Below are 144,179 nucleotides of genomic sequence, written 5' to 3'. Positions count from 1 at the left end.
CAGATGTTGTGGCCTCCATCTCCCATCTGCCCTAACCAGCATAGCCAATGATCAATGAGATGCTGGTGGTAGTAGTAGCCTACAATATCTGGAGGGCACCACGTTGGAGACTCTTGATACAGCATTGGAGAGCCTATGGATCAATTTTAGAATCAAGCATGGAAAATGGCTGTGCTCATTTGTGAGAAGCAGATTTTTATTTATTTTTTACCAGCTCCCTCAAAGTCTCCTGATTGTATGGCAAGCAAAACGGCAAGTTCTGCTTGTGGCAAATATATCAGAGCAGGGCATTATGTAGGAAGAAGGAAAACAGAAGCGTGCAGACATGTCTTATGCTGCAACAATCACCTTAGTAATCTAGGCAACCTGACTGATGAAACTCAGAGAACCTCAACATCAGTGTTGTATCACATGCCTCCTGATGCAACACAAAAATCTACTTATTTGGCAAGTTTTGGTGTGACAAACAAACACTACAAACCCCCCACAGCATTGTCTTAATATCAGACTAGTCAACTGAAAGATTCTCACCTCCTAGAGGGTACAATTTAGGCCAAGTTACAACTGGCTGAAATAAGAAGAAATAGCAAGCAACTATATTTAAGCCATTAGAAGCAGAAAACATTTTGCTAGCCCATAGGTGAGAGACCTTATTGTACTAATGACAACACCATGAGATGGCAGCATTGTTTACAGCTGCAGCAGGAAGAATGGAGGCAGCCAAAAAATGGGAAGTCTCAACAGGCTACACAAGTCAAAGCTGGTGTGTGGAGGATTTGGCAAATCATATTAGCTGAGAATTTGACCCACTTTCTGAGCTGACCTGCTTACCTAATTTGGGTCAAATAACAGTTAAGTAGTTACTATAGCTGGGTTTAATATTAAATTTTCTTGTGCTTTTCATTTTTCTATACTGATTTGATGCCTACCATCCATCTATTACATGGGACGCGGGTGGCGCTGTGGGTTAAAGCCTCAGCGCCTAGGGCTTGCCGATCGAAAGGTCGGCGGTTCGAATCCCCGCGGCGGGGTGCGCTCCTGCTGTTCGGTCCCAGCGCCTGCCAACCTAGCAGTTCAAAAGCACCCCTGGGTGCAAGTAGATAAATAGGGACCGCTTACTAGCGGGAAGGTAAACGCCGTTTCTGTGTGCAGCTCTGGCTCGCCAGAGCAGCGATGTCACGCTGGCCACGTGACCCGGAAGTGTCTTCGGACAGCGCTGGCCCTTGGCCTCTTTGAGTGAGATGGGTGCACAACCCTAGAGTCTGTCAAGACTGGCCCGTACGGGAAGGGGTACCTTTACCTTTTTATCCATCTATTATCAACATATTCTCAACATAGTTATATTTATTTTATTTTATTTTTAAAATGATGCCTTGTTTTACATATATCATCTCAGTAATATTTACAACACTTTATGAAGGTCATCATTTTTATTATTGTAGAAAGAGTCTGGAGCTGACAAATTATAGTAAAGCTATGAGAGAGATGAGGTTCAAGGGAGAGATGAAAATTGGTGGCTTCTTGGTTCACAGATCAGAAAGCAGCTCCCACACATTGGGTAATTCACACCTAGCGAATTTTGCACCGGGTTCTCTGTGGATCATTAATTAGCACTCTTCAATTTTTATTGCCTTGCTAATTTTCATAGGATAAGTCACTGAAATCATGCAAATTTGCAGAATGCCGTTACTTATCTTTGAACCCAAAAATCAAATAAACCAACAAGACCTCAAGTATAGGTGGTATGAATAAAAAAAAATCATGATGGCTAAATATAGTCTTTGATTTATCTGAATGAAGAAAAGAAAGTGATTTTGCAATAAGGGAAAGAACCATAATTTCAAAATCATAGGAGCCAATACAGACTAAGCAGATGATGAGTTTATTTTATTTAAATGACTTCATTATGGGAAATTACAAAACCTGGGAAGTTTTGAGTTGCCCCTAAGCTGTAGTGAAGTATTTTGTTCCAATGTTGCTCATGAAGCTGCCAGGAAAAATGAATTGCAACCCATAATTTTATATTTATATTGTTTCTATTCCAGAAAGTCATAGATGCTTGCTGGCACAGGCTAGATGTCCTGCATTCTTCATTCTTCTTCATTCTGCTGTGGTGGTGGTTGGTTTTTTCCCTATTTTCTCTCCCCATCTCACTTGGTTCCTGATCCAGCCATGAAGGGCATGGTCTCAACTGTACAGGATGTAGTCTTCACCCTTGGCCTCCTGTGGTGCTGCTTACTTTTTATACTGCTGTGTTTCTGTGATCCTAGTTTTTCTTGATAGTTCCCTACTGGGACTAATCACAGCTGCTATCTGGACAAATCTTTAGTATTACCATACTACAGATCATGCATGAGACCTGACCAGCTATTTTCTCCACTTGGTCCCTGCTATATAAGATCACATGTAGGAAATTCTATGTAAACTGAACTATACCTGAAAAGAGTTCACAGCAGCCTGCAACCATTTCTGGTAATTAGGGACTGAAGGGATCATGTAGTCATAGGACTAATTCAGTTGCATATCAAGGGATACCTGCTCCTTCAGGGGGAGTGTAACCCATCGAGAGCAGGCCACTTCCCACCCATCCAATCTAGGGAACTGCCCACAGTGCCTCACTCTTATCTGGATTGAGCTTCAGTTTGCTAGCCTTCATCCAGCCCATTTCCAAGGCAAGAAAATGGTCCAGCACATTCCCTGACACCCCTGCAGATGTAAAGGAGAAGTAGAACCGTGTATCGTCAGCATATTGCTGGCAACATACTCTGAAACTCCAGATAACCCTGCTCAGTGGTTTCATGAAGATGATGAACAGCCTGGGGGATAAAATTAAATCCTGAGGAACACTGAAGGTTCTATGAGGCTGAAGAGCACTCCCCAAGCATCACCCTCTGGGAATGACCATCCAAATAGGACTGGAACTACAGCAAGCGGTGTCACACACCCCTAACGTGGACAGCCACTGCAGAAGAACACCATGGTATCAAAATTTGCTGAGAGGTCAACAGAGACACATTTCCCCATTTCTCTCCCAACAGAGGTCATCATACAGAGTGACCAAAGCAAAACCAGACCTAAGCTCCAATTCAAATGGACCTAGAAATTCAGTTTCCTCCAAAAGGGCCTGGATCTGGTCCACAACATCTGCTCAAGAATTTCCCATTTCCACTTGCCTACCACCCGCATCAGAAAAGGAATCTTAGACCTTACCAGTAGCTTTGGACAGTGATTCTTATTCATTTGTGTAGTTAGGAGGTTGAAATAAAATGTAGCCATTTGCTTGCTTTCTGCTGACAGGGCATAGGAGCTGCTTTGGAAAGACTCAAAGAAGTCAACAAAGGAAAGAAGAAAAAAGAGTGGGACAAATCATAGAGAACATAAATGGAACTGGGACAAGTTCTGCTCTGATGTAAGGCTAACGAACTTTGTGGAGTAAGAACAGAAGACCAATTGGTTCCTTGTTTTGGAACATAAGAGTGCAATGGGTTAAGTGGCTCCCATGAATAGACCCCCATTCTTAGCCTTTGGAGTCTTAAATTTCCATTCCCCAGCTGCCGCCAGACCTGTTTCCTGTAAACTCTGCAATCCAGGCTTCATCAACTTGGTGCTGTTCAGCTATTTTGGACTACAACCCCCATCATCCCCAACAGACACATCTGGGAAGGTTGGCAAAGGCTGGAGTAATCAGGACACTACAGTTTGTATTCAGGCAATGTTACTATATGCCAGCTCCAGAAAGCATTCTATGCCTTGAATTTAGCTGTTTATTTAATTTAAGAAACGTCAAGCTCGCCTTTTCATTTCTTAAGCAAACAAACAAACCTCAGGGTGGTTTACAGAGCAAATTGGGGAAAACAGGACTGGGAACGTTAGGAAGGTTGGAAAAAACCCTCAGATGACTGAGTCCAGACTCATAAGCATTACAAAGCTAGAGGCATATGTCACTTGTCTGGCTCACTATAAGACTCAATCATTGCATCAGTCCTCGGATTCATTCTATGAAGAGATATTTTTCTGAAGGAAAGGCAATGCTCAGAGTTTGATGAGATCCAACCCTTTCAGACTCAGAAGTGTGTGTGTGTGTGTGTGTGTGTGTGTGTAAGAGGGAGGGAGGGAGGGAGGGAGAGAAATGAGGTCCCCCCCCCAATCCTATCTGGGGTTCCTAGAGATTGAACCTGGGACCTTCTACATGCCAAGCACTGAGCTCTGACCCTTCCCTGATTCCCCTATAGACTAAATTGTTGATCTATGCTACAAGCTGAAAGGCATTCAAACCTGCCACCTTCAGGGAGAAGCAGTCACTGCCCTGACTACTTGGCTATTTCACCTCCCTCAAAACTCATTGCAGGGAAATTTAAGCATCTGTAAGAATGAAGAGGAAATATGGAACTGATTGTCCTGAAAATTTAAGACCCCAAAGAAATACAATAGAAATAATTCCCCTGGCTCCATATTTCCTGTGGAATTGAACACTGACCTCTTCATCTCAGCTCTTAATGCTGTCAAGTGATCATTAATTCTTAGAACTGCCTGGGGTGTAAACATTGCTGCTTTATGGAGAGCCTTGGTTTATTTAAAAACATTTTCTTTTGCCATAATTCTCACTTGCAACTTGTAAGTGATGTCCTCTTGGAATCGTACATTTTGGAAACACCAGGACTTTGCTCTGAGTGCATGTAATGAAAGCCATTTGTAATTTCTCTTCCAGCTTTCAGACTGAAATGCTTGCAAACTGGCTTCTTCTGTAACTTGATCTTTACTACATTTTCTTAAAAAGTCACATTATTCCCAAAAAAGCCTGATTAATTCAGAACATAATAGCCCTGCCAGTGCTGGATTGATCTATCTATTATGCTTCCAAAAGGTGGCTGGCCAGATGTTTTTGGGAAGGTAACAACCACCCAGCTGTTTGTCCTCAAAATCTGATATTCAGAAGCATATTGCATCGGAACAGAGGGATTCCATTTGGTGAATAATTTAATTACCACCCAGTCCAAAAGCCCTCCAGAAAACTGAAGTTTTAACAGCACATGTGAAAATTGGCAGAAATGAGCTGCTGCATCAGATCTAGTCCAGTATTCTGTTTCCCAAAGTGATCAGTCAGATGCCTCTGGGAATCCCACAAGCAGGACACACGACCAATAGTTCTCTTCTCTTATTGTTCGCCGCAGCTGGTGCTCAGAGATCTGATGCCTCTGAGAGTGAAGTAGCCATTTAGAGCAGGCTTCCTCAAACTCAGCCCTCCAGATGTTTTGAGACTACAGTTCCCATCATCCCTGACCACTGGTCCTGCTAGCTAGGGATTATGGGAGTTGTAGGCCAAAAACATCTGGAGGGCCAAGGTTGAGGAAGCCTGCATTCAGAGACATGCTTCCTCCCATCCAAGTGGCCATTGATAGCCTTATCCTCCATCAATTTATCTAATCCTCTTTTAAAGCCATCTAAGCTGGTGGACATCTCCACATCTTGTGGTAATGAATTCTACAGAGAACAGCATAGGAGGTGGGTCTGAGAACTGCCTGCAGAGGATAGGGAAATCTAGAAAAATCAGCTCCACTGGAAGCCTCTGATGTCTGATGAACAATGGGTCTGAGTTCAACCTTTGGAATTTTCTTTAAGGGCTCTTGAGTAACAGGAATATAAGACTTCATTTTTATCAATGAGGGAGGAAACCAGGAGAGTTAAGCCTATTTAGTATACAAATGTGCTCTGCTATATCTTCTTTAAAAGCATTCTGTGTTACCTAGGGCCAATTAAAACCTGGCTTCAGGGGTTAAGGAAATATAGTGTGACTTCTGAGCAGCAATTGCATTTGCAAAAAATATCAGTACAGTACAGAGATGCTATGCACATGAAAGAAGCTTCAGTGTGGATTGTACCCATGCCATTAAACAGACATTTACAGGCTTGTGAGAAACTCTTGACATTTTGTGTACAGGGAACTTTCTTTCCTACAATATGTAAAGGAAGAGAATTCTTGGCTTGGCTTTCACACAGCTCTGTCAAGTGGCCTAACCTGTTTACAGTGTGATTGACCACTCCATGTAAAGACCACAGATCTCTCTGTCTCTCCTCATTTATTGACTTAGTAAAGTTATTGCCAAGCAATTGTGATGAGGCTTTTATGATTTCTTTGAGACAAGTAATACGGGGACAAAGTTATCCAGAATAAGTGACCTTATAAAAGTGAGGGTGGAATTCAACCTCACATTATGATAATCATTCCATCAGCTCAAGCATTTCTCCTGATCTCCTCCTCTCCTCCCCCTGTGTTGTTCTGGGAGTTTTCTCAACCCTCCAGAGTGGATTTGGGGGAAGCATGGGGGTGAGGAGAGGGAGGGGGAAGCTCTGTTGTGCTAGTAGGAGTCCACACACTGGATTCTGCTGGCAGGACAGCTCAGTTAAATCTAGCCTTGTATGTATATTGAACAATGAAAACAAAGATGGGCTTTAAGACTTCATGGTGTGCATAACTAAGCCTGCATAACTATACCCAGTTACCTGAGAGAAAGTCCCACTGAATTCAATGGGATTTACCTCTGAGACATAAGGGTAAAAGTCAGTTCACAAAGGCCCTTCGAGGGAAATGGAAGCAGGAGCAGGGGATTTACAGTGAGCTGGCAAATGTTTCTATGAACTTTTTTTTTACATTCACCACTTGGTCTGGAAATGCTGCCCACAATATGTAAAAAAAGACACAATACCCAGAAGAGTGCTACCAGATCCTTAAAGAGGAAACCCCACAATTTTCACATACCGTTGTTCTGTAAGTAGACAGAAGCCCCCAAGGACAGTGTTCATGTGCTGGGGATTGTATAAAACTAACTGCTAAGAACAGTTTCTGTAGTTTGCTCCATGTGCTTAAGTAAATTTAAGCTCCCCTAATCTTTTAATACAGTTTTGTCCTGTTTGTACTCTTGTTAATCCACTGGCTTCCACAGGGCCGCCAATATTTTATCAGTTCTAACAGGTGCAAGTCAAGGTATGAAGGTACTGGGCTTCTGAGACAGGGAAGTGAAACAGGAGAAGGGCAGATGGAGAGTCGAGAGGGAGATAACAAATTTGTCAAAAGATTTAAGTGTTGCAGGAAACGTCTGCAGTTCAGCTCTCTTAAGCTCTGCTTGTTTGCACCCTCTTTTAACTTGTGTTTAGCCTCTTTTTCACTTTCTGTTTTGAGACTATATTTACTGACTTTTATAAATGCTGTATAATCAAGAGGTGCAGTTAATACAAGGAGCAATGGACCAAATATAGAAACCAAAACACAAGCCACTCAGGCAGACAACCCAAGTTATCAGTATGTACAGTGGCGGGTGACAGGGTGGGGCAGAACCATGGAGACAGCCTTCCTTCATCATAGCTGCCTACTCTTCCATTTTTTGAAGGGAAATTCCCTTATTTCGAATAGGATTCTTCTGAAGAAAAGGGAAAAGTTGACAGCTATGTCCTTCATTGGTGTCATTGCAGCTTGCCTGGATGATGCTGGGGCAGGGAAGGGTCATGACAAAGTCAGGGCTACATGGATATACAGGTGGAGCATCCACATAGCCCTGACCTCACCTTCATCTTGCCCCACTGCTGCATTCAGGTAAGCTGCAGTCAGGCCAATGACAGGTTGTCACAGCATACGTGCTATGGAATTCATAGCTACAGGAAAACAGAGGTAAATGACACTGGAGAAACCACATCCATCAGAAAGATACAACACAAGTGCAGAAGACACACTGCCGCCGCCACCACCAATGAACTTAAATAACTGGTCCAGTCAGGGTCTTCGCTTCCATCAGTAGAAGGGAACCAGCATCACATGCTAGCCAAATGCACAGACAGTGAGAGCATGAATGCTGCATGCATGAGAGCAGGGCTAGCCCACATGGCCCCACAAGCTCTGCATTCATTTCTATCCATACATTGGGGGTCATCTTTAACCCTTTAAGTTTGTGTGGATGGGAGTGAATCTTTGTGAAGTTTGCTTCTGTATTGTTATGAGTTTGTGGGCTGCCAGGCTCCCCTTCTAATTCCTAGATGTTAGAATTTATTCAGTGCTTGGAGTAATGAAGTGAACTGCTAAGCGCTGGATTTAGCGCAGTGCTAAAATACATGCCAATCCAGCTTTCCCAGTCTAGGAAACTGATTGGGAGAAGACCATCAAGGAGAACAAAAGAAATGTAATGGCCAAGTCGTTAAGCAAACAAAGACAGGGATCTGCACCATTAGCCAAGGCTCTGTACCAGATGGCAGAGAGGTGGGCCCTCTCCTTCAGCAGAGCTGAGTTTCAGCAATGCAGTTCAGCTTTATGGAAGCAGGAGGAAAAGTTAGTTGCAGTTTTCAAGTGGCATTTAGCTGGCTAGCAGTCTAAATCCAAGGCGGCAGCTGTGGGAGAAGCTGGACCCTCTTGGAGTGTAGTGTTGAAATCCCCTCCACCGTAGGCTCAGGTTGTATATATGTGTAAACAAGCCATATATCATAAAGACACCACAGTCTCTACTTTGCCTCATTTACAAGGGAAACACAAAATCTGGGTAAACTCCTGGACCCCTGGAATCCTGCACTGCACAGCAGAGATTGGGGTGGTGCATGACAATATTTTACTTTCAACAACTGGGTGTTGTTCATCGTAATATTTTTGGTGGGGGGAAACTACTTCTCAGTGCACACCTGTACCCCACTCAGTTACAGTTTTTATGGTGGCAGCAACATGAATTGGAAAGTTGTGGTTTTGCACAGGTTTTCTATTTTCAAGTCCAATGCTGATGGTGATGACTAACATCTCCTGTAATGTTTGCTTTTATTGCATTTGCAAACATCAGTTGCCACAAAATGAGCTAGTTTCCAACACTGGAAATTGTACAGAGAAAGTTCGCACTAGGAACAGCGGAAAGATAAGAGGTGTGTGTTTGTGTGTGTGCTTTTAAATAGCTTGAATTTAACCAAAGTCAGTGAGTTCCATTGTGTGGTGCAGATTTTCACATCTGCAAATCTATGACACTGTCATGGGCACAGACCACAATCCCATTTCACAGAGGAAAAATGGGAAAAGTTTAAATGAATACCTACTCCCCCGCCAAATATAAAACAGATAAAAAAGAGACAATTTCTCCTTCTTCACAAAAAATAAACATGCAACTGAACACTCCCCTAAAACTAGTTTAAAACATGGGAGAAGCAAAGAACTTTGGTGGGTGTTTTGAGGATGTTGTGATACCCATGGATGTCATGTTGGGGACTGCAGGGCTAGATCATGTCAGAAATGGAAGTTTTGAACCTAATGTCTCCTATTTTCACATCAGTTAGTGAGAGTTGAGTGATATCTGAGCAGACTTTACAAGGGCAGAGACTCACAGCAGGTACAAGGTGGTCTTTCCTCCATTCACATTCAGCTTCTACCGAGTATGGATTTGGCCACAGGCCCTGTTGTCTTCTGCTACTTGGCAACCCACAAATAATTCAATGTTATGCCTCAAACAGGATCCAAATTGGCAGATGGCGCTGCGGCCTCATTTCAGCAAACAGACAAGTTCTTGGTACAGTCGGCCGATCATTTGGCTTCCAGCCACTGCCACCTTCCACAGGGTGTCTGTCTCCAAACTGGGCCAACTCTCATTCTGTAGCACAGCAGTCAAAATTAGGAGGCATACCATGTGCATCAGGCAGCAAAATGCTCTTTTGAAACACTCTGGAAAAAGCTCTAAGCTCAAGGAAACTGATGATGCCGCAGTTCATCTGGATGACCCACAGGTCATTTAATAGGTGCATTATCTTCTGTCATGCTGCTCTAGTACTTACGTTATCAGATTAGAATTATGTGCAGTGTGCAGGGAAGGACTGTGATAACTAGATGCTTTTTAACAGCAGGAAAGGAAACTTTGCAATGGATCAGAAATCCATAACAAGTGGCAGCGTCTTGCTTTTTGGAAGAGCTCCCATCCGTAGGCATAAATATTAGTCTTTGAGAATATTTTATTTGAGTCAGCTGTTCAGGGTCTTGTTAGACCAGTGGTTCACAAACCTTTTATTAGGGACCCTTCTATAAATATTGTTACAAGCACCCAAATCTCCACACAGTGAAATATTTCAAGCATGCCAGCACATTCCTTGTGTTTGGTATCCTTAGAAAGAAGGTCAAAGGAGATGGCAATGTCTTTGTGATATATGGTTTCATTTATGCATATATTTAGGCTGAGCGTAGGGTGGAAGGGCTCACAGCATTAACGTTCCAGCCGATCTTGCTGCCCTATTAAGTTTCTAGGAGGATCCCAAAAACCATAGCTTTGAATTCCAAACAGAGAGCAAGGAAACCTCTATGTCTCTTCCCAACCCAGGTCTGTTTTTACACTCACTGATGACATCACCTCCAGCCAGGAGACAAGGGAAGGCCTGTCCCCTTTCGTCCATGGAAGCATCTCCAGCTAGTTTCCAACCAGTTAGTCTACACTTTCATCATGCAAAGAGATACTTTACAGACTTGCTAGAGTCATTAACTTAACCAAGACACTATTTTGATCACTTGAGCCACCCCCCTTTCTACAGAATCCCACCTCAGAGATATAAAACTGTAGACTTGGAGGGGACCCAAATGCAACACTAGGTATTCTCATCTCAGAGCTCTTGGTTCCTCTTCTTGATCTCACGGACCATAAAATGGCGGCACTGACATGGTTATGTATTAAACTAAATGAAAGGCCACCCTAGGTTCTTTGGGGAGGAAAGGCAGGATCTCAATTTGATAAATAAACAATGTCAGGCATTTCATACAATCACGCAATGCATCATTAAACTCTGAACTTCACTCCCAAAGGAGGCAGTGATGGCCACCAGTCTATATGGCTTTAAAAGTGGATTGAACAAATTCATTGGTGATAAGGCTATCGATGACTACTAGCTATGATGCCTGTGCTCTGCCTCCAAAGCTGAAGGCAGCAATGCTTCTGAACACCAGTTCTCCCAAGGAGGGGAGAGTGCTGTTGTGCTTGAATTCTGCTTGTGGGTTTCCCACAGGCATCTGGTTGGCCACTGTGAGAACAGGATGCTGGACTATATGGGCCACTGGCCTGATCCATCAGACTATTATTATGTTCCTATGTCTCATAGTCTCCTATGTCTCATTATAAGGCAACTTCCTATGTTCTCTACCCCCTGCACATTTGTACTAGGGGTTCCCCCAGCCCTCTGGAGCAGATTTGTTGAGGGTGCAGGGAATATGCAGGGGAAGGAGAAAGGGAGAAGTCCCCTTGCCCAAGCAGAAATCCTTACATTGATAGGATATATTAACTGGATACCACCCCTAGGAAGATAAATCTCCATCAAACTATCTTCAGCTTCCAACAATGATAACAAAAGCTCAAACCAATGTCTGTTCCTGGCACCCCCCTGACATAGTACCATGTCTGTCTGTAAGTCATGGTTACTGGTTTCCTGTGAATGCTCCCACTTGATGTCTCTCTGCTAGCGAGCAAAAGCAACAAACCAAAGCTATCTTATACTGAGTCTGGCCACTGGTCCACCTACAGTAGCTCAGTATTGTCTACACTGCCAGGCAGTGGCTGTCCTGGGTTTCAGACATGGGTCTCTCTTAGCCGTAACTGAAGATACTGAGTCTCTGCATGCAACAGAGATGCTCTAATACTGAGCCTTGACCATTCCACAAGAAGCTATCCCACCCAGCTCTCATATGTGTTTGCCAGCGTTTCATGCACCAAAGAGTGTTTATGGTCCAACCCTGCAGTCAAATGGCCTCTTACATTTTTTTATTTTATTTTTTTACTCAAGTGCCTTCATATTGTGACATTTTAAAAGTAATACTCAATGATAGCATTAATCAGTACATGAACTAGCAGGCGTGAATGGACTTGGGCCTGACACTGAAGTTGTACTTAGTATCCCTAAAAAGATAACAAATGCCATCAAAGTCCCCAAAGATTTAATCTCTTCTGGAATTCACAGTGGGACATAAACTCTGATAAAGAGGGTGAGGTTTATTGCTCCGTATAAAGTCTTGATCGTGCACATTGTTTAATTGATGAGATGATAAGATAGCTGAAAATCTTGAAATTGCTCCGAATTGAAACTGCTTCAAGGAAGAGACAGTCAAGAAACATAGTCCTGAGTTTCGATGAAGGCTTTTTCTGTAAGCACCATGTTCATCAGAAATTTAGGATTCTGAGAATCTCAGCATTCATTGAAAACATTTAGCTAGAGACACATGGTATTTTACAAAAAGGACTGAAAGTGGTCTACTAGAGCTTTTTCTTGGTATATACTGTCATAGATCTGGAATACCAGAGTCTGTTAGAGAATGGTAGAAATTAATAAACAGTAGTATTAGATCATATTTGGGATATGAAGGGAAAATACAAGTTGCAAAAATGAGCCAGACAAGAAATTCCTGGAGTAGTTTATACAAACCAGTCTGGCCAGGTTAGCTAAGCCCAGAACTGTTGAGAAACAATGAGGAGCATGGCAGTGGGATATTAAGGGCCATTTGCAATGCAAAAAGCTATCCTTCCTCCCTGCTCGGAGGCGTGGACAGAGACAGGATATTTGGGAGATTGCGAAGGTGACAGGGGTGTGATGCTACAGGAAAATGTGTCGGTCTAACAACATCTGGAGGGCCATGGGTTCTTCATTCATGCTATACAGGGCAGAAGTCCAGCCTAGTGAGGGCACCTCAATTTATCTGGTAATCTGGGATTCTGTGAAGCACATTGAAGACAAATGTGCAGAGCTCTGATCATCTAGATCTTCAGGTCACATTGGAGTTACATCCTATAGACTGTAATCCTCTTAGGCCAGAGCTCCTGATAAGAGTTGCTAACTCCTGCCCTGGAATAGAAAAAAGGATTCCAGTGTAGCAATATTGCTATGGATTGGGTTGGTGTTGAGAAGAGGAATGAGCCTGGAGGGGCTAAGGGAAACAGTGGCCACAGGAGAACAGGGCACCCAAGAATATAAGAGCAGGTTGTGGGGAAGTGAAAATTAGGATGCAGGGGCAATGAGCAAAGACATCAAGAAGACCAGAAACATAAGAGGACAACAGTTGATAAGATACTTAGGATGTTCCAGAATTTGTTGGCTGGGCTGGCATTAGTATCTGCTATCCCTGACAGATGCTTAGACCATAACATGCTGATAGGGCCCACTGCCAATAACTGTGCTGGGGACCTCTTCTTTTAAATCGGCCAGTCAGTCGAAGCAGTGCCATGTTGCTGCATCTAGTCACTATTCTGATTTCTCACAATGCCCAAGACTGATGCATTGTGGGAAATTAAAATGGCAACTCGACCCAGGAACATGGCACTGCTTGGGGTGTGCAGATTCCACCCACTGCCACCAGGTAAGAAAACAAAAATGTATGAAGAGCTCTGATGGATGAGACTAAAAGCTCATTTAATCTAGCATACACACAACCCAGCTAGGGCCAATGAACTGAATAGTCTTGCTGAATGATTCAGATTCCAATTTCTGTCTTCATCTATCCACCCTACCCTAAGGTTCTGTCTGGAGTGTGGCCACATCACCCCTCTAAATGAAAATGAAAATGCCCCATCTGAGCTCATGTAGATAGATGCCTTATACCAAGTCAGCCCAATGAACCCTTAAAAATAGATTACACACACATGCACACATACCCCTTTATATATTTCTTTAACTTTAAGTACCTTTTCATTGCTTCAGCTTGAAATAAGAAACAGCTTGATACTTTAATCAGAAAAGTAAGCAGATCTTCCAAAAGGAATGGAACCGTATGTTCCCCGACAATAGTGCCGACACCTGAAAATCAGTGATGGAAATGCCTGTCCTTTGAGACGGGATTTGCTCCAGAGGTGCAGAATGGCAGTTTTATTTCCTTGCAAAAGTGCAGATTGCTCTGAACAGGCAGAATGAAAGCATAAAGCAATTGATTATAATGGGGCCACGGCAATTTCTGGATCTCCAGTTGTTTAGAAAATGAGCTACCAAAGAAGAGCTTTAGGCAGGAAGTGCTGAGTCACTAAAGGATAGTGATGGTTAAAAAAACCTTAAAAGCACAATGCCATGAGTCGTCAAAAGAAAAAAAGTAGTTAGCGAAACTCAAGGAAGTAGCCCACTATGAGCAGTGCAGGGTGCACACCTATAGTACCAATTCAGTGAGGCCTTTTCTGGGTGCACAATGCATGGAACATCAGGCAGGCAAGAAGGAAGGGAGGGAGGGAAGTTTCAAAAAGAAATTGATTCTCACTATACACATTTACATATGATATGACATATTGAAATAAAAAAGGAAGCAATGCATATTTCATTACCAGGGTCATTAACTTCTGCCTAGCAACAGCTCCTCATTTCCCAAACTGTGATGTGGCTCAGGTTACTCCTGTCAGAAAAATAATTCCAGCTAAAGGTGGCCCTTCGTGCAATTGGGTCCATCTACATGTCATGATTTATAAGCCTTTTCCCGAGCAACCAAAATGACTGGGGATCTTCCAGCTCCGGAGTCAACTTTGCAGTCCACCCCTGGTGTCCCAGCAATAGCTCTACTGCATTCAAAGCTTGGGAAGGAGGGAGAACAATGTAAGGTGTGGTGAGAGGGGGCAATCTTAATTTTATCATGCTCCTTCATAGTAGAGACAATGGGAAGGGACCAGCTTAAGCCAGGTCCTACCCTGATATGGGGTGGGGGACTATGATCCAGTGCAGTTGTGTTCCTCCTCAGAAAGGGCTATAGCTCTGTGGTACAGCATCTGTTTGTGGGCAGCCTTGGCATCTGGGAGAGATCCTTGCCTGAAAACTTAGAGAACTGCTGCCAACACGAAGCAAGATGTACCAATGAGACAGTATAAGGTAGCTTCCTATGTCCATATTTCCAAGGTCTTGTAGGTGAGGAAAAGCAATGCAGGGAAATGTTTTAGTTCAGTAATAAGAACACTACTCGTATTAGCCTCATTTGCACATCACAGAAGGCCATGGTTTATTGTGAAAATGTGGGTTGCTCCCACTTTGTTCCTCTCTGCCAGGGAGCAAGAGCAACAAGCCACTGCCAGTCAGTGTAGACAATGCTGAGCTAAATGGGCCAATGAGACTGACTCAGTATAATAGGGTTGCCCTATTTTCAAAAGTGAAAATCCGGACACAAAAGTTGTTGAGCAAAATCTTCACAACAAATGAAGCTTTTGAGCTATTTCAAATGCATACCTTTTTTCAATGCATTCCCTATTTTCAATGGAACTGCAGCAGATATTCACTTCAGCTTACTGTAAGAACCCTCAGCCACTTCCTTAATGTTATTTCATCTCTCTCCCCCCCCCCCCCCTTGCAGGTTTCTGTTATCTTTGCAGCAGGCCACATTCTGTCCACTCCATTTGGAAAATCAGCATCTATGGGCAAATCCCTGTGACGTCTCCATGACCTTGGCAGTAGGACGATAACCATTTACAGCCTTCCAAATTATAGTCATAATACTGGGTTGCTATAGCAATGAAGGATGAGTTAGAAGGAGTGTTGAATCACTTTGCTCTGAGATTGTAGCTGTCTTGATCAGGATTGCTTCTATTCCCTTTGTTAAGGCCATTGAACTTCTCGGTGCCCCAAGATTATTATTTTTAATTTCAACTAGACAGTTTGACAGCATTGCTGAACGTTTTCAAACCCACATCTAATGTAATAGGGGGTGGTCCTCATCCTTATAGAAGCCAGAATCTGTGCAAGTGCAGCTGGAACTATCAGCAGCTCACATCTAACAAAGAAAACCATCCTATACCAAATCAGAGCATTGGCTCACCTGCTTCAGTGCTGTCTATACCACAAGTAGGGAATCTTTTGCATTTCAAGGTTCCCCATTGCCTTGTGGACCACCATCTGTGGGTGGTGGTTGGCGTAAGAGATAAAAAGTGGATGGAGCAACAGACACAACACTTGCTTTTATACAACAGACGACCACACATTCCAACCACGCAAAAGTCAGAGGTTTCTGCATCTCCACAAACATCCATTCATAGAATCATTAATTATAATAGTTCAAAGGTGCTTCCCAGCCAGGCAGAAGCTCTCAAAGAGCAGGGAGAGCAGCAGGGCCAGTGAGAGGTAGATTTTGGGGAGGATTAATAGTCTAGAGCAGGCATCGCCAACCTGCGGCCCTCCAGATGTTTTGGCCTACAACTCCCAGGATCCCTAGCTAACAGAACCAGTGGTCCGGGATGATGGGAATTGTAGTCCAAACATCTGGAGGGCCAAAGGTTGGGGATGCCTGGTCTAGAGCAGGCCTGGGGGAAGCTTGGCCCTTTGGATATTGATGAACTACAACTCCCATCATCCCTTTTCATTGGCCAAGATGTCTGGGATTGGTGGTAGCAGGAGTCCAACAGCCTTTGGAGGGCCAAATGTTCTCCAGCCCTGGTCAAGAGAGGCCTGGACATCTGCATCCATCCCTTCACCTGAAGTTCCCCACTTCTGATATGCATTGACTGACTACAGCTCTCCTGGGTTTCAGGCATGGGTCCTTCTCAGCCCAGGAAATGAACTTGGAACCTTGGTGCTAGCAAAGCAATTTCTAGCACAGAGCAGAACCTGTGACCCACCAAGTCAAATACAGGCCACCATGGCTTGATAGATGACTGATACTTTATCCACCATCATGTTTTTGCAGCCCCAAGTAAGCAACAAAATGAGGAGCTTTAGAAGTCCCTGTGAGATCATCCTTCATGGTTATTGTACTGTCAGGTACAGTACAGGCAGATTTAGAAGAATGTGACTGGTGTGCCCACACTTGGTGCTGAGCCAGCGCCACAGGGGATGCTGCAACACAGTCCACCAATGGTGCTTGGGTTTCTTGGCTCGCAAATTCTGCAGTCTATTCCCTTACATGTACATTTAGCACAGATAGTGGGGAACAGTAGCGATATCAACCCACTTTTGCTAAATATACATAGCAATCTATAGTCCTCTTCAGGCACCCACCAAGAACTGGGGCAGGTGCATACTAGCCCTGCTGTCAGCATCCCTGTCCTTGCTGGCTTTTGCCTCAGACCTTGACACTTTGGGCAGGAAGGTCTGAAAGGAGGATCTTTCCTTGTCCAGATGAAAACACTCAGAACAGAATCTTCCGCACAGGAAGGAACTTGTGTGAACTTGATTCCTGTTCATTTGAGAGATTCTAACTAAGCATGTTCAGCTGAACAGACCATCCCCTTCAGTGTGTGAGGGTTGAGTGAAGGAACTGGCAGAAACATGGATATTAAGTGCCGGGCTAAATGAATGCCACCCTGCTTTTCCTCCACACATACTGAAAATGTACAGGTCTAACACCTGAACGGAGTTTCTGTTCCAGCTGCAATAAACCAGATCAGTGGTTCCCAAAGTGGACAGTACCGCCCCCTGGTGAGCAGTGGGTGTACCTTGCAGTGGTGCTAAGAGGCAAGGAGGTGCTGGAGGTGGGGCCTTTGTAGGGTGTTGATTGCTTATTTATAATTGACTAGGCTAGAGCCTAGAGTGAAACTCCATTCTCACTTGGTGTTTAAAGTTTTACTGTTCTTATCACTTTCAAAGCTATTGCGTTTGGACGTTGTATTGCCAATTCTGAGTTGTCACAAGATAGCCAAGCATTGATTTTCTTAAGAATTAGTTAGCATGTATGTTTGGTAAGACCACTCACCTTCCCTGGGGGAGGGGGGCAGAGTTGCAGGAGGGCATCCAAGACCTCCCTGTGACCTGACTGTGGGCGGAGGGATGCTGCCCCCATCACTGGGACTCCCAGCCACGCTGTGCCCCCTGGCTGACCAATCAGGTTAGCCAGGGGATGTAGCCGCTTGCCATTTAAACTGCGACGTGGCTGGGGGAGACCTCCATTCACCTCCTTGTTGGATCTCCCAGTCTAACACCCGCCCTCTTTTTATGCATTGCTTGACTTTGGCCTTGCTATGGACTAACGTTGGCTGCCTTATTGTTGGGGCAAGGTAGGAATTTTTTCCACTTGGCAAATTGGTACCAGCCATTTGGTTTTCGCCTACCTTGTATCAATCATCACAACTTTGTAAGGTTAGGCATTGGGTAAGCCTTGTTCATGGGAGGGGAGGTTGTTGCCTCTGCTTGTCCCTCCTTGTTAAGGGTATCCTGTTAAAGGGATCCGGGGATGTGGATCCTGTCTGAAGCCTGGGTGTGGGCTAGGGCCATGCCATGACCCCATTGGGGACCCTGGGGTGCTCTTAATTGATGTATATCATAGGGCTCCCCCTCCCAGTGGTTGACCCTTAAGAGACTTCCTGCGGACAGGATATAGTCTGGTTTCACCCAATGCCTAAGCTAAACTGCTCACATCTGGAACCAATAAAGTTGTGGCCTAATTTATCCCATTAACCCAAAATATTGGTGTCTCTGTGTTTATTATCTAAGGGAACTGTGGGGCCCGGGGCCTGGGGCCTCGCAACACAAGGAATTATATATAAATACAGTTAAAAAGTTGGGTGCCCACTCTCTGTAAGACTCCAGGGGGCTCCAGGCATTCACCCAGGGTCTGTGTTCCTTTGGAGAATTGAGACATGGCAGAGACCATTGTAGCTTTAAGCAATGCAGTGGTACCTCGGGTTACATACGCTTCAGGTTACAGTCCCCGCTAACCCAGAAATAGTGCTTCAGGTTAAGAACTTTGCTTCAGGATGAGAATAGAAATTGTGCTCTGGCAGCGCAGTGGCAGCAGGAGGCCCCATTAGCTAAAGTGGTGCTTCAGGTTAAGAACAGTTTCAGGTTAAGTACGGACCTCCGGAATGAATTAAGTACTTAACCTGAGGTACCACTGTATGGTTTATCCATCTATTTACACTTTCAGTCTGCATGGAGGGAGTCTAGATCTTACAGCTTGGTCATATCAAGAGGGGCTTGTTCCCCACAGCAGCACAGCCATGAAGTCCAAGGCATCTTCCTCAGGCAGCCTGCCCAAGATGGATCCCACTCTTTCTTCTTCCTTCTTCTTCCCAGAACACCCTGCTAAAAATTCTCTTTTCCTGTCACCTTACCCTGGGAACCATCCAAATCCCTAGTCTCTGTTCACACCTCAGGGCAAGGAGGGGAGGACAGTTCTCTTGCATTGCCAATGGCTCTCAATGGCCCTGCATTGTTTCTTAATGGTCCTAGCTTGGCCAGGCTCTTTTTGCATAGGCTAGTTCAGGAACTCCTCTGCAGCTTGAATTTCTCCCTTCATATCCCAAATAATCAAAATCCTCCCATTTATTAATTTCTAGGGTTTAGGGGTTGCACCCCCAAATCTTTAACAATACTTTTTGCTATAAATTCCCTTCACCCCTACATTTTCATTGGTAAAAATGTGTGGGAACCTCAGGCCCAGTGGTCAGCGATTGCAGCCTTCCACGTCCCTCTCTAGCCAGCCCGTGGGGCTCTTGCCAGGCCATACCCTTCCTCCTCAGGCCACCCCCCCCCCCACCAGTCATCTTCCATGGCCTTCCCTAGTGCTTTTGTCTGGCTGGAACACATGCTCTTGAGCAGCAATAATGTATCTTGCTTGCCTGGATGTATGGAGGAAGGAGGGTGTGTGTAAACCTGTGATGTTTGTGTAGCTGGAATGTAGCCTTCTGAACAAAAGTAAGAGTCCCATCTGTTGCTCCAGTCTTTGCCTCTGCCCCTCGCCATCACGTAGCCCTTGAAAGGGTGCAAATGAGGGTATGTAGCCCCTAAGCTGAAAAAGGTTCTGCATCCCTGGCTGGAAGGTTTATAGCTAAAAATAAAAAGCACAATGTTTTTCCTTACCCAACAACCATGTTATTCCCTCCCCTTTGCTGAACAAGGTCATCATTGGTATTTTGTGGTTTGTCTACCTCTGATGTTAGAGCTCTGGGTGCTATAATTAAACATAAGTATTCTCTCATGAATATTAAAGAAACTGACTTCCTTCAGTGTTTCCTGGCATTTGCATAATTATAATCTCTGCAATGCCTGTCAGATTTGAGCTGTCAAGTCTGTTTACACTGCAGTGGGAAACTATTTACTGGGACGTACAAATGTAACATTTGCATTTGTAACAGCTTGAACTCTATTATGGTAAAAAGATTCATTTCCTGGGTGTCGTTTTTGAAGTCAGATGTATTCAGATTTGGCCTTTTCCACATCCCATCAACAAACAGACATCTGTATTTCCTCCTGGTCTTTCGTTCCGTTGCCGACTCTTTGGGGAAGGGCTGCAGCTCAACGGTAGAGTGCACAGTTTGGAGGCAGAAGGTCCCAGGTTTGATCCTCGGTCTCTCCTGGTAGGGCTGGGAATGTCCTTTGTCTGAAAGCCTGGAGAACCACTACCAGTCAACACTGGCAATACAGACCCACTATCAGGTAGCTTCCTATGTTCTTGTTATCAAGATCCACCTTGCCCAGCCTCTTGCTTTCCAGATGATTGGACTCTAACCATCAGGACCAGTGGCAATGCTGTCTGCGATGGATGGAAGTTGTAGTCCCAAACATCTGCAGAGCACCATGTTGTGGGAAGGCTGTTCCAGCAAATATTTTACTCTCGGCATAATTTACGTAAATTGTTAAAGGAAGCCCCAGGCCACCAACAGCCATGCTTACCAGAAAAAGCACGTAGGAAGGCTCCCATACACAAAGTCATATCCTTGGTCTATCTAGCTCATTTTTGTCAGCACTGACAAGTAGCTGCTCTCCAGGGTTTTAGGCAAGGATCCTTCCAGCCCTAAATGGGGATGCTGAGGACTGAATGCATGTGCTCTACTGCTAATCTGCATCCCTCCAAGCTGGCAAAGTTACAAGTAACATTCTTTAAGAAGAGAAATGTTTTTGGGACTCAAGATTTCTGTACTATTTTGTGCATGATAGAAAATGAAGCATTTTTATTTTTCTTTAAAACCTATGTTTTGATGTTTTTACAATCCTCGTTATTTTTTAAAGCAGGGGCAGGAAAAGATCAACAATTTTTAAAAATGAATCGGGCGGGTGTATCCAGGCAAACATGGGTCAGAAGGAGAATGCAGAATAATAACCACACTTTTCAAGGTATAATACTCTTTCTGCTTGTAATGCCATCTTTGCACTTTGACTACCAGGGAAGGCCCCTTAAATCTGTTGTAGTTTACTGTATATCTCTCAGTCTTTCACAATTCTCATTCATGTCAGTGGCTCTTTGAAGACAAAGCAGCAGCCGCAGTTCTTGATAGATCATGTGCTGATAACTCTTTGAGAGGCTTGCTATGTTTTGGAGGGCGAGAGGTTTGTGTAAGATGGTGGAGCTTCAGCCAGAGGTAGACTGCAGGCAGGAGTTGTGGGTGAAGCAGCTAGCACAGAATAGGACCATCATACAGTAAATAATTAAACTACTTTCTGATTGTAAAATCAATGAAACATTATACTGATGAAATCTGCTATCTGTCTTTACTGGTGCAACTGAGGGAACACCACAAACCATGCTTGTGTATGGACATGTTCTTTGTGGGTAGAAAAACAGCTGCCATTCAGCAAGTTCCATCACCCAGTGCTCGGCAGAACACCAGGTTCAAATAGCACCATTCAGCATCCTTCCGTACCTTCTGTACTCAAGAAGGCTGTACCCATGCCAGAGCTTAATTTAAGACAGGGATCATCAGAGCTGAGCCATGGACTTATGAACTGAGCCCTGAAACCTGTTTTTACTGTGCCAACTTGTAACGTGTGAAGTAAGAAGAAGAGATTGTATCTGAGCAAGTGAATATACACCTTCCCAATAAGTAACAACACAGCATCCCAATTCACACGGCTGGCTCTAAAGGATGGACCTGTTGAAGCTTGATCTGGCACCCACAGGGAAAAGAAGGAATTAGGCAGAGGTATCCTAGCAGTTCGAAAGCACGTCAAAGTGCAAGTAGATAAATAGATACCACTCCAGCGGGAAGGTAAACGGCATTTCCGTGTGCTGCTCTGGTTTGCCAGAAGTGGTTTAGTCATGCTTGCCACATGACCCGGAAGCTGCATGCCGGCTCCCTCAGCCAATAAAGCGAGATGAGCGCTGCAACCCCAGAGTCGTCCACAACTGGACCTAATGGTCAGGGGTCCCTTTACCTTTATGGTGCTTTCAGACAACCTGTTAGTTAAGCATTCATCTGGATTTACTTGCGAGGAGAGCAGACAACATTCTCTGATTTGTTCTCATTTGTTTGTGGGGAGGTTAGATGGTGTTGCGGGACACGGGTGGCGCTGTGGGTTAAAGCCTCAGCGCCTAGGACTTGCCGATCGAAAGGTCGGCGGTTCGAATCCCGGTGGGGTGCGTTCCCGTCGCTCGGTCCCAGCGCCTGCCAACCTAGCAGTTTGAAAGCACCCTCGGGTGCAAGTAGATAAATAGGGACCGCTTACTAGCGGGAAAGTAAACGGCGTTCCGTGTGCTGCGCTGGCTCGCCAGATGCAGCTTGTCACGCTGGCCACGTGACCCGGAAGTGTCTGCGGACAGCGCTGGCTCCCAGCCTATAGAGTGAGATGAGCGCACAACCCTAGAGTCTGGCAAGACTGGCCCGTACGGGCAGGGGTACCTTTACCTTTTTTAGATGGTGTTGCATCGAAGCAAACATTGCCCCATCCTTTCCAGTGCATTTTCCTTATCACAAAATAGTCCCATTTTGTGGGGAGCAGGTCCGTTGTGCAGGACCTCTCAATCCACTAGCATTGCACAACCTGATTTCCCCACTATGTGACTGAATCCAACGCAGGAACAGCGACAGTCTGCAACTGCCCTGGAGAGATTCAAATAACTAGGCATTTTTGTTTGGTTCATAATGATATTTGCTTTTGTACAAACACCAAATTCATTATGTAAACTCTCTCATTAAAATCTCATTCAGTTCCCCGTGCGTTTGATGAAGATACACCCCATTTGTTACTCATATTCACATCTGTTTCCGTTTGTTGTTCTATTTGTTTTAAAAGTTAAATAGATGGAGCACTGGCTTTGATTTCTGTTCCTGGCAGCCTCCATTTTTTCTCCAGCCCAGATAACCTGGACATCATAATTGTTCTGGGGCACTGAGGGGAAGGGAGAATGGTGCACACACCAGACACACAGCAGCTGTAATTTTTGCTTGTGTGGTTGATAACCCACCTCCATCTGAAAGCCCCAGGATAGCATGATTTCTGGGCACCTGCAGAGTGGTGGGGGTAGACAGAAACCAAAGCATTCTTTGAAGTTGGCTCTCCTGCTGCCTCAGCTGTTACCAGGAAAGTAAATCCCCTTGCATCCTGAATGGTGTGAATGAATAAAGGGAGTCTTGACTGGGAGTCCCATTCATTCCCATTCATACTTCTGTGCATTCATCTCAGAAGGAATGAAAATAAGACCAAATGGTCCTCTCGTCCATTCATGCACAGCCCTATAAAGAATCTCTCCTTTTCCATCTATATGATGTCCCATCTCTCTTCAATGAAAATGGCTAGTTGTGAAGCAGATTGGGGACAGTAACTGGAATGGCTCATTTCTCTCAAAATAAATAAATGGTTTCTCATAAGCTGCGACAAACTGATGGATCCGAAAGGGATTTCACCCATATTCAGTTAATAATATGAGAAAACTTTCTTTAGACCTTTTGATGATTTGGGGTTTGTCATTTTACATTTGTTTAATATTGTACATTGCTTCAGAGATTGTCAAAAAGTGACTCAGACATTCCTGAAAAAACAAAAACAAATGGATAATATCCACATAGGATCAATCTCTTAAAAAAAATGTTTCCACATCATGGACTGCATTTTCTGTTTTAGTTAATTTAGTTAGTTTTTTTATATAGCTTCAAATTTCTACAAAAATGTCTAAGTGATTTATAATTCTAAAAGAAAACTATTTTTAAAGCCAATTCCTTATATGTTAAGTTTCTTGTTTCAGTATTTTTTTTTAATCTTGTTAACTCAGTAAGTATCCCAACTGTGAAGTCATGCATCAAAGATACACCTAACTAGAACATCCAACTGGTAGAAAACATGTTTTCTTTTATGAAATGTAATGGCATTCCCTCTACTACCGACCACACTAACTAACTAACTAACTAACTAACTAACTAACTAACTAACAAACAAAATAAATAAATAAATAAATGGAATCAAAATGTGCCTTTTTTATATCATGCCTTATACCCTCCTTTTGTTAACAATGCATTGCCCAGTCCTAACAAGGCTTACTTATACAGTGGTACCTCGGTTTACAAACTTTATCCATTCTGGAAGTCCATTCTTAAACGGAAACTGTTCTTAAACCGAGGCGCGCTTTCCCTAATGAGGCCTCCTACCACCGGTGCCCTTCCACCGTTTGGCTTCCGTTCTTAGACCAAGGTAAAGTTCTCAAACCGGGACACTATTTCCAGTTTTGCAGAGTTTGTAAACCGAATTGTTCCTAAACAGGACTGTTCTTAAACCGAGGTACCACTGTAATCATTACCATCCATTTTACAATGTGTTTAAGGACTGCAGTGGTTTTCTTCAGAGCATAAGTCTATATACATCTGGCCACGAGGGGGCAGATTCATCCAAAAAAGAAAGAAAGAAAAAGAACACCGTCCATCATATGGGAGAAACTTAGGAAACAGCAAACTAGTGATGTTGTGCGTAACATGAATAATCTCATTTTTATCATCGTGTCTGAAAAGCTTAACTATTCACTGTGTGCAGTTTTTAAAATTTATATTCAGAGTGTGCAATTCCCCGGCTCTAGCACTAGGGTGTTTATTTCGCAGATTGCTATCATGAGCGGATAGAGATCTGGCATCTTATTCTTTGATGATGGACTAGCATCATCACAAGGACACAAATATAGGTAAAGGTTTATCGTTTTGCATTTGTTTTACAAAGCATTTCAAAGAACTCCATGGTACACACACACACACACACACACACAGAGAGAGAGAGAGAGAGAGAGAGAGATTTTCTCCACCCATCCAACTATTCCAAGTTATTACATGCAATACTGTGCATGTCTAAACCACAGAGCCTAGGGCTTGCCGATCAGAAGGTCGGCAGTTCGAATCCCCGCGACGGGGTGAGCTCCCATTGCTTGGTCCCTGCTCCTGCCCACCTAGAACTTCAAAAGCATGTAAAAGTGGAAGTAGATAAATAAGTACCGCTCCAGCGGGAAGGTAAATTGTGTTTCTTTGTGCTGCTCTGGTTCACAAGAAGTGGCTTAGTCATGCTGCCCATATGACCTGGAAGCTGTACGCCAGCTCCCTCGGCCAAGCGAGATGAGCAACCAACCCCAGAGTCATCCGCAACTAGACCTAATCGTCAGGGGTCCCGTTACCTTTACTTTTACTATCATTTTATAGCTGGAGGGGACGGACAAATTTGTTAATACACACCAGCCGCAATGTAATTTTGCCAGTGTCTAGTGGTTGTGTCAAACTAAGTTGTACTCAGAGTAGACCAACTGAAATCAATAGACTCAAGTTAATCACATTCCTTAATTTTAATGGGTCTACTCTGAGGCTGCACACACACCATACATTTAAAGCAGGCATAGGCAAACTCACCCTCCAAATGTTTTGGGACTACAACTCCCATCATCCCTGACCACTGGTCCTGTTAGCTAGAGACGATGGGAGTTGTAGTCCCAAAACATCTGGAGGGTGAGTTTGCCTGTGCCTGATTTAAAGTGTATTTCCCCTTCCCAAAGGATCCTGGGATCTGTAGTTTGTTTAGGGAACTGTAGCTCTGTAGGGAGTAAAGTACAGTATTTGCTTGGGGGGGGGGGTGCTTTAAATTTGTGGTGTATACACAGCCCAAGACTAACTTAGGAGACAATCCTAAGAGATGGCAATGACGATCATGTTGCAGAATGACGTCAGAGGAACTCTGTGCAACTAGAAACCTACCTTTAAGAAAGTAGCTACATAACATATATGGAACACAGCAAAAGTAGCCCCCTGGTGGAGCTAAAAAGCACAGAACAGAAGATCCTCCTTTGTCATTTCTGTGGCTTAGTTCTCTTTCTTTTGTTATCTCCCAAGTAATGCGCTTCTTGTTGGGCCACAAATGTTGCAAATGTAGCACAAGCTCGAAACAATCACCTTACAAGAAATACAATCTTTGCTTTTTGTTTCTCAAATAATGGTCATAATTCTACCGAGCGGACTGAAGATCTTGTACATACCATGCAGGGCAGAAAAGCTGTCACTGCAACAATTACAGCGCAAGAGAACATATTGTCCTATAGGAAAATTAAGAAATGTCACTGATGAAAAATGTAGCTCCTAAAGAAAAAGTCCTTCTTTTAAGGAGAGGTGAAAAAAAGCAAAAATAGAATTCCAGAGCACAGCAAGATTTCCAGTTTTTCTGTGATGTTCATCAAAATTGAAATAGCTCACGCATTAATTAATTTAACCTCACATCACCCCTGAGAAACAGGGTGTATCAAGAGTGTGATGCACTTGAAGAAGAAGACGAAGAAGAAGAAGAAGAAGAAGAAGAAGAAGAAGAAGAAGAAGAAGAGGAGGAGGAGTTTGGATTTGATATCCCGCCTTTCACTCCCTTTAAGGAGTCTCAAAGCGGCTAACATTCTCCTTTCCCTTCCTCCCCCACAACAAACACTCTGTGAGGTGTGTGGGGCTGAGAGACTTCAAGGAAGTGTGACTGGCCCAAGGTCACCCAGCAGCTGCATGTGGAGGAGCGGAGACGCGAACCTGGTTCCCCAGATTACAAGACTACCGCTCTCAACCACTACACCACACTGACTCTCTTGCAGCAATGAAACCTTACCCCAGGTAGGAGAGAGGATGAGGTTGTGTTGTGCACAGCTGGAGACTAGAGAGTTGGGCCTGCTCATACATGCAAGATCCACGGATGGAGGAAAAAGCCATTCAGTCTGCATTTGGGGGCAAACCAACCCAATTTTCCAGTCCTAGACTTGTATGCAAATCAGCACGTAACTATTATTAATCAAAATGCACACATCTCCAAAATTTTGCAATGCAGTTTCAATCACAAAACTGCAGAAAGCCTGACATTTTATGGAGATGGAATGTGCACAAAATGCATATTTTAGGGGAGTACACACTGAAAAGCATCTAAAGAACACCCTTGCAGTCTTCTTCTTCTTTGGCTATCACTCGTAGCTGAGTAGTATTGTCTTCCATGAACACGATCTTTACAGTAAGTCCGTAAGTGATGTGGAGGCCAATTCTGGATCCACACATCCTTCCACAGTGGGGACATAGGTTTCCGGGTGGGAGTTGATCATGGTGAGGGTTTACCAAATGTGTCTTCCTTTTATCACATTTTCCCTTTTTGCCCTGAATTCGTGCTTCTTCAAAGTCCACAACACCTTTGGTAAAGGCTGTTCTCCAGTTGGAGTGTGCGCAGGCCAGTGTTCCCCAGTTATCAGTGCTTCTGTTCCATTTTTGTAGATATGCCTTGAGAGCGTCTTTGAACCTCTTTTGTTGTCCACTAGTATTTTGTTTTCCACTCTTGAGTTGGGAATAAAGTGGTTGCTTTGGAAGGTGATAATTAGGCATCCAAACAACATGACCAGTCCAACAAAGTTTATGTTGTAGAATCATTGCCTCGACAATCACTTTGAGCGAAAACCCATGGCAAGGGTGACCAGGGTACTTTTTCTATACCTGAACTGATAGCTCAGATTTAAAAGTACTCGTGCAAATGTTAATCATCATTATTTTAATGATTTTTTTTTTTGTAACAAAAGTAACAAGGGGGCGGGTTGAGAAAAACAGAGAGGGAAAAGGGAGGTGGAAACATCAGCTCATATTAATGCAGTAACCAGCTATACATCCAGCCTTATCTAAATAACTAAATTAACATAAGCTTACCCAAATGCTCAAGCACATGATACTGAGGTTTATGAGAAATGTGTTCAAATGTGGGGGCAGTGAGGTCCTCAGACTATTGTGTGATAGATGGTGGGTGTTTATGCTTTCAGGGTTTACATATAAATTTATTGGGTACCACATGGGCTCATAAAATCCAATGTGATGGGTTCTTGGGTCTCTTTGAGTCTTGGATAGATTTCATTTCTCATAAGGGCATAGAGAACTGTCTTATACTGAGTCAGACCATTGGTCCATCAAGCTCCGTATTGTCTACACTGATTGGCCAGTGGCTCTCCATGTTTTCAGAAAGGAGACTCTCCTAGTCCTACCAGATGTTGAGGACTGGACCTGGGAACTTCTGCATGCAAAGCAGTTGCTCTGTCCGGGCCTTCCCTGACTCAGAAGGCTGGACCATGTCACTTTTGAATTCTTATTTTATAAGGCTGTTTTACTGTTTTCATAATACTGATTTATTACTTTTGTATCCTGCTTAGAGCTTTCAGAATAGTAAGCCAAGCCCAGAAATGCTTTTAAATAAATAAATAAGTCCACAGTTATGTTGTTATTATTAGCATTATTAACGTCATCGTGGTCGTCATCCTCATTTAATGGTAACTAGTAATCTTTGTAAAAATAGCCCCTAAACTGGAACATCTTATGCAAGAGTTTGCATCATCCTTGTTATCTTTCTTATTAATTGGAACTGACAAGCCCATATTGTTCAGTGAGGTGTTCAGAATGCAGGCATCTTGCCAGTCTTAGTATCCTACCAGAGCACCATAAGAAGACCAGCCAGGAAAACAGGGAGGTGGGGAGCAGGCAGAAGATGTGCTCTTTCATTTACTGCTCTCAGGTCAGGTCATTCAGTTCAGGACAACTTTGCAGATGTCACTCATGAAGCAAAGCAGCCATCTCCTATTGATATGCCCCAGATTGCCCCTGGAAACAATTTCTGAGATGGTGCAAATGGGCCACTTGTAACAGAGCAAGCTCACAGTTGCAGGAAAAATGGGTTTTCCAAAATGCTATAGCCATTTGTAGCAGCCTGAGCCTGCAACGATAAAAGAAAAAAGTCTCTTCAAGATTGATGATGATGATGACTATGGTGACTATTATTATTATTCCAACTAAATAGATCTACTAGTGCTGGACTTTTGGCTTCACAAGAATCTCACTTCCCTCTCCCTGTGTGTGCCTGTGCACCTCTTCCCAAACTTGTTCTGGAGGTTCCTCAACTCCTCCCCCCCCCCCCCCGGCAGATATGGGAAGGGGATGGGGAAAGAGCATATAGAGGAAAGGAAGGAAAAATCCCATTGCGCAAGAGAAAATCCTTGCACTACTGGATCTGATTAGTTGGATCCTGTCCATTATTATTTATTTCATTTATGAACTACTTCCCACAAGGCATTTTTCAATACTTTATAACAAAGCATATATAAAACAGGAACATATATAAAAATAATTAAAACAATTAGGATTTTTAAAAAAAAATAAAAATAAAAATGTGTGTGTTTTTTAAAAAGAGTTTAAAACTCAGCACATACATAAAATTTATTTATTGGCCCTCTTCCATCCCATCACCAAATCCAGCCACTGGTTCAGCACTTGTTCAGAGATGCAATGAAGTATCATCACTGATTCAGCACTTGTTAAGCCTCACCTGTCTCAGGTAGCAAAGATGGTGCTCAGTCTTTGAAACCAGACTTGGAGCAGGCAGCCTTTCAGATAGAGGATGCCTTCAAATAAAGCAGAGAGTTGTTCTCTGGAAAATCAGGCAACAAAGAAGCCTTGTCTCCTTCTGCTTCCCAAACTCCCCCTATTATGTATAAAGAAGAAATATGAATTCAGACGTTGCACCATTCACATAGTGAACAATACATGAAAAGAGTAGAAATATGCAAGCTAGACCCATTGCTAATCTGCCCAATGACCATGGCTTTGCCATCCATGTGTTAGCTGGCATGTGAAGGAGCATATCAATGAACACACGCAGAATGTTTTCACATGCCGGTCAAACATGCAGATGACATGGAGGGGATGAGGTCTAGCTGCTGGGACGCATTTACTACAGTGTTTTCTGAGTTAAAAATTGGATAGTTTACAGAGTCGACCCTCTGCTCTCTCCCCACATTCCCTGTAACATCCAGCAAGTTTCTCCTGCTTGCTATGGGGGGAAATGAAAGAGAAATGAATGAGTTTCGAAAGAATAACAAATGGATAGATGATATGCATTAGTGACTCTGGCCTTTGCCAGTTATTCGTGTGCCATGTGGAACAAGCCATTTTCTCCACACCACTGTAAACGTAACCAGACAAAGCTTCACAGTGTGAGTGGGAGATAAAATGGGAGCACCTCTACCCTGCCGTGAGAGAAAATGCTTCCCAAAATGTCATGATAATGCCCAACACAGCAGAGGGGAGAGCCAATCTAACACATGATAATAGTGTGCATCCTATATCAGCCCGAGGGCCATATTCCTGTTTATGTAAGCTTTTGAGGGGCCACATTCCAGTGGTGGCAGGGCCAGAGTCAAAGGTGGGCAGAGCAATGGTTGTAAAAATGACCTTTGTAGAGTAGGCTAGTTTCTAAACATCCTCACCCACTTCATTCAGGCAACCAAAAGTCACCAACAGAGTCCAAGGACACATTCCAGCTAGGGAAAAACACCCAAGGAGCATGTGAAGCAGGACCAGTGAGAGGTGTGCCTGGGGAGGGATGGAGGTTGGTGAGAGCCAAACCAAAGCAGGAGCACACTCAGCCCCCTGCACCTAAGCTTCCCCACCATTTAACTGAATGTAGCAGACATCATTCTCCCCAACTCACATGTATGTATATTTCAAAATGAAAGGTGCACCCTCATGTGTAGAATTTGCACCTGTATTGTGTTTGAAATTGTTTTAACCTATGAAATTGTGTCTATCTATGACATGGTGTTTAGGGACGCGGGTGGCGCTGTGGGTTAAACCACAGAGCCTAGGACTTGCTGATCAGAAGGTCGGCGGTTTGAATCCCCACAACAGGGTGAGCTCCTGTTGCTCAGTCCCTGCTCCTGCCAACCTAGCAGTTTGAAAGCACGTCAAAGTGCAAGTAGATAAATAGGTACTGCTCTGGTGGGAAGGTAAATGGTGTTTCCGTGTGTTGCTCTGGTTCGCCAGAAACGGCTTAGTCATGCTGGCCACATGACCTGGAATCTGTATGCCGGCTTCCTCAACAAATAAAGCGAGATGAGCACTGCAACCCCAGAGTCGGCCACGACTGGACCTAACGGTCAGGGGTCCCTTTACCTATGACATGGTGTTTATGACATTGTTTTTTGTTTCTATTGTTAAGTCACTTTGAGATGTTTTATTGGATGTGACTGAAAGGAAATAAAAAAATAAAATAAAATAAAATAAAATGTATGAACAAGAGGCCTACATCTGTGTGACCAGGTGAAATATGGGAGGTTGTCAGCTGTGGCAACATGATCCTCTTTTTGTTCAATAAAATATTGTCATGCTGCCAACTTTCCTCTAATAGCACTTGTGTGCATTGCGAAGAAGGATTGATTCTTGATGGGAAAGGACAGTTTTCCCTTGCTCTTTTAGAAAATCAGTTTCCTTGACATGCAGCATAGACCAGCAACCAGCAAGGGAGAAAGTTGTCATCTGCAGCAAGTCTTGTGAAATGGGCAGTTACCCAACGGAATAGTTATTATCACCTCCAATTTTGCACAGGCCACTAAGCAGCCAAAGGAAGTCACTGGGGATGATTTCTTCATGTACTCTGCTTTGGATAATACCCATGGATCTGTCACGTAGCTCAATGCTCTGCCCAGCCAAAATAAACTTCGTGGCAACTACCGCTTGGAATGCTTCTCACCACATAAGAGACAGGAAGCAAACTTTCCAGCTGAAAAATTCTGCAGTAGTTTATATGCTCACTATGTAGAAAACAACAACATTGTTGTATTCCTGGTGGGATTGATTGCATTTACCGTATTTTTTGCCATATAAGACTCACTTTTTCCCTTCTAAAAAGTAAGGGGAAATGTGTGTGCGTCTTATGGAGCGAATGCAGGCTGTGCAGCTACCCCAGAAGCCAGAACAGCAAGAGGGATTGCTGCTTTCACTGCGCAGCGATCCGTCTTGCTGTTCTGGCTTCTGAGATTCAGAATATTTTTTTTCTTGTTTTCCTCCTCCAAAAACTAGGTGCGTCTTGTGGTCTGGTGCGTCTTATAGAGTGAAAAATACGGTAAATTCAAACCTCGATCCTATAATTCGGGTCCTTTTCCAGGTTTGCCTGCCATCTGGGGAATAGAAAGAGGGCCACCATGAGGATGCTGAATTAAATGGGGCACTATTTACATTCTTATGAACTAGGCCTGTGTCCATAGAGGAAAATCTGAAGGCTCAGTTGAGAACATTAAAATTTCAAAGAGTTCCTAGCCAGTGAGCTAGCAGATCCAATTCAAGGTGTTTGTACTAGCGTATAAAGCCTTAAATGGCTTGAGACCCAAGTTCCTAAAAGACTGCCTTTCCCAGTATCAGCCACATTGAACTCTACAATTGACAGGTGAAGCCTTGTTGGTGGTGCCTCCACAGGAAGCTACATGCTGACCCATGACAGAGCCTTTTCAGTAGTGGTTCCTCAGTTGTAGAAATACCCTCCCTAGTGAGGTGAATCTACTGACTTAGCAGAATCACAGCACTGTAGAGTTGGAAGGGACCCTGAGGATCATCTAGTCCAACCCCCTGCAATGCAGGGATATGCAGCTGGTCCATACAGGGATCGAACCTGCAACCTTGGCGTTATCAGCACCATGGTCTAACCAACTGAGCTTCAGGAGTGATTTGAAAACGTTTACCCTGACATTTGGTGGCTGAAACATACTGTTCCTGGCAACCACAAGATCACCAGATGGAATAATACTTTTAACTGACATTGCTTTTAGAATGTTTTGACTGTTTTAAAATGTTTCTGTTTTGTTTCTGTTTTAAATTGCACATCTATTTGCCACCCTGGACTCCTTTGGTGGGGCTGGGATATAAAATAAATAAATAAATTGCGAGTTACCAATTCATTTGCAGGTGGGATTTGTTGTGCTCAGAGACCAGATCCACACATAATGCTAAGCTATACCATGGCTTAGTCCTGGATAGTGTTACAGTAGTAGAACTGGGCCATGGACTTCTCTGGGAACATGAAACACTTGTTCATTTCCACTAAACCATGGTTTGGCTTAGCGTAGAGTAAATTGCAGGCCTCAGAATACTGGAACAGGAGACTGGACCAGATTTCAAACAAGTGATTTTGAATGTTATTGACTGCTTAATCAGGGGGAAACATAAGTACACGAGAAGAGCCCTGCTGGATCCTGAATTTGTCAAATCCTCTTTTAATGCCATTCTGAAACTATCCCCTGTTTCAGATATACGCTGGTCTTTATGAACAGAAACAAAGGAGAAAATGTTTGGATTTCCAACTGAACAAGGATAGTTTAGTTTGTAGAATGGACACAGTTGGAGCCAGGTGAGGAGGAGGAGAAGCCAGATAGATAAGGACAGATCTCCCAGAACATTCTGTCTCCAGGAATTGAATCGCATCATGATCAAAGGCCTAGGCGTAAATAATTTGCCTCCCATCCACTTTCCAGAACAAAGACCATCTCTGTCTGAATATTTAACCTTTGGCAGTTACAAGCTCGGCATTTTCTATATACAGAAACAGCTATGTCCCCTCCCCTCCATAAACATCATACAGGGCAAAGAGGCATTGGGCGAGATAATGGGATCAGTGTGGCGTGTCCCCAAACTCAATGCCCGACGAGGCCTCTAGATCATAGCTGTCAACTTTTCCCTTTTCTTGCGAGGAATCCTATTCGGAATAAGGGAATTTCCCTTTAAAAAAGGGAAACGTTGACAGCTATGCTCTAGATTGAAAAGAACATGTCCAGGGGCTGCCACTGTCAGGCATCTATAACATATGAAAGCTACACCAGTAAGATGAGCAACAACTGTTTTTATTGCTTGGCTTCTGTTGTGCAGTTTTTAGTCTGGCATCCATCTTGGAACCACAGGATTCGAGCATGCAGAATTCCACCTTTACTCAAGAAACACTGCTGCCTTTTGGCCACTAGGTGGCAGCCACACAAACGCATCTTACAGCATCTGCAGACGCCTGCACTACAATGGAGGAGGTACAGTCCTTTGTCAGACACCAGCACTGTGGCCCCTGCTATTCTTTTCTAGCCAAGCAGGTGAGCGGTAACAAAAGCAAGGAAAGAGGATAAGAGTGCAAGGAGGAGACCTGTTAAGCCAAAGGCCCAACACACTCAGCAGGGCGGCACCAAAAGACGGGCCTCCCAATTTTCATCAGGGGATTGTTGGAGGGGCGCAGGTGGCACTGTGGGTTAAACCACAGAGACTAGGACTTGCTGATTAGAAGGTCGGCGGTTCAAATCCCCGTGACGGGGTGAGCTACCGTTGCTCGGTCCCTGCTCCTGCCAACCTAGCAGTTTGAAAGCACGTCAAAGTGCAAGTAGATAAATAGGTACCACTCCAGCGGGAAGGTAAACGGCGTTTCCATGCACTGCTCTGATTCGCCAGAAGCATCTTAGTCATGCTGGCCACATGACCCGGAAGCTGTACACCGGCTCCCTCTGCCAATAAAGCGAGATGAGCGCCGCAACCCCAGAGTCAGCCACGACTGGACCTAATGGTCAGGGGTCCCTTTAACTTTACTTTTTCCTTTACCAGAGAGCATTCTTGATCAAGGGCCCTCCACAATCTGGACGCAGGGACATGTTGTCATCTAACAACAACAACAAGCAGAGCAATAAGCCTGCATGAAATTTCTCTGCGTCCAAATAACAGTGGCAGCAAAATTGGGAGAGCACCTTTAACCACCAGTTTCGATGCCAGATTAAGAGAGAGCAAAGGGGGACATGTGCCCCTGGCAGCAGATTGGGAGACAGTGGGTAACAAGCAGTACCCCGCTCTGAGCTGTGTGGGTGACAAAGCGGTAGTCCCGCAAAGCAGATTCTCTGCCTCTGAGCTATAGACCTTTCTCACCAATCCTAAGTCAAGTCTTCTATATCCTGTGCCTCCCTCCCCAAGGCATACTGCTAGGGACTGTAGATTTCACCCTAAGCCTGAGTCACCTCCCTATTTCCCCATGTATCATTATGGGCTGGGCCCATTGCAATTCCTTTTAGCATCAGTTCAATAGACTGCGTATGAGGCTTCCCCACTCTGCAGCAGCAGCACCACCTTTTGCCCTGTTGTCGACTTGAAAGTACTAGCCTCTCTCTGGGAGAAATACAAAAACAAAAACTGAAAAACCCTTGATGACATGAACAACTCACATCTGTGTCAATTTGTATAAGCATAAAATTCATCAGAATAAATCAAGAGTGGAATGCTCTTAGCTGACAGCTCAGTCAAGCTTGCTAGATGGGTAGCTTTATTGATTCCCCAGCAGTTACAAATAATGCTGTTTAAAGATCTCCGCAGTGCATCTGTCAAGTCTGAAAGAAAATCACAGATATATTTCAATTGAAGGGTCTTACACCTGAGCATGCACCCCCACCTACTTTTCAGTCTCCTTAAAAGGTAAAGGACCCCTGGCAGTTAAGTTCAGTCGCAAACGACTCTGGGGTTGCGGCTCTCATCTCATTTTACTGGCCGAGGGAGCAGACGTTTGTCTACAGACAGCTTTTCTGGCCAGCATGACTAAGCCGCTTCTGGCGAAGTGCAGTACACGGAAATGCCATTTACCTTCCCCCCAGAGTGGTACCTATTTATCTACTTGCACTTTGACGTGCTTTCGAACTGCTTGGTTGGCAAGAGCTGGGACCAAGCAATGGGCGCTCACCCCATCATGGGGATTTGAACTGCCAACCTTCTGATCAGCAAGCCCTAGGCTCAGTGGTTTAGACCACAGCGCCAACCGCGTCCCTTTCAGTCTCCTTAGCTCTTTGCAATTCTGAATGCACTCAACGGCTTTTGTACCAACAAAAAAAATCTTCTTTAATATAAATATATATATGTATAAAATCAAGGAGAGAGAGAGAAAAATAAATTTGCTAATTTGTTTAGACATTGTCTGTCAGGAAAAAGTGCCCATTGGAGTGAAAAGCTGTTTTATTAGGCTTTCTTGACTGTGTGTAATTATGGAGTACTAGAAAATGAATAAAGATGAAAATGTGGGATGAATAAATCACACTGTGTATATTTTGGGCCTGTAATGAGTTATTAAATTTCTTGAAGGTTCTAAAGACAAAGCAGAGGGTTCATCCAGACATGCCCATGCCCTGCTGCCTTCTCCCAGGAAACCTCCATCTTTACTGCTGGATTGGAACAAACATCAATCAAGTTTTCCCCAGATTATCATTTGCTCCAATTTAATACTAAAGAGCAGGTTTTCCTGGGGAAAGCATGGGGCAAGAGAAAAACCAATCAGACTTTGTCTACAAGCTGGGGGTGGTCACATGTTACTCAACAAATGTATAGTCTCTGTACACAATAGAAGAGCTGCACAAATGAACAAGCATACGCTTTCACACAGTGTGCAGAGACCGTTTGACAAGAATCCATTGCCTAGTAAATTATGACCTTGTAAGAATTCCCATGCTGTGTCGAACCAAAGGCTTGTTTAGTTCATCAGTCTGCTTCCATTTTTCTTTTCTTTTTGTTGCATCCCTCTGAAACACTGAAGACCTGCCTCCCCCAAATTGGTGCCTTCCAGATGGCTTGGACTTCAACTCCTCATCTGATGGGATTTGTATTCTAAAGCATCTGGATGGACCAACTTGGAGGAGAGCCTGATGTAGACATACAGGGCTGAATCCAGAGGAAGTTATGGGCCAATCCTAAAAGGGAGAGAGAGTTAGGGACCCAATCATCCACCAGTTCCAAAGCTTTCTTGGTTTGTTGTGACCAGGAACTCAGTGCAATCACGGTTCCTGATCACAGCAAGACTGGTAAGTATGTTCAGGGCTCGCTGCTGAAACATGGCATGATTGGCGATGGAGGAAGTGGGTTCTGCCTCCCGTATATTTGCAGGTTAATAATACCTGAAGGGACTTTAGCCACCTGTAGATCCTCTTGTTGGCATTTTTTTCTTCTGCTTCATGCCTTTGATCCTCATAGAACTGACTCTGAAAGCTCCATTTCTCAGACCATTGACCCGGCAGAAGCTTGGAAGAGTCAACAATTCCCTGATCTGTGAAAGTAGTCATACTTAGGGCCACTCATGCTTGGCATTATGCAAGGGCTTGGTGGTTTCCAAGTGATAAGAGAAGGGTGGCATGTTACAGGGTGGAGGAGGGGAAGCGCAAGGAGATGAATAGAAGAATTGTCATCTGCGTGAACACAGAAGAGCATTTGTCCTCTAGCTGTTAAGGACACCCCCAATCAAAATTCGGATATAACAAACGAATGCTTTATCTCATCACTTAAACGCTTTCTTTGGGTCATGGCAAGGCCAAACCTCATTTGCTTTTAAAAAAAGGAAAAGGAAAAAGAATCCTAGAAACCTTCTTTATAGCAATTTGCTCAAATTGTTTTATTTTTCACTATCTTTTAGGCGCTGTTGGTTTCAACATCAGAAAGTGGCAATGAGCAGTGCCATGTTAAGATCACGATAAAACCAACATCTATACCACGATTTAAAGTAAATTCAGAGCATACAAATTAAGAATAAGCCTGTATTAATCACCAGTGAAGGCTTGGAAGAATAAATGAGTTGAGACAATAGGGAACCGTCCCATGATCCCAGCCAGAGTTTGAAATGGTCGCCGTTGTCAGTGGTAACAAAGACAATGAACACAGCCTTGGAACAAAGGGGTGGTAAGAGGAACAATCAGCTACACCACCATGATGTAGGAAAATTCACTGATCCACGATTTAAGGAAGTTGCACAAGGAAATGGAAAGCTCTCTTTGCTTTTATTATTAATATTTTGTTTTTGTTTTTGTTGTTGCTTTAATAGGAATACAGTTGTATTCCTTGGAAGTCAAATGGAATCCATTCCGGAAGTCCGTTCGACTTCCAAAACGTTTGGAAACCAAGGCATGGCTTCTGATTGGGAACCCGCAGAAACCACGTCAGATATTCAGGTTCCAAAGAACAATTGCACACCAGAACACTCACTTCCGAGTTTGTGGCATTTGGGAGCCAAAACGTTCGAGTCGCAAGGCGTTTGACGTCCAAGGTACGACTGCCCTCCTGGCCAATGAAAGGTAGGTCTAGAAAGATAATGAATAAGTAAATAATAATTACTCCCTGCCTCTAATTTTCCAATAATTGTATGCACTTTTAAGGTGGGGAGGGGGGAGAATGTAACTGGATCCGCAACACAGTGTCGATATAAGATCATGGTGCCTTGAGCTGCATTTCAGGTTTTACAGAACTTGTTCCCTAAACTGAAAGGGAAAAGAGAATAAAAGGGAGGACAGGAAAATATATTGCTAATGGCATGCTTACCACTGCCAGGTCTAGGTTTCAGGAGTTGAGTGTCCCTCATCCCTGAGTAGGTCCCCCGCTTCCTCTAGGGATGAGGAAGAATTTGTTACATTCACATTTTAATGTGCACTTCTCAGACTAGGAGAAAATTGGTTCTGTTCACCTACCTAATTCACTCTTCTCAAAACAAGGCACTAAACAAAATGGCCCTATCCTTTTGTGATGCCGTTCTCCAGCCATAAATGTGTACAAAGATACATCTATTGGGGGAAATGTGCACAGAAATGCAAATATGGGTGAAAATAGCATACAAAAATGCATTATGTTAAGGAACATTCATTGCATGCACATATGTATATGTATATGTATATGTATATGTATATGTATGTTGTTGTTGTTTAGTCATGTCCGACTCTTCGTGACCCCATGGACCAGAGCACGCCAGGCACTCCTGCCTTCCACTGCCTCCCACAGTTTGGTCAAACTCATGCTGGTAGCTTCGAGAACACTATCCAACCATCTTGTCCTCTGTCGTCCTCCTCTCCTTGTGCCCTCCATCTTTCCCAACATCAGGGTCTTTTCCAGGAAGTCTTCTCTACTCATGAGGTGGCCAAAGTATTGGAGCCTCAGCTTCACGATCTGTCCTTCCAGTGAGCACTCAGGGTTGATTTCCTTAAGAATGGATAGGTTTGATCTTCTTGCAGTCCATGGGACTCTCAGGAGTTTCCTCCAGCACCTTGATGCTTTTGAATTGATGTATATGTATATGGCAAAATCATACATAAACATGTACATAAAAATACTAGTGAATTTTTTTGAGGCCTTAAAAAACAAACAAACCACCAACTGGTGCATACTTGGAGTGAACTGAATTTTAAGGCTGGGAAAATGAGAAACTGAATTTGATGAATCCATCCATCTCTACCCCAGACCTAGAGATTTGCAAATGGCTTCTAATGTCTCATCAGAGATGATGCTGCCCTGTGCCAATCCCATTAGTGTCAGCAGATACACAACTTCAGATGAAATATGGGGAAATCTAGCCCAATTTCTTTTTTTGTTTTATTTCCCTTTTCTGACTCACCGTTAACAAGGGACTTTTGAAGTTTTGGCATGGAAGGAAATAGTCCCATTAACTAAAACTGACAAAAGGAACGGGTGTGCATTCACTGGGGGGTATGACTCAACCTTCTGCCTTCCTAACAGCTGCTGCAATATGATGTGAGAAGTGGAGATGATCAGAAACATACAGAAAATTGTGTTCTTTTTTCCCCCTAGTGAAGATTAAATACAGGGAAATATTGCAGCTGCGTGCAGTCTGTTCAATTCTAAAAGAAATTGTTGTTGTTTAGTCGTTTAGTCGTGTCCGACTCTTCGTGACCCCATGGACCAGAGCACGCCAGGCACTCCTGTCTTCCACTGCCTCTTGCAGTTTGGTCAGACTCATGTTTGTAGCTTCGAGAACACTGTCCAACCATCTCGTCCTCTGTTGTCCCCTTCTCCTTGTGCCCTCCATCTTTCCCAACATCAGGGTCTTTTCCAGGGAGTCTTCTCTTCTTATGAGGTGGCCAAAGTATTGGAGCCTCAGCTTCAGGATCTGTGCTTCCAGTGACCACTCAGGGCTGATTTCCTTAAGAATGGATAGTCTTGATCTTCTTGCAGCCCATGGGACTCTCAAGAGTCTCCTCCAGCACCATAATTCAAAGCATCAATTCTTCGGCGATCAGCCTTCTTTATGGTCCAGCTCTCACTTCCATACATCACTACTGGGAAAACCATAAAAGAAATAACCCAGGACAAATAAGAGGCAAACAGTGTGGAAATGCTAATCCAACCAGTCTTCTTGGACTTCCTCCTTTTGGTCAGATTTTCCCCCCTAGACTCCATATGAGAATATAAGAAGGGCCTGCTGAATCGACACATCTAGACTGAATTTACATGACAGTTTATTCTGTTTTCATGACTTTCCCCTAAAGTTCCACATAATATTTGAGCTTTCACATTATGCAAGAAGCCACTTCTGGAACTACAGTGAAATTTATTTGTTTCTTTATTATTGCATTTACAGCCCATCATTTTCTCCTGGAGCTCAAGGAGGCACACTCTTTTTTCATTTAATTCCCACAACAACCCTTTGAGGTAGGTTAGGCTGAGAGGCAGTGACTCTGCCTCCCTCTTACCTTGGAAGGTCTACCTCCCTTCCAATTTTAACCCAGAGAATTTCTAAAACCGACTTTCAGTTGGCACACGTGGAACCTGCCACACTTGTAAGTTTCCATCTTTTTTCTTACAAACGAGCATTAGTGGGTGTGTATGTTAACGAACAACACAGCCCCTTGGTGCCTTTTTTTACACTGCGATTGAATCAGTATACGGACTGGTGTACAATGCTAAACTGTAAGGAGAGGTAAAAAGACACACATTGTAAAGCCTTAGTAAAGTGCACACGTGGTGTTCTGGATGGGCAGAATTTTGTCCACATTCATACTCAATATCCAGTCTAACTGATAGGTGTGATTTGCCTCCCAGAATAAGCTTTTAGACAAATGGCAGCTTTCATTTGCCTAAGGAGGGAGCCACTTTGAATAACAGGGAATAACTGGGTTCTCAGCTGCAGTAGTGCAGACTGGAGAAACTTCCCCCACAATTAAAGGGCTGAGCTGTCATCATTCAGAAGGAAGACGTTCCTGTAGAAACCCTTAGATTCTTGCTGTAATTTTAGCACCTTTGCTGTCAAAGCGAGATTTCCACTTAACAGCTTTTCTCCCTCTCAATGGATATAATGAATTGTTCAGCTCCGATTCTGTGAGCTCACAATTTCCCTCTTGATATTCAGCTGTGATGTGCATTTTTCTCCAGCTTTGGATGGCTTATGCAGGGGGATCTAGGTTATTATCTGGTCTACAGTTTAGGTATTTATAGATTGTGCCCATCTCTTTTTCTACTTCTAGATGGAACAGTTCTACAACTGAATATTATGTAAGTTCACTTAAAATTCTGGTTGTTGTATATGAGCAAAGCCAAAGAAACCACCATCTTTCCCCGGTGAGACTTATTGCAGCCTTCCGACTTTCTGCTTAATATTAGCTGAGCTTTCGTGTCTCTTTTGTAACCTAATTATACACAGCTTAAAAGCTATGTTGTTAAGTAGTATATATAAACTGTTGAAATAAAATAGAGCTTAAAGAAAAGTAGGGGAAAGGTAAAAGTCATAGAAGTGTAAACATGAGTACTTTAATGCCTGTAATCTAGATATGCTAAAATCTGACTCATTCAACAACTGCTGTCCACACCCAGCTTATGTGATGCTTGTTTAGATTTCTCTTGCATTCTGATTCTTGGTTTTTCTTTCAGGTACTCCCAGGAATTTCCATGGCTCTTATTGGTTCTCACAGATGTCCTGAAGGACTCATAGAGGGGTTATAGGGACGAAACCACTGTACCTGCTACACATTATAATGCACTTTATATGTGTAGCCATTTGAACAGGTGTTCTGTGCATAATATTCTCCATCTGTCCCACTAGGTGGCCTTGCAGAATCATTCAGCACCTCAGTAGCTCATCTACTGTATACCAGGCATGTCCAACTCTCAAGAGACTGCGATCTACTCCCAGTATATGAAAAAAAAACCATTGTCATTGGAGGGAGAAGGAGCGTGCATGGGGTGGGTGGATTCCCCAAAATTGTTTTTTAGGCGGGAAGTACCCAGAGTTGTTGAACTTTTTCAGGGGAGGATTGCACAGAGGTTTTTTTGCTCCCCCCCCTAACTTTTTGTACACAATAAGGATCCCCGCGATCTACCAGGATCAGCCAGGGATCTACTAGTAGATTGCGATCTACTGGTTGGACATCCTTGCTGTATACAATAGACCTTGACCACATACTCTTGGGTTGAAATAAACGACAGACGAGTGACGAGTGTCATACGGGAGGCATCTCTCGAGCATGTCTCAGAGAGTCCCTTTTATTGAATATTACAGCATTGCCACGTATGTGCTTGTTGCTGATTGGTTAACACAAAGACAAAGCAAGGGTTGCATATAGGCTGCATATAGACATTAATCATCAATAGATTAAAGGTTGGGAAAGGAACACAGAGTTAGACAGGTATGAAAACCTCCTTGTTAAACGGTTACTATTGATTGATATAGCAAAACTTAAAAGGGCATAACCATCGCATTCATAGATGTGGTCAACCATGCATTAAGAACAGGTCAGGGAACTGAACATTCTAAGGTGGGTTTGTCAAACGTATGTGCAGAAACAAAACTTCCCATCAACATACAAACATAAGAATAGCCTGCTGGATCAGGCGAACGGCCCATCTAGTAACCTCACCTCAAAAAGGAAATTGTTTCCGTACACATGTACAGCCCACGTCTTTAGCGCCTGCATGGGCTGGGTGTCGGGAGCACCTTGTCTGACCTTCCGATCACAGGAATGTAGGAACAGGTACACAGCATTCCTGAAGAATGGGTCCTGGTGCAGTGGACTCATAATAGGAGTTTATAAAACTATGCATGACATAGAGAAAGTAGGCAGAAAAAGGTTCTCTCATAGCACTAGAACTCATGAACACCCAATGAAGTTGAATATTCGAAGATAAAAGAAAGTACTTTTTCACGCAGCACATAGTCATACTATGGAACTCGCTCCCCCAGAGAGCCAGTGTGGTGTAGTGGTTAAGAGCGACAGACTTGTAATCTGGGGAACCGGGTTCGCGTCTCTGCTCCTCCACATGCAGCTGCTGGGTGACCTTGGGCTAGTCACACTTCTTTGAAGTCTCTCAGCCCCACTCACCTCACAGAGTGTTTGTTGAGGGTGAGGAAGGGAAAGGAGAATGTTAGCCGCTTTGAGACTCCTTCGGGTAGTGATAAAGCAGGATATCAAATCCAAAACTCCTCCTCCTCCTCCTCCCCCAGGAGGCAGTGATGGCCCCTGACTTGGATGGCTTTAAAAGAGGATTAGACCAACCCATGGAGGAGAAGGTAAAAGGTAAAGGTAAATGACCCCTGGACGGTTAAGTCCAGTCAAAGGCAACTATGGGGTGCGGTGCTCATCTCGCTTTTCAGGCCGAGGGAGCTGGCGTTTGTCCACAGACAGTTTTCTGGGTCATGTGGCCAGCATGACTAAACTGGTTCTGGCGCAACAGAACACCGTGATGGAACCAGAGCACACGGGCTATCAATGGCTACTAGCCGTGCTGGCTATGCTCTGCCTCCACAGCTGGAGGCAGGCAGCAATGCTTCCAAATACCAGTTGCTCCCCATGGGAGGGGAGAATGCTCCTGTGCTCATGTTTCTGCTCCCTGGTTTCCCACAGCCATCTCATCAGCCACTGTGAGAACAGGATGCTGGACTAGATGGGCCATCAGGTATTACACGCTTGGAGCATTGCATGATATAATGAAACTGAAATATACTCGGAGTCAAGAGTGGATTTCATGCTCTTTATTCAGCTCATAGTGGTGAGGAGGAATGGAAGTTCCCCCAGGATGTCTGCTTTATATACATTGTTTACACATTGGGCCCCATGTGATTGGCTAATTCCGGGATTCTCCTGTAGGCCAATCAGGTTGTGGATTCACTTCCACCTGGAGCTGGATTGGGTGGCTCCTGCGGACCAATCATGCTGCTGCATTGTTCTAGGACCAATCAGACTGCTGCATTTTGGATTCTATTCAACTCAGTACATAACAGAAACAAAAGAGTCAAAGAAAAGTAGGGAGAAGATAAAAGTCCTAGAAGTAGAAATATGATGTGCTAAATCTATATATTTAATCTAGATATGCTAAAATCTGACTCATTAACTCTTCAGCAACTGCTGTCCACACCCAACTTATGTGATGCTTGCTTAGATTTCCCCTTCATTTTGGTTCTTGGCTTTTCTCCCAGGTAGTAACAGGAGTACTGTACTCCAAATATGGTTGTACCATAGATTTGTACTACAGCATTATGATATTGGCAGTTTTATTTTCAGTTCATTTTCTAATGATCCCTAGCATGGAATTTGCCTTTTTCACAGCTGCCACACTGGGTCAACATGCTCATTGAATTACCGTATTTTTATGTGTATAATATGCCCCCTGTGTATAAGACTATTTGGGGGGAACTCAAAATTAATAAAATAGAAGGAGATTGCCCACAGATGTTGAGCTTGGGGGGGGGGGGAGTTAACGAAAATTGCTCACCCACCTGACCAACACTTCCAATCTCTCACACGCATCACATAGGCCTTAAATCGTCTGCCTGCTCGCAACCAGCAGCCTCCAGTCACCAGCCCAATTGCCAAAGCACCAGCCAATCAACAGCAGCCCTTGTCACAGCCACCAATCAACAGAACAATCATCGCTGAAAATCTCCTGCTCACAGCAGAAACCAATCCCCCATCCCCACTCTGCACTACTCATGTATAGGACGACCCCAATTTTAGAGATTATTTTATCAGAAATTAACATAGTCTTATACACAGAAAAGTATGGTATCTACTATGACCCCAAGGTCTCTCTCCTGGTCTGTCAATTGAGCCTGGTCTTGGCTGGGGAAGGCGGGGTATAAATAAAATTACATAAATAAATAAAATAATAGATAAAATAGAAGGGGAAGAAATGGAGGCAGTGAGAGATTTTACTTTCTTGGGCTCCATGATCACTGCAGATGGTGACAGCAGTCACGAAATTAAAAGACGCCTACTCCTTGGGAGAAAGGCAATGGCAAACCTAGACAGTATCTTAAAAAGCAGAGACATCACCTTGCCAACAAAGGTCCGTATAGTTAAAGCCATGGTTTTCCCGGTAGTGATGTATGGAAGTGAGAGCTGGACCATAAAGAAGGCTGATCGCCGAAGAATTGATGCTTTTGAATTATGGTGCTGGAGGAGACTCTTGAGAGTCCCATGGACTGCAAGAAGATCAAACGCATCCATTCTTAAGGAAATTAGCCCTGAGTGCTCACTGGAAGGACAGATCCTGAAGCTGAGGCTCCAATACTTTGGCCACCTCATGAGAAGAGAAGACTCCCTGGAAAAGACCCTGATGTTGGGAAAGATTGAGGGCACAAGGAGAAGGGGATGACAGAGGACGAGATGGTTGGACAGTGTTCTCGAAGCTACAAACATGAGTCTGACCAAACTGCAGGAGGCAGTGGAAGACGCCTGGCGTGCTCTGGTCCATGGGGTCACGAAGAGTCGGACACAACTAAACAACAACAATGATCCCACTACCCACTAGAAAGGTATCCTCAGCATATGAGGATACACTAGCATCCACCAAGGAATGGGTACCTTCTAAGGGAATAGAAGGTGAGGTGATGTTATCCTTTCTCAAGACCTTCATTCTCCCTGACAGCAGGTGAGCTGTCATTGTGGGAAAGATATCCAGCTATCATATCCATCACTCACTTTTCCTCTCTAACACTTCCAGTTCCGCCAGGAGCTCATTGCACTTCTGACATGCTCACAACTTCTGCTCCAAAGAGAGACATATGGCAGAGGGAGCTTGGAGTGTTTTCCTAGTAGTGTAAGACCAATGACATCCTTATTTTGATCCCCTAATTTGCCAAGTAGTAACAAACTCTAATTTCACATTATTGCAATAGGTTGTTGCTGGTTATTAAGAAACATTACCACATACATATTACAACAGACATCTCAAGTGTTCTGAGAGGGAGCACCTAAGCTTTAAAACCAATAAAAAATCCCATCAAATTGCCTCCCTTCCACCTTTAATGAGGGTGGTTCCTACAGTAGCCTTCTGTGATTGCCAAGTGATATTTAAAAAAAAGGTTGGATGTAAGCACGGACCAATGGTACCAAATAGTATGGGAAACAGCTCTACTAGAAAAATTAACTAATAAACTGAAACTGACATGGGGACAAACAGAAGAAGACGCCTTCACCCTGGTATGGGTCCCCTTTATCACATACACAGCCCAACAGGACAATGACAATAATCCACCAACAGCATACAAATCAATATGGCTAACCTGATCCAAAACACCCACCCACCTCACTCACACACAAAAACAAAGATCACCACAGCCAATCACAAGCAAACAATCACACCCTAGGCCAACCCCAACCTCTCTCACCACCAAAGGAACACAAGTGAACAACACAAGCAACGATGACACCAAACTCTACATACATTAAACATAATAGAAACACCGCCACCCGACCCCACCCCCATCCATCTTCCCTCTCTCCACCCCCCCCCTTTCTTTTTTCTTTTCTTCTCCCCCTAATGCCTCAACAAATGAAATGGATTTGTAAAAATGTTACATGGAAAAACAACAACGAGGCATTACACTTACTTCTGTAAAACAAGAAAATCCTTAATAAATTTTTTTAAAAAAGGTTGGATGGACATCTTAACACAAATGGGACAAATTGGTCCCCCCCCCCTTTGATGCAGGAGCTTTTCTCTAGGCAGGATGGAAGACTGGCAGATGTTGGGGAACTACTGGGAGAAGTATTTAGGACTTTACATGCCAATCACAGTAACTTATATATTTGGATCTGGAGCCAGCTTGTGTGAAGTTCTGTTTGTGCACTCTTCTTTATAGTTACAAAAGCATCATTGTAAAGTCTACCCAGTGTAAAGTCTATGGATTAAGAGATATAGAATAAAATAAAGTCTATGGATTAAGAGATGATATAGAATAAAATATATTATATGTTAATTATTGGAAAATTATTATTTCTACTACTAATAAATTATTATCACTATGTTAATTATTAGGAAAGAAGAAAGGAGGCACATTGTTTCAATTGGCTCTGGAGATTGTAGAAATGTGACTGAACGGTGTTGCTCTAAGAGCAGTTGGAGAACCCCCTAAGAAAATTGAGGAGAGACTGACAGGCCTGCGAAGATTAATGGGCAGACTTTAAGAATGCTTTGTACAGAAATGTTGAAATGGCGTCTGTTTGTCTGAATATGGCTCTTGGAGGAATGGAAAATTCACACAGGATATAACAACATTTGTTTTCAACCCGCTTGTGGACACTATCAGAGGTCACAAAGAAAGGAATATATGATAACAAGAAGAAGATGAGGAAAATAATAAAGTGAAGATTGGACAGAACTGTGAATATTAAAGCAGCAGCAAGAGAGATGTTTGGATCCCTTTCGGAGCTCGAAGCATGGGTACCCCCAACAAAAATTTAAAAATTTGGCTTTGTAATTTGGAATTAATGTGATTTGATTGGTTTGTTAATAAAAATTATATTTTTAAAAAAGAGCAGTTGGAGGGAGGGAGAAGATTCAGTTAGACCACTTATAAACTGAGGATTTAAGGAAACGTGGGAAATCCTTGGAATGTGATGAAAGGAGTAGTCCATTTATAAATTGCAATAAGGTCCGTGTCTTAAAGGGAAAGTAACATGGGGATTAGCTACTGTAAAGCAGCATTTTGTCCTGTTTTATATAATCTGCTTGGTTTGGTCAATTTTCTGCAGAATGCTATTAAGCTGTTGCTCTTATTTAAAATACACCATTGCTTATTCAGTGTGGCTTGGCCAATTCTTTTCCCACATTGTAGTTGTGGGGATGATCAACAATTTTCACAGTGCTCAACAACCAGCAGTGCAAGGTACGGTGCAAGAAAACAGAAGGAAATTTCTCAAGTGGTGACAGCAGGCTGGTTAATAGCAGCTTTAGACTTTTCGCTCTCACAGGCTGACATATCATTAACTATCACCTTTATGAAACTTAAAGGACTCTAGGAGTAGAAATCACCCTTTGGCTGCAGTAACTGTGAGCATGGCAGGATGCTTAAAAGAAGTAACTTAAAGCATGAGTAGGCAACTTCTTCATCCTCAAGAGATTTCATAGGATCATAGAATCTTAGAGTTTGGTTTCATCTGCAAATTTGATGAGCATCCCTCAATTCCTTCATCCAAGTCATTTATAAATATGTTAAACAACAACGAGCCCAGGACAGAACCCTGTGGCACCCCACTTGTCTCTTTTTCCAGGATGATGAGGAACTCTTTGGGTTCGATCAGTCAACCAGCTACAAATTCACCTAACAGTTACCTCGTTCAACCCACATTTTACCCGTTTCCATGAGAGAACATCATGGGGGACTCTGCCAAAACCTCTACTGAAATCAAGATACACTACATCCACAGCATTTCCCTGATTCACCAAGTTTGTTTTTGAATATTTGATGCGTTTCTAGAGCATATTACCAAAGTCTTCAGTCTGGCTTGGCGGTCTATAGCAGACCCTCACAGTAAGGTCACTGTTCCATTCTCCTACAATTTTTACCCATATAGTCGCTACACTAATCTATACAGTCTCTCTGTCTATAGCATTATTATTATTATTATTACTATTATTATTATTTCTATACAGTTCTTCATTTGAGGATCACAGGACAGTTTACAGTATAAAAACACAAAAATATATAACATAGTAACAAGCATGGACATAGCCAAGGGGAGGCAGGGGCAGCAGCTGCTCACCCAAATCAATAAAATTCAATATAAATTTATAGCAAACTGAGGTTCTACCCTCCCCCCAACAAAAGGCCTGCCCCCCCTAACAAAAATCCTGGCTATGCCCATGGTAACAAACAAATACAACAGCCCCCTCAATAATCTATCTGACGACATTTGCAAGCTGATCTGTGCTATGCTTTAGAACATAAAAATGTCAAAGAGTTCAAAGTTTCTAGGGCAAAAATGTGCAAGCTGATGGAAAAATGTGATTCATTTCTGCTCCAGTTAGAATTTGCTTGTGCTAATTGTTGAAGCGATGCATCTCTATAATGTGAACAATGGATTTAGGTAATTGTCTTGTTAGTTCTATTTCCTTCCTCCCTAGTCTGGAACTATGGGGATAGAGAACCTAGCATTAGCTGTGGAAATGTATGAGGCTGGATTTGTTACTAAATAAGTACTTTTGATGCTTTTGAATTATGATGCTGGAGGAGACTCTTGAGAGTCCCATGGACTGCAAGAAAATGAAACCTATCCATTCTTAAGGAAATCAGCCCTGAGTGCTCACTGGAAGGACAGATCCTGAAGCTGAGGCTCCAATACTTTGGCCACCTCATGAGAAGAGAAGACTCCCTGGAAAAGACCCTGATGTTGGGAAAGATGGAGGGCACAAGGAGAAGGGGACGACAGAGGACGAGATGGTTGGACAGTGTTCTCAAAGCTACCAGCATGAGTTTGACCAAACTGTGGGAGGCAGTGGAAGACATGAGTGCCTGGCGTGCTCTGGTCAATGGGGTCATGAAGAGTCGGACACGACTAAACGACTAAACAACAAGAAGTATTTTTGAAGCTCAGAAGGGCTGGTGTCCACATGGCGTAAAACTAGTGATTCAGGCTAGCACTGTTTGCTTGGTAAAGGTGGTCCCATTAGGGCTACTGGACCACAGCCCTCCCAGTGGGAATCACAAGCTTTCTTTTTAATACCCTCAAAATCTCAAAACCACTCACTCTTTCCTGTCCCCATTTTATACTTCTATTTGAATTCCCAGAAGCTCTGCAAACATTTCTGTCAATCTGTTGTTCTCTGGCCAGTCAGCAATCTTTACCACTCAGCCAATCCTAATCCAAAAGTACAGCTATGGCAAATAAAGGTCCCTCCTATATGGGTCTAAGCAGAAAAAAACATGTGACTGATCAGACGACCTGAAATCTAGCCCCTCATGGAATGCTCTGTCTCTTGTTATGAGGCCTGTCCAGCAAAGCCACTATTGCATATATGTCAGGATTGCCAGCATATGTGCACACCAGCCAAGAAGGTCTTACTTCTCCCAAGCAGAAACAAAGTGTGGCTCTATCTCTCTAGCTTTTGCTTGCTTCTAGCTTGTAATTCACACAAAACTCTGCTCTGGTTTTTGTCATTCTACCAGCCAGGCGAGGGAGAGAGAGAGGTCTCCATTCATTTGCCCTCTGGGGACAACTTTTATCTTCTTTATCTGAAAATGCAAAAATTATTAAACTTGCTTTGGCGCGTCTTTTGAATGCATGTTAAGCAGCCTCTGGTACTTTTAAAACAGCCACTTCAAGGACTTTTTGGATGACGCAGCAGTTTATAAATATAAATAAAAGTAAGGCTAAACCAAAGTATCTTTAATAAACCTCGCATCATGCAGGATTGCTAGATGACCACTAATTCTTATTTCTGAGATCCTATATAAAAGGGGTAATACCTTCACTTTCTGAGAGATAGTGAAGGTATCACCCCCTTTTTACAGGAATTTTAGGAATTTTGCTACCATTAACAATGGCCTCAAACCTTAAAGGAGAATGGAATGTGGCTGGCTTCAGTTTGTACCGTTATAACTGAGATCAAGATCTGCCTATCATTCTTCATTCACCATTACACTCCCCATTAATATTTTTTATTGGGTGATTAATCATGTGGCGTCATGAGGTGAAGAGTTATCAAGCTCTAAACTGCAAATTAAATTTTTCATAAGCAGATTTTACTTAGTCCACAATCATAGATGGATTTCATAATAGAAACCAAAAGTTCTTGCATAAATTGACATGAAAGGACGGCGAGATAGATGGTTTTTCTGCATCAGTGGTCTATCGTGCACTAATGCTTGTTTCATACGAGTTTAGCACATCTCTCACTTGCAGCATTTACCCTATGCCCAGACAGAAATTTGTACAAACTAGGCATTTTGGCCCTCATCCAGCTCCAGTTATGGGCACCTAGTCGTGCAGAACAGCTATAAGCCCCAGATGGAAACACAAATTCCCAGCTAGTTCAAAGGACTCTAGATAAATGCTGTGCTGTGTATGAGTGCTGGATGTGCTGCTGAAAACATGCCAGTTCTGTATACAGAAACTTTCTTCTGTTTGCACATTTCCCTTGATAGATTGGGGCACTTGTTTCCTAAAAGAATGGTGTAGCACAATGAAGGTGTTCCTGCTATAGGATTCGGGACAATGAAATGTAGAGAATATTTCCAGGACTTGGTCTATTGTAGCAGAGTCATTGGGGTGGATCTCTTTTTTACCTTCTTTGATCCTTATATTCTTTTCTAGGTACTAGCACCCAGTGGAGGTCTTTCAGTTTTTATTTTAGAAAATGGGAGTTAGGGGAGACGATCAAAAATGTTTAAGAAATAGTGGCACAGACTAGACATAGGGTTTATGGTTGTGTACACACCTTACATTTAAAGCACATTTGAAGCATATTTCCCCCTCCTAGAGAATCCTGGGAACTGCAGTATGTCAAGGTTGCTGGGAATTGTAGCACCATAAAGGGTAAACTACAGTTTCCATGAATCTTTGGGAGAGAGAAATGTGTGTTAAATGCATGGTGTGTACTCAGCCTAAGTATTTATGAGAAGTATCCAGAGGCCCCATGAGTTGTACTTCACTCATGGGACATTGTTGAGGTTGGGAGGCAATTTTTTTTTGCTGGTCCCTCTTTTCTCTGAGGCCCTCTGTGCCAATTGAAAAGCCAATTGGAAGGTTTGGGGGACACTCTGTAATGATGTGGGAGGAGATATGAGGGGTGGCATAGAAACTTACCTCTTTCTGCTTCCACAAGCAGAAACTTCTGCTGGATCTCAGTGCCTTCCAAAAACTGAAGGCGTGTTTTCACTCTCAGAAGAGACACTCTGGATCAAACCCACTATATTGTGTTAGTTATGTAAATAAGAATAATGATATTAAAATTAATGAGGACTGTAAGGAAAATATACTGTTGGCCGGGGTTAAGACAATATTGACACTGAACAAAGGAGGAAGATTATTGCTATCCTATTTTACCAATACAAGAATTTTCAAAATACTGCTATCTCTCATGACATTGCCTAATCCACCGTTAAAGCCATCTAAAGCCCTTTCAGTGTAGTGCTTAGAGTTCTGGACTAGGATCTGGGAAACCAGGGTTCAAATCACCACTCACCCATGAAGCTCACTGGGTGACCTTGGGCCAGTCACAGTCTCTCAGCCTAACTTACCTCACAGGTTGTTGTGAAGATAAAAAATGGGAAAAGAAGGGAACGATGTACACCACCTTGAGTTCCTGGCAGGAAAGGCAAGATATAAACATAACAATAAATAAAATAAATAACATTTGCCTGAAGGCATGAGGGTTAATGTCAAGGCTCTGTCAAGGCTTTGGGAAAGCTATTCCTCCCCTGGTTGCAGCAAGAGCAGAGAAAACAAGGTAGAGTCCTTTTTTAATGAGTTTTACTGAATCCTAATAGCAAGAGACAAAAGAGCGCAACCAGCCTCAACCATGGCCTTGCTCCAAACTGGGCTCCTCCTTCCTAGCAACAGCATCTTCCCTTATGGTGGCCACTCGTGGTCAAATGTCTTTGAGTCCTTTGTTCCTGTACTCTTAACGAACGCCACATTCTGGGAGAAGGGGGATCAGAAATACTTTCCAGTGACAACGTGTCATCTAGCTGCCCTGCTGCAGGCCACCCCCTTCTTCTAACACTTCCCAACTTTTCTGTTTGTCTCTCTCTGAGCTGTGACTTTCCTTAAACCCCTCAAAGCCCTGCTGTAAATCAAAGCTGTCTCCTTGCAGCATCAGGAGAAGGGAAGGGGATGATCTCCACCATCCCTCCTCCTCCACCTCGCCCTCTTGAGTTCAGTCCCTGATATTTGCAGAGGATCATGGTGTGCATACAAGCCCCATCCCATGGCTCCCATCTGCTCAGACTTTCTTGCTCCGATCAATGTTTCTAAAGGGGGTTTCTAATTGCATTCAATCTGGATCTAGTTAGGAACCTCGGTGCAACCAGAAGCCCTGCAGTATCAAGGAGGCTCATTACCACATTCAGACCTTTCTTTGAGCGCCTCATGTTCAGGGAAGGAGATGCATCCAAAGTTCATGGGAGGTTGAGATAGTACACTTAAGCTCAGCCACCTATACACATTTAGTGTTCAAGTAATCAGGTGAAGGGTTGAAGTCTGTGACCATAACCCCATCCTAATGAGGCTTACAAGTAACAGTGATGAATTTAGGGTGGTGCAAGCAATTTCCACACACAAAGTGCCAATTTTTGTCCTTGCTCAAGGTTCCATATTACAAAAGTCTGCCCCTGCCAAATAGCTATTATGCTAATAATTGTTTGCACAGAGTATATGATAGCCTCATCATATACAAAGCAAAGGAATTATGATGAAAGGTTATGATGAAAGCTCTAATCCAAAGGGTTGCAGATATCTCAGCATGTGAAACTTGGTGAAAGAGAACCATGGGCCACTACTGTATGCCCAGCCAGATGGGCAAGGTATAAATAATGAAGTTATCATCATCATCATCATCATCATCAGTGAGAATCTAGGCACACCAATGGATCACAGAGCACTTCATGGCTGTGCATTTGCACAATGAAATTGGCCTTAAAAACAAATCTGTGATGTTCCCCACAAGTAAAATTGTGTGGTTTTCATTCTTCTGCCAAACCATGCATACATAGTGGGCTAAGTTGATAATAGCACTGACTGACCCAGCACAATGATCTTCTTTTCCTGGATCCACACATATCATCTCCATGACAAGCTCCTATTCACTTGGGTGATCCTAGCTTTGATATTTGGCCTGAATGCTCTGAGGTGTTTTCACAGGAGTGAAGAATGTGATTCATAGAACTAGCCAGAACTGCTGTTGACATTCAGATTCCTGTTGGTTTGAAATGAACAAATACTTTGGTAGGTCAGGTAGTGATAATGTGTTATATGACTGTCCATAAATAATGACCACAAGGAAACATAACAGCGACAACTTGAATTAAATGGCTGCAATCCTGAACACACTAAGGAGAAGGCCCAGTGATCAGTGCATCTTGAGAGAGCATCAGCACATATCGAGGAAGTATTTTCTTCTGTTTCTAATCTATATGTAATTATTTCTGATAAAATGCACTTGCTTGGCAGAATATCACTCACCTAAATGGAGGTAGTTTTCTCCCCACGTGGTGGACCTACATGGTAAATAAAGCACAATTCTGTTTAAACAGGAATGGCAGATTACATCAATAAATTGAAAACAAAACAGCATAATTTTAAATTTTCACAGCACTCGGGAAATATAAAATGCCCCATCTCTATCTCAGTTTCTGTCAAAACCCTTGTGAATCTTTTTGCACATCTTAGTAAATGGTATTGTTTGAAAGCCGAAAGAATATTTTACCCAAAGTACTTAGGCAGAATGGTTGCAGTCCATGCACACTTATCTGGGAGAAAGCCCCACTGAATATGGAGGGGTAAACATGTGGTGTTACTGCCACCACTATATAAAAAACATGATGCACTACTAGAACGTTGGAACACCATTGTTAGCAGATAAAATAGCTGTGTTGCATGAAATACAGGCATGGAAGAATCTGTCCATTTTGGCTGAGATGGTAGAAGAGCAGAGCAGTACTTCTCATTTCACCTCAACCAACAAAATAGGACACACCACCCCTGCTACCCTGAATCTGTTGGTCTACAACACTGTCCAGCTGCAAATACTGTTTTCCTTGCAGATACTGATCATCTGGATTCATTCCAATTTGGATTCAGGCCTATTTCGGAATTGAATAGTTCACAGTGATCCTTCATTAACAGACAAGTGCAGCAACCACCCATGGCACCTCCATCTAATCCGGATTTATCTTCAATTTGTTTGGCTACACCCAGTCCAGACACCTCCAGACACCAATTCAAGAGCTTTCCTTCTGACACTAATGAAACAGGAAAACGGAGCTGGGTGTCATCAGTACTTTGACCTCAAATCACCTGATGACTGTTCCCAGTATTGGCAACAAAACATTACCAAAAAATGAGCCCATTAGGCAGAATTGCATAGAAATGTGGGCACATTTATTATTTCTTAGCATTCTTTATTAAATTCCTATACCACCCTTCAACCGAAGATCGCGGGGCAGTTTACAATATAAAAACACAAAAATACAGAGCATAACAACAAACAAAAACAACACTCACATGCAGTTTAAAAGGCCATAGATTGATTAATTAGCCAAAGGCCTGGAAGAAGAGGAATGTTTTTGCCTCCACACTAAACTGTTGACACGGTTGCAAATGTGTTGCAGACATGTGGCAATCAAAACTGAATAAAAAGAGAAAGTGAGAGGAGCCAAAAGTGGCAGATCCTTCTGAAGAGGGCTAGGGTCACATGCATCAGAAAGTCAAAGCTCTGGGTTTTTGCTCTCCTGGCACTAAATTGTACAGATTTATTTGAAATGTAGAAAGCAGTACCTGACCAGAATTTCCTTTTATGTTCTACTCTCTACAGCTTCCAGATGGTGCAGCAGAACTAATGAATCTGTGCTTCAGTGCTGCCTAGTGCCAAAGCAGGTGCCTCAAAGTGGAGGAACAGCTTTCTGCCTGCTATTCATCACTTTCTCCAGAATTAGTACAGTGCATGAACCAAGAGAACAGCAGCAAAAAACTTTTGTCCTCATACCTTTCTCCTCACTTCCCTCCATTCCTCTCTTAAGGAGGGACAGCCAGCCCATTGCTCATTTCAGCAATGTGTTTACATTTGCACTTCTCTTCCATGTTCCTCTCATTCATTGCTCACTCACCCTTGAAAGGGCAAGTGAACAGGCAGCAGCGGCGAGGAGGACAAGCAGCAGTGCATGGGATCCCTGTTGGGAACTTGGCGTGTGCCCAGCAATGCTGGGGTCTGGCGCGGACACTGTGTCCATCAGAAGCAGATTCAAGGGCTGCTGGGTTGTGTGGAGGAATGGGCAGATCTTTCCATTTCTGTTTCTTTCAGTTTCTCCTTTTTCCTTCTTGAGGTCAGTTATCCAGGTTTATACATTAGCTTGCTTTAAAAAACAAACTGCAACATCTCAAGAAAATACATCAGCATTTTAGTACAATTTTCTCCTAAGATACACCTCTATCTATGCAATACCCCCCCCCCGATATACATATATTTGCAAATAATGTTTCCAACTAAAATGCATTTATTATCACTAATATATGCATTTTTTATGGACACTTTGCACTGGTATATGCATTTTTATAGACATTACCTGGCTGGAGAACTGCATTGCAAGTGCATATTTTGTTTCAGAAAGTGCAGACTAGGTAACTTTGCCTTTAAACCAGTGTGATGTAGTGGTTAGTGTCGGACTGGGCCCTGAGAGAAAGCAGGGTTGTAGTCCTCACTGACTAGGAAGCTCACAGTCTATCAGTCACCCTCAGCCTGCCCTACCACACAAGGTTGTTGTGAGGATAAAATACTGTACTTTATAATAACAAAACATATAATTGTTAATTTAAAAAAAACCATGTGTGACCCTCAATAAAGTAGCAGCAACATCATCATAGTCTATCAAATGCCTGGGGAAAGAGTAAAGGTTTTAGCAGATGTTTGTGATGGCTCCAGTTGGAGCTCACTGGGGAGACCATTCCATAAACAGGGAGCCACAACTGAAAAGGCCCTGGTGAGCACTGGTGAGTTATGAGTTACTGAAGGGCCCTTGCGAAACTACCAGGTGCACCGAGTGCTTCTTTTCCACCAGGCTTATGAAGATCAGCCTTGATTTATAATACTTGTGACAGATGGAGAAGCAGACGGAGAAGCATATGGAGTGTACTGCAGTCATGGAAAAACTTACTTGTCATCAGCATGTGCTGCAGGGAACCACAGAGCTTGAGGATTATGTGGATATTGGGCGGATCTTTACGACGTATCTTAGGAGTCGCCCCTATCTCAATATAGTCCCGGCAAAGTATTAATTCATATGGCAGTAACTTTAACTAGTATTCCCCCCCCTCCCAATTTATCTTTCTCACCCATTATTTACCTAGTCTGTCTATTTTTTCAAATATTCTTTTCCTTATAATTAGATGTCAATGCTCTTTGAATCTCTCTCTCGCTCACACACACACAGAGAGAGAGAGAGAGAGAGAGAGAGAGAGAGAGAGAGAGAGAATGATAAAACAAGAGAGTGGGGTCCTGTCCCTGCCCCACCACATAAGATAATGGAGAGGATGGGTATTGATAAATGTTAGTGGAACTTCCATGATGCGGGTGACGCCGTGGTCTAAACCACTGAGCCTCTTGGGCTTCCCGATCAGAAGGTTGGCGGTTCAAATCTCCATGATGGGGTGAGCTCCCGTTGTTATGTCCCAGCCTAGAAAGCAGGCCAGTGCAAGTAGATAAATAGGTACTGCTGCGGCGGGAAGGTAAACGGCATTTCCGTGTGCTCTGGTTTCTGTCACAGTGTTCCGTTGCGCCAGAAGTGGTTTGGTCATGCTGCCACATGAACTGGAAAGCTGTCTGCAGACAAACGTCAGCTCCCTCGACCTGAAAACAAGATGAATGTTGCACCCCATAGTCGCCTTTAACTGGACTTAACCATCCAGGGGTCCTTTACCTTTATTTTTAGTTGTTGTTGTTTAGTCATGTCTGACTCTTCATGACCCCATGGACCAGAGCACACAGGCACTCCTGTCATCCACTGCCTCCCACAGTTTGGTCAAACTCATGTTAGTAGCTTCAAGAACACTATCCAACCATCTCATCCTCTGTCGTCCCCTTCTCCTTGTGCCCTCCATCTTCCCCAACATCAGGGTCTTTTCCAGGGAGTCTTCTCTTCTCACGAGGTGGCCAAAGTATTGGAGCCTCAGCTTCAGGATCTGTCCTTCCAATGTGCACTCAGGGCTGATTTCCTTAAGAATGGATAGGTTTGATCTTCTTGCAGTCCATGGGACTCTAGTAGAACTTCCTTTTCCCTACCATAGGGGGAATGAATATGTGTGCAGTACAAAGGGGGTGCAATGTGCAGCCTTTGGGTGGTGATTCCTAACCTTGATGTGTACTGCTGTGTATGCCTTCCTTTTCCTAGGTCTTTAAGAAGCCAACTAATAGGGGTACCCCAAGACCTTATCACATGGAGGACTGAGTGGAAAGGATGTGCACATATTCTGGAGGACCCAGATCTGCTGAATAAACCTGAGGGACACCCCAATGGTCTATATCAACAAAGGATACCCATTGTATGCTTGCTCTTTTCTCGCCCTTTGTGACTTGTCCTATGTGAGGTCACTTTTCCAGGCAAAATGGAGACCCTTACCTAAGAGGATTATAATCAGGGAGTTACGAAGAAAGATGTGGTTTGTTACTAATCATACAGAAGTTAATGCAACCTCACTTCCCTTTTATTACTACTACTGTATTATAGTGATGATGAACACTGTTGTTACTACCAATTATATTTGTTAAGTATCTAGAGCACTAGGCACTGAAAAGCTTTTAAAGAATGAAACAGACCATGCCTGCAAGCTTACATTGCAGTTTAGGCTTGGATCTACTACTATTACTATTTATTAATTACATTTATATACCACCCTTCATCCAAATATCTCCAGGCAGTTCACAAGGTAAAATACAGTATAAAGGCACAAAATAAACAAATACTTCAATCTCTGTATGTTCCCACTAACCTTAGACTTTGGTTTAAGAATGAACGGTGGTGGGTGGCAACCTAAAGTCATACTGGACTATTTCTCAATAAGTCATACACAGAATAGACCTTAGATGGAATCAATGGCCTTGGAGTTAGACCCAGGTCTACTCTGAGCAGGACTTAGGCAAGTATAACACCCTCTGGGGAGATGTAATACAAAATATATGCATTGAAATGCTGCCATTTTTGGGAATTCAGGTAGTATTTACAAAATTTCAATGAACTCTGTATGTTGACTATTGAATGACCTATGTGAATCAAAAGAGATTAACCAACAGTGCTAATTCTATATCTTTATATCACATTTATTTAATAACAATATTTATAAGTCCCATTAACAAAACGTTCTCTGGGTATAAGTAATACAGATTTGAGAAATGGTAAGAAAGGAGGGTCCTTTTGCACTCAGGTCCTTCTTGCAGGTCCTTCAGGTCCTTTCTATCTTCATCTGTGAGATCAGTGAGATCAGTATGCTGGACAGCATGAGCCACTGGCCTGATCCAGCAGGGCTCTTATGCTCATAAAGCTCAAAAATAAAGCATAAACATGAAATCTAAAACCAACTAGAAGAAGAAGAGTTTGGATTTGATATCCCGCTTTATCACTACCCGAAGGAGTCTCAAAGCGGCTAACATTCTCCTTTCCCTTCCTCCCCCACAACAAACACTCTGTGAGGTGAGTGGGGCTGAGAGACTTCAGAGAAGTGTGACCAGCCCAAGGTCACACAGCAGCTGCATGTGGAGGAGTGGAGACGTGAATCCGGTTCCCCAGATTACGAGTCTACCGCTCTTAACCACTACACCACACTGGCTCTCAGAAACAGCAGAAGTTATCAGTATGGAGTTATCCGACCCCCAAGCCATCTGAAGGTAGCCCAGTATCGGAAGTTTTTTTAATGTTTAATGTTTTAATATGTTTTTATATATGTTGGAAGCTGCCCGAAGTCGCCAGAACAACCCAGTTAGATGGGTGGGGTATACATAGTAAAATTATTATGATTATGATTATAATTACTACTACTACTACTACTATTGAATAGGAGGTACCTATTTTCATTGGAGAAATGTTGGAGAGTGTGTACTACTTGAAAAGCAAACAACCTGAAGAGCCTGGGGAAAATATCTTCACCCAGTGCCAGAAAGGACCACCATGCAGATGCTAGCCAAGGTACCACTGAAATCTCAAAACAAACAGTAATAATCACATTAATTGGGGGAAGCAACACCCAAAACATTCTAATCCACTTGAATGGTATAACTTCTACTTTAATCTTCAAGTGAATTAGGAAAGCTGATTCACTGTTGCTGAGAACCTAGTTTGACTGCACATAGTGAAACCAGCATGGGACAGGAGAGAATGACACTTTAACTCTGCGTGGGCATCCAAGCTTCGTATCTTGAGCAGCTCACCCAGTGTTTGGAGACAGAGAAAAGACGCTGAGAATGCTCAAAGGCCCAGTTCTCATTATTATTGGTCTGACATTCCTTAACTACTTGTTTAGGCAAGCAGGTAAGAGTCTAGAGACACATGTAGAACTGGAGATGCTAAGCTCTGGAAATCGCACTTGCCATATTGTCATCACTGATGTAAATGACGCCTGAAAATTTTGCTTAAGGGGAAGCAGGTTCTTCCAGTTCAAAGCATGCTTTATGCACAGATCAGATGTGTTGGTTGCCTGGAACATCACAAAAACAGTCTAGATTTGTGGTGTTATTGTTGTTGTTTAGTCGTTTAGTCGTGTCCGACTCTTCGTGACCCCATGGACCAGAGCACGCCAGGCACTCCTGTCTTCCACTGCCTCCCGCAGTTTGGTCAGACTCATGTTTGTAGCTTCAAGAACACTGTCTAACCATCTCATCCTCTGTCGTCCCCTTCTCCTTGTGCCCTCCAACTTTCCCAACATCAGGGTCTTTTCCATGGAGTCCTCTTCTCATGAGGTGGCCAAAGCATTGGAGCCTCAGCTTCACAATCTGTCCTTCTAGTGAGCACTCAGGGCTGATTTCCTTCAGAATGGATACGTTTTATCTTCTTGCAGTCCATGGGACTCTCAAGAGTCTCCTCCAGCACCAGAATTCAAAAGCATCAATTCTTCGGCAATCAGCATTACTTTTATATGCCTGCTGTCTTTGTCCATGGAGTTTTCTTGGCAGGGATACTGGAGTGGCTTGCCGGTTCCTGCTCCAGGTGGATCACGTTTGGTCAAAACTCTCCACTATGACCTGTCCATCTTGGGTGGCCCTGCACGGCATAGCCCATAGCTTCTCTGAATTATTCAAGCCCCTTCGCCATGGCAAGGCAGTGATCCATGAAGGGGCAGTGATCCATGAAGGGGTTTACAGCAAAACAAACTATATTATTATTATTATTATTATTATTATTATTATTATTATCATCATCATCATCATTATTATCATTATTATCATTATTATCATTATTATCATTATTATCATTATTATCATTATTATTATTATTAAAATTTCAATACCAACATTCATCCGAAAATCACAGAGTAGTTTGCAAGATAAAAACACAAAAATACATATCATAATAACAACAAAAACAATTTGGCCATCTTGCCCACTCATTTCTGATTGCTCAGATTGGCAGGGGACATCCAGGTTCTCAAGGAGAGATTTTCCCCAGCACCTTCTATCTCAGAAGAGGCTGGTAGGATTACCTAGTGGGGCACTAAGAGGCAAGGGGGCACTGAAGGTGAAAATGACACCTTCTCATCCAAATGAGATCACTGGATGAAGTTCCTCAATTTTGCTGAAGTAGTTAAACTATTTAGTCTTAATGTGATTTTGAAAAAATATTCAATTAATTGCAACTATTTTGAATTTCATTATGTTATTATCTTCCTTAGTGGGTTGTGCAAACCACTATTCTGAATACAGTAATGCTTTTTATAGGGTAGAGCATACTGCAGATGAATTTATAGAACCAAGGAGATGAGTTTGGGAACCCCTGTTCTGATTCTTCTAAGACGAGATGTCAAGGATTAAACCTTGGTCTTTCTGCAAAGAGCTCTAAGCTGTTGTTGCTGTCTCATACAAACAGCAGTTCAAGAGGACTCAAAAGAGGGTTCTGTTAACCCATCGGAAGAGATGGGGAGCAGCAAAACTGGAAGGGAAATCTGCACTCACTGAATAGGCAGAAATATGTGCCATTTGAAAAGCAAAGGCCTGAGGGAATCTGGAAGACCCTCATGCAAGCTCCTCTTCAATGTGTATCTGTTCTGTGTACACTGCAAACATCTCTTGGGTAGAGATATTTGATGAAAGGATGGGGGAACCTACAAGCCTAGATAGTTCCTGATGTGTGTATGTCTGTGATTTTGCAGGGGGTTCTGCATCTGTTAGAAACAAGCCAGTGAGTGTCTATAGAAACAGTGAAGAAATCTGATACAGAAAATAAAGCCTGAATTTATTACAGAGCAAATGTTTTGGAATACAGTACGTAGAGAGTAATCACACATACCACTCTGTTGAGAATGTAAGACTCTGCATGTTCTTTTATTTTATTTTTTGTTCCATTTCAAATAAAGCTGAATTTCAAAAGCTATATATTTTATTCATTGTTGTAACACAATCCTATACATTAGAAGAGTTGTTGTTTTGCGGTACACCCTACATTGTAGAACACCCTGCATGTAGAACATCCCAAGTCCAGTGCCCTGCATCCCAGGTCCACCTCCCTTACCTCTCGCAGGTAAGGTTGGCAGAGACCACAGTCTGAAATCCTGGACAGCCACAGCCAGTCGGTGTAAACAATACTGAGCTGGGTGGACCAATAGCCTCACTCCGTGTAAGGCAGCTTCCTGTTTCATTTGAAGTTCACTGCTTTGAGTGGGATTTACTAGCTAGTGTATCTAGTATTGCAGTCTACATTTGCTTACTAAGAATTCCAATAAATCTGTGGGACTTCCTCTTTTAAAAGGGCCTTCTTGGTGGATGTTCCCAGGCCCTGGAATGTCCTCCCTGGAGAACATAGACTGGTTTCCCCTTGTTGTCCTTCAACTGGCAGGTGTGAAGACCTTGTTACGGTAAAATCTGGGTGCGAGGCTGCTCTGCCACCCAGCTCGTCGGACTACGTCCGCGGGTCCCTGCGGAGGAAAATGAGCTCAGCCGGAGACAGGAGCAAACTGCAGAAGATCCAAGTTTATTGTGCAACAGGTTCAAGGCGAGATTGAACAGCGAGAAAGGGGTGACATGAACTTTTGAAACTTCCCTCCATGTCCCAGAATACAGTGCAAAATAAATCCCAGTTACATCATGAATATATTAAGAGGTTGGGTTACAAAGATTACATCATGAATACATTAAGAAGAGGTTGGGTTACACAGATTACATCATGAATACATTAAGAAGAGGTTGGGTCACACAGGATTAACATATGGAGGAGGGAGGGGGGAATATGCAGAGCTGGAGATATGCGCAGATAAGCACATCCTGAGTACCTGATGAGAAGACAATGGTCCATGTATGCATGGTCTGCCACCTGGCCTTGCCCGGAGGAAAGGCTTGGCAGAGTGATTTTGACAGGATTAGGGTCTTGACACCTTGCTTGAGGGATTATGGAGGACAGGGGAGGTGTCATGGAGTCCTAGAGAAATTGAGCAAATTGGCACGTTGATTTTCTATGAATTTTATAGATTTTAGTCCCTTTTGACATTGACAATTGGAAATAAATGGATATATTGTAGCGAAGAAGGAGGTGAAGAAGACATGCCCGCCCCCCTTCCGTATCAACCTTCTTGTTCCTACAGGTTTTTTGGGGAATTGACTGCTTTTAATGAAAGTGCTGGTGCTGTGTTGTTTTTATTGTAATTACTGGTATGTTTTAAACAGATTATATACCGTATATGTTTGTAGTTTTAGTTCTATCAGTGTTTAGTTGTTTTTTAATGATGGGGTTTTTTTCTGGGGGTTTTATAAGCGATTCTTGTTTTTAACTGTAAGCCACCATGAGTCCTATGAGGGGAAAAGGCAGTATACTGTATAAATAAACTAATAATGCTAACACTAATACTACTACTAATAATGTTTTGGGTCAGGCCGTTATTGTGACAAAGAAAGCTTGAAGTGACGGAAATGCAACAGTAAACTACATTTAACATACTAGTTAAACTGGAATGATAGGATCTACAGTGGTTCAGCTGCATTTAGGAAACTGGCTTAAAGCCAAGCAATCTTGTTCAACTGGTTTGAGGATTTGCAACCTTAGCCTATGGAAGCTGAAAACTTGTAATGAGAAAGTAATATACTGCTGCATGCCACCCCAATCTGAAAGCAGTGCGAGATTCCAGAGCTTCCAGGCGCTTACCCTTCAGCATGAGGGACAGCGGAGATTGTAGTGTCTTTATGGTATATGGTCTATTTACACATACAGTGGTACCTCGGGTTACATACGCTTCAGGTTACATACGCTTCAGGTTACAGACTCCAGTAACCCAGAAATAGTACCTCGGGTTAAGAACTTTGCTTCAGGATGAGAACAGAAATCATGCTCCGGTGGCGCGGCAGCAGCAGGAGGCCCCATTAGCTAAAGTGGTGCTTCAGGTTAATAACAGTTTCAGGTTAAGAACGGACCTCCGGAACGAATTAAGTTCTTAGCCCGAGGTACCACTGCTTATACAACCTGAGCCTATGATGGATTGGTTCACAACACTAACACCCAAGAGGCTCTTGCTTCTCCCATGGCCACAGCCTTGGATTCCAACAGAAATCGGGCATAGCTGTGTCTCCCAGGAGCCCAGCCTGCACACTTCCAGCTTCTAGCTCACATAACTCCACTCTGCCCTTTGTCTAACTGCCAGCAAGGTGAGAGGGAGACATCCTTTGTTACTTGCCACAGAACCACTTCCTTTGTTACCTTAATGGCCCGTACATAGAGGGCCATTACCTCACCAGGAAACTAGCCTGGCTATTCCAAGAATTGAATCCAACCTGAAGGGGGCTCAAGCATATAGCATACCCCACACACACAAAAACCACAATACTAACATTAGCTGATCACCAAAGTGAGATGAAACATCTTGCCCATGATAGGGCGAGATAGGGCTGGCTATTGGCCAGAAAAGAAACCTAGCCAGCCAGGCCTGTGCTCTTTCTACTTTGACATGGATTTGCTATGCATAAATCAACAGGTGAAGCTCTGCATGTCATGAAAGGAAAGCGCCATCGCCTTTGGCAGAAGTACGATGTACATGTGTCAGCGTTCTTTAAAGCGATTTTCCCCGGGGGTGTATGGGTGGGTAGTAAGGATGAGTAGTTTGTTACGGTAAAATCTGGGTGCGAGGAGCTGGGTGGCAGAGCAGCCTCGCACCCAGATTTTACCGTAACAAGTTAAAGCTGCAAGACTAAAATGCAAACGCCTTTGGAAATCTATGCCACTGGAATGCTGCTGTTGTTGTTCAGCTGGTGGTGATCTGGCGCTGGTAGGCTCACCTGCAAAAAAGATATTTATTTACTTAAGCCGCCGCACATCGGATGATTGGCCAAGGACACGCCTACAGCCCGTGGGCCGGCATAATGGCGAAGCTCCCCCTCCGCCGCGCTGCTCTCCCTCTTGCTCCGCGCTCTGCCTCTTTCGCGGGCATTCGGCTGGGCGTGACGTCATTTCATTCATACCGCCAGTTTGCAGAACAATCTAGATCCTGGGCTCGTTCGAAGTGAGACAAAGGTGAGGGGGAAGCCGGACCGCCCAACTTCTCTCGCCGGTTTATAAATGCCTCGAAACCGGTTGCTTGAGTTCGGCGCGCGCCCCTGAGCTAAATCGGTCCCCCTGCAGCGGATTATTTTTTTAAAAAAAATCTCTTCCACTTACTCATGTTTCGGCACTGTGGATTCAGTGCATCACATATCTTTCATATAGATAATGTTTAAAAAGTCTCTATCTCTCTCCCCCCACACACACCCCTTGCCAGCTCTCGGTGGTGCAGTCCATTGTGACATTCCGCTAGGAAACCTGTCGGCTTCGCCAACTGCAGACCACGAGGGCGCTCCTGGGTCTTAAAGCTCGCGAAGTGTAGTTTGCTAAGATTTCGTTTTGTCTAGGGAAGGAAAGTGCGTTCCTCGAACCTAACAGTGAAAGCTTTCCTCAGTTGCCTCTGAGGAAGATATTGGAACGATAAATTTGGTTGCCTCGCTGAATTGCTGAGAGACAGCATGGTGTAGTGGTTAGAGCGTCAGATTAGGACCTGGGGGAGAGCAGGATTTTAGTGCCAACTTGGCCACGAAGCTCACTCCGTGACTTTGAGCCAGGCAGTCACTCAGCCAAACCTACCTCACAGGGTTGTTGCCAGGATAAAATGTCACTATGGGGTGGGGAGAGAACTATAAACACCACCTTAAGATCCTTTGATGAAAAATAGGGTGTAAAAGAATTAAGTGACTAGGCTGCAATTTGAATCCATTAGCTGAGAGTAAACATCTATCTTAGTATTCTGCATAGCTAGGTAAAGGTAAAGGTAATCCTGCCCATATGGGCCAGTCTTGACAGACTCTAGGGTTGTGCACTCATCTCACTCTAGAGGCCGGGAGCCAGCGCTGTCCGCAGACACTTCCGGGTCACGTGGCCAGTGTGACAAGCTGCATCTGGCGAGCCAGCGCAGCACACGGAACGCCGTTTACCTTCCCGCTGGTAAGCGGTCCCTATTTATCTACTTGCACCCGGAGGTGCTTTCGAACTGCTAGGTTGGCAGGCGCTGGGACCGAAGGATGGGAGTGCACCCCGCCGCGGGGATTTGAACCGCCGACCTTTCGATCGGCAAGCCCTAGGCGCTGAGGCTTTTACCCACAGCGCCACCCGCGTCCCAACGCCACCGTGCATAGCTATTCAAAGGCAAATTCCACTGAGGTCAATTGGGCTTACTCCTAGGAAGTTGGGCACGGGATTGCTCTTTCGCTCTCCCATTGACATCAATTAAAATACCTAACTTCTGAAAGAGGGAAGGCCAAAAGGAGGGCAAACTGCTTGTGTAGCTAGACATGTAAAAATTAAATCACTGTCCATTGTTATTTATTTAAGGCATTTATACTGCATAATCATTAGCATTTCTAAGCAGTGAATATAAAAATAAACCATACAGAGAAGAAAACAATAAATGTTCATCATAAAACCAAACTTAAGCTGGAGCATTACCTTAAAATGTCTGTGCCATGTGCCTGAAGTTCAGCAAGCAGAGTGCTTGTCTGATGTCAGGAGGGAATTCCACAGACATGTTCCCATAACACTGAATGCATGTCTTCTAGTTGTTACAAGATGTGCATGGGGGACCCACATACAGAGAGCAAGGTGCTTAAGAGGTTGGTGGCAGTCCAGCTTCAGGAATGCTTGGAAGAGACTGAATATATCTAAATCCATTTCAGTCTGGCTTCAGGCCTGGTCATGGCACTGGAACTGCCTTGGTTGCCCTGGCTGATGACATTTACTGGGAGAGAGATGGGGGCAGTTAAGCCCCACTCTTTCTTCTTGACCTCTTTCAATACATTAACCATTATCCTTCTGGCGCAGCTCAAGGAGTTGTAGGTACTGCACTTCAGTGTTTCCTCTTAGCTCCAGGGCCATTTCCATAAAGTTGTTATGGGAAGTCACTGTTCAGTGCCACAAGAGCTTGCCATCTTCTCCCACATGCTATTTAACTTGTATATGAAGCCTCTGGGAAGTCATCAGGAATGTCACCAATATGCAGATGACACCCAGCTCTACCTGTCCCTCTGTTCCATCTGAATCTGGCTTACAGGTGTTTGGTGGCCGTGATGGGCTGGATGTGGACCAGAAAATTGAAACTGAATCCTAAAAGATAGAGGAGTTATGTGTTCCAAGTTCTCAAATCCAGGAAGTGAGAAGATGGCCTGTTGTAGACAGGGTTGCACTCCCCTGGAAGGGGCAGGTTTATCATTTGGGGGTATTCCTGGATCCAGTATTGTCACTTGAGATCCAGATTCATGGTCCTTTCTGTATCCCAGCACAGAACCTTCAATCAGTCAACCAAGGTTATCTGTGTCCCAAAACCAAATCAAAAGTGACAGAAAAGGATCAAAATATCCTCCTCCAAGAATCTCTGGAGCTGGGTTGCCACAATATGCTCCAATATATTCCTGGAGTAGACCATTTGTCTAAAGTTAATAGGGTTAGCCAAATCATATGTGGGCTTTTTAAAGAGAAACAATGTCATCTAACCACAGTCCTTTTCAGGTTTATGGGAACCACCTTCTCCATTGTGTAGGCATTTACTACCCTCCTGGTCCAGTTGCTTAGTCTTCTTGTAGCAAATATAATCCAGGAATAGATAAAGATCAAGAGTGCTAATTGTGGCTCTCACCCCTTCAAGAACCTTGTCCATGTCCTCTGGTTGCAGAAACTGGAAGGCAGAACAGAACACGAAAAAAAAAACAAATGGAACCAGGACAAGTGGATTAGAGCCTTTCTCAACTAGGTGTAATCGAGATGTTTTGAATGACATCAGCCCCAGCCCACACATCTGATTTAATACGTATTTAAACTATGCCCAATAATCTGGTTATCATTTGTGGTAAACACAAATCAGAAGGTGTATCACATTAAGAGTCAGATCAGGATAAGCTGGACGTGCCTAAAGAGATATTAAGAAAACACCAATATTTATGCATGGAACAGTGCTATTCAGCCATCAAATGCCTGACTAAACAGGATGTTTTCAAATTTATCCTGATAATAATGATGGAGACAGGTGCACCTCACTAGGGAGCACATTACACAACCAGGGATCCACTACTGGGGCCTTCTCAACTCAGGCCCTGCCAACTGTGCAGTCCCTTGTAGCAGCAGCACAAACGAGGCCTCACTTGCTGAACACAGGGCTCAAAGTGGTTGGGAAAGGTGTTCTTTTGGGTATTTGGGTCCTAAGCCTTTTAGGGTTTTATATGCTAGTACTAGCACCTTGATTTGGGCCCAGTAGTTCAATGGAAGACAGGACATTGCTTTCAGGACTGGTGTCACAGGGTTGCCCACACGCAGCAGCCTCCAGACAATCTTCAAGGGCAGCCCCACGTAGGCTACATAGCAGTAGTCCAAGTGGAAGGTCACTAGAGCATGAACAACTGAAGCCAGGCTATCCCTGACCCAGAATGGCCATAACTAGCAAACCAGCCTAAGCTGGGGGTAAGCACTCCTACCCACAAAAGTCATTTGAGACTCCAGTGAGAAGTTGGAATCCAGGCGTACTCCCAGATTATGAACCTGATCCTTCAGTTGGAGTGTAGCATCCCTCAAAACAGGATATACATCTAACTTCCAAAATATAAGGTACACATGGGAAAACCACCCACACACTGTCTTAGCCCTTATTGTTGGATTAAGAACTCAAACGCCTCGTTTGGTTTCTGCTGAAGTCTTTAATCTGATGGGTGCATAGGCATGGGACAGGTTACAAGACTCAGCAGGTGCATAAAGATAAAGATACATGTTGCTGTTGTTGGCATCCATTTGTCTTGAGAGACAATGGTCAAACGGCTGTGCTGGCAGCACCATGGTGACTTCCCTGGGTAGCAGCTGGGGCAGTACGTATGGAGGTCCTGGGCTGCCCAGACGACAAGAACCCCCTCTCAGCCTCACTGTTGTGATCCAAAGGAAAGCAGAACAATACATTTGGCACCAGCTTGGCTACAGGAGTTGCCAGAAGGAGGTGTACGAGATGCCATGCAACCGCCTTAGGGACTCCACACTTGTGAAGGGTTTACTCCTTAGCCTTTTCTTCTCCCAGAGATATCCTGCAAAGCAGCAGAGGTTATGGGTCAGATTTTTCCTTCTCCTAGATCAGGGGTCTGCAACCCGCGGCTCCGGAGCCGCATGTGGCTCTTTTACACCTTTGCCGCGGCTCCAGGGTGGATTCTAGCAAGGGGAGGAGGCGCATTGTGCGCCCCGATACTCCCCACTGTGGCGTGCGCTGTACTGGCTGTGATGTCGCATGGGGGTGGTGCGTGCGTTAGTCACGCACCGTCCCGACGTCACCTGCCCGCCCGCTACATTGTAAGGGGCATGTACGCTGGTCACTGTTTTGAAGGGGAGTGAAGAACACACACACAAAAAAAGGTAAGTTGTTAATTTAACGTTTATTTCTATGAGGAGGAGTAATTCTGAGGGGTCAAACAAAGAAATAATAAAAAAGTGACAAAAAACTTATTTTTATAATGACGAGTTTTGCGGCCAGTTTTTTTTCTTCGGAAACGGGTCCAAGTGGCTCTTTTTGTCTTAAAGGTTGCAGACCCCTGTCCTAGATGGACTACGCTCCCAGGCTGATAAGCCCCAACTGCCCTTCACTCCCCCCTACAGCATGCACATAAACCACCTTCTTGACAACTGGGCCCGCTATTGGTCTCATGCACTCAATCCCCCAGAGCCTGTCTTCACATGCTGGGCAAATCCCTAACTCAAGCTAAGATATTTATCCAACAAGCAACATAACCCCTGCACCTTCCTTTTTGAAGGGCAGGGCAGGAAGAGAGCACTTAGTGTGGCAAGCAGCCAGAGTCCTGGGACTGGGCAAGGAGATGGACACTCCTTCAAGTGAGTTGACCTTACAAAGTTTGTTTGCACTGGTGCTGGGGTCCCCATGACCTTGGAGACGGAGGCGGGACATCCAATTTCCTCTCCTCACTGGCAGGAGGCACTGAGGAGCAGCTCCACAACAGGAGCTATCTGAGATGGGGTGTCTGGTTCCACAGGGGCAGTACACTCCTCTGCCAACCTGCTTGGTCCCTCTCCTAGATCCAGCTTTATATTCCCTGTAAATACTTGTACCCTCCCTGAGCTCAGACACTTCTTGGGGTCCCAATTACATCTCCCCCCCCCCATTCTAGGATCCTCCCTGGGGTTATTCAGATCCAACACTTTTATTTCACACAGCTAAGGTAACTGAAATGGAATCCCATGCACAGATTTTCTTTAGATTAGCATTTGTAAAGTTGAAACAATGTTTCTAATCCCCCCCTTTTTTTTTTGGTAATCACGGGTGGACTGATTGGAACTGGAGAACCAATTAACAGATTCCCGATAAGTGCTATAAGCATGCTCTGAAAAAAAAGGCTAGCAGAACATTGCTTAAAATGTTCTAAAGGTTGGCTAACCTAGCTACCACAGTGCCTGCGGACTGGCGATTCTCACCTAGTACTGATGACAGAAACAAACTAACAAGACACAATCTATTTCTAGATAGGAAAGGATACAATTGTAGGCACTTGGTGCAGCTTGGAAACTGAGCAGGATTACTTAGATGCAAACCTGAGTTCAGTGGTTCCCCAGTAAAATGTGCGGCTACCTAGTTAAACAAGATGTAGTGATGTCTTCTTCTTTCGCGATCACTCATAGCCAAGTAAGATTGTCTTCCATAAATACAGTTTTAACAATGAGTCCGTAAGTGACTGTGGAGGCCAATTCTGGATCCACACGTCCTTCCATGGTGGGAATATTAGTTTCTGGGCAGGATTTGATCACGGTGAGGATTTGCCAAGCGTGCCTTCCTCTTAGCACATTTCTCCCTTGCATCCTGAGTTCTTCAAAACCCATGACACCTTTGGTAAAGGCTGTTCTCCAACTGGAGCGCTCGCAAGCCAGTGTTTCCCAGTTGTCTGTGTTTATACTTCATTTTTTTATTATTATTTTAGATTTGCCTTGAGACAGTCTTTAAACCTCTTTTGTTGACCACCAGCCCAGCATTACGCTTTCCATTTTAAAGTTTAGAATAGAGTAGTTGCTTTGAAAGACGATCATCAGGCATCCGCACAACATGACCAGTACAGTGAAGTTGATGTTGAAGAATCATTGCTTCACCAACTTGAGTGGCTTTAAAAGAGGATTAGGTACCCTCCCTCCCTCCCCCCTCCCTGCCCCAAGACTTCCCTCAGCTCCTCTCTCTGATTTCTCAACACATATTGTTCTCTGCATACTTGGGGAGGTGGGGGCGGGAAAGAGGGGGAATAATGAATATGATATGTTTTGCTATTTTGTTATGTTGAAATTGTTAATTTAAAAAAATTAAAATAAATAAATAAAAAGAAATAGGTAAAGATAAAGAGACCCCTGACTGTTAGGTCCAGTCATGGCCGACTCTGGGGTTGCGGTGCTCATCTCGCTTTATTGTCTGAGGGAGCCGGAGTACAGCTTCCGGGTCATGTGGCCAGCATGACTAAGCCGCTTCTGGTGAACCAGAGCAGTGCAGGGAAACGCCGTATACCTTCCTGCCAGAGCGGTACCTATATATCTACTTGCACTTTGACATGCTTTTGAACTGCTAGGTTGGCAGGAGCAGGGACCGAGCAACGGGAGCTCACCCCATTGCGGGGATTCAAACCGTCGACCTTCTGATCGGCAAGTCCTAGGCTCTGTGGTTTAACCCACAGCACCACCCACATCCCCTAAAATAAAATAGGATTAGGCAAATTTGTGGAGCCTAAGGCTACCAGCATCTACTAGGCATGATGTCTATCTATGTATCCTCCACTTTCAGAGGCATTACATCCATGAATGCCAGTTGCTAAGAATCAAAGGTGAGCAGAGTGGCATCTGGTTGGCTGCTCTGAGAACAGGATGCTGGACTAGATGTGCCACTGGCCTGATCCAGCAGGGATCTCCTTACACATTATTTGCTGTGAATGCAGTGCTGAACATATGGCGGAAATAAGGGAAAACTGGGGGTCTTTTTTTTGTTCATTCTGGGTATTTCGCCTTCATCATTTCACCCATAGCAGAGTAGGCTTGGCCCAAGCTGTATGATGACATCATTTTTAAAAAAAAAAAGACAAGACAAAATAAAGAGGCACTACTGCATTTGTATAGGGTAGTGAGGAATAATACAAATGACAAGAATTTTATTTATTTTTCACAAAATTTAGACACTGATTGGTTGTTAAAAACAACAACAACCCTCAAAGTGGTTAACAAAAAGAATAAAACAATGAAATTATCAGTAAAGCACAGTTAAAAGCAACCATTAAAAACCTTCAAAAAGAATGTGGTTTGTTGTTGTTGTTGTTGGTTTTGCTAAAAACCAGATTAAAATACATGTCAGCATAACCACATGTCTGGATAGACTTGCCTAAATAGAATTTTTTTGTAGCAGTCACCAGAATGTACCTGCCTGATGTGAATAGGCAGGGTGCTCCAAAGTATGGGTGCCTCCACGTCAAAATATTTTCTTTACAAATGCCATGAGCAGGGCCAGCACAAGACATTTTGACACATGAGGCAAACCACAAAATGGCACCACCTCACCAGGGAAGGAGGGTTGAGTAAAGATCTACACAGCAAGATCAAACTGGGGATAAAGATCTACACTGGGAACAAAGGGGGGGGGATAAAATGAACCCCAGCTGATGGTTGAAGGAATGGGAGGGGAAAAGGTGGGTGCAGAATCCAGGAGACCCCTAAGGGTGGGAGGAGACTAGCAATGTCTCCTATTGGCTGAGAGGCCCCTATAGAGGGGAGCCTGCTGAGGAGGGGGCAGATCTGGCCTCTAAGGACTGTGCCACTGCTGTCACTGCCACTGCATTACCTGGAGGCTGGATCTGCTGCCCCTGTGGACCCTGCCGCCTGAGGCAATTGCCTCACCTTGCCTCAAGAGTGGGCCTGCCCTGGCCAGGAGCATTATGTGGCACCTATAACAATGCCAGTGATACTGATGGAAGATATTCTGCAGAGACTCTTACTCAGATCTATTCCCCAGATAGATCTTGCTCAATTGGTTCTTCCTGGCACTGGTGCATTCTTACTTGTTGGCATCCGTCCATCTCAAGAAACAATAGAGTGCACCTCGATTGTGGGGTGAAGTTGAACCGCTGTGTTAGCAGCACTGAAATGACCTCCCTGGGGTGTAAGCTTGAGCAGTGTGCTTGGAGGTCCTGGGCTGCCCAGACAACAAGACTCCCCTCTCAGCCTCACTGATGTGGTCCAAAGGAAAGCAGAGTAATATGTTTGTCACCAGCTTGGCTGCAGGAGTTTATGGAAGGATGGCATACAAGGTGCCATCCAATTGTCTTAGGGACTTAGGGTTTACTCCTTAGCTTTTTTTCCCTCCTGAAGCTGTCCCACAAGCAACATTTTAATCAAGTTATGGGAATGATAGGAATGAAGGAAGGCTTGGAGAGGAAAGACAAGTTTAAAACACATCCCTAAAAAGTGTGTTGCTGCCAAGGTTTGAAGGCCAGGTTGAAGGTATTATCTGATGTGCAAACTGAGCAGAAAAGGTCCTTCACGGTATTCAAGCGTGGGAATCGCCTGCATGTGTCACTCAGCATGGTTAGGAAAGCAAAACCTTCGCACTGCTGCAAGCCCCGCCTCACCGCTCCTCCACCCGTTTCTTTTCTACCCACACTTGGAAGCTTGCCTAGTTAGGAAAGCCAACAGGAATGAATGGACTTGGAGAGGCTCTGTACGAGGGTTGGGCACTAAGACCGCCGCGGCTCCCTTTCCGCCCAGGGTGGATTGCAGAAGCGGAGAGGAGGAGAGATCTCCAGACACGAGAGGAGGTTATAGGAAGAGGATAAAAGCAATGCTACAACAAGGATATAGCTGAGAGAGAGAAAGAGGGGCGAAGAAGAAAAGGAGAAGGTGGTGGATGAGGCCGTGTTGTGGAGATACCTGACGAGACGCTGAGCGGGGGGGAAAGGGGGGCCTTTCGCAGACCTTGTATTGTCAGCCAGGCGTAAGGAAGCTTCCCCTCCAAGATCGTTCCAATGAACATGTCAGTGTTGACTCTGCAAGAATACGAATTCGAGAAGCAGTTCAACGAGAATGAAGCGATTCAATGGATGCAAGAGAACTGGTGAGTGATGGTGGTGGTGGTGGTGGCGGCGGCGGCTCCGGGCGAGCCGGTGCTCTCTGGCTGGGAGCAAAGCGTGTGCGTCTCCGGGTGATGCTCTCGCTCCCTCCCTCCCTCCTGCCGTGGCAAGGATTACAAGCGAAGGAGGGAGGGAGCGGGGCGAGCGGTGGCGGAGGGGAGAGAATGCAGATCGCCCAATGTGCCCAAGACGCCTCTGTGCGTCCGGGGTGCGCGCGCGCGCGTGTGCGCCACAGAGTGCATTATTGGCGTGTGGGTCGGCGCGCATCGCGTGTAGGTAACGCTTTCCGTGAATGGGTCTAGTGTTGGGAACCCTCCCAGGCTGGAACAAGAACACCACTGTCTTCTGGGGAAGACAGTGTTCCTGTTGTTTATTTGGATGCCTATACTGTATATAGATATATTATATAATAGAGCACATCTCCCACATTGTTCCTCGTTCTTAGGAACCATCTGCTTCTCCAGCACCACCGTTTTGCATTAGGCCCTCGCTCTGTTTCACCCATTGCGCCCCATGCGTCTTTAATTCGCACCCTCTCTTCTGTTGTGACTCCTAATTTTACTCGGGGTCCTTTACCTCCCCCCACCTATCACCATGCATGTTTCCTCCCCCCACCTCCTTTTGTATGTGTGTAGGAGGTGAATACAGGCTTGTTTCGATCCATGCAAAAATAAAAAAAAGCCTCCTAGCTTCGTTGCTGATAAAGAAGCCCCCGCTCCCAGCATCTCTCCGTAGGGCTGGGATCACTTTAGCCTTCGCGTTATAGCCGTGCATCTAAGCGCGGGGTAGATTTCTGTGGAAGGGTTTGGAGAGGATGAGAGGAGGGGTTCCTCTTCCTGCCGCCGGTTGCCTGGAAGGCAGGGAGGGGCTGGGAACTTGGGAGCCGAGAAGTAGTAAGGCTGGTCACATTCAGCATTCAGGCAAAGCAATAGTAAGAAGGGGAGAGGGGCAAATGTAAAATTATACGCATTTGCCGCTGACGAAGTGGCCTGCATCTTCTCTGACTCTGCCGTAGGAGGGAGTTTCTGCTCACAGCTAGACTTTAGGCTAGACTCTTCAGGTGCTTTTTTATTATATGGCGGTTCCTCCCTCCCTGCTGCCGCGATCCCAAATCTGATCTCCATCGAGAGCTCTTGCTACCATAAAAGTCTCGGATACAATGTCCTTGGCTTAAAAGTGCCTTTGATCCTGACAACCTTCTCCAAGTAAACTTTGACGTGCCACCCCAAGAGGACTGAAAAATTCATCCTTTTTTCCCATTTTGAGGATGATGGTGCGCATCGGAGGGAGGAAAATGGAGGGGGGAAGCTTTCTAGGCAGAGGCTCATAGCACCCCCCGGATCTAGCCTGAGCCGGCCAGCGAGACTGTGTGTGTATGCGCGCGCGCCTTTCCTCAAACAAGCACATGCCGTTGTGGGCGAATCAGTGGGGAGACGGAGAGGGGAAATGAGGTGACGCCATGGGAGCCGCTGCGCGGACAGGGCTTAATTTTGAGCCCGGGCTCGGTCCCTGAACCTATTTTTGAAACGCCGGGACCATGCAAATCAAGTCGGAGAGTGGCCAATTCCTCTGCGCATGAGCAGAGCGCGCTCCCACGGAGTGACCCAGGCCGCCGGCACACCGTAGGAGGGGAGGGGCCGGGCTAGGTTGAGACCTGGCATCTAATTCTTAGATATTTCACGTTGGAAGGAGATGGGTGGAGAAGGCAACCCCTTTTCCCTGCATGGAGGGAGAAGGATGGAGCTGATCGTGTGTGTGTGTGTGTCCTCTTGTCCTCCTGGCCTGCTTCTGCCGCTGCGACCTGCGGGGAGCCGCCATCCTTCCAGACATAAACACGTGCCTGCCCCTAGCCAGTTCACGCTCTCTCAGGTTTAAATCTGCCATCCCGCTCCGCCCCTTCTTCCTCCCTTAAGTAGGCCGGGCCTGCTGCTTTGGCAAGCCGGCGCGCTTGCCAGGTAGCAGATTCGCCCTGGCGCGCCCCGCGTGCAAAATCTCTCCACCCCTCTCTCTTTCTCTCGGTCGTCACGCAGCATTCGCCTGCCCTCACCTGAACTGCAGCAGCAGCAGCCACATGAGGGAGGTCAGCAGATCGGTGGGGTGAAGTGTCTGGGCCCCCCTCCAAGAGCCAAGGAGGGCACCGTTGCACAACGGTGCCACGAGGTAGTCATCCCTGCTGGGGTGAGGATGACTAGTCTGTGTGTGCTGATCAGGTTGGCATGCAGGCAAGTGCGCGGCTCGCTACGATGCTCCTTTCCACACCTGGCACAGATCTGCCAGACGATCGATTTGGAACTCTCCTCAGACGAGGTTGCCAACTGTCTAGATTTGTCTGTTTGCATGCTTCATTCTTGGCCCCATTTCACAGCGGTTTGACCTGCAGCAGTCATCAGGTGAGACTTGGGGGCGGAGGGGGATAGAGCCAGACGTAATCACCTGATGATTGCTGCAGGTCAAACCACTGTCAAAGGGGACATGCCAAAAAAAGAGATACTCTTTGTCTGGCAGCTTAAATATTCTCCCTGTCTCTCCCCCTGTCCTTCTCTACTCTGTGCAAACTTTTGACTTTTAGTCAACTTTTGTACTACTTTTAGCCAGCAAACATTTGTTGCGTGAGCTGTGGCCCTCTCACTTTCAGGTAGTGTGGCAGCCTTTGCCAACCTGGTGCCCTCCATATGTTTTGGTGTTGGGTTGAAATAAACGACAGACGAGTGACGAGTGTCATACGGGAGGCATCTCTCGAGCATGTCTCGGAGAGTCCCTTTTATTGAATATTACATCATTGCCACATATGTGCTTGTTGCTGATTGGTTGACACAAATCATACGCAAGGGTTGCATATAGGCATTGATCATCAATAGATTAAAGGTTGGGAAAAGAACACAGAGTTGGACAGGTATGAAAACCTCCCTATTAAACAATTACTAATGATTGATATAACAAAACTTAAAAGGGCATAACCATCGCATTCATAGATGTGGTCAACCATGCATTAAGAACAGGACAGGGTACGATGTTTCATGAACTCAATGTTCTAGGGTGGGTGAGGACGAAATGCTTCAGCTCAGAGCGATTTGTCAAACTCATGTGCAGAAGCAAAACCTCCCATCATTTTGGACTACAGCTCCCATCAGTTCCAGGCCAAATTCATAGAAACATAGAGTTGGAAGGGACCCCAGGATCATGTAGTCCAACCCTCTGCAATGCAGGAATATGCAGATGTCCCTGACAGGGATTGAACCTGCAACCTTGGCATGATCAGCACCCTGCTCTAACCAACTGAGCTATCCATACATTTAAAGCGCTATAATACTGCGCTAAAAAAGCACGCCCCCCAAAGTATTCTGGGAGCTGTAGTTTGTCAACAGTACTCAGTTGTTAGGAGATGCCTTCTCCCCTCACAAAACTGCCTTCTCCCCTCACAAGGTGCTCCATGTGAAGGTTGACTTATTGTAAAAACCACTCTGGGAACCAGCTGTGGGAGGCGAATATGGGTCTCCAAAGAACTCTCAGCACCCTTAAGAAACTACAGCTCCCAGAATTCTTTGGGGAAAGCCTTAAAATACTTTAAATGTTATCAAATGCACGGCATGAATGTGGCTTCAACAGGATGGGAGTTGTAGTCTGTCTGGAGGGCACTAGGATGGCAAATGTTGGTGTAAGGCTTGGCCCTGCTATACGTTCTCTTCTCACCCCCAACCCTGCAAAAACTCCAGGTTCTTATATTTCTTTGCTCCATTACTTTTCTTCAGCAGCACTGCTCACTAAAAAAAAAGCTGAGAAAGGGGGATGCATCTCCTTCTCCCACTGTCTATTGCTAGAGGGTTCTTCCACAATAAATTTATTCATTAAATTTATATCACACATCTTCAACACACTCAAAAGTTCCCAGGGCAGCAAACAATATGAATGCAATAATAACAAAAGTACAAGCATAAAAAATCTTGCAAAAAATAAAGAAAAGCCATCTATCAAAACCAGTACAAGCAGATCTTATAGGCAGTTTGAAAGGATAGAAAATCTAGAAACTAATTCATTGACCATAAGAATGCTCTTTTAACAGTAAACTGGTGGGGGCACTGAGGACCTTCAGCACATCATATTGCAAGCTCTTTCTTGATGGCTGTACTGAAGACTGTGACAGTATTATACTGAGCAATCTAAATTTTAATGTATTTAGAACATTCATATCCCTCCTTTAATTTTTTTGAAAAAATGAATTTTAAAATGAATTCTCATATCCATCTGTCTCCCCAACAGTTTCCCTGGTGGGGGTGGTACTGGTTTCACATCCTGTGCCCCCCCCTCATCTGCAGCAGCTCAGAATTTCACGCCCTCCTTGACCACCATGGGCCTGTCTCAGTTGATCATGTGATGTCACACATGTTTGATGTGGTCCATCTGGGATAGGATGTGGTGATCTGGGGGTGACAATTACACTTAATTGTAATTAATTATCCTTAACTGTTAGCATCTAGGCTTCCTGAGATGCCTAACCTCTGCAGGGGCGAAGGGCCAATTAAAACGGTCTGTCTGCAGACACTGATGGATTCCTGACTGCTCTGGAGGATGAATTTGTTGCTGGGGCTTCATTCCTAATACCTCAAGCACCCTCTCCTGCCTGCAAGTGCCTGCCTCCTCTTTGGTTTACTGAAATGACTGAAGATGGCTTAGGGTGATGGTAGTTTGATTTGTATTCCAGGTAACCTTTGGGATTGTGCTGGTATGACATTGATTTTTGCCTATGCTGCCTTGTGTACTTTTGTAGAAAGGCAGGACATAAATACATTAATAATAATAATAATAATAATAATTGGATGAAGATTTTTGATACATCAAACACAAGCTTTAGATCATTTTAGAGACTACTCTATAGTTATGATGGCAGCAAAGAAATTGAATTCTCTGCTACCATCGCATCAGTACAGTGCCAGCCAGCAGAGCTTTCTCCAGTGGTTAGGTCCTTATTTCATCTGGAGCTAACGAACTTTTGAAATCCCGCTTTGAGCAATTATTTTTAAAAACCCAACACTTTGCTGATGAAGTTGCCCATATCCGCTCCAACCTCACTCTGCATTTAAATCATGAGCAATGTATGTGCCCTTGATACCAGCTTGACACATTATGATGGACACATTTCAGTTTCTTCAACCTGTGGATGTGGACAAGTTGCTTGGAGCTTTGAGACCAAACCTGTTACTGTTGACCTTGTCCATCCTGGCTGGTGAAAGCCACTAGAGGAGCAAGATGGCAAGATTGGTTAAATCTTACCTTTTGCAGAAGGTACAGCACCATCTACTTTAAAGCAAGCAGTAGTAAGACCTCAGTGGACCTTGCCACTTTAGACAATTCTAAGCCAGTCTCTCATTTTTTCATTTCATAGGAAAGTGCTCCAATGAGTGGCAATGACTCTCCAGGCTTCCTTGGTCAAAACTGATTATTGGGATCATTTGTAATCTGAGTTGAGGACTGATTTTGGAACTGAAACTGCCTTGGTCACCTTGGTGGGTGACCTTCACTGGGAACTGACTTGGTGGGTGACCTTCACTGGGAATTGACTAGGGCAGGGGTGGGGAACCTGTGGTTCTCCAGATGTGGCTGGATTGCAACTCCTATAATCTCTGACCATTGACCATGCTGGCTGGGGCTGATGAGAACTGAAGTCCAACAACATCTGGAGGATCACAGGTTCCCCCACCCTCTGGTTAGGGGGAGTGTAGTCCTGGTTTTTGATACTATCAGCCAAAACATATTTCTGGTCAATAGGAAAGCTGAACTGGGAATTGGGCTATAGAGTATATCCTGTTCTAGATGGAATAGTATACCCCTTGAAAGACTCAAGTCCATAGCTGGTGCAGAGAAGGCATGTTTTGTACATTCATAAGGACTTGACCAGCTTGGAGACAGGAAGAAAAAAACAGTTTCACCATATACAGATCTATGTGCCAGGGCACATCACTTTCCAAAAATGGGCCTCACATTAGGAACTCTAAGCTGAATTAAAAATCTGACACTGAAAGCCTAACTGAAGAAAAAAAATGGTATGATCAAATCGTCAAATAGATCTGAGGCACTTCTCTTTCAACAGGAAACACCTTTATAGAAATGGCATCAATGTACCATCTTAATGTTAACTACTGAAAACAGATGCAATTTAGCTCAGTTTATGCTCTCAGGCCCTTCTCCACAGCTCCATCCACATCCTTTCCCTCTCTTTTCTGGATGCCACTGTGTCACCTCCCGCTTTTGTCACCCACTATCTTTTACTTCTTCAGCTTGTGTCTGTTGGCAGCTTCATACATGTTCCCCAGGTAGCGTGCCACCTTGCAGTCTGTTGCTTATCTTCTGTACCCCACATATCATCATTGCTAGCACACCTATGCTCCAGTCTGTGTCTTATTTTCGGCATCTGCTTTGTATCTCACTCTTTCAAGTAGTCATTACTGGACTAGATGACCCTCAGGTTCCCTTCCAACACTACATTTCTATGATTCTATGTATTCTAGTTTATGGTCTCTCTATAGTCTTCTATAGTACTTTGCCTCATTGTTTGCAATGAGCTATCCTGTTCAACCCATCTCTGCTTTTTTTATCTGTTGCACCAACAAGCTCTCTAATTGTTTTATCCATTTGGAAGGGAAGGGATAAATTATTACCCCCATCACTGATTTACACACAAAATTTTGTCCAGATGTCTTTCTCCTACATCTTTAGTAAGCATTTTATCCACTTCTCACTAACAGTAGCAGAATGGTTGAGAGCTGGACAGGTATCAATACCCAACTCTCATTTTTTACTCACTATGCCAAACAAACCTGTACTCTGTTGGGTGAATCTTCAGAATTTTCTGTGTGAACTTTGAAATTTATTGGAAAGTAATACAAAAGAAGTCATGTGTGGATGCTGCTTCTGTCTCCTATGAGGAAGGGTAGCCTTGAAAGGTTGAAAACTGTCTGGTTTTGAAACAGATAGTTTCTGTTGCCTCCGGTAAGTTTCTTGGAGCTTTGTAGGGCTGGGAGCAATATATGTTGAGCTTCACGCTGCTCGCTAAAGGGGAAAATGAAACATTTCAAACTTGTGCAATAATTATATGTGATACTGATGCTTATTGTCAGATGATATTTGCTGCTAATCTTTAGTGATTGCTTACATTGTAATGAGCTTGTGCTTTAGCTTCCCAGACATTTCCTTAGGTGTACTAGTCAAACTCAAGGTGTGTGCAGGTTCAGTTAAAGAATTACACCAGGTATCTTTCAACTACTTACGGTATGTGTTTCATAGTAAATATTATTGATATTGATTTGCAACATGGTACTTCCTTCTAATGAGAGGCATATCCAAGGATTGGGAAAACCAGCTGCCAGAAATCTGCCTTTAATTACCTGTGTAAGGTGGTAAGTTTAGGCAAGAGCTGAGCAGTAGGAGAAATGGCAAAGCAGTGTCTTCATCTTCTTTGTGTTGTCTTCTTCTTTTCCCAGTAAGATTGTCTTCCATAAACACAGTTTTAACAGTGAGTCCATTTGGGATGGGTTTTTGGAAGACGCCCGTGCATGAATTTGTTTTATTTGTGTAGATCAGTGCACGCTGACCAACACACGGTCTTTGCAGTAAGGCTCTATTCCAATGGCATAAGTATCACGACGACTGGTAGATTCTTTTCTGCTGCAGCCTTCATCTGCCTTCACAGCCGTTGTAACATACCGCTTGTTATCATCCACCTATTCTTCCATTGAGGACTTCTTGAGTCATTCTTTGTGTAGCTCCTCCCCTTTGACCTTACCGCCTTGGGTGACCCTGCTGGGAGTATGTGACTCCCAGCGGCTTCACTCACAAGGGTCATAGGAACATTCAAGCCCACTCACCACGACAAGGTGATGATCTAGCGAGTGAGAGTGTGAAGGTAGACTGTGGGATACTATGGAGTGTGAAATATACCGTATGTGTGCAGCATTGTGGTGAGATAAAATGTAGGAGAAGCTTCCTTTCCTTCTTGCGCTGTAGCACAAAGGCCCTCTCTCCCTCCCTCCCTCCTCCTCCATGCTTTGTCCTTACCCTGGACTCTTCAAGTACTTGGGTTCTGTAACATGTAGCAATTTTTGGTGTGGCTGTTGTGGTAAAGTGAATTTTTTTTGGGGGGGGGGGAGGGACTCTGAAACAGTTCCTTGCCAAGGAACCCTAGGTATGCCTCTGGTTCTAATACTAAGCAATTATTTTTAATAGCTAGGTCACACTATTAAAAAAAAAAAAATCAACAGCCAAATATTTGTTAAGCTAAATGAAGTAGATTACTTTAGAGTATTACAATGATTGGGCAATACATGTTGCATTCCAAGATTATTAACGTAGAACTATTATTCAGTACAAAAGTGATTCAGCAGGTAAACTCTTTTTGTAAGTCGCTTTGAGGTTATTTTTACAATAAAGTGGTGTACAGTATCAGATTTAAAAAATAAATAAGTCAACTACAGGGACACTTTGATTTACAGTGGTACCTTGGCTGTCAAACTTAATCTGTTCTGGGAGTCCATTCGACTCCTGAAATGGTTCGAAAACCAAGGCGTGGCTTCCTGTTGACTGCAGGAGCATCCTGCACTCAAGTGGAAGCCGCGTTGGATGTTCAGCTTCCAAAAAACATTTGCAAACCAGAACACTTACTTCCAGGTTTGTGGTGTTCAGGAGCCAATTTGTTCGGGAGCCAAGCCGTTCGAGAACCAAGGTACCATTGTATAAATCTGTATTCTCAGCTAGGCTCTGATGTGCATCTTTTTTGAGTGATTTTGAAGGGATCATACAACTGCCTCTGTTTCTCCAGCTGTAACATGAGGATAACGCTTACCTCGAAGAGGATTAATTTCTTATAGTTTCTGGAACTCCCTGCGAACAGGGAAAATGCAGAATGTGGTGTTGTGTATTAATAAAGAAGAAACCACAACCCTCATTATGAAATCCCTTGGGTGTCTTAATTCGCTGCAGAAGTTTACCTGCTGGGATCTCAGTAATAGCAAGCTCTCACTGTTTTGCCTCATGGGGGAACTTAGTGCTTTTACACTGATTCCTTCCAGTTTCAGGTATTAGATCAGCCGCAAGTCTGTATCATATGTGTGACTCTGCGTACTGTGTTAAAGGGCCCCAGTGAAGCAAACCCTTAAGCTTAATTTCATAATGCTTTAGGATGGGGTAGAAAATGGAATGGAACCGAGACTCGGGAGATGTTTACTAAATTCCTTGAAAATACTGGAAAGATTGAGGAGGGTGCACAGGAAACTGGTCCATCTACCTCAGTGGTGTTTACACTTAGGACTGCAGAAAGGTTTCTCCCGGGTTTTGGGTGGGTCTTTTTCAGCCCTACCTGGAGATTCCAGGGATCGAACCCGGAACTTTCTGCATGCAAATGTTTCCTACATTTCTAGGGACTGCTTATTTTCAAGACATCCAGTTTCCACTTCCACCAGCACCCCGCAATAAAGAAAAAAGATTGCATTATTAACAAAGGGTTGGAATTCTAGGCATGTTTGCTGGGAGATGAGCACTATTGTTATTAATGGAATTTATGTATGCAAGGTGAGAGGTAGGATTGTACAGGAAAGCTATTATTGCCATCCATGCATCATGGGGGGGGGGCTCTCAAGCGATGAGGTTGCTCTAGGCATTTAGCCTCTCCCCATGGTGTGAAAAGCTTATTGTGCTGGGTTCAAAATCATAGCATGTAGAGCATGCTTCCCTCTTCTAACTCCCAAAGCAAGGGTGGCAGGGGGCACAGCTGATGAGGACTGGATGGCAGGACCAGTTTTACATGAGCCTTAATGCCCTTGCAATATTCTGTTGCCTTCTTCCTCCTCCTTGCAGCCCAATGCCCTGGCACTAGACACCCCTTTCTTGCAAATCCTCATGCAGTGCAAAGATATTCCAGCCTATGGGACCTTTGCAAGAATTGCCTTTCCCCAAACCAAACTTACAGCAGCTGATCCGCATTTCATCATGACTTTACTCTAAGGAGCTCAGTGTAGTATGTACGATTCTCCCTGGACAAACACTTTGAGCTCACAACAACCCAGTTAGGCAGAGAAATAACGACTGGTCCATGGTCACCCATTCATAGCTGAGAGAGATTTAGACATGAGCCTCCTTAATTTAACAGTTTCACTACCCTGCTCTCATAATCAGACACTTCATGTTTTAAATTCTCTTGCCTTGCGGCCTGGCTAGTTAGTTTTAACATTGAACCTTTTCCTTTTGCCATTTCCTGTTTAGAGTGGGGGGGGGGCAATTCTCTCCCCTTTCCCCAGCTACCTCTATAGAGTTTAATTTCAAAACACAAAGTTCTTTCCCACCATGGCGTATATTAGTTTTAGTTTTATCAGTACTTTGTCAAAGTCATGGGTTGGCAAACTAAGGGCCGCAGGCTGAATCAGGCCCAATTGCCTTCTACCGTAGATCTGGCCCACGGACGGTCCAGGAATTGCCACGTGGATCGCCACTGTGCGCGTTCTTTCCCTCTCCCTCCCTCTCCCTCACATGGTGGCACTTTTCTCCTCAGGGATGGAGCAATCTTGTGCCACGCCGGGTGCTGTCAATGGCAGCAGTTGGCTCACCTGCCTGCCTGCCTCAGCAGGGCGGCACTGTGAAGGGGGCGTGTGACGCCAGCTGCCGGCTGCTGAGGCATTTTCCTCCTGCTGCTCCTCCCTCTCCCTCAGTCTGCCCTTCCTTCCTTCTCTGCGCCCCTTTTCTGTGCTGCTTCCTCACACACTTTCTTCGTTACCTCCTTCCTTCATTCCTCCCATGGCGTTCAGGCAGGTTGTTGCGTTGGCTGTGGCTGCTGCTTGCTGGTTGGTGGGGCGGCTCTGTCATCTTCTCCGTGGTGCCTCTCAGCAGCAGGTGGTGGGTAAAAGCTCTGGCGACACCCTGGTTCCCCGACCTCCATCCACAGCTCCTCTGCCAGGGCTTCAGCTTCTGTCTTTGCCGGCCAACGCAACCTCCTACACAGCCATGGTGTCTGGCTGGCTGGGAAGCCCAACTGCGGCTATTGGGATGATAACTGGGACAGCTAAAGTGAAGCATCTTCAGGCCTCTTTACAGGTGGGCGAAAATCATTCATTTTATTTCTCTTCAAAATATAGTCTGCCCCCCCCCAAGGTCTGAGGGACAGTGGACCAACCCCCTGCTGAAAAAGTTTGCTGACCCCTGGTCAAGGTCATAGACTCAGTAGAGGAAGACTATTTTTCAAACCTAATCCCTCCCCGTCTCCCACATTGCTCACAAATATCAGTTTTTAACAATTATATGTTCAAATCTTTGCATCCATTCACATCAAAATAATTATAAAATCCAACATAGTAATATTAAATAGATTTGAATTGCTAAAAACTTTCCTTTCCACAATCATAAGTCTTCTTCTTCCTTGGCGATCACTCGTAGCCGAGTAAGATTGTCTTCCATAAATACGGTTTTAACAATGAGTCCATAAGTGACTATGGATGACAAGGTGATGATCCAGCGAGTGGGACAACCATAAGTTGAAGGTTTAAGACAGTGGTGTTGGGGCTCTCTGATGTTCCCTTTTCTGTCTCTCAACACTGCGCAGTAGCTGCTTTTAAAGTCTCCTGATATTAACAATCAGTGAAGAGTATCTACTATAGTAAATCAATGTTATTAAATTTATTTTAGTCAGTGTTCACAGTGAATAATCTTGTCCTCTTCTTTTGATCTTGATTTTTAGCCAGCAAATGCCTTTTAAGAACATAGTTGTAAATCTGTTAATTTTGACATCATCAGAGTAAATCCCAAAGTACTTTACCAGAAGTAAAATAGTTTCTAGAGAGTCAATCTGTGGGCCATCAGTGAGTCTGTAGGACCCTGAGACACCCCAATGCTCCTCTTGTTTTTTGGGGGAGGCATGTCACCCTCTCGCTCTTCCCCTCGCTCTACGGAGCCAAATCTTATAGAGCCATCAGATTCCCAGTCCAATCACCATGTTGCGAAGTCCTCTCCATTGTCATTGTCAAAATAATAACCAGCTGTCAGTCTTGTCAGCATCTGCATGGAGATTTGTGGGTGAGGAACAGGGAAGGGAACTATCTTGCAATTTCAGGCTCCCTCCCTGGCTATTCGGCAACAAATGGAAGCTACTTTAAAGCCACAGTAGATTGCATACTACCATTGTACAACCAACACAAGTATGTTAGCATACTTTTAATCCTGTTTAAGTAGAGGTTCAATAAGATCAATCAAACAATTTCTGGACTAATTTCAAAAGATGACCTCAATAAGGTCAGTAGCATGTTACAAAATGTTTGATGGAGTCAAACATTCCATAACACGCTATTGATCTTACTGAGGTCAAGTTTTGAAATTAATCCAAAGTTTCAGGTAGACTTCATAAGAGCATAAGAAGAGCCTGCTGGATCAGGCCAATGGCCCTTGTAGTCTAGCATCTTGTTCTCACAGTGGACAACCCGTTGCCTGAGGGAAACCAGCAAGCAGAACCCGAGCACAAGAACACTGTCCTCTACCATGATTTCCAGCAACTGGGGTTCAGAAGCGTTGCTGTCTCCAGCTGTGACAGCAGAGCATAGCTATCATATCCAGTAGCCATTGATATCCCAGTCCTATGAATTTGTCTGATCCTATATCACAGTCACCCACGTTACTGGCCATCACTGCCTCCCATGGGAATGAAGGCTATACCTGTTTTATAACTGTAATGGTGTTATCTGTTTTCACAATTGAATTTTCTGTTGCAATCCACCCTGGGACTTTGGGATGAAGGTAAGAATTGTTTCCCCCCAACATAAATACAGTGGTACCTTGGGTTACATACGCTTCAGGTTATATACGCTTCAGGTTACAGACTCCGCTAACCCAGAAATAGTACCTCGGGTTAAGAACTTTGCTTCAGGATGAGAACAGAAATCGTGCTCCAGTGGCACGGCAGCAGCAAGAGGCCCCATTAGCTAAAGTGGTGCTTCAGGTTAAGAACAGTTTCAGGTTAAGAACGGACCTCCAGAACGAATTAAGTACTTAACCCGAGGGACCACTGTAGATGCATAAAAAATACTAATCTAATTTTACCAATTGGAAGTAGCTCCTATTGATGATGTTCAGGGGATAGAAATGAGCTCAAACACACAGCCTTTACAAAAATATGGAACATTCCCAAATGCGTTTTGAAAAACAACAGCACCAGAACATAATCCTATTTACCAGTATTTTGTTTATACACTCCCTTCTCAAAACCACATGCCTGTGATCCCAGTGAGGTTTATACACATGAGACCTGAGACAAAGCTTTGCAGTGTGGAGTGCTCCTGTTTAGGGTTCCATGTCCTCTTCCAGAATATTCCAATTCTTCCCCTCCCCATGCCTGGTTTTCTACCTGTGTGAAATGGAATTGTGTGCAATAGTGTGACTATGCTTTAAAATATGGGTGGCATCTGCAGGGCTGTCCCTACCATTAGGCAGAGTGAGGCAGTTGGTTGCCTCAGGTGGAAGCTGGAGTGTGTTACCAGGAGTCATTCATCATGCCATGCATATTAAGCTATCCGAGTCTTATTTTCCTCTTTTGGATCTGCGAACCCTGCGGCTTCTCCACACCTACTGACACCTTCCTCTGTCTTGTCTATGGGTAGTGTTGTTTTCGCCTCCAGAAATATAAATAGATAGATGAATAGATAGTTGGGTGGATAGATTCCAAACTGCTGCCGTTGCCTTGTGGTCAAAGCTTTAGGACCTGAATGGAGCAAATCAAACTGTTTTCTTGGGGTGGGGTTACATACAACTCTGGATACATAACTTTCGGGTTACGAACGTTTTGCCATGCGTGCATGTGCAGAAGTGCTCTGTGCACCATGCACATGCACAGAAATGGCACCTCTGCCTACGGACTTTACGGGTTGCGGACGGATCCCTGGAATGAATATATTTCGTATCCAGAGGGTCCACTGTATTATCTATGGAACATGCTCCCCCAGGAGGCAGTGATGGCCACCAACTTGGATGGCTTTAGAAGAGGACTAGACAAATTCATGGAGGAGAGGGCTTTCAATGGCTACTAGCCGCGATGGCTATGCTCTGCCTCCACAGCTGGAGGCAGCAATGCTTCTGAATACCAGTCGCTGGAAACCATGGGAGGGGAGAATGCTCTGGTGCTCATCTTTCTGCTCCCTGGTTTCCCACAGCCATCTTAGCAGCCACTGTGAGAACAGGATGCTGGACTAGATAGGCCATTGTCCTGATCCTGCAGGAATGCCAGCGCCTGTTGCTATCAATTCAGAAAGGTGGAATGGCGCTGGTTGTGAGAAGGGGAAAGGAGCACCTGTCCATCTGCGGAGGCTCGTATTCAGTGCTATCTCATGGTCCTTTTCCCCACTTGTCGCAGTTCCTCCTTTCTCAGATTCCAAACCTGCAGCCACCAAGCTTATCTACTTTTTCTTTTCACAACACCTGGTTGCTGCACAGACATAATTGGCTAGTATTGCAGAGTACATATTGAGAAATGGGCATGTAATTGGCTGACAAAGTAAATCCAACACCTCGTCAATACTGCACTAGCTCACACTTCCTACTCCAGGTTTTTGACACTCTTTAGTTGACCTGGTATAAGGTCATTAACATAAGCCCCACCATCACCATGATGATCATCATTATCATATATTTATACCCCACCTTTTCCCCTAATAGGATTCAAGGTGGCTTACAGGTAAAAACAAGAACTGCCAAAAACATAGAAAAAACAATCCTTCAATATATATAGAATTAAAACTATATACTTATATAAAATCTCTTTAAACCAGACAAATAATTACAATAATGCAGCACAGTACCAGCCTTTCCATTAAAAGCAGTCAGTTCCCAAAATCTTGTTGAGCAGAGACCTGGGCATCCATACTCAGGGCTGAGTGCAGAAGCACACCCAATCTGTGTTTTCAGAGGGAATGTTACCCCATACAGCGCAGGCCGATTCTCTATTCCCTGTTGCACCTTCTGACTAACCTGGATTGTCTGGATTAAGTTTCAGCTTGTTGACCCTCATCCAGGCCATTACTGATGATAGACACCAGTTTAGAACTGAGGCAGCTTCCTTGGATTTAGGTGGAAAGGGGAAAAGGAGCATGCAGAACCCTGAAACTCTGGATAGCCTTTCCCAGCAGTTTCATGTAAATGGCAAATAGCACGGGGGATGGAACAGAGCCCTGTGTCCAGTTCCTGGCTTAGGTCAACCACCAAGCTGATCAAAGCCATCTCTGTCCCATAAACAGGCCTGAAACGAGATTGAAATTGATCTAGATCAGGATTTCCCAAACTTGGGTCCCCAGCTGTTTTTGGACTACAATTCCCATCATCTCTATCTGGCAGAAGCAGTGGTCAGGGATGATGGAATTGTAGTACAAAAACAGCTGAAGACCCAAGTTTGCGAAACCCTGATCTAGATAATCCATCTGCTCCAGAAACTTTTGGAGCTGAGATGCCACCACACGCTCCCGTACCTTGCCGAAAAATGGGATGTTGGAGATGCTCTGATAGCTATCCGGTATGGTGGGATTCAAGAAGGGCTTTTTCAGTAGAGGTCCTTTAGGCACACTGGAATTATGTTTTGGGGTTGCTAGCACAAGCACACAGGACACCTCAGATTTTTCCTTTGCAGTATTTAATTAAACATTCAGCAGAGCAAACTCCTGTGCAGAACAACCGTCTTCTCTAAGGAGGCATATACCGTATTTTTTGCTCTATAAGACTCACTTTTTCTCTCCTAAAAAGTAAGGGGAAATGTGTGTGCGTCTTATGGAGCGAATGCAGGCTGCACAGCTATCCCAGAAGCCAGAACAGCAAGAGGGATTGCTACTTTCACTGTGCAGCGATCCCTCTTGCTGTTCTGGCTTCTGAGATTCAGAATTTTTTTTTTCTTGTTTTCCTCCTCCAAAAACTAGGTGCGTCTTGTGGTCTGGTGCGTCTTATAGAGCGAAAAATACGGTAATTATACCCAAAAGTTCAGCCATGCAGTTGATCCGATTGCACTTCTTGCAAAAGATGAGTTACACAGAGTTTGCATACAATAAACTTAAGACCATTCTAGTTGAAAGGGTCTGTAAAATAGATTCTGAAGCTGCTATTCAGACAAAACAGCTGCAGAAGTATCAAAAATTGGTCGGTGACTGTAGAATTAGTTTGTTTTCTTTCTTTTTTAAAAAAAGGAAACCAAGCAAACCACTGAGCAAGCAACAACACCCCACTTTTTCTTTCATTTGTACAGACTGTCAGCTTTAGGCTATCAGCAGTAAATGACAGTCACCTCCCTTGTAATGGTCCATCCAGTAATATTTGTCTTCTGATGTCTGCTGATGCAGGGCACACCAATAGGAACTCAGGAAGTCTGTGCTGACCGCTCAGAGAGAATTGAGTGAGGTTATGTCATCAGAAGGGGAGGGGGTTGGTTTGAAATGCCATCAAAACTTGACTCTTCTCTTCTCAGAACATCCATGAAGCATTCAGTGTAGTTTTGCCCTGTAAAGCTGTATTTTTAAAGACTCATTTGGATTTGGATTGGTATATTTGTTACAGCTCTGAAACTGGCTGCAGTTTTCTTCCCTCTCTCTCTCTCTCTCTCTCTCTCTCTCTTTCACACACACACACACATACATACACACTTAACATAAGATCAGAGTTATTGTGACGAACAATTCTCTATACAAAGTGATGTGGAAACTTGCTTTAAATAAGTGTACTACAAATGTGTTTTCTAGGAAAGCTTTTTCCACAACAACAGCCAATATATTTTGTTTTAAAAGAGGCAGTTTTTAAATAATAAAAAACCACATTTGATTCAAAAGCCTAGGCTAAGTTTATAGTGCTCTTTATAAACAGGCATGCAAGCTTTCCCCCTGTAGCAGTTTGTAAACCAAGTATTCCTAGCAAGAAAAAAATCTAGCTTTAAAAATTTGAGTATTACTACTTGGAGTATTAGGGTAACAGAAAAGTGGTGCATGAAAAAGAAATAGAAATATTAAAAAGAAATGTTCTTGTTTTTATGTGCGCAGGTGGAAAAAATACGAAACTAAAGAGATATTTGAATAGATATAATATATATATATATATATATATATATATGCATTTATTTTTCTCTGTACAACACAGCAATCTCTCTAATGCCCTTTTCCTCTGCTTTCTAGATCAATAGCAGAAATGTCAAATCTTTCCAACTCTCCACACTCAGAGTTGCAACAATTTATGCTGTTAAGTGAAAAAGCCATTTTTACTTTGATTGTGTAGCTGGTGACAGCCAATCTTGGATACAAATTAGGGCAGCTTCCAGAGGGCTCTAATTTAGATCATTATCAGCCAAATCCAAGCCAAAGCTCTTCCAGGATGAGAAAATTTGGATTCAACGGATCTTGAACTCAGCCAGGGCTATGTTAGTGTAATTCCCTCACCCTGGCTCAGCCAGGCCTCAGCTAGTGGAACTTATGTTGAAGTTAGCCCCCAAAAGAGGTGTTCTGGAAGTGTGGCAAAGGCAAAAGGAGGCAAGAAGAGACACCTATTCCAAATCCTATTCAGCTCAGCAATGTGATCCAGGGCCTGATCCTCAACAAATGGGCCCACACTCACCTGCATGCTCAGTCAACAGTAGCTCCTCCCAAATGCTCCTGAATGGAGTTTGGGTAACGTTGGTCAGCCTAAGTTACACCATCTTTTATAATAAGGTTTGCTCAATTTATTTGTAGAATTTGTAACTTGCCCTTCCCCAAAGGTCTCAGGGAAGTAATAAATATATAATTAAAACAATAATAAAATATCTATAAAAGAACATGTCACCATCTGCTGCCACCCTGCCCCAGAGTGAAGAGCACTGCAAGATGAGCAGCATGCAACATTCAGTTGACTTGCCTTTTGTAACTCGCCAATCTTATGGCAATAACTGATGAGAGTCTTTTGTAATTGCAACTCAGTTCTCAGGACCAGAAGACTTACTGCTGCTTCCAGAGTAGAATTATTGTAATATACAGGGTGAACAAGAATAGAGATAGGCAGGGAACAGGACACCTACAGAACTCTTCACTCAGATTCACCACTTAGCCTATTTTCTGACACTTATTTTTGGACAAAAGTGGCTCAATTGTCTACTCAGATCACTGTTTGGAGGACTGGAAATATGTTGAATATGTTGTCCGTTTGAGCTTTTCCTCCCCTCCCCTTCTCTTCTTGCACATACTGATTACTTCTTCCAATTTATGGTTTCCTCTAAACCAGGTATCTTCAACCTTTTCTGACCCAGGACTGACTTTTAACCCAAACATGCATTTGGGGACCCATTCTTAATCCATTTGGGGATCCATTCTTAATCTTTTCCCATATATTTGCATGGTGGTGATGCTCTTGTTGTGACCCACCTTGGATCAGGCCATGACTTACTAGTGATCCTCATCCACATGTTGAAGACCAGTACTTTGCTATGACATTCAAATCAAGCAATCTATGGTGAGTGCTAAACCCAAACCATAGTTTGGAAACATTTCGAGGACACCGGGTTAGTGATGGCTGTTACAACTTGTTGAATCCCAGTGGGACATGGAAGGCCTTCTGCCCAGATTTTCTAGTTGCTTCCATTTCTATGAGACAAATGAAAATTCTATTTTCATAACATGCTGTGATGTGGCTGTGGTTAGCATTAACTTTGTATTTATAATCCCCAGTATTATTAATTGATTAATTGCTTACAGCTAACCACTGGTGATGCTCAAACTCTGGGTTTTCTGCATTGAGCAGGAAGTAGGACTAGACATCTTCCAACTCTGAGATTCTACATATCCCACAGGGTCATGAACTCTAAGCAATTTACTATAAGATGCAGAAAGTTAAATGGATCAAGTAATAAACTCAAAATACTGTACTGTATCCAGCACCAAAATAAATAGCAAGGCCCAGAATTGACAAGTAAAAGCTCCATCCTATAAACTCACTCATGTCAAAGGTTGTGAGCCACCAAATACTTAGGACAGAACATTGTTACAACATCTCATTGCAGTATAGGACATTTTTTTGTCATTAAAGGGTTGTGTTGTTGGCTTCAGGCACACCCACCACTATGCTTTTTTTTTTTTTTTTTACTTGGTGTGTCCATAGCTTATCTGGTTATACACTGCTTGTATTTACATAAGAGGAGCAATCCTGTATCAGTGAAACTCCCACAGGGAAAAAGTCCATTGTTTTCAGAGTTTTAAGATTGTGTAAATACAGAGTTTGATTGTTGCTTCCATTTCCCCACCTCCTTTCTTTTTGATTCCTGGACTCCTGTGCCTTTCACCAGCTGTGTTTTCAACCTGAAATTTTTCGGGATTTTCTCACGAAGGTGCAGTGATAGGCAAAGCATCACCTGTTGCCCTTGTGTTTGTCAGCTAGTTTATGAAAGCTCAGGAGTCTTCCTAGAAAAACTGGGACATCCTAAGATAGAGAATAATCAAAATGATGCATTTGTATGCCATTCCTAATAGAGCTGGGTGATATATTGTTTAATTATCTGAGACTGGTATGATGTTCAGATCATGATACCGGTTTCATACATTTTGAGTTGGCAACATATTGTGCCAGCTCAAACTGCCGGCAGATGGTGTTGTAAACAAAAATTACCCTTTTCCCTTATGGGGTATCCAAGAGCCCATAGAGTCCTTACATAGGTTCCCTATTGGTAGGAGAGAATAACAAGAGGCCAACCAGAGAATATTGAGAAGCAAAGCAGCTAGTAAGCTTGATCTTTATTGATCTGTTGCAACAGGGTGCTCCCTTCACCCGTAGGAGAGGAGGAGGGACCTAGAAAAATGGCATGCAAGGCCTTATAAAGACTTTTGAAATTCCCATCCTGTAGATCAAGACCACCCCCAGAAACATCATACATACATCACAGAAGGGGTATAACCTAAGACCATCCCTCAGATACATCACACCTACATCATAGAAAAGGCGGTCTAAAACAGAAATTTGAATATTGTTTTTCTCCTGTTGTTGTTTATCTCCTGTCTGGCAGGTTACTTCATTGGATTGCCTGGGGAGCCTGCCATTCTTTTGTAGTGATAGATACTTAGTTCCTGGGCCAGGTCACAGGCTCACACCCTATTCATATCTTAAGACAGGATTTGCGAGGAAAGAGACAATGGGGAGGTTTCCCACTTTGACCTTGCAGAGAAAACATTTGGTCAGTTTAGGAATCAAAATGGTTCCAGGTTGGCCTTCCTGTGCTGATCTATGTATGTGCTTGGTACGTACACTTATGAACATTACCATATATCTAAGACCATAAAATTCCTATCGCAATGGCAAAGGTGCAGACAGGCAAATAATTAGCCTCAATTTCCCCATCATGGCATGGTGCCCGTTATGATCAATGTACTCCTACATATGCATTCTTAGACTGCTGTTGCAAATCTTTTCATGGAGCCATCTCCCATGGCCTCTGTTTCCCAATGCTTGCAGTTGGCAAATGGTTACCAGAAGTCCCACACAGCTCCCTTTCCCACCCCAGAAGCTACATGCACTCCATAAACTTACAGCTGCAACCATGCTCTGTTGAAACGACATCTAGATTTTGCTCTGGCCTCAGAGATTGCAAAGAAAACTGCAGTTCAGCCTTGCTTAAAGTATTATTGAAACAAATAGATCCTGCTGCAGAAGAGGAGGTTTTAATAGGGAGGCTGATGTATTGTCTCATTCAGCAGAGCCGGATGGAAGTCTGATTGCACACATTGATCTTAATAGTCAGAAATGCTTGTCAATCGAACAGATTAAGGCAATCTGCTGAGTCACGGTTGCACTGCTCCCCCACCTCTGGCATAATTTGATGTTACCTTTACTTGTGTGGTGGTGCTCGGCAGCTGTAATCTAACTACTGCCTCTGCTACTATTTTAAAATGCAATTAGCTCTGACAGTGCACTAGGCATTGAATCCCAGGATGCTCTTGTTTGTCCTGCATGCACACTCTGGTAAGAGTTGTCAATATGCCCATTAAAATGCTTTGTGTGTTCCTTGAAGCCAGACTCCAATGGCCTCAAATATTAAAGTTCCTCACCCTCTGCCTACTAAACACTACCATCCCCGAATGCTAGGAAGGATTTTGTCTACTTATTGTTACTATGCTTGCCGTATAAATGCTCCTGACAAATGTGTATATTAATTGCAAATATCACATTTTAAATAATGAATTGCATGGAAACTACCTAACCTAGAGGGTAGGGCTAAGTGTGTGTGTGTGTTTATGTGGAACAAAGGAAGGTACCTTATTCAGATCATTGAACCATTTAGATCAGTATTGGCTACACTGGCCTTCAAAAAACCTGTTCCTTCCAGATATTTTGGACTATATTTCTCATCAGCCCCAACCCAGTGTTTGAAACTCCCATTGTTCTAGGCGCATCTTGCAACAGGGAGTTACATTAGCGCAAGCAGCTTCTGTGCTCTGGGTACAGTACTGCGCCTAAGATTTCAGATTAAAACAGTGGAGTGGAGTGGAGTGGAAGGAAAGGAAGACCTTTTCCTGCTTCCCCACTTCCAGCTACTCTCTGAAGACTGTAGAAGAGACCCTCTTAAGAATATTAGGGGGGTGGGCAGGGGAAGGACCAGACCATGTATAAAATGAACATAATATTTTAGCTGCAGTTCATTCATTTGCAGCTTTGTTATATATATATATAAAAAGCATGCCTAGACATTCCATTGTTGTGCCCATAACCTAGGTTTAAGGTGCCATCTAGCTCCTAGCTTTCATATCTCCATTTTTAACACTGCCTCAGCCACCATGGCCAATGATCAAGCATTATGGAATCTGTAGTCTAAAACATCTGGAGAACTTCAGGGAAGGGATAGCTGGTCCATGCAGGTCAGCAGTGGTTCTCCAGGGTTTCCATGAGGGCTCAATCCCCTTCCCAGCTAGAGATAGCAGGGATTCAAAGCATGTTCTCTAACTCTGGCTCTTGACACTTCCCCTATGGAGAAGACTAAATATTACATCACCAATACCAAAGTGCTGGGGCTTTTGTTTTCATCTTTACAGTACACATCTGTGCGATCCAAACCTCTGGCCATGCATTGTGGGTGGGTGGGTTTTTGTAATCCCAGAAATTGGCAAAACCAGGAGTATTTTTTGGCTCTGGCATAAGGATTCCAAAGTGTTAATTGGTCTTCGTTTACTGGAGTAGCAAGCTTAAGGGCATTATAGGAAAAACAAGGCAGGGCGTACTTTTGCTGTTAAGTCTGCATCGATCTCAGTTCAACAGATCAGTCCAGTGTTTTGATGCCTGTTAATGGTTCAGTGTTGGTGTCTGTAATTTTTCTGAGGGTCTCAGCTACAAAATGGCCCTATGGGCATTAAGTTCTTTTCTGGTGGGTGTGTAGGAAGCACACCTCACAGTCCCCATGGTGAACCTTTGAGCAACTGGGTTGAAGCATTCTGACTATGGCCCCTTGAGCTTAAGTTACATTCTGGTAATTTGTTCTTCCATTTTTAGAGAACTGCAGTTTTGCTTGTCAGTGCCATTCTTCAGGCAATCAGGTTGCAATGCATTGAGGAGATGGTTGTGAAAGGCGTCCTCAACCCCCCACCTCCTCTGAAGACTCTTCTGTAGAAATGCACAGTGTAGGCTTTGATATGTAAAAGAACTGAGCTTTATTCATTTTCATCTTTCTTACACCAGGCTGTGAGACAGAGATGTGAGCACACAGCTGTTCTTCCTTGCCTTACCCAACCAGGTGAAACTGATTTCATTTACATTAGCAAGACAAAATAGAGTTGCAGATATAAGGTGTTTTCTGTGAGTTGCCTGAGGATATTAGCTAACAGGGTGCAAGAGAGATGGGAGACTTAGAGCACTGCTATTTGTTTATTTTTAAATTTCTAGCCTGTCTTTTCTCAAAGTAGCCCAGAGCAGAAAACAACAGCAAAACAATACAATTTTTAAACTGCTTAAAAACAGTCACAGCTAATAATTTCAAGTGCAGTTTATTTCAGATGGCAAATGCCAGGGAGAATTGGAATGTTTTAAAATTCTTCCTGAATGTTAATGAAGAAGGAGGGAGACACCTCAGGCTGGAGGGAATTCCATAAATGGGGAACTACTGTCAAGACCTTTGCTACACATGCTACTGTCCCAAGAAGTTCAGGGTTGTGTAACAGGTTGAGAACATGAGATCCCTGATGGACCAGACTAAGACCCATGTAGTCCAGTATTCTGTTCCTTCCATAGTCAGCCAGAGACCTATCAGAAGCCCACAAGCAAGACCTGAGTACAATATTTGAGCATATCCTGGCCTGACTGCACTGGCTGCCAGTTAGTTTCCAGGCTCAATTCAAAGTTCAGTTTCTGACCTATAAAGCCTTAAACAGCTGAGGACCACAATACAGTACCTCAAAGAATGCCTCTACCCATATAAACTGTCCCAGACTCAGCATTTATCATCTGATGCCCTTCTTCGTGTGCCTCCTCTACCTCCACATGAGGGTGATAACATGAAAATGGGCCTTCTCTGCAGTTGCTTCTTGTTTGTGGAATGCTCTCCCCAGGGAGGCTAGCCTTACACCTTCATTATATATATTTTAGGCACCAGTCATGAACATTCCTTTTCAATCAGGCTTTTGGTTGATTAATATTCTACAGCCTTTCAAATATGTGTCTGTAGGAAGATGGGGCTATTGTTTTGCTTAATTATTTACTTGTTTTAATCCTATATTTTAGTCTGTGAACTGCCCTGAGACTTTATGATGAAGGGTGTTAAACAAATCAAATAAATGATAATAATATTTCTGTAACTTTTATTTGGGTAAGAGAGCACTTGAGATTAGTGGCACATGTGTAATGTTTAATTACAATGTGCAGTGTTTAATTACAAATATGGGGGAGCACCTTCGTAACCAAATAACTCCTACCGTACGGAACTTGCATCACTGTCCCTGGATGAACAGCATACCGGTAATCCTGCCAGAGCTCCTCTACCAGTCCAGCTACACCTACAAACTATTATCTCTTTCCATCTGTCTGTGACCAAATCCAAGCTTGAAGCAACTGCTTCACTGCCCTTCATTTGGTGGGAAGAGTAGAACCTTTTAAAGGCCGGAGAAAGGTTGTAAAACATGGTTATACAATGACATTAAGCTTTTTGTGTGATCCCTGACTGGGTAGGATTACAGCTGGATGATGCCCGCCTGGAACTGAAGTACTGTAATAGATCAGCTGTGAATAGGAAGCAGATAAGGAGTGAAAAGTGCAATGACACTTTTAGCTCTTCCTAACACACACCCCCCCACAGATTTTAGGGAAGAGAAGATTGACACAACCAGTGTAGACTTTTTTCCATTTAAATTGCAACAAAGTCTTGTTTCACTCCTTGAGCTGCTCCAGACTGTGCATTGTTGTTGTTTTGCAGGTGTTTTGCAACATGGCATTGATGCAATAGTAGGGGATTAGTGGTAGATTTATAACCGGTCATCCACACATGATTCTGCTTTATTAGTTGTTCTGCAATACTTTCCCAATGCTGCTCCATTATTGCCATCAGGAAGGGCACTATAACCTGCACAATAGATTAGCAAAAGCAGGACAATGCAACATTTGTCTAACCCTGGCTGGCAGCTCACAGTTTAGATCTTCCATATCACCTGAGATTGAAGGCATGGGCTCCCTGGGTTATGATCCCTTCTGATATGGGAAGAAGTCGTGCTTCTCACTTTGGCACTATTTGATATAGGACTCTTTCTGAGCAGCACCTGGTTTGTGTGGGTACTTCCCTAGAAGTTCTTGTACACTCTTCTAACTTCAAAGCATCCTACACATTTGGACTGGCTTCAGATGAAAAGCATGGTGTGCAATTAGCCATGGAAAGGGCAAATGAAGAAAGAGAGTTTCTTGCTAGAAAATAGATCTGCCCCATTTACTGGATTTCTATTTCTGTTGTGAGAAAAACATATTCCATGCCACCTATTTTAAGGCAGGGAGAACATCAATCGGCATCACTTCCATTTCTTTTCTACATCAGATGTCATCCAGAAACTGAAAGGGGGAGGAACTTAAATTGTTCTAGGAACAATTTAAGAGAGCACATTTTTGCATCCTGGTTCTGTCATAAAAAAGCAAAACAAATGTTCTGGGTATATACCTGGCACCGTGCCATAAGGTAAGATGAAACTTTGAGTTCTTAGGCAAATGAGCTCCCCTTTTCCCTACACTCTGTGACACCCACACTTGTATTTTGCTTATATAGGCTTTGCTGCTGTGGCAGAATGAATTATTCAGAATGTAGCTGTCTAGCACAGTGCAAAGGAAAGGAATCTCTCATAAACGGGTGCCGAACAGCACTCAGTTGCAGTGGTCAGGATCCATTCCCTTCTTCTGTGTGATCAAGAATACAATTGGTAAGGCTGGAGGACATAGACAAGACGTTTAGTTTGGTCATCGTGACCACTTGCTCTTAGGACCCTTGCCCATCTTGGCTAATGAAAAGTAGAAGGTAGTTGACAGCTGGCTGGGCCATGGAGTTGACTAGTGCCTCATCGTGAGATGGGCTAGTCCCTGTCTGCTTGAAGAAGGCAGTGGTAAAACTACTCCTCAAGAAATCCTCCGTGGATTCAGAAAATCATAAGTACCGTAATTCCTGGCGAGTTGCCAGTCTCACCTTATTGGGCAATGTTCTTGAGAGGGTGGTTGCATATAAAAACATTAAGGCCTTGGAAGTCTTTTAAAACTTCCCCCTGAGTGAGAGGCAGGAACGCATTGTCTGACTCCTTTGGCATTCCATGATGAGTGATCAAAGAACTACATTAGAACCCTATGGCGTGGGAGGGTCACATGAGATTTCTCAGTACTATAATGTCCTACTGGCACGAAGATGGAAGGGGTAGCAGGAGAGAGGGCTGCAACAAGACAGGGTTTTTGCAGCTGTATTTCACCACAGATACTGATAAGGAATAATGATTTGAGGGGCAGTGCTTCCTACAACTAACTGCTATCATTTGCCCCACTACATAATGGAACATTTGAGGAATGTGTATATAATTTGCAATTCGAGAATTAAATTAGAAACTAATTGATGTAAAAAATAAAAATTACTGCACCCAAACAAGGCAACTTTATTTGGTTTGCCTGACCAAAATAGTTGCAGTTTTCTGTTTGCTTTTTGCTGGGATAGCAGAGTTTAGCCTGAGGTTACGGCATTTAAAGAATAAAATAGTTTGAAAATTTGTGATGCTGAAGAAGCATTCAAGGATGCTGTGGTGTCAGTTTTGAACTGTGTGATTGGCCAAGAGACCTGAAAGATGTGTTTTGTGGCATCCCTAGGGAGAAATATATTGCTTCTTGTATTGTGTGATGAATTGTCTGCATCAAGGCATTCTCTTCTTCCAAACAGGACCTCAATACGTCCCCTGCATGAGGCAGAAAGATAATTTATTTGGACTTCCTATTGTTTGTTGCAAAACAACAGCAACAACCCCACTTTGAATATGATCCTTCCCTACTCTGGGACTCACACAATTTGATTGTGCTAGAAGGAGAGAGCTAGAGGAGTATTTCTTATTTCCAAAATGTTACACAGATTCCTTATTTCCAAAAATTGCCTTACTACAGTGGCTACACACCTGCCCAAGTGTAGCCAACTGAGCAGGGCAGCTAGAAATGGTTGAGTTTGTAGGGATCTCTCCGCACATGTGCTCTTGTATCCACAGGAGGAAATAAGTACCACATGCATGCTAGAAGAATTGTAGATGCCAATGCATGTTAAGACTTCCTGATCTACATTTGTTCCAGCGCAAGATTGAGTAAATGTAATTACAGTGGTACCTCGGGTTAAGTACTTAATTCGTTCCGGAGGTCCGTTCTTAACCTGAAACTGTTCTTAACCTGAAGCACCACTTTAGCTAATGGGGCGTCCCGCTGCCGCTGCGCCGCCGGAGCACGATTTCTGTTCTTATCCTGAAGCAAAGTTCTTAACCTGAAGCACTATTTCTGGGATTGCAGAGTGTGTGACCTGAAGCGTATGTAACCCGAGGTACCACTGTACTGAAATCACAGCAGAGTCATCAGTAATGAATGTCTTTACTGAATAACAGAATTCATATAGCAATTAATAACATTACTTACTGCATCATCAGTTGTTGGAATCCAACTCAGCAGCATTATACTAGGAATTATTTTGTCCTAGTCCTGTCCATGTGTACTTCAATGTACACAACAAAATCCCACGGAAATGGTCGATGAACAACACTATCTGAACTTTTCAAAACTGGGTGGTTCAAACACAGAGGACTCACCACTTACATAGGAGTTATGTTCTGGTGCCCTGCGCACATAAGTGAAAAATCGCGTAATGTTGGGGGGGGCACTCTCTAAACACCCTTTAAATGCCCTCTCTCTTCAATCCATACCAAAAATACTGTATCAAAAAATATCCACAGCTAGAACTGAAGTTCTGGAGCTGGTGGGAGGCTGGAGGATACACAGCAAAGCGCAGCTGTTGCTGCTGCACTACCCTGCACATCAGCCGTTAGGTGGGGAGGCTGAGCAGCATAAACAAAGCTCTGCTGCACCTCTAGACTCTTTGGGGCTTCCTCCATCCTCTTCAGGCTCTGGGGAGGGTCTCCCCGTGAGCCACAAAGACTCTCCAGCTTGCTCCTGCCATTTCCAGGTATGAATCAAATTGTTAATTTATTTTCCGGCACCGCACATATATGTGGCCACATGCAAGTTGATCACTCGCAAATGGGGGGGGGGGAGAGACTGTAGTCACAAAAAAGGTGCTAGGCCTTTAATGGGGCTATAGCATTTCAGGCTTCATGTTTTGTAGTTGAAAGTCACACTTGGTTGAAAATTTAGCCCTACTCACAGAAACTTGTGTGCTCAGAATGGAGACAGAAGACCATTAAGAAGCTTAGCAGAAATGAGAAGGAACACCCCAGTCCACCTGCCAACTTGTTGCATAGGAAGAAGGGAAAGTCAACTGCAGGAATGGTTGCCAGTTCCACCCTGTGGTGTTTCAAGGGCAGCTCACTGGGCTGTATAATTGTTGTTACATACTAGTGAATAATAGCTATTGCTCAATATGTATACCTAAGGTACAGATACTGGCATGAGTAGAGAAAAGCATATTGGACCTTGAACAGCAAGATCAGATATATAAGCTAGGTGCCAAATGGCTCCTTTCACCAGACTTATAGTCACCAAAATGGAATGTCTAGTTGCCATTTGGGGGCCAGACAGTTCAAACATTGTATTTTTCAATATAATGTTTTGGTTCCTGAAATGCGTTCTGATTGTGCAGATAAAATTGAATTCTACAGGATATGTCAGGTGCACCAAGTTGGGCCCAACATTTGGGGGGGGGGGGGAGCTATCGCACATGCATGACATCACATGTGCAACATTGGGCCACATCTGTCAGGACATACCAGCACCTACCAGGATACTCTGGCAACTGTGGCGGGAAACACAGAGGGCGAAAATTGCCCTCCAACCCTCCCACCCCTGCCTGGTGCATGCCCGGGGGTGGCAGGGGATGGTGGGCCCCTCAATTGGGGTGGGGGGCTCAGCCCTCTGCCTCAAAATATTGAGGGGGCTGAAACCCCTTCTGCCCCCTATAGCCAGCACCCGTGGTTTGTGTTACTAGTGTGTGAAAACAGTCAAGATCCAAGGATTTTAATGTATTTTTAATCTTTGTTGGAAGCCACCCAAAGTGGCTGGGGAAACCGAGCCAGATGGGCAGGGTACAATAAATGATGATGATGATGATGATGATCCCCAGGCATGCACCTCCAGATGGTGAAGATATCAGGCACTATCCTGGCACCTGGGCATCTTCTCTTTGTGGCACATGGCCGGTATCCAGGTCTCTCTACACCCCCACAACCCTCTTTAACCTCCATCCACGCAAGCAAGTGGTTTGAGGTCCCGCACCCTTCTGTAATTGGTGCCTCTGGTGAAATGTGCCACACGGAGAGAACTGCCATGGGGAAAGCAATTAAAACAGCCTTCCTGTGGCAGCTTCTCCATTGGAACTGGCTGTTACTTTTCTTGACTTAAGTTAAAAAGGTAAGCAAAGGGAGAGAAGATGGCATGTGGTAAAAACAAATAAAAGAAGAAAAGGAAATGCACAAATAACGCACCGCATTCCGATTGCACAGGAGCGCCTAGGGCTGCCTCGTACAGGCACGCAGACAGGAATGTAACCAACTGCTTTATGCAGAGTCAGGGACCGCTGGCCCATCAAGCTCAGTGATTTTGACACTGGCTGACAGCAGCTCTCTAGAATTTCTGAGCCCTACCTGGAGATGCAAGGAATTAAAGCCAGAATCTTCTACAATCAGCACATGTGTACTACTGAGCTATACAGCATGCCTGGATCTGCCTGGGTGGGGAAGGGCTGGGAGTTTTCCGTTTGCAGGTGGTGATAGTCAACAACATAGCTGATAAATATGGAAATTGTTGGCACTGCAGCCTGCACAGTTGAGAACTGTGTGACTCATAAGGTTGTGGATTTTTTTAAAAAAGTATTGGCTGCATGACACATACATTGATCAAAATGAAACACCAATGGCCACCACATATGAGGGCAGGGCAGCAAGTTAAGGTAGGAGGTGCAGGGTGGATCATGTGGCACCTGCCACTCAGTCCTCCAAACACCCCATCACCACTCCCTAACCTCCAATATCTGCTGCTTGAGACCACTGCCTCCCTTTGCTTATTGGTTGGGCTGGCCCTGGGTTTAGTTTCTTCCCCTGCTCACCATAATCTGCAAAGGGGAGCATTGGCTGGCTTCACGGTTTCCCCCATGAAGTGATGTGTGTAAGTAAGCTTCATATGCGCTAAAACTTGCTGTATCTTGAACATGTGCATGCACACGGAAGACCTACACTGGCTCCCAGTACGTTTCCGAGCACAATTCAAAGTGTTGGTGCTGACCTTTAAAGCCCTAAATGGCCAGTATACCTGAAGGAGCGTCTCCACCCCCATCATTCTGCCCGGACACTGAGGTCCAGTGCTGAGGGCCTTCTGGCGGTTCCTTCTCTGCAAGAAGCCAAGTTACAGGGAACCAGGCAGAGGGCCTTCTCGGTAGTGGCACCCGCCCTGTGGAACGCTCTCCCACCAGATGTCAAAGAGAACAACAACTACCAGACTTTTGGAAGACATCTGAAGGCAGCCCTGTTTAGGGAAGCTTTTAATGTTTAATAGGTTATTATATTTTAATATTTTGTTGGGAGCCACCTGGAGTGGCTGGGGAAACCCAGCCAAATGGGCGGAGTATAAATAAATTATTATTATTATTATTATTCCCAGAACAAACTTAGTTGGTCTCTAAGGTGCTACTGGACAATTTTTTAATTTTTAAACTTATTTCAACTACGTCAGACCAACACAGCTACCTGCCTGAATCTATGCAACCGAAGGATGCTCTTTAGATAAAGGTCAGTGTTGTTTTCACGTTCATGCCAGTGCCTGAAAGCATGGCTGAAGAAAAAGCAGGCTGAACAGTAATATATACCAGGGGAAGAAAGGCCAAATAATGCCTAGAGCTCTGCACATATTAGCCATCTCAATTTTAGTTGACTGGGCAGTGGATTGTCTTTTTGTGGAAGGGGTGGGGAATCCATTGGGCCAGCAGCTATTCAAAAGCATGTTGACTGCAGCTGCTAAGCTCCCTTCTTGTTCGCAACTGTGGAGGGATTACTGCAATAGTAGGAATCCACTACTACTGTTAGTGGAGCAGGGAAGAACAATGGTACTGGTGACAACCACAGGTAATGCCACTGAGGCTGAGGCTGAGTTGAGGCTAGCTTGGTTCAGGGTGAACACTGATTCAGGCTAGCAAGAGGATTTGAGCAAAAGTAGTGAAGGCATGTGCCATTTCATAGCTTCCACTGTTTGGATTATGTGATCCATTGCTTTTAAAACTGCTGCTTTTTTATTTTTTACTGCTGCTTGTTTTGTGTGTTTAGTTTGTTCTGATTTTAGGTTTCATTTTGCACCATGTTGGTTTTGTGTAAGCCTCTATATGCCCTTTTGGATAAAGGTATGGCATACATTTATAATCAGTCATAATAATAACTTTGCACACATATACAGCTGTCCACATGAGGATGAAAATTAAAGAAACTGGATTTCTGATGCACTGGTCCCCAGTGTTAATATCTGAGTCTCATCTCTCCCCACTCATTTGTGACCATGTTTTTTAAAAAAATCACAGAAATTTTAATTAAATGCATGACTTGCACAACTGTGTTTGTTTACACAGCACCACTATTTGATAGAGCATGAGACTCTTAATCTCAGGTCCATGGGTTTGAGCCCCATGTTGGGCCACAGATTCCTGCATTGCAGGGGTTGGACTAGATGCCCCTTGTGGCCCCTTCCAACTCTGCTATGCTATGCTTCTATGATTCTAAAATCAGATTGTGCATATTTACATAGCTACCAAACACTTTCCCCAAGGCATCATCTTTTGTGTATAGAAGATAATCTGACACTTATTTTGGTGAATGAGTGAAGCAAAACAAATCCTGTCAAATATACTTTTTATTTTTATTCATGATCCCCAGCATAATATATAGCATTGATAAAACATGTCAGTACAGTAATTCCTCGAGGTAGACAGTGTCCTATACAGCTCTGTGAGAATGAACAAACACACAAAATACTGTGAGTGAAAAGGCTAGCTAGAATTTAAAACAAATGACACTCCTAGTTATTCAAACTTCTGGTAATGACGTGTATACTTTGCATCTCTCCCAAGCTGTTCAGATGAATCAGGTTGTAGTATGTTGGCAATCTGGGTGTGGATTTCAAGAGCAAAGGGAACTCTTTACATGAGAAATATGGGATACGTATTCCCAAGCTCTTCAAAATTGCTTCTACTGTTCCAGTTCTGTCTCAGCTCACCTCCTCTGCTAACTGCTAGCACACCCCTCTTTTGAAGAATCGGATCATTCCTTCCAGGCAGTTAAGAAAGATCTGTTGCAGTTTACTGTGTTGCAGGCCTCAGAGAGCCAGAATCACTGAAATATACACAGCATCTGATCTGCAGGGCTTCGTTTGCTTACAGATGTGTGTATTTTGTGTTTGTGTGTGTGTAGTCTTAAAACAACAGATGTCCTGTTCATGAACTTAACTAGTCCGAATGCATAATTTAGCAGGCAATGGGTAGCTAAGCTGGCAATATTATTATTCCTAACAGTGTCCAGGGAATCCTTTGTGCAGGAGGATGTCAAAGTGCTGCTGTATTCCAGTCTCCTTTCTAGCTCACCCACATTCAGATTGCTCTGCTCAGCAAAGTGACCTCATGCTCTTTGTAGAGGGGGCGCTTTTCCATTGCAGGCTGATCCTGTGTAAACACAGCAGTGCCAATTGCCTCTTCCTGAAGTGGTGCCAGCCTTCAGGAAGTTGGATGCAGCATCTGTGCTTGATGATTATTCACCGAAAGGCAGGCAAAATACAGAAACAGTTGTAAAAATACTGCCAGCACTGAAACTACCAACACGTTTTGCTGTTTCTCAGAATGAAGACTCTCTCTTTGGACGAGAGCGTCAGAGTGGTAATGACTGGCAGCATGCCTTGCTGTGATACGAAGGGGCAGAGCAGGTGCACACTCTTCTTGCGCAGGGAGGATGTGTGTTTGACTGTATTGTCTTGGGAAGAATAGTATATGTTAGCTTGTCATGGAAGGAAAATATTCAGTTAGGTAAGCAGAGATGAGCTAAGCCTTCTTAAGCTGCTTACTTTGTATTAGAGAAGCTATAGTCAAGAGAAGACTCATTATTCTCTCTCTCCATAGTTATTTCAGGAATGCTATTGAAAAGTATTCTCAATGCTATTGGAAGGTATTCTCAAGTTCTGGCTTCTGTTGTGCTTCCTTCTCAACTTTCAGAAGAAAATTGTCGGCATGCAAAGACAAAAGGTCCCCAGATTTACATCACAGATAAATGATTCATAGATGACATCACCCATGTAAAGAGATAAATGCATCGATTAGCATAGATCTTTGTTCATTCTAGGATAGGGGTGACCAACATTGTGCCCTCTAGATGTTATTTGACTCTATCAGCCCCTGTCAGAATGACCAGCATTCAAAGATGATGCTAGCTGAAGTTCATACAACATCTGAAGGGCATCCATTGGGTATCCCTGTCTTAGGAATGACCGTAACATATCCATCTGTTTTAACTAGTGAGTGAGAATGTTCCAAGACCTGTGAGAAGTATCCTGAAGCACAGTTGATTTAATGTTTGAAAGAGCAGCTAGCCAAGGAGCGACTGCAATTTTAGATGACAATGGTCATTCAAGTTGGTATAAACTGGTTGCTTTGAGATCACTTTTCAGCCTCCAGTGCACACTCCCAAACACTATGAATATAGCATTTTTAAAAAGAAGGCCATTTCCTTTTATTTTTAAATGAAATGCATATTTCTCAGTCATTAAGTTTGTAATTCTTTGTGCATTTACTTTGGAAGAAGCTCTGCTAGAGGGACTTACTCCTGAATAAACATGCACAAGATTGTTCTACACAAGTAGGAATTGTGGGCCAAGTTTCAAAAGTGCAACTATGAATAGTATTTTCCAAGGTACAAGTTTTGCGGATCAAGTGTTGGCAAAAATAGTATCCCTGCAATGGGATGTCTACACTGGAGGAGGGGGAAAGCACACTGGGGAATCTTACATGAATTGTAAAAAAGTCTAGAAAGGATAGACAGTATATTGAAAGTACTGCTTACTGTAAATAGCTTTAAATTTACTTGCTGTGAATTGCTGTGCTTGCATAACTTGTGCATGGTCTGGAGACACACATGATACGGCCACCTTGCTGAAGCTTAGCAGGTTTGGGTCTGGTCAGCAAATGAATGGGAGAGCCCTGTTAGTTGCCACAACAAAATGTTAAACAAAATAATAAAGTGTGCAGTAGACTTGGCATGGCGTCTTTAGAGGAGGACATTGATTTGGTCAAGATTATGATGCTTGGAGTTCTGACAACAATTGTTGAATTGCACAGCTTAAATATCCTTCAGGCAAAAGTGACCCATGGTCACTGTAGACAGTGGACAGATTTGAACTAATGAACCAAAGGTAAATGGATCTAGATCCCATTACAAAGCCACTGTTCAGTCCCCCTCATTAACATTTGAGTGGCAGAAGCTCAAATGATTTATTTCATTAATAGTCATGAAACTAATTACACTGAAGTGCATCTGTTAGTAGCAGAAGAGGCTGATTTTGTCCTGCAAAATAAATTCTCTCTCATTAGGTAAATGTTACCTTTTTAAAAAGCAAAGAGCGACTAATTTCAAAAACAAAAGCTTATTGTAGTTCATGAAAGAGACAGGACTCATTTAAACATTGATCTGGAAGTGTGTTTTAAATATAGAGTGCCAGGTTTGAATTGCTTTTAATGCAATCATTTAAATAAATCATCAGAAATGTGTATGCAGATATAACACAGCTAGACCTTGCTTCATTTCATCCCCTGTTAGCATTTGCAACATATTACAGAGTCCATATCCCATTATCCTTACTGCTGTTCACAACAAAGGGCCTTTTCAGATGTTCTATAGATGCAGGAGAGAAAGCACAAATTACATTTATGTCATATTGTCTGTGGAACATATAAAATGAGAGTGTGTGTGTTTTCCACACAGTAAGATGCATGGACTGTATTATGCATTTCTGAAACTGTGCTATCTTTCCCCAGGGCAGCTCTGCAAGTTCTCCTTCAACACTGGAGACTCAAACATAAGGCCAAATTGCTTCTGCTTCCCCTTACACCAATTTATTATAACATCTGAAGCTGCATAGCATTATTCTAAATCTATCAATACTTCTTGCGAGCCTTAAGCAGAACTGGATCAGAAATGTGATGGACAGGAGGCAGATGCTGATTCCAAGACTACCCAGATACCCCACCCAAGACCACTCAGACACCCCAGCCTTGCAAGGTGGTAGAGGAGTCTAGCTCTCCCATGTGTTCAGCACTCCTTCCAGTTGGTGTCATGAGCTGAAACTTCCTCCTTTTTAAAAAAGCGCCCTGGAAAATTGGAAGCACCATGATTCAGTAATAACACCAGGGTGGCCCACACAAAATCAACTCATTTTGCTGGACACTTTGCTGAAATGTAACGGGGAGCAGCTTCTGGTCCAAAGTCACACACACAAAAATATTATTTATAATTTACTCACAGACATAGCATAAAAATAGATGAGCTTTGGCCTTACAGCTTAATTTAAAGAAAGAGTGGGGGGGGCGTTAATCATGAGGGCATGAGAAAATGTAGTAGGTCAGTGCTTGATGGCGTGGGTATATGTTTTATACCAGAGAGCCTGGTTTTTTGCTTTTTCCAGTAAATTGGAGGAGGAAGGTTTGCAGGCATCAATCCACATACTGGCTGGGTTTGATTGAAATTGTATTTTGGAACATTTGGAGGGCACCAGGTTGGCAAGGGTTAATGCAGACTGATGTGCACGCTGACTGTGTTGTGTCTCGCTTGCCTTTTGCTAATGGCAGAGCTGCTGTTCACTGAGAGCAAATTTAATTTGGGTAGGATGGGAAATGACACTGTTGCAAATGGGATAACTGTATCAGAAACAGGGGACAGTAACATTACATCCTGGTCAGTTTGCTACTGTAGCCATAAAAAGATACATTCTGTTTTGTTTGACACACTATTTGGTCCCTCAGAAAGCTAAGGGTGTGGGGAAAGTAGTTACTATAACCAAATATTTGCAACCAAGGCTGCTCATAGATCCCCTATCCATCCTATGATCCCCAGCCAATTACAGTGGTACCTCGAGTTAAAAACTTACCGTAATTCGTTCTGGAGGTCCGTTCTTAAGCTGAAACTTTTCTTAACCTGAGGTACCACTTTAGCTAATGGGGCCTCCCACTGCCGCTGTGCCGCCGGAGCACGGTTTCTGTTTGCATCCTGAAGCAAAGTTCTTAACCCAAGGTCCTATTTCTGGGTTAGGGGAGTCTGTAACCCGAAGCATCTGTAACCTGAAGTGTCTGTAACCCAAGGTACCACTGTATACTGATTCGCCCTATACTGCCTGGGGGCCAAGGCCACTTAACCCCTCCTGGATCTGTTCCTGAAGCAGTTTGTGGGTCGGGGTCAGGGTGAGGGTTTCCAAAGCCTCTCTGGATTCAGAGGTTATTGAGAAATAGAGCTGAGTATCATCAGCACGCTGGTGGCATCTCACCCCAAAATGCCTCATGACAGCAAAGAGCATTAGAGATAAGAAACAAACACCTATAATTAAAACAGTAAAAGAACCCATTTAAAAAAATAAAATACAAATACCCATAATTAAAATATGGGGGAAAGTCCAATTAAGTCAACACAGCAATTAAAACAGGAGACTTGGGTTAAGAGATTTTTCATCATTTGCACATCCTCAGATGAAATCTATGCCAGTGCTGATGAAAGATCCATAATGATAATGTATCCCTCTGTGAATCACTCTTGGGCTGGATCTGGATGACACAGCAAGCCAGAGGTAGCCAATGTGGGTGTTGTTAGACTCCAACTCTCATCATCGCTGTCCTTTGGCAAAGCTGCTTGGGGCTGATTGGAGTTGTTGTCCATCAGTATCTGAAGAGTACCATGTTTGCTAGCCATCTGGTAAGCCATAAACCATGGCTTGCCATGAATAAGCAGTGTGCTAGTGTGTGTTCATTCCCGCTTACTGAGGTGTCTGAACCCTGACTCATGGTTTGCGTCCCTGAACAAACCACAAACTATAAGCTCTGGTTTGATTGCCCTGATGAGCCAGGGTTTGTGGTGTGCTGCTTTTGCTCATGTTAGATGAGGAGGGCAGCAGGAGTGAATCATCAGTATGCACTGGGCATGCTGCTCCTTCGCAGCAAACCATAGTTTGTGGCTTACCATATCATCTGAATGCAAATTCTGTCCAATATCTGACTTGGGTGAGCCAGTTCTGATGTAGGATATCTAGCCTGAAAAATCAAACCGCTGGAACACTGGAGCAGTTATGACAGTGCAAACTTTTTATAACCTCGCAATCTCAAAAGATGCATGAATGTGAAAAACCAGGGTAATCCCTCAATTGGATTGGTCCCTTCTGGAGACTGTTTAGAGAGAAACTGAATAGTATCTCTTTTACAGCTAGACACATCCCTGGCACTTGGCCTACACAGGTAATAGGAGCTGAGTCGCTGTGATTTCCAATGAACACAATGAGCATCAGTCTCCCCTGAGAACACAGTCAATAATTTGGAGATATCCCTTAACACTGTTTGGCTAGCACTGTTTTACTTGTTGCATAGTTTAAGTAGATCACAATTGGAAATGCAGGGTTCCCCTGTCTGTAACATTATATTCTTTGATATAGTGGTATATAAACTAGAACCTGCCCAGAAGTTCCACTGTTAAATTTTTCATGGAACTTTGTGTGGTCTTTGGGAAGGGGCTCTGAAAAAGCAATACATCCTCAGAGATGGGAGAAGTTATGATTATTATTTTTTTGCAACAGTTTTACCTGAAAAGCTGCTGTTTCTGTTTTTTAAAAATAACATATTTTTTTAATTCAATCAACCTTTGTTGTTACAATCACAGATCAGCCACTAAACGACAATCAAACAAACACTGTTTTAAAGTGCATAAGAGAGCAAAAGACAATTTGGAATTAACTGCACGGCAAAGAGCTAGGATATGTGTGTGTGGTGTCATACATTCACATTCACACTAGAATGAGGCTGTTGAGTGCTAGGTAGCAGCACTCCACCAGAACAACCATGCCTTCTATGAACCCCCTTCTATGGGGGTTATGTTCTGGACCCCCGCATGCGTCAGCGTTCCTCCCCTTTAGCAACATTTTAGTGATGTTTTTTGGTCACTTCCGGGTTCAGCACATGTGTAAATCAGTTGTTGCCTATAACACACAACTCAAACACATTTAACTTGTGTGCATTCAAATTTACGTGCTTAGCAAAAATAAATGGAAAAGGGGGTAGGCTTCCGGGGGGGGGGGGGGGAGGCTTTGGCAACTCCACCTGCCATTGCACCCAATGTGTTTTGTCTTTATGCAATTTCAGGTTTATGCACTATCCCTGGAATGTAGCCCCCACATAAGTTGAGAGTCACCTGTAGGATCATTTCTGGGTGGCTTGTTGAAGGGGGAAATGGTCACAGGGGAAGGTGGTTGGACAGACAGATAATGAGAAGAAACTGCCATCACTGTTTTTGGCCCCTATCATATCTACAAACATGTGCATATAGGAAGCTGCCTCATACCAAATAAGACTCTCAGTCCATCCAGCTCAATATTGTCTAAACTGAGTAGCAGTAGCTTTGCAGAGTTGCAGACAGGGTCTCACCCAGCCCTACCTGGAGATGCCAGGGACTGGAATGGAGATCTTCTTTATGCAAAGCAAATACTCCACCACTGCTCTGCAGCCCTCCACAAAATGTGTTTGAGAAATTCAAGGCCACCTCTGCAGCAGCCAGCCCCATTGTGTATGCGTAAGAGGGGGAGGAGAGAAACTTCTCAGCAAGCAGTGGAACCACCCCAGTTTTCTTGGCCGGATCCTGCAAGCACCTTGAAGTGGCCCAAGTGATGCCAAGAAGATAGGAAGTGTTAATAGTAAGCTAAGTTAGGATAGGACAGAACTGAGCATGACACAGCTCTGCTGCGGCATGAAGAGATCATTGATGCGATAACTCCAAAAACTCCTACATTGCCTGCGGGGCTGACAATTAATTGTTCAGTCACCCAAGTTTCTGTGTTCCTGCAGCAACCCTCTAGGTTTGGACTGTTAACTTGCACATTTTCCACCTCACCTCGATGCGTGTAAATACACAAGCGTACAGAAAAAGCTCTGTGAGGTTAGGTTGCAGCTAAATATATTTGGAGACGATGTGAACTGTATATGTAAAGCCATGTGTATGTACTTGTAGTCATGACCTAGAGTGACCTGACCTAAGGGTGAATGAATAGTTCCTTTAATTTTCCTTTCTGTAGTCTTTTGTGATTACTGAACGGTACATTGCCCAGAGACTTCCCTGCTACATTCAGATAGAATATTATACCTTACTAGAGGACACATTTTTCTGATAGTTCATACTAAGAGCAGCTGGGGACATCAGATGAGAGAGATTACATAGCCAGCCTCCAAACCTTCCAGCCTGTAGTTAACATGTTAGGTCCCATCTGCACTATGCATTTAAAGCAGTATCATATCACTTCAAAGAGTCATGGCTTCCCTCAAAGAATCCTGGGAACAATAGTTTGTTAAGAGTGCTGAGAGTTGTTAGGGGACCCCTGGTCCCGCCCAAAAAAGTAACAATTCCCAGAGTTTCCTGGGAAGAGGTATTGTTAAACCATTCTGGAAATTGCAGCTCTGTGAGGGGCATATGAGTCTCTTATTCCAACCTGAAAACAAACTTGAAAGCCTCATTATCACTTCATTCACTTCCCAGAACAAAATGGGTTCATAGATTTCTCTGGTGCTTTGACAAATGACCTCATCACTCCTGCTCTTCAGTAAGTCTTGGAGCCATGTTCACCTGCTCCCCACCCCCCACTACATCACTGTGCCTATGTAAAGCCCCAGAGTGTGGGCTTCAGAGTCTGAATACAGATTTGCTAAATGGTCACTTATCTGTAGGCTCATTGAGAAGACTATCTCCATCACTTAAAAAAAAAAATATTTGCCATCACAAACACACACACAGAAAGAGGGGGGGGGAGGGAGGGACTTGATTCATGGTGTAGTCAATAGTGTCAAGTAATATGGACAGGCTAGGCTGGTAATTTAGGGACACAGAAAGCTTCCTTATAACAAACCAGATCATTGGTCCATCTGAGTATTTGGAAGATAAGGCTATGAATGCTCTGCCTTCATGTTTGAAGGCAGTAATGCATATCAGTTGCTGGAAACCACAGGAGAGTACTCTTGTACTCAGGTCCAGCTTGAGAATTTCCCACGGGAATCTGAGTGGCCACTGAGAGAACAGGATGTTAGACTAGATGCACCTTTGGCCTAATATAATAGTAATAATAATAACAATATATTTATACCCCACCCATCTAGCTGGGTTTCCCCAGCCACTCTGGGCGGCTCCCAACAAAATATTAAAACACAGTGGTCTGTTAAACATTAAAAGCTTCCCTAAACAGGGCTGCCTTCAGATGTCTTCTAAAAGTCTGGCAGTCGTTCTTCTCTTTGACATCTGGTGGGAGGGCATTCCACAGGGCGGGTGCCACTACCGAGAAGGCTCTCTGCCTTGGTTCCTTATAACTTGGCTTCTCAAAGTGAGGGAACCGCCAGAAGGTCCTCGGAGCTGGACCTCAGTGTCCGGGCAGAACGATGGGGGTGGAGATGCTCCTCCTCCTCCTCCTGCTTTTACGTCTACAGTGGCTGGCTGCCCTGCCCCTATGTGGAGAAGCTGGAGATTAAGCCAAAGATATTTTGCCTGTCACATATGTGCTTAGGATTTTCATAAACCCAAAAAGCTTCTCTTGTCTTTATAGTTTCATTTGCTCGTTTTCTTGGCTTAATGCTGTTTAAAAGAGTTAACATGGAGTCCTGGTTTTATCTTCCAGTTGTGGCTCATTTCAAGGTGATTAGGGGACTTGTGGTAATAACCATACATGACAACGTACCCACGCTGGTCTGTTTCTTCAGAAACAACAGAGAGCCCTGTGGCACCTGAAAGACTAATGATTTTACCGTGACACAAGCTTTCATAGCCCTTCCTGGACATGCCCTTCCTGGACTTTGCCGCATAGGATGTAATTAAGGAGGTCATTTGTGCTATGTAGTTGTACAGGGTTTCCCCCTATTATATATTCTCATTGCTGCAGGGTTCAAGGAAGTGCTTGACTTTTCCCCCACATGGGTAAATGTTTACATAGAAAGCTGCCTTGCACTGAATCATACCATTGCCCTACATAGCTCAGTACAGTGGTACCTTGGTTCTCAAATGTCTTGGTACTCAAACAACTTGGAACCCAAACACTGCAAACCTGGAAGTAAGTGTTCCGGTTTGCAAACTTTTTCTGGAAGCCGAACGTGCTCCGTTTTGAGTGTTACACTTCCAATTTGAGTACCACAATTCCATTTTGAGTTTTACACTGAGGTCTGTCTGTTTTTGCTATTCATTTTGCATTGTTGTTTTTGCGGCTTTTTTGTTTTGTTTTTGTGACTGTGTGGAACCCAGTTCTGCTACTGATTGATTGATTGATTGATTGATTGTGTGACTGCAGTAATTGTTTATTATTTTCATTTTATGGATCAATAGTCTCGTTAGATAGTAAAATTCACGTTAAATTGCTGTTTTAGGGGTTGTTTTTAAGAGTCTGGAATGGATTGATCCATTTTGCATTACTTTCTATGGGAAAGCGTGCCTTCGTTTTGGAATGCTTTGGTTTTGGAATGGACTTCTGGAATGGATTAAGTTTGAGATCCAAGGTACCACTGTACTGTCTACGTTGACTGGCAGCAGTACTCTGGAGTTTGAAATGGGGTTATTCCCAGCCCTACATGAGAGTTGCTGAAGATTGTACCTGGAACCTTTTGCATGTTAACAAGACGCTCTGTCTTTGAACTATGACCCTTACGCCACTTCTTTCCATCTTTTAGAAGCATGCCAAAATGTTGGTGTCTATATTATGAACTTGAATGAGTTGGCTTTCTGCCATCTGAAGCTGGTTTTTTCTTTTCTGACAAATCTTGTAGCTTGGTGTGTAGGATTGTTGCCACATTCCATGTTGCTACAACACCTTTTTTATTGCAGCGTTTCTTTTCTTTTTTCCATTTAGGTCACTCTGCCTAGTGCCCTCCAGCTGTTTTGGACTTCAGTTCCCATTAGCCAGTGCTGGAGGAGCTGGTGGGAGTTGTCTTCCAAAACAGCTGGAGGGCACCAGCTTGGGGAAGGTGCACCACAATCATAATCAGAAAAGTTCAAGTTAGCCTAATGCGTCAGCAGCCAACGTCTATACGCCCTACAGATGTTGTTGGATGAGCAAGGGATGATGGCAGTTGTAGGTCAACAACATCTGGAGGGCATACCTTGACTCACCTTCCCTAGTTTTGGATAATTCCCCTTTTCCGTTCCTTTTATTCCAAATGAGAGGTGGATTTTGACAGGGCAGAAAGCAAGTTCAAGGTCTAAGATTTATATGCAGCAAATAATATAGCAAGCAACAACCAGTCACTGCCTTCTCCTATTAGTGCAAATGTGCTCGTTGTTTTTCAGTTCCCATGACTCAAATTGCCTATTGGCTCAGACTGTCTGCAGCTATCCCAGTGGGCTTAACTCTGCCCCAGATGGGCCCACTCTGTGTTGTTTCTGTTGTTTCAACAGTGTCCCGGAACCCTGCTGGCTACTCCAGTTCTGTAGAACTGTGTTGCTGTCTGTAAGCCAATTACAGTAACCACAGCCTCTTTTAGGTTCAGCTGAACAGACTAGGTCAAGAGTTCACGAATTAATCAGTTTGTTTAAGCACATTAGCATAACGCATTTAGCAATAAGAGGCTAATAAAAGCACATACAAAGCAAACTATACCTCTCATGTAGATCATTGTCTCTCTGAGTTAGGCAGATTGTCTGGATTTTTTTACTCCAGGAGCAGAGAACATTGATGGATCAGGTCTTCTCAGACATCCAAGGTCCTCTTTGCTCTTCATGTTCACAGTGGTGGAGACAGCAGAGCAGAGCCATCCTTGCTTCTTCTTCTTTTATGATGATGGCTCCTCTGTGTGTCTTTGGCTCTCTGTCCTGGGCTCCAGGCCTGGTGAGTTCCTGTAGACAACCAATCATATAGTCCAATGTAAACCTGTACAAAAATCAACAGCGATTTCCCTTTGGAATAGGTTTCACAGTTGAGACTGAGCAGCGACTGAGTAGCTTTTGCCATCCTGGTTGTCCAAGACATGCGCCTTGGCACATTTCTTTGTACTTTCCATATGTACTTTTCAACTACAGGCATTTATTCATGCATTAGCTAAAGCATCCAAGTTAACTCAGGTGTTTCTTGCAGAAGGTTGCTATGAGAATGGACCTCACACCTTTGATAGTTTAACCACAAATTTAACTTAACTTGCTACAACATCATACCTGCAGTCCAGCATGCAGAAAGCAGGCCATCATACCTCAGAGGATTTCCCTATCCCCAGAGTTCTACATGGTCATTTATGCTTAGAACCATGTTTTCAGATCCTGGGGATTTGTGGGTTCCAGAATCATTGCACCCCTTTCCAGTTTTTCTTGAAATAAATTAAACATGCTTTTTAAAAATAGTTTTTAGGAGGCAGTTCCACTCATCACAAGCTTTCTGAGTGTGAAGGAGCACATGCTGCAGCCTTCACCAAGGGTTACTCTGACATTTTATGCTGTTTGAAGCTTGTGGGCCAATGGTTGCACACACTATCCAAGCATTGTTCTTCTGGTTGTCTGCCACAATCATTGTTTTTGGTCATCATGTCATTTGGCAGCTCCTTGGACATTTTTTAAAGGCTAGTAATTAGAACTGGTATATGAGTAGCTGACAAGGTACAGTGGTACCTCTAGTTACAAACTTACCGGTAATTCGTTCCGAAGGTCTGTTCTTAACCTGAAACAGTTCTTAACTAGAAGCGTGCTTTCGCTAATGGGGCCCCTTGCTGCCGTTTTGCCGCTGGCACATGATTTCCATTCTCATCCTGAGGCAAAGTTCTCAACTCGAGGTAACTCTTCCAGGTTAGCGGAGTTTGTAACTTGAAGCATTTGTAACCTAAGGCAATTGTAACCTGAGGTACCACTGTATTCACATTTTGCCACTGGTTTTGAAATGGAGCTAATGAGTACAAACACGGTTGTAGACAGGGGTGTAGCTAGCAGCTCCAGCACCCAGAGCGGTGGGTGCAGGGCGATCTGCGCTGGGGGGTGGCGCCTCAAGCTGCCCAAGGAGTCTGTCTGCCAAACTAGAAATGACATTATTTTAGTATTGCTGTATTTATACACAAAATGTAAATGGTAGCATTGCTTGCCCATGAAGAAAATTCTGAAATGCATATTTGGACAATTTAGATTAACCAAAATGTCACCAGGCTTGATGGTAAAGGGATAGGACCAGGGGCTGGTTGGTTAAATGTTGGAGCCATGACAGCTGCATTTGTTCATTTATAATAGTTGCATTCCAAGATGGAATATGGGAGGAGCTAGCAAACATTCAAATGAGGCTCTTTCTGCGCCTCCCTTACTCTGTTCATCTAGCCCAGGTGTGGACAATCTGTGGTCCTCCCTATGTTGAGCTACAACTCCCATCAGCCCTAGTAAGCGTAGTCAGTGCCCAGGGATGATGGCAGATATACAGCAACATTTGAAGAGCCCAAGGTTCCTCACACCTGATTTAGCCCGATGGAGAATTTTGGAGAATTCAAAAGCTTACTCACCATCTTATGACATGTTTGGTCATTGCCATTTCCAGCATAGCTACAAATAAATAAGAACAATTTAAAAAATCTAACAACACTTTAAAGGTCAATGAGTTGTTTTTAAACAATCATTGCAGCTGGGAATCATGGAATAATGGCATCTTGTCACGATGCCAATGCAATTACATGCCTAAGTAAAATGTACAGATTCATCAGTGTCTTCCTTTTTAAGGCACATTATGTGATACAATTAGTACAGCAGGAGCATTTGACCTCACAAGCTCTTATTTAAAGCTATTAACTAGTTATATGCTTACTTTTCCTTAAAAAAAACCAGTATTGATTGAACAATAAAAATCAATAAAAATGAACTGTTAATTCAGTCAGTCATTTATTTGCTTAAAACCAAAGGTCAGCACTAAAATGCACAAGGCCCAGTTCCCAGTATAAAATATTAATGTTATTCATTCATTGGACGAGAACCAGAAAATGCAAAAATTGCAAAAATACATTCAAACACTGTAAACAACATTCTATTACAGAAATAAATAGAAGTCCACCATTAACAAAATATAGTGTTGCCAATGCAAGTGGCTTGTTCTGTGAGTAGAAAGCCAATTCCATACAAGTTGGGTTTCCCCCACCCCCAAATCTACATTTTCTTCTCCTGTTGCAGCCCCGGCATACCATTCTGGAGGTCCCTAACCCTGACCATTAAAAACAGGATTTCAGAAGCCTACAGTTGGAGAAGGGTCAAGGAAGCCTTGTGTGAATAGAACTCCTCTGACAGGGTAATAAGGAGCAGGGCCTAACAAAATGATGAAAACTTTTATTCTAGGGCAGGATAATTATGGACCAATTTTGGGTAACGTTAAAAAGTAACATTGATGTTATGACATGTCAATACTTTATGAACAGATGGAATTTTGTCACACAATATATCAATAAAGAATTATGAATATCAGGCATTGGAATAAACTATGTGTGATTTTTAAGTAAAGATGAATTAATTAGTAACTTGGTTACTGTTAAGCCTTCTTTTAGCGGTTATAAATAAATTTTTGACTCTCTTTCTAAACGACTATGTACTTGATATTGATAAATATAAATTTTACTGCTTGTATAAAGGAAAATATTATGTTTACATCATTTGCACATTCACCAGTTTATATATTTATCTACATACTTAAGATATTTATAATGTAGGATCAATAATTAAAAAGACTGTCTATTTGTTTTTGTCCTGTTTTTCTGCATTGCAGAATGCATTGCATTGCAATCCATTTGCATTGCAAAATTTACAACCATGGCTGTATTCACACCATACATTTAAAGCACATGACTTCCCCCAAAGAATTCCGGAAACTGTAATTTGTTAAGGGCATCGGAAGTTGTAACTTTGTGCAGGATAATTAAAGGTAATTTTTCTCATAACTTCTGCTCCTGAAGCTGGTTGGGTTTCTTTTTTACCATCGTGGTTTTCTTAGATCCAAAATAACACCTTACATTTATGCTCAGGTTTCTGTGGTACACAGATATTTATTTAATTTTTGTTACAGCTTCCTTTTCTTCTACAGTAGAATTCAATGCCTCTAACAACACAAACGTATAAACAATTCAAGCAATCACAAATTTTATTCTTTGTCTGTCCATCCGACTGTCTTTTTTATTACATTTATAACCTATATTTCCTCCAAGGAGCTCGAGATGGCATACATAGTTCTCCTCCTCCCCATTTTGTCCTCACAATAAACCTGTGAGGTAAGTTAGGCAGAGAGTTGGTTACTCGCCCAGTGAGCTTCATGGCTGAATGGAGATTTGAACCCTGGTCTCTCAGGGCCTTAGCTGACAAAGAAAAGTTGGGAAAATGGTAAAATGCTTCTGAAAATATAACGTATCATTTTCAGTGCCGGAATTCATCTACTTTTCAAGCACAGGCTGTTTTGCACAGGCTGCATTGTTTATGTTGGCTATTATTTAAGTTATAGAGACTCTTATTATTTAACTTACAACCCTGACATTAAGAGTCACATGCTCTACCAATTGAACTATAGGGTGAGAAGTTATAGGGGCGTCTAGCCCCCTATGGAAGAGTCTTCTACTTCTGTCAGTCTTTCTTAACAAGATAAAGCCATCGTGGTGAAAGTCTCTATTAAGAAGAGTCGAGGAGCAAAGATATTTATTAGTCTTGCCTTAGGCACCTTCACTGACCTCATTCTAGGTGACATTGTCTTCCCCTCCAACATTGCTCTTTTCTGCAGGTTTTTTTTTTTTTTTTTTTTTTTTTTTGGTAAGTTCCGCCTTAACCGTATTCCCCAGAGGCTTCTGTTTCAAGGCTTGTCTTACAACATTACTGTCTTATTTCTGAAGCAGCATGTAGGCAATTTTGGCTTCCCTTTTGCTCCCTTTTGCCTGGACCTGTGCAACTTGCCACTGAACCAACTGCTGCTCACAAGCAGTATCTTCTGGCCTGGCAAAAGGTTTCAACAAAACCCCAAGGTTTTGGGTTCCTCACATTGGAAGGCAGAAAAAAAGAAGAAGAGAAAGAAGTTTTATCAAGCTCCTTGTGGGCCCTAGAAGAAAGATCAGAACTTATCCAGCTTGTTATATACCCAGCTTGTCCTCATTTGGTATACAGTGGTACCTCGGGTTACAGACACTTCAGGTTACAGACTCCACTAACCCAGAAATAGTACCTCGGGTTAAGAACTTTGCTTCAGGATGAGAACAGAAATCATGCTCCGTCGGCACAGCAGCAGCGGGAGGCCCCATTAGCTAAAGTGGTGCTTCAGTTTAAGAACAGTTTCAGGTTAAGAACAGACTTCCAGAATGAATTAAGTTCTTAACCCAAGGTACCACTGTAGGGTGGAGCCCTGATTGACGCCAGCTACAAAAGCTGAGACTTCTGAACAGAATATTGGGCTGAGTTATTGTTTAGCGAGTGTTGTTGCTGTTAAATTTTTGGATCTTATGGTTTATGTGGAAAGCATTCAGTTTGGTTGTGTGCTTTTTGATGTTTGGTTTATTGTTTATCACTACTTACGTTATTTTTGTAGGTGAATAATTTTTTATATGTTGTAAGCTGCCTTGAGCATGGTTTTATTTTGAAACATGACATGCAAATAAAATTATTGATTGTGCAGGTGCAGATGGACATACAAGTACAGTTTACAGTTTAATGCAGGGTTGCCATATTTCAGAAAGTGAAAATCCAGACACAAAAGTGTCTTATTCTGGATGTATGGAGGCCCATAAGTCTATATTTTGGAGAATTTCCTAATGATTAGGAGTTTCAGGGGGTTACCATGGGCAGGGAAACCAAGAAGGTCGTGCACATCAGGTGAATATAGTCCCTCTCCAATGTGAACAACCCCATGCAAATGTTGCATGCAATTTATCGGGGGGGGTGGCCTTGCTGCATTTTAAGCTTCTAGTGCAGGCATAGGCAAACTCGGCCCTCCAGATGTTTTGGGACTACAACTCCCATCATCCCTAGCTAACAGGACCAGTGGTCAGGGATGATGGGAATTGTAGTCCCAAAACATCTGGAGGGCCGAGTTTGCCTATGCCTGTTCTAGTGTGACTATACCCTTACTTTCTTTTTAAATGAAAGCTGAGAATCTGGAGTTTATGGTTCATCTGGGGCAACTACCCCCTTCCCCCATGAACAGCTATGCTTTCTGTTGAATGAAAATTAATGATTCCAGGAGGCGAGGTACAGTTCACATGACTGTATGGAGGATGTGTTGTTAATTTCTAATTTTATCATCTTAGTCTTTGCCCATAATCTTCCCTGGGCAACAAAGTTCAGAAATCCTTATAGACGTAGAAAATTGATTTGCCTTGACAATTGCTGGCTTTAGCACTAGGTTTGTACAAAATATGTTATATGCTTCCTAACTAATTCATCTAGGCATGGATTAATGCAGCTCCCTGTTGTACTGAAAGCTATTACATTTATGGAATTACAGTTTTTGACATGTTTGTGGTGTTAGGAGATTCGAGTAGCAACATAACTTAACGTTTGCTGTATTGCTGGAACAGTGGTAGGCGAGGTAGAAATTCCCATTGAAAATACATTGCTTCTGACGTAGCTACAAAACAACAGCAATGATAAAATAGGAAATGTGATACTTTTATACCTTTGGTTTTACTTATGTCTGCAAGGATAATTCAACATTTGGTAATAGCTGGTGGTGGCTGGTGAATTTTGCAGTTGATGAGATTGCAATTAAACAACAACAAGTATATTTCTCCTTTCTCCCCAATATCCCCTTCACCCAGTTTAAACACAGTATTAAAATAAATCTGATGAATAGGAAACTCACATTTAAATTCTGTACATCTTTGACCATGGTTAGTAAAATTTTCTGCTGTGTTCCGGTTAGGTGAATTTCATCTTACATTTTACCTTCTCCCAGAACCATAGGAAGCATTGAATCATCTTTTCCGAGGGCAGAAAGAGAGTTTACACCACACACAGAGAGATATAGTGTTCAGTGCTCTAGAGACAGACACTGTCTCTTTGCCTAACCTATCTTACAGGGGTGTTGTGAAGTTAAATGGGGAGGGATGAAACCATGTACAGTGGTGCCCTGCAAGACGAATGCCTCGCAAGACGGAAAACCCGCTAGACGAAAGTAGCGCTAATCCGCTAATAGGGTTGCTTCGCAAGACGAAAAAACCGCTAGACGAAGAGACTCGCGGAATGGATTAATTTCGTCTTGCGAGGCACCACTGTACATCACTTGATGTCAGGGACCCGACAAGGAAAGCAGGGCATTCGCAGATCAGAGAAAGACAAAGAAACATGGGCTAACTTACAGTTAGTTTCTTTATTAAGAAAGCAGAACAGAGAACACACAAAGACTTCTAAGGCTTGCTCCTGTTTAGATGAAGCAGTTGCTCAGACTGCTTGTAACTGCCCCCTTCACTTCCTATTCCTCTGTGTCAGGCCCCTCCTTCTGCCTATGGCGAGCCCCAAGAGACCCTCCCTGTTTCTGCCTGGCTCTCTGCCCTTTAACATGTAATAGACACCTTGTTCTGGGGGGGGGGGGGGAGGCTTCCAGACAGTCAGCAGAGAAGCTGTCAGGGTGGCTTTGTGGTAGAACTGCCAAGTCTGATTCCCTGTGCTGGGGCACCTGCCTGTTTCCTCCTCTTCTTCCTTCCTTCAAGCTCCCAGCCTCCAGTACTTCCCAGCTCTTCCCCTCCTCTGGGTTTTGCTGGTTCCCCACCACCCGGAGTCAGGATCCAAACCCTCCCCTTCTGTGTTTTCTGTGGGGGGTCTCTTGGTCAAGCAACTTCCACAACTCCTCATCCAGCCAGTCCCTGACGCTTGAGACCGTTGGAAGAAAGGAGGCCACATAAATGTAATAAATCCATAGTAGGAATTTTCAGCAGCCCTCTGGATAGTGGAGGACTTTGAGGCTCCAAATGTGGACTTTGCTAGCAGGCCTCTGCCTTCAACACCTCCCCCAGATCTGGAATTCCTGTTTCTCTTATTCCTCTGCTGCCTCTTTCCAATCCTCTTTTCTCCTCTTCCCTCTCTCTCTCTCCTTGGGTGGGGTCAGGGCTTTTATAACCAGCTGACTGGGCCTTTACCAAGATCCCCCAACCCCCCTTGCCTGTTGAATCTTGTTCTGTTGGACCATAGGTGCCCTCCTTCGGGCTCTGCAGTCCTTTTCTGTAGGTGTCCACCTCTCAACGACCACAGAACCAAAATACACAAGGTCCCATTTTGACCACAGAAAATATGCACAGCTGGATTTTCCCCTGTTACAGAGAAGACAGGTCTTTGATCCAAGACTACTGGAGCACAGCCAGCTCCAAGCATTTGTCTGATGTTGTCCAGCTCACTATGAGCTAATCAATCTGTGGATGGAGCAGGGAGGTAAATGAGATGGCTTTGCTGTCTGTTACAATCCGTTGCTGTGTTGTCAGTCCACTGTGGAGAAAGGCACAGAAGGGATTTCAAAGGGAAGCCATCACAATGGATGTTATGTGGTTTCTAATATATACAGCTCAGATGGGCTGAGACTGGAATTCCCTTACTTGAGTTCAGTGGAGATTCACATCAACTATTAGATGCTTATATTTGAAGCAACTCACAATCTTCCAAATATAATGTAAAAATATTTCTATGTATCTGTTATGCGGCTGGGACCATCTGTTCATTCAAACAAAATATACTTGAATAGAAAATATAAACCAATGTTGGTAGTCCACAGAAACACATGATTTAGCATGTGGTAGCCAAATATTTTATTTCAGGGAAGAAAATGGTACATCTCTGGCACATTCCCATAAAGGTTGACACATTTCCATACATTTTTGCTTTCTATTCATTTGCTCTTTAAGGTCAGTATCAACGATGAGCCTGGCTTCTTAAACTAATCAGATTTTGTTATAAACTGCAATCCCTGGTCTGGATAACAGAAGAAACCAAGATTCAGAGAAAATGGAAATAAATATATTTGAAGGCTTCATCCTGGCTTCAGGGCAGGAGGAGAAGAGAGGAGAAGAGGAGCACATGGCTCACTCGTGCTTGTGCATGTAATGCTAAACAATGGTGTAGCATGACACTGACCACAACCAGTGCCTGGTCTAGTGTTTTTGGTATCAGTGCTATATGTTATGACATCCTTCTCCAACCTGGTGGCCTCTAGATAATAGCTGGAGTACAACTCCCATCATCCATAGCCACTGACCATATTGGCTGAGGCTGATGGAAGCTGGAATCCAACATCAACTGGTGGGGTTTTGGGGAAGACTGATTTATGAAATTAGCAGAGTGGCGGGTCCATAAATTTTCTCAGTATTTTACGAAGAATATAAATGAGACATTACTTCTGCATCCCCTCCCTTCAATCTGTTGTTTCCCTGTGTCACATATTAGTTTGTAAGAGGGCAGGGATCTGTGATTTTGTACTCCATGAACGCACACTGATGGCACAGCATAAAGACCTTACCTTTATCTGTACTGTAGTATCACCCTTTTTCCTTTTTTCTTTCTTTGTTCATGCTTTCAGTCCCCCTCTTTCATTTTAGGCCATTCTTTTTCCTCTTGCTTTTTTACTTTTCTGTGGTTCACGCAGGTTCATGACTCAGAAAAAGCAGTCTTTCTGATGGATTTTTTTTAACCACAATTCCCTGTTGCTCTTCAACTCTACTTTTGTGTTTTGTTTGCACGTAATCCTTACACACAAGCAGGTTGAGTAGAGACAAGCGGGGATGTTCCCTGTAGGGAGTGAGAAGTCTCCTCTACTCATAGAAGTTCCCTGCATGATTTAATACCCTGCATAACTGGGGTTCTAAATCATACAATGCAGGAATATGCAGTTGTCTCATACAGGGATCAAACATATAACCTTTGAGAAATCAGCACCATGCTCTAACCAGCTGAGCTATCCAGGTATGTGGGAGCATCTGCAAGCTCCCACTGCCCACTGAGGATGATGCCAGGGTAGAGTTTTGCATGCTTCTCCCAGCCTGCTCAACTCACGCACAGGGTTTACACCCGAACCAAGTGGAATTTCAGGCTCTGCTACCCCATTTGTTATTCTTCTATTGGTTGCTGTCTTTTCCTGCTTTCCTCACCTGTGAATGACAGTATGGATGACTGGATTACCAACCACTAGACTCCCACACTTTGATGTGGTCTTCTGTATTCACCATAACTCTTTGTGTTTCTTTTGCTCCTTTGAACGCCAACACTCATTTGTTCCATAATGTCATTTCCCCACAGATTATAGGCCTCAATGGCCCATTTTTAGGGTCTGCTGTTTAAATATCTTGCCAGGGAAGCAAAACATTCATTTTACTGATCCCCAGCAATAACGCCTTCTGTAGATAATGTAGACAGGCAGATAATGTAGAATGTATGACCTTTAAAAGTCAGAAATAAGGAGCTAATTAAAAAGTTGTGAAGTGACCTAAGATATAATTATAGATGCTGACCTACTTAATACAGCTTGAACACAAAGTAATAGGGGTAATTTGGGTGCCATTTTCTGTTAAATAACTACATTGTGCCTATAAAAAAATCAAAGAACTGGGAGAGAGGTCAGGTTTCTCCAGTCTATTATCTTGCACTGATGTAAGTTCTATTGCAAGAAGGTAGAAATGGTTTTGTAATTTTATTCTGCTCGATATACATTCACAACAGAGGTAAAGAGCCAAAGAGCTGTTTAGCTACATGAAAGGATTTGAGTCTGTCCTGTAGTTTTAGATTTTAAATATGAGCTGGAGGTAGTTCTACTCTGCCCATGGGCCCAGAGGATGCCATTGATTGGCTATAAACAAATCTGACTGCTTTTAATTGGCTTCCCTGGGGAAATGTAAGCATCGGCTAAACTTCAGCGTTGTGGCACCCACCAACAGCCTACCATCTTGCAAAGGCAGACACAAGAGATACCTCATGGGGCTAAGAGAAAACAGACCAGCAGAGTGCCAACTGTGTGGGAAGCAATCCTTCCCTGGGTGCAGTCAAAAAAGAAAAGCAGCAGCCTGAAATGTCAGACTCCATCCCATCTTGTCACTTCACGCCAACCCCCAATTCTTTGCTTTGAGTTTGAACTAAAAATTAGCCCTTGGCCATGGCCTTACCACATGTCTGAAGCACACTTATGGCACTTAGATAGCCCCGGCTTCCCCCAAGGAATTCTGGGAACTGTAGTTTGTCAAAGGTGCCAAGAGTTGTTAGGAGACAACTATTCCTCTTGCAGAGCTACAGCTCCTAGAGTGGCTTTTTTATGGTGACACTACAGTATTCATTAAGAAATTTGGAATTGGTTTGTGGCAAAGATTCCAGCAAGGTGATTTTATTTATTTATTCAGTGGTTCGACCGGAATGGTGAGAGAGAATGAACTACAGGTTGATAGCAGGTTGAGAGGAAAGTGGGATCCAGAACAAGCCTCCCCAACTCTGTACTCCGTCCCCCAACCCCAGCTCCTAGTGTGGCTTAACAATCAATCCCTCTTCCCAGGGCACTCTGGGAAATGTAGCTCTGTGAGGGGCTAATTAGGACTATGCTGAACAAGATGGTGTTTTCTCTCAGATGTGGAGGGAAAAATATGGGGGGGACTCATACCTCCCACATCCCGCTGGTGTAAAAGCAACTGGGGGAGGATGGTAGCTCAGTGATAAAGCATTTGAACACAGGAAGCTGTGTTCTATTGAGCCAGACTGTTGGCCCATCTTAATCAGTATTATCCATATGAGAGGAGGAGAATCTCAGGGCTGGTGGCCAGTGTGGCCCTTCAGTCCTGTCTATCTGGCCCTTGAGGCTTTCTCCAGGCCACCCTCCCTCTTTAGGCACATCTGCTGCTCTGCTTCATGCCCTCCTTGAGAGTTTTTGCCTGGCTGGAATGTGTCCTTGGACTCTACTAATGCCCCTTGCTGGCCTGGAGGGAGGATAGAGAGGGATGTTTGTGCAGAAACTAGTCTGCTATAGAAAGGTAAAATCAACATCCATTGCTTCACCTACTTTTCCTCTGGTCCTGCCCATCACTGGTATGTGGTCCCTAGAAGATTGACCCTTGGGCTGAAAAGGGTTATTTATCCCTAGCCTACACTGACTAGCAGTAGCTTTCCAGGGTTTCAGGCAGAAGTTACCCCTCTTCCTCCAGCCCTAGCTATTGCAGTGGTACCTCTGGATGTGAACAGAATCCGTTCCAGAGCCCCGTTCACATCCTGAAGCGAATGTAACGTGCAACTGTGCATCTGCGCATGTGCGGGTCCCGTTTCGCCGCTTCCACACATGCACGTGACATCATTTTGCGTGTCTGCGCATGCGTGAGCAGCAAAACCCGGAAGTAATGCGTTCCATTACTTCTGGTTTGCCGCGGAGTGCAATCCAAAAATGCTCAACCTGAAGCATATTCATCCCGGGGTATAACTGTATTATTATTATTATTATTATTATTATTATTATTATTATTTGAATTTATATACCTCTCTATACCTGGAGGTCTCAGGGCAGTTCACGAAACACTGTGTCTAGCTGTGTTCAGGTTACAAACCAGTTTTCCTGGAGGGTAAAAGCTGGGCTTGGCTTTTCTTCCTGAATCTGCATGATATATGCTGCTTTAGAAACATGTGACAGGAACTTTTGAGATGTCACTCTGCTAGCTGCAGTGCCCTGAGGGAAGGCTGGAGTGAAGAACAGCAGGGCAGGGAGCTAATAGCCGCCAGCTCCTGAAGCTTGGGAGAGAATATATTTTGTTTATTCTAATGTATTTTAAATTGTAAACCGCCTTGGTTTGACTTGGCAGGAGGGTGGCATATAAATGCAATATATAAATAAACTTAAATCCATTAAATTATGGGTTGTGGGTTGGCCTTTGTGTTGGTAAATTGCTTTCACTAGATTTTGGTTCAGGCTGTGTATGATGACTGCAAGTCTTTGCTGGAAAATAACTCAGTGGAGCAGATTTGGACAACATATGGCCTGTTGGTTACATGCAGCTCCTGAGGCACACTTGTACAGCCTGTGTGATCTGGATCATTTTTTTTTATTAAAAAAAGAAAAGAAAAACCCTTCTGCAACTAAAACAGGCAGATTTATCTACATGTGATTTATCAAGTCATGATGTATTTCTATTGTGCATGAGAAACATTGGTCAGGTTCAGATGTAGAGATCTCTGTTGTATCTTTTTGTACGCTTATTCAACAGATTGTGATGTGAAGCAGCATATAAATTGTTGAAATATATAACTAACTCAGACCAAGAAACTATGGGGTTTGTTTGTTTTTCAAACTGAGGACATTGTGAATGCTTCTTAAGTCTAGACAGGAAATCTGTGGTTAATGCTCTGGCAGCAAAGTTTATCAGCATGACCCAGGAGTATACCTGCTTTCAGGGACAAAAGAACGTATTATGTGAAACATCTCTACTAACTTGTTCCAAACCAAATGTGTTTCCCCAACCAATAGGGCAATCATTAGTAAGTCCCATTGAGTTTAATAGGTCTTACAGCTATAGGGATCTGGGGTTGCAACCTTGATGATCTGTAAATGTGAAGGAGTGTCTCCACCCCCATCGGTAGTGGCACCTGCCCTGTGGAATGCCCTCCCACCAGATGTCAAAGAGAACAACAACTACCAGACTTTTAGAAGACATCTGAAGGCAGTCCTGTTTAGGGAAGCTTTTAATGTTTGATGCATTACTGTATTTTAATATTTTGTTGGAAGCCGCCCAGAGTAGCTGGGGAAGCCCAGCCAGATGGGCAGGGTATAAATAAAATATTATTATTATTATTATTATTATTATTATTATTATTATTATTATGCAGCTCACTGAATATCTTTTGGTGATTGTGGGTTTTGTGTTTTTCCCCCCAGGAAAAAATCTTTCCTGTTTTCAGCTCTTTATGCTGCCTTTATATTTGGTGGTCGACATCTAATGAACAAACGAGCAAAATTTGAACTGAGGAAACCACTAGTGCTCTGGTCTCTGTGCCTGGCAGTCTTCAGGTAAGTTGAGGAATATGACGAGAATGCCCCTTACGTAATCAATATCCTATAATGCATCCTTCCCCAAACTGATATCCTCCATATGTTTTAGCCAACCACTCCCCTCAGTCCTGGACATCATGGCCAATGCTCAGTGATGGTGAGAGATGCAGTTTAACTACATTATTAATTATCAAATTTATATACCACCCTATACCCACAGGTCTCAAGGCAGTTCACAGGATAAAGGGCACCAGGTTGGGGCCGGGGCAGACTTTGGTCATATGACACCTTGAGCAAGGACATAATATGTCCCCCATTTCCCTGTTTTTTCATGCCTTCCTGTGACTTGGACCCAGGTCACAGACCCACTTGACACGAGTTCAGTCATGATGCACCTGCCACTTGACCTCTGCTCGGTTAGTCCTTAGTAGCAGGCAACACAAACCAGCTACTATGATAGCTCTAGAAGCTGCCAGTTCTTAGAAAAGCTAATTCTGTAACCCAGCAGCCTCTGCGGTTGGGGAATTTTCACATCAAAAGTACAGACAGGAGGGAGGAGGTCCAGGCAGTGAGCTCACTCCCTCTCGCCTTCCATTCTGCGCCCCCTCAGTTCAGCGGCCTGTGTGAAGGAGCCACCTTAACAGCCCTAAATCTGGTGTGGGAAGGCTGCTTTAATTACTGCCGGTTTCTTAACCGCTTTCTCCAGCACACTACAAGCAATGCAACAGGAAGGAAGACAACAACCACAAGGCTAGGCAAAGTGTATGAACGAGAAAAATGCATTGTGCTACTGCCAGCTGCCCTAACATTGCAAACTTCGGCATTCAGTTGGTGCCTGCACCAGGAACAGGCGTTGAAAAGGCTGGATGGAAATAAATGAAAGGCATGCAAACATGTTTCCCACATGGTGAAAGCACCCCCATGTGGCAAGAGTCTAGATTTCACATCCTGAAAAAGTGTGCTTTCTGCATGGAACCTAATGGCTGTTGCAATAAAGTATGATTTAAAAGAACAGTGTAACTTTCAATCAGGCCTGACATCAGCATGCAGCCATTTTTGTTACCACCGCTGATGCCTAATCTAGCCCGCCCCACCCATTTAATATAAGCTAAAGCATTTTGCATAGTCAATGAAGCATCTACTTCTGCCTCATTGACTATGCAAAAGCCTTTGACTGTGTCGACCACAGCAAACTATGGCAAGTTCTTAAAGGAATGGGTGCCTGATCACCTCATCTGTCTCCTGAGAAATCTCTATGTGGGACAAGAAGCTACAGTTAGAACTGGATATGGAACAACTGATCGGTTCAAAATTGGGAAAGGAGTACGGCAAGGCTGTATATTGTCTCCCTGCTTATTTAACTTATATGCAGAATTCATCATGCGAAAGGCTGGGCTGGATGAATCCCTAGCCAGAATTAAGATTGCTGGAAGAAATATCAACAACCTCAGATATGCAGATGACACAACCTTGATGGCAGAAAGTGAGGAGGAATTAAAGAACCTTTTATTGAGGGTGAAAGAGGAGAGCGCAAAATATGGTCTGAAGCTCAACAATGAAGATTATGGCCACTGGTCCCATCACCTCCTGGCAAATAGAAGGGGAAGAAATGGAGGCAGTGAGAGATTTTACTTTCTTGGGCTCCATGATAACTGCAGACGGTGACAGCAGCCATGAAATAAAGAGACGCCTGCTTCTTGGGAGGAAAGCAATGGCAAACCTAGACAGCATCTTAAAATGTAGAGACATCACCTTGCCAACAAAGGTCCATATAGTAAAAGCTATAGTTTTCCCAGTAGTGATGTATGGAAGTGAGAGCTGGACCATAAAGAAGGCTGATTGCCGAAGAATTGATGCTTTTGAATTATGGTGCTGGAGGAGACTCTTGAGAGTCCCATGGACTGCAAGAAGATCAAACCTATCCATTCTGAAGGAAATCAGCCCTGAGTGCTCACTGGAAGGACAGATCGTGAAGCTGAGGCTCCAGTACTTTGGCCACCTCATGAGAAGAGAAGACTCCCTGGAAAAGACCCTGATGTTGGGAAAGATGGAGGGCACAAGGAGTGGGGGACGACAGAGGACAAGATGGTTGGATAGTGTCTTCGAAGCTACCAGCATGAGTGTGACCAAACTGCGGGAGGCAGTGGAAGACAGAAGTGCCTGGCGTGCTCTGGTCCATGGGGTCACGAAGAGTCGGACACGACTAAACAACTAAACAACAACAACAACAACAAAGCATTCCTCTATAGCCAGGCTGTTGGCCTTTAACTATCTGTGGCCTTTTAGAAGTGGGTGGGATGTTTTTCATGTATTTCTCTTTCCTCTTGGTTTTAATGTATCTAAGTGGGATTTGTTTGGTTGTAAGTTGCTTTGGGTTGCCTTGTGCAAGGTAAAGCAACTGACAAATAAATAATAATAATAATAGTCTGGGAACTGCCATTTTAATTTTCCACAGTGCCCTAGTGTGCCAGTTAGCTGTAGGCTAAATTCAGGGTGGTAGCACTGGTATGCAAAACCCTACATATCTTGGGACCAGGATACCAAAAAAATCATATATAACATATATACCCAATGGATTGGGCAGCGCCTCCTGCAGATACTGTTCCATGTGTTTGGTATAAGAATCAGAGATTTAATGTGGTGGCACTTTGAAATTCCCTCCCTTTATTTATTTATTTAGCCACAATTTGAAATACAAAATTTAAAAAAAAACACAGTTTAAAACAGCTTAGAACCACCTATTGAAGACCTTTTCTTTTCACCGATTTATTATAATTGTATTAGAACTCAGCTTTTCCTTCCAGCCATCTGAAACTTTCCATGCCATTTATAATCTGCTTAAACTATTTTATAGTTTAGCCTTATTGAGTTCATTTATTTGCCTGAAGGCTTTCTTACTTTTTTCATTGTTTGCTCAGGATAATTTTCAACAGGCACATAGATACATACTTTTCAGGGCTAAGTATTCTGGTTGCTATAACAACTGGATACCTTTGATCTTGTAAGAACCTTAAAGAGTATCCTCTAGAAACAGGTATTCTGCCTTTTCGGATTACTGTTGAAATCTCCAGATTACTGCAGTATTTTCAGATTCTGTTTGGAGCCTAGCCCTCTCCCGCCGACCCCAGTAACTTCACAAGGCTACATCCCTGAAGTATTCATTAAGGATTATTTCAGTGTTATACCATGCTTATGAATCCCTCCTGTGCCATCCTAAAGATTATTAAGTGGCTTCCTTAATTCCAATGAGATCTCTTGCCAAACAGAGTTTTAGCTAAAAAGTGAGTATTGCCTTTGCATATAAAATCCAGAAGCTGTCCAGTCTTGTTAACCTTGAATGTGGCGGAACTAAGATATTTCCTTAATAAAAAAATTTATTGGTTATGCCCCAGTCTCCGCAAGGCCTTCGGCAGACTTTGGCATAATTATAGAAGCTTTGATATATTTATTTGTAAATGCTGAATTTACCCACAAATGTATTTGAGCGGATGAGTAATTTCAAAATAAAGGAATCTTACAAAAGCAAGGACACTCTGTCTTCTGTAGCAATGAAATTCAGTATTGATTAATTCTAGGGGGTTACCGTACTTGGAAACTAGATGTGAAATGCTATGGAGAGGATATGGTGCTGCATATTTATTTCAAGAGTTCTGTTGCTCTAAGGCAGGGATAGGAAGCCTATGGACAACCAGATGTTGTTAGACTCCAGCTTCCATCATCTTGGACCACTGGCCATTGTTGACTGGCACTGATGGGAGTTAAGTCCAGCAACAACTGGAAGGCCCCTGCGCTAAACTGTATTAACTCACCAATCATCCTCCCAACTAGAAGCAGTCTCTCTCACACAGGAGACATGCAGGAAGTGTCCACTGTCTGTAAAGGGATAGCCTTGAACTCCCACATAGATTCATAGAAGGGTATCACAAGGGTCATCTAGTCCAACCCCCTGCAATGCAGGAATCTTTCACCCAGGACCCTGAGATTAAGAGTCCTATGCTCTACCAGCTGAGCTATCTATATGATAAGCTCTATGTTGGAGAATAACCACTGTCCATGCTGGCTGGGACTGATGGAAGTTCAGACTGATGGAGTCCAACAAAATTAAAGGAACATGTTTCCAATAAATGTGTTCAATAGCAGCATCCTTAACTAAATTCTTCTGTGGGAACATTTTATTCAAGTATTCAGAAAGGGTGCAGTCTTCCCATGAGCATCTGGTTGGCTGCTATAAGAACAAGTTGCTGGACTAGATGGGCCTTTGACCGGATCCAGCAGGACTTGTCTCATGTTCTTAAATGGAGGTCAGGATAGGCACAATGAAGGTACTTCCTGCTTCTTGCACTCAGTAACTATATCTGGGCTCTCTAAGGATTTTGTCTTCTACTTTCTGACGATAACCGACTGCTCTTTGTTTTCTCTTTATGGTCATGAAGTATATTTGGTGCTGTTCGAACGGGTGCTTATATGGTGTACATTTTGATGACCAAAGGACTGAAGCAGTCAGTTTGTGACCAGAGTTTTTACAATGGACCTGTCAGCAAATTCTGGGCTTATGCATTTGTGCTAAGCAAAGCACCAGAACTAGGTGAGTGCCTTCTCTCTCTTTTCACTTCATGGGGTACATTTGGATCAAAAGGACAAAGGTGTGACAGGATTGCTCCTTAGCAGTTCTCTTGTTTTATGCTATATATTTGTAAAGCACCTTGATGTGCTTGAAAAAGGTGCTTGTTTGATTGCTTCATAATAGTGCTCGAAAAATGCCTTTAAAATGTTGCATTCAGTCAATATAGTAATCACCATACAACCACTTGTATTTGTGGTCTCAAATGAGTTTTCCTCAGTGGAAAAAAATTGTAATATACCGTAGTTAAGTCATTGTGGGTCACATTTGTGAAAAAAATTACAAATACAGATAAGAATAATATGAAGATGAAGAATATGTCGACGACAAACAAAAAGACCCTCAAAATTCCAGAAGGAATAGTTGTCCTTAACTCATACTGTTTGGATTATTAAGGCTCATGGGTTCTATATTTGCTGCTGTTCCTCAACTATCTTCCAAGAGCATGAAAGTAGCATTTAAGCAACCACACAAAGTGACCATTCACCAACCCAGTGAATGGCCAATGCAGCCAAAAAACCTTAACCCATTGGTGGCGCAGAGTCTACCTAACACAGATACGGTCATATATTGTTCATTCTGCAGTACTTCTACACCTATCAAAATATTGTATATAACCAACACAATCTTCTCAAGGGTCAAACTTCTCAAGGGCCAACAGAACAGTAAAAAACAATAATATGGAAATCAGTCATATATATGACTGCCTGCTCATATGCCTGCCAACAGGATGGTCTAACAAATTCCTCACCTAGAAATAATGGCCAGACCTAGTCTCCCTTCATCACTTAGTTTATGAAGATGTGTCTAAGCAGTTTCCTCACCAGCAGTTTTAAAAAGCTTGTAAGTAGCAAACCCATTTGCACATCTATGTTTGCTTATCCTGAAGCTTCTTAGGCAGATTCTAATTGGAAATAGGAAGCAGTGATTTGGCAGACATTGCACAGCTTGTTTCTCAGGAAACCTCACAGGGCTTCTAACCCAACAAAACAATGATGACTATTAAGAATATGCTGTTTCAGTGCATTGCTGGTTTTCAGCATCAGCCAGAAGGAGATATCCTTCATATTAACTTTATTGTGTATCCTGCCTTACTCTCCTCTTGGGGCCCAAGGGAACCTGTGTTTCCCAAGTGCACTGACCAGAGCCAGACCTGCTTCACATCATTTAGAATGGTACCACTTTGTACCTTCAGACTGCTGTTGAGAATGTCCAGCGCTTTTTCCTAAAAAACACATGCTTAGGGGTACTCTCATTTTCCTACTCATATTGAAATACTGCCCCCCAATGAGGCCAAACTTAGATTCACAAAATGTTTAGGGGTATGCGTACCCCGGCATCCCCCCAGAAAAAAAGCACTGGGAATGTGTGAAAACCTATTGTGAGTCCTGCAGTTGCTTATGGAAATGGGGCAGTGTTAGAAACTCATGTATATATAAGCTAGGCACCAAATGTTTCCATAAACCAGCATTGCAGTTGCCAAAATGTAATGTCTAGTTGCCATTTGGGGGCCAGATCGCTCGAAAGTTGTATTTTTTCAATACGATTTTTTGGTTCCTGAAATTCATTCTGATTGTGCAGATAAAATATAACGGATATAATTCCACAGGCTGTGCTATTAGTGTGTGAAAACAGTCAAGATCCAAGCATCCCCAGGCATGTACCTCCAGATAGTGATGTCTCCAGATGGTGGAGATGTCAGGTGCCATCCTGGTGCCCAGGCATCTTCACTTGGTCACAAGTGGCCAATAGCCAGGTGCAAAATGACCTGGCAAAATATGGACACTGATTTACTAATCAGCTTTACTGCTGATTTAGGTTACCATCCTAAGCACCACCCGTTCACCCCCTTCCTCTTTGCAATAAACATGTATGGGGTTGGGTTACAGGTAATGAGGACGCTGGTTCATATCCCTTACTAGTATTCTTTCGTTTGAGTTTTGAAGCAGGGGCAGCTGCAGGGCAGGGCAGCGATGTTACTGGCCTCCTGGAACCAGTGTCTCTGCAGCCTACCAGAGGGGTGAGGCAGTGGGAACGTTGGCACATTGCAAACACATTGGTGGGGGTGCCAGTTTGGCTCTGCTGGGGCATTAGTACCACACCAACCTCCCTCACAATATACAAAATGATCTTAGAAAGAATCATGGAATAACTAAGTTTGATAGGGCATTGTTTACTTGCAATCTTTTCCTCTCTAAACGTATCTAAAGAGATATGTTTAGATATTGATAGAGTTTCCCCATAGAGGCAATTTCAATGAGAACATCCCAACTGGAGGCTGTGGTGTTTTAGTCTATGAGAGAGCTGTGCCATTTTAGCTGGGCAGCGTCTCTTTGAGCAGATCTCATCTTCTAAGTAGTGTGTTAAGAACTGAGTTGTGGGGAGATTTTCTGTCTTACGCTCTTTCTAAAGTCGTACATTGTTCAGAAAGCAATTTGTATCTCTATAGGTAAAATTCAGGGATTTGATTCCAGTTGCACAATATTTTTCATTTGCACAGTACTTTTCTTCTCCCTAAATGTAAAGTTAATTTGTGTTGGAACCTATTGACATGACTAAATGTATTAACTTCAGAGACCATAGTATAATTAGGGCTTGGATTGATATGCATTTTCTTCATCTATATTTAACTTCCATTTTCCTCTGGCTAGTACAAGATAAATAGCCATTATCCATGCTTAGAAAGATAATAGGTTATTTCAAAAATGTATTTTAGTTTTTTTCTCAATAATATCTTCTGTGAAATGTCTACCTTTGCTTAAATTTCGTGCAAACCCATCATACTTTTGATTCTATTACTGCAATCCTATACATGTCAACTGAAAAGTCCCATTGAGGTCAGTGGGAGTAGGATTGCAGCATCAATCTCATTGAAAAATTGATCTTTGCAACTAAATTGGACAAAAAATCCCTAAATGACCTTACACTTCATGGGTTTTGACAGTATAATCAGCTGCAAATGTTCCTGGATGACACGAATGATCTACAATAGAACCACTTCAGTCTAGGTTTGGGCCAGGTTATGGGACTGAATTGACTTTGCTCACCCCACTGGATGACCTGAATCAGGAGAGGTAGTGGGGGATTGCAACCCTGCCATGCTTACTTAATCTCTCAGCATCTTTTGTACCATTCACCATAGTGTCATCCTGGATCAATTGAATAGGAGAGGTATCAGAGATACTGTATTACGTTAGTTCTATTCCTACCCAAGAAAATAACATTGGGCAAGTACTCTTGTGCTATGGGGTTCTGCAGGGCACCCTTGGGTCTCAAATGTTGCTTAACATCTGAAGCTACTAGGAGTAGCCTTTAGAATTCTTGGAGCATGGTGCCATTAGCATGCTGACGACACACAGCACAATTTCTCTATAACAGGGATGTCCAACAGGTCGATTGCAATCTACCGGTCAATCACAGGGTGTCCCTGGTCTATCCTGGTTGAGCGTCAAGAAAGCTCAACAACTTTTGTCAATACAATGGGTAGATCACTGCCAGGTTTTTTTAGTGGGAGTAGATCACAGTCTCTTGGAAGTTGGACATCCCTGCTCTATAACACCTGAATCAGAAGAGGCTGTGCAAATTCTGGACCAGGGCCTTAATGGACTGGGTAAGGGCCAATAAACTGAGTGTGAACCCTGGGGAGATTGAAGTTTTGTGGTTTCCGTGATAAGTAAGTTGCCTGTTTTGGATGGGCAGGTAAATGTCTAAATGGGCAGGTACATAGTTTGGGGGTAGTCCTGGTTGCATCTTTGTTATTAGAGGGCCAGGTGACCTCCATGGCTAGGAGTGCCACCTAATTCACAAGTACGCTTCAGGGTTCTAACATTTTTCTTATGTTTTTTCCTCCCCCCAGGAGATACAATATTTATTGTTCTTAGGAAACAGAAGCTTATCTTCCTCCATTGGTACCACCATATTACTGTACTGCTTTACTCTTGGTACTCATACAAGGACATGGTAGCTGGTGGTGGCTGGTTTATGACCATGAACTATGGAGTGCATGCACTCATGTACACTTACTACGCCTTGCGGGCTGCTGGCTTCAGAGTGTCCCGGAAGTTTGCCATGTTTATCACACTATCGCAGATCACACAGATGTTCATAGGCTGCATCATCAACTACCTGGTCTTCGCCTGGATGCAACAAGGCCAGTGTCACTCACACATTTCCAACGTCGTCTGGTGTTCTCTTATGTACCTCAGCTACTTTGTGCTCTTCTGCCATTTCTTCTTTGACGCATATGTTAGCAACACCAGAAAAACAAGGAAGGCCGAGTAAAGCTAGAAAGGAGAGAGAGAAAGAAGCAGCTGCTCAGGTCATCCACAAAATGGCAAACACAAAGAGGGGGAGAGAGAAAGAGAGGAGGGGGGACAGAAATGGCACAGGAAGGAAACATTTATATATGGTGCAACTAAAACTCAGCAGCTGAGGGACAGCCAAGTTTGTTCAAAACCAGTAAGTTTATGATCCTGTCATGGTGAGGACTCACTGAATGATCTTGCATCTCAAAAAGCTGCTGTAAGACATCTTCCTTCTTAGACATCTTACTGCTCTTAAAAAAAACCAACCACACTTTTTTTTAAGAAGGGGGGGAAAGCAAAAGAAGATAATGATTTTGCAAAATAAAATGTTAAAATAAATGGTTTCCCTGAGCATAGATGACTTTTATTTTTAAAAAGCAAACTAATTATTTATATATACTTTCTAACATGTTGTTTTTAAAATACAAAACTTGAACAAGATTTGAGCAGAGGAAACACACAATCGGTGTCATGTGAACATAGGACTTTGACCTGTCAGAGCTGCATCTAGCCCCTCTGACTGGCAGCTGCTTTGCAAGGTCTCAGGCAGATGTTCTGCAACCTGACAGCCATTAAAAAATAAAAACAAAAACTCAAAGAGTCCCAGGATCAAACCTGCCATTTTCTGCATGCAAAGTACCTTCTCTCCCACTGAGCTCTGACCCCCAACAATACCAGATTTTGGCAAAGTTAAAAGTTATCTCCTTGAAAGAGTTGAACCCTAAAAGCTTCAATGTGAAAATGAAAGGTTAATCTTGAGTGCCTGCTATAGACAGCCATTTAAGCTCAATTGAAGTAATAAATGGAGAAGAATTGGTTGGGTTTCTGTTTTGTTTTTAGTACTGTGTATTATGCTTTGAGAAGACCTGGTATGAGATATTGATTTGAGAATTAAATACTGTTGAGATGCAGTACCAGAGAGAATGTGTTCCAGTGCATTGTCTGGTCAAAAGCAATGCGTATAGAAGAGCAGTTTAATATACAGTCAGTTATAATTAAATATGCTTGGGGCTAGTAATAAAGGAGAGCAGGGAAAAGGAATCAAGGAGCTAAGAAAAGACAGAGTAGGCCAGTCCTCAACGTGCCCTACAAAATACTGGTGAGAAGCATTTGAGTCATAGTACAGTATATAATTTGTTTTTCTGATGGCTCTGAGTGTGATTGCTGTGGGCGCATTTTGTTGGGAATATATCACCCACATCACTTGCCCAAAGTTAATTCCAGAGACTCCTCAAGCACAGGTTAAAGAGTAAGAACCATAACAAGGGAAAGGAGGAGTCTTGAGGTTGCCCAACCACAGCCAGCACTCGGGCAACAGACTGCCATTCTCACTAGAGTGAGAAGTATTATATTTCTCTTTAAATTTCAGCTATTATTTCCAAATTGGCATCTATCTTTATAAAAAGAACATGCAGATTTTATGCTAACTGTGCCCTCTTGTTTGTCTTTTTTTTTGGGGGGGGGGTGATTTCTTCTTTTTCGGTGCTGTGCAAACAGCCACCCTACAGACAGATCCATTTCATGCAGTCTCTTTCGAGAAGCTTGAATAGATTCTGATGTGATGCTTCCCTATGCACACAGGTGAGGTGAGGTGAGGCAGTTGCCTCAAGGCAGCAGGCTCTGGAAAGCTGGGAGGGGCAGCTGATCCTGCCTCCATGAACCTAACATTGCCTATCCCTCCGCCAACCCAGGACCCTTAACAAATTCCAATTCCTGGGGGTGCCATTTTCTGATTCACCTCAGGCAGCAGAGTATATTGAGCTGTCCCTGTGTGCACACATCCACCACAGGAATTGTTCCAAAAGCCACCTTGCGACTGTAAAACATTATGGTGGGACTGGTCTTTGGAACAGGAAATGGTACTTTAAAATATCCTGATCGTGGCAGCTTCCATTTTGATTCTAGCACTGCCCATGATGGTTCCCACCACATGATCTGCAGAGTCATTTTCATGAAAGAAAAATTGTGATCTTTAAAATTATTATTATTTTTGAGGAGACGCATGCAAAATGTCTGGTTCTGCTCCTAGCACATAAATCCAAAATCCCAAGAACCATGAGCAAGCAATGAGCCATCATGGGCAGACGAGAACAGCAGCTGCTATAAACACAGAACAGCCCTGAAGTTACAGCAGTCAGTAAATGCAATTGGAGTGACAGGTGCAAAAACAAATGGAAAAACTAAATATCTTTAGAGAGGGTGTTGTTAGTGTTGGATGGAGACTTCAGGAAAAAAACAACCCTGTGGTATGGTACATATTTTATATTTTTATGAACTTTGAAGAATAGATATCTGCAACCTTAATAGTGTTCTACAGGATTATATGTGACTTTAGGTAACACTGTGCTTCTGCATTTGCCTCACAAGCAATGCAAAGATGTTTAAAGTGCCCTCATCTGGTCACTTGGAGATACTACAGTAAAAGGCATAAGCTTGGCGTTATCACACTGCAAGTTTTAAATGGGAAGGGATTGAAAGCCTAAATGCAGTAATTGTGCTGCAACAAATTAACTCTAATGTCCAGAGAGAACTATTCTTAATTTTTTTAAAAAATGAAATCTGTAGAAAAAGATACTGTAGCATCTTTGGTCGCTTAAAAAAGACATCTGGTTCTTCAGTCAGCTGCAGATAAAAAGGACAACCTCAGAGAATTAGCTGAAAAGAGCCATATTTTCTACAAGGAAAAGTAGATTGTATTATCTGTAAGATTTCAGTCCTTACAAAGCCAAATAAAATGTGTAAACGTTCCTAGTACTTCAAAGAAACAAGTGTGTAAACTTGATGTTATAACTGTGTTAACATAGTATTCTCAATCGTATCAGTTTGGTAGTTTTAACTAAACAGTTAGAAGAACTAGCGGAACCAATTAAGAACTGCTGTTCTACATAGAAAAATCATACATGCCTATAACTACAACCATAACACATATGTGAGCTGTCCAAAAATAAAAAATAAAAACCTGGGTGGGGGCAAAATCTCCACCCTCCCCAGCTAATGCAAAATATTCTCAACTTCCCTGCTTTGAGACTGTACAATACCAAGTAATATTTTCCCTTATTTTTGCTTCAACTGTGCTGTCCACCATTCATGACAAAAAGCCGATGTAATATTCTGTTAGACATAACAAGGGCTTTTAGTGTTTCACCTTGTGTAGAAAAACTGCTGCATTCTATATTATATGAACAGTGTTTTAAGAAAAGGAAATTGGAAGGCTCTCTGGAGTTTAATCATAACTGTGAAAAATGGTGGGGGAAGTTTCTGTCTGTGTCATTTAAGTTATTAATGTTCTGACATTGTTATATGGTACAAACCCCCCTCCCCAAGCAAATTGTTATGTTCAGTGAAACATATGACATGATCTTAAATTATAGACTCCTGTATAAATGGAAATATCAATTAAAATGTATAAAAAATTAATAATGTTATTTTACAGTTTTGGGAGTAGATTCTATTCCACAATGAGCCTTTTCTGCCTAAGTATTTCTCCCCAGTTTCTAATATTTGAAGTAAACCAAAACCAGTTATTATAGAATAACAAAATTATTGGGCAGCAGTAGTGAGTAACTTTCAATGGTGCCATTCATTTTTGTGACTCTTGTTCCTCCTGTTGTGCTGACTGATCTGGTGATTCAACACTTCCACAGATCTTATCTTGAAATAAATGAAAAGGTATTTCATAAGGGAAGCCAATACTGCATTATAGTTTCTTTTCTCTATAAACCAAAGGAACAAACAACAGTAATCACAGCATACATAAGAAGCTAAAATCCTGGACATGTTCAGCTGGGAGTAAGTCCTATTGAAATGAGTGGGGCTTACTTCTGAGTGGGCAGATATAGGATTGCTCTGCAAATTTCAAAATGTGTTTTTCTTCCACGTACACTCTTGCATTAACGGCAATGACATTTTAGACTCTAAAAGTTTAGAGGTGAAGAAAGGTATTCTTAATATCACTTGTGAAAAATGCTTCAGTTCTTCTACCATGATTAAACAGTGATTACTATTCTTGTTGTTGCTATTGCATTTAGTTATTCAGACTTTTTGTGTTCAAAAACCCAAATAAACATCACAAGAAACAAGCAAGCTATTGACAAAAAAAAAGTATAGGATGTTTACAGAGGTAATAATTCTAAGAAATGTGTTCTCACTTACTTGGATGTAAGTGCCATTGAATTTAACGGTGCTTGCTTCTGAGTAGATGTGTATATTGTACTGTTACGTCCCATTAGGACTGCACTATTATATCCCATTATTTGAAATGTGAAAATGTAAACCTAAGCTAACTTTCCCATTGAAACCAATGGTTCTTAAAAATGCTTAATTTTAACTTGATTGTGCCCATTTTCTTATGCTGATGTGTAGTATTTTGAGACAAATGGACATTTTACACCTCCTTTAGTTTTCTTCTCAAAATCTATGAAAACAATTATTAATAGCTCCATCCTGTCCGCCACTTTTGGGTCAGTATCACATTGAATTCAGAAGGATTACTCATTCATGATTTTGAATTATGAGACTCAAAGTAATTCAGAAAAGCCCTTCAGAAACCAGTGGTACCTCAATCATTGAATCTCCATAGGGGGAAAGGGTCTTTGCTATCCAACTAAAAAATGCTCAGAGAAGACCCACTGAAAGATGGGACTTTTCCTCTGATTTTAATTGGTATACTCTAGGACAGGGGTCAGCAACCTTTTCCAGCCGTGGGCCAGTCCACCATCTCTCAGATCATGTGGTGGGCCAGACTATATATTTTTTGGGGGTGGGGAAGATGAACGAATTCCTATGCCCCACAAATAACCCAGAGATGCATTTTAAATAAAAGGACGCATTCTCCTCATGTAAAAACACACTGATTCCTGGACCGTTCACGGGCCAGACTGAGAAGGCAATTGGGCCGCATCTGGCCCATGGGCCTTCAGTTGCCTACCCCTGCTCTAGAATATAGTTGTTTATTGCCCATAGATTCTTTAACCAGCTTCTAAT

The 144,179-nt window shown here is 43.3% G+C and overlaps 2 protein-coding genes across 2 annotated transcripts; both read left to right on the top strand.

Moving 5' to 3' along the window:
* Positions 1 to 33,925: 33,925 nt before the first annotated feature.
* Positions 33,926 to 47,533, top strand: LOC310657482 (uncharacterized protein; the record flags this gene model as incomplete). The annotated part of the gene is made up of 6 exons (XM_083398078.1): positions 33,926 to 33,994; positions 36,589 to 36,718; positions 37,729 to 37,978; positions 41,153 to 41,180; positions 41,556 to 41,867; positions 46,941 to 47,533. The coding sequence occupies 5 exons, from the start codon at positions 33,926 to 33,928 to the stop codon at positions 41,625 to 41,627; spliced, it is 549 nt and encodes a 182-aa protein (XP_083254204.1). The 3' UTR covers positions 41,628 to 41,867; positions 46,941 to 47,533.
* Positions 47,534 to 74,080: 26,547 nt separating this feature from the next.
* Positions 74,081 to 143,199, top strand: ELOVL6 (ELOVL fatty acid elongase 6). Its single transcript, XM_083398044.1, has 4 exons — positions 74,081 to 74,428; positions 130,158 to 130,289; positions 134,705 to 134,856; positions 138,749 to 143,199. The coding sequence occupies exons 1-4, from the start codon at positions 74,340 to 74,342 to the stop codon at positions 139,171 to 139,173; spliced, it is 798 nt and encodes a 265-aa protein (XP_083254170.1). The 5' UTR covers positions 74,081 to 74,339; the 3' UTR covers positions 139,174 to 143,199.
* The last annotated feature ends 980 nt before the right edge of the window (positions 143,200 to 144,179 follow it).

The sequence above is a fragment of the Podarcis tiliguerta genome (genome assembly GCF_965153285.1).
Source record: "Podarcis tiliguerta genome assembly, chromosome: 9".
NCBI classification, from domain to species: Eukaryota; Metazoa; Chordata; class Lepidosauria; order Squamata; family Lacertidae; genus Podarcis; species Podarcis tiliguerta.
This window is presented reverse-complemented; position numbering and strand designations above follow the sequence as displayed.

Bases quoted from the DNA above. Each gene is read 5' to 3' on its own strand.
- ELOVL6 (XM_083398044.1), top strand. From the start codon at position 74,340: ATGAACATGTCAGTGTTGACTCTGCAAGAATACGAATTCGAGAAGCAG. The intron at 74,429-130,157 runs GTGAGTGATGGT...TTTTCCCCCCAG, and splicing joins CAATGGATGCAAGAGAACTG to GAAAAAATCTTTCCTGTTTT. The intron at 134,857-138,748 runs GTGAGTGCCTTC...TCCTCCCCCCAG, and splicing joins AAGCAAAGCACCAGAACTAG to GAGATACAATATTTATTGTT.